Source organism: Lytechinus pictus, chromosome 8 (genome assembly GCF_037042905.1).
Source record: "Lytechinus pictus isolate F3 Inbred chromosome 8, Lp3.0, whole genome shotgun sequence".
NCBI classification, from domain to species: Eukaryota; Metazoa; Echinodermata; class Echinoidea; order Temnopleuroida; family Toxopneustidae; genus Lytechinus; species Lytechinus pictus.
The window spans coordinates 15196616-15340794 of record NC_087252.1 but is presented as its reverse complement, the minus strand read 5'-3'; the positions used below and the strand labels follow the sequence as shown (position 1 = coordinate 15340794).

Below are 144179 nucleotides of genomic sequence, written 5' to 3'. Positions count from 1 at the left end.
TTGATGCGCTGCCACTGCATATTGGCAAAAACACTGACTAAAAAAAATTGACTCTGATCAGAGTAGATCAGAGTCAATTTCCTGATCAGAGATTACCTGGTTATTTTCGAACATCTAGTCGGTCTGAATACTTCTATTATGCAGTGTTTTGTTGGTAGAAGTGAAGAACACATATAGAAGTGAGAAACGCAGTTTCCATTATGACGATGAGATCGATTTTTCTTAAAGAAGGGGGTCTGTTTCGAGCCCCAAGGGTATTGGTGCATAATCGGTCTGGACGACTGACCGCTGTGGTGGTCATCTTGAGGTTTCCTACAATTACAGGTTTCCATCAATTACAGATTTTACATCAACATACATATTCACTAGGTGAAGAAAGGATTCCACAATTTATGTCGTATATTAGGTTCTATTCATTCTACATTGGAATTTTAGTTTGCTTGTGTGAGCAACATTTTGGTTTGCCCGAAAAATGTGATTTCAAAAATATTCAAGAAAGCAATTGCAGTATATTGATGTATAAAAATAATTATTTTGTATTAAGATATAAGTTATAACACAAACTTTATCGTTTATAATAATAAAATTATGAATTATTGAATCTCTTAACATAAGGTCAAATTAATTACATGATTAATAATAAATAATAATATGCAATATTTATAAAATGCTTAATGCACATTGTTTCTAATTAAGTGCTGAAATTAGCATTATTTGTTACTTTCATCTAAAGAGAATTGAAATATCTTAAAGGAGAATGAAACCCTTGAAACCAGCTGAATCCATATAAAAGAGAAAATCAAAGAAACATATTGTTGAAAGTTTGAGGGAGATTGAATGAATAATAAGAAAGTTATGAGCATTTGAATATTGAGATCACTAGTGCCATGTAGATCCTCCCATCGGCAATGCGACCAAGATCTGTGATATCACACACGTACAACTCCCTCATTAATTTAGTACTTATTTCACTTATATTCTCACTTTTATAGAGTCTATCACAAGGTGAGGTGTTCTCTTTATGAGATGACAAGTACAGAGGTTTCACAACATTATATCATTGATGAATCGTTTGTCATATGATTAGAATGAGCAAAAAGAGATGTTTTGGGGTATATTTTCAGTGTCCAAAAGGGGAGAGTTGTTCATCTGTGACATCACAGATCTTGGTCGCATTGCCAATGGGAGGATCTCCATAGCATTAGTGATCTCGACATTCAAATGCTCATAACTCTTTTATTGCGAGTCCTATTTTACTCAAAGTTTTGTTGATCTTATTCTTTGATTTTTCTGCTTTCACAAAAGCTAACTTGCTCCAAGAGTTTCATTCTCCTTTAAGTTTTACATTTCACAAAATATTCATCGATTAAATATTGAAGCTATCAATATTGAACAAATACCATTTTATTTATATCATTTCCTGAAATTTCAGTGACAGAAATATGCATCACTGTTACCCAAGTTTTTCTTGGCAACTATCATGCCAATATCATGACTAGGTGAACTGTAAAACTACGGTGTTAAAACAGCTACCAGTTGGTGTCCCTAGGGGACTACACCTTAGGTGTTAAAATTACACCCTAGAAAATGAACGTAACACCAAATAGTACCAAAGGTACATGTATTGTAAGAACACCCATAGGTGTTGAACTAACACCAATAATTTTAACACCAGAGTAAAATGACTGGTGTGGTGCTATATGTATATACACCAATCAACACCATAGTTTTTTCTGTGTTAACAGTATACTTCATATACCCTGAAGCTTTTCTTTGGCAACTATAGTGTCAACATCCCTCAATAGGGGGGTATCATATTGTCTCCTGGTCAGTGACCGTGAAATTCGCTTCCCCAAAAAAAACATTGATCAATCACATTGTAACTGGAATCCCCGACGGCGTGCGCGCCCATTCCTGCCTGGAATTAATTACATACCAATGCATGCTACCGGCGGAACACTAATCTGCATACCTACCCATCACGTATGCAAATTAACATAACGCATCCTAACGACAAATACACAGTGAATATTTATGAAATGTTTTGTCGGTATAACCAGCTCATTGTGTAATTCAATTAGGTCCCGGCTATTCTCCCGCACGTTTTCGTCGCGTGCGCCTCCAATTATACCGTCATGAAGCGCATATTGGGTGACGGTCTGAACATGTTCCCCCTAGCCCGCTAAACGTTACTAGCCCGCCCCCAGGCCATGGTAGGGACCGGGGAGCACCGAGAGGAGGGATGGAGGGCGGGTGATGACTGCTTTACATTAGACCCTGATTTGAATTTCATGAATGTTGCGAGGTGAACAAACAGCCAAGCATGGGGGGATCAAGTTTGACGCTTCTCAAGTGAGCGAGGGTAAACGTTTTTCTTGGCCGTCGCTGCACAAACCAAACAAGGTCCTGTCTAAACATGACCGGTTCGCCCATCCTCCATGATGCATAAGGATTGGAATACTTTCAAATAAATGCACCCCCTTTTCCTGAAATGGTCCACTTAAAACTTACATCGTTCACCCCTTGAATAAAAATTAGCATACTACTCTCTTCTCTTCTTCCCAAAGCCTTCAAATTTTGGGCTGTTCAGGATTTACAAGAACTATATATATGTAAGCCATTTCGTGATTGTTTTTCTTAATATGCACTAGAATTGCTTGCCCATGTACATTTAGAGATAATAAGGTAGGAACTGACATAGCAACAACACAGACATTACTGCCTGACATAGCAGCATGTTACTACATTTTATCTTTTGTTAGTCTATCAGTGAACGATTTATCACTTAACTTTGCTGCTCCTTTAACAATATCAAAAACATTCAGCCAAGTCACTAAACTGTTCTCATCTTTACATAACATTTTAACAGGTAAAATGAAAAACTTTGTTTAAATGGGACAAGAACACACTGCACTTTTGTAATGAAGATATACTTCCTTTACATATCATTGTTTTATCAATTATCATCACAGTTAAATGTACTTAACACTTCCTTAGGATCTCATTGTCTTCTCTTTCACAACTGTAGTAAATTCAACTTAACCCTTCCTTAACATTTCACTGTTTTCTCTTTCAAAACTGTAGTAAAATGTACTTAAACCCTTCCTTAGCATCTATTTTTTTTTTGCTTTTCACTACTGTACTTAATACTTCCTTGGCATCTAATTGCTGTACCTTTCAATACTGTAGTAAAATGTACTTAACACCTCCTTAGCTTATGTTTTCCTTTTTTTACTTTTATCGTAAAATATATTTAACGCTTCCTTTGCATATAGTTGTTTTCCCTTTCTTTATTGCAGTAAAATATAATCAATCCTTCCTTAGCAGATCATTGTTTTCCCTTTCACTATTGTAGTAAAATGTAGTTCAACACTTCCTCAGCATATCATTGTTTTCCCTTTTGCAAGTAAAATGCAATTAACCCTTCATGAGCCAATAAAGGTTTAAGGGATCTCTCCCTCTCCCCCCTCTCTCCCTCTCTACATATCTGTCCATCCCTTTCTCTCTTTCTATGTCTATGTATGTCACTGTCTCTCTCTGTCTCTCCCTCTCTTTTTCTCTCTCTCCATATCTGTCTATCCCTCATTCCATGTATATGTATGTCACTGTCTCTCTCTCTCTCTCTCTCAACATCACTCCCTTCCTCACATACCGCCTGCATCCATATTCAACCACTTTAACCTGAACCCAAGCCCAAGAAGCCAAATAAATAACCATTTCTCTATTTGTGATGGAATCAGATACAATTCCCATAAATACCGCCTAAAATGATGGATGCCACAATGCACATGACTAATGCCCACCGACGACCTTGAGTTACCTTTACAAACCACGGTCTTCCAGAATGAGATTCTGTTTGTAGATCGAGCCACCCTCGTTTGCAGCAGGTGTTTTCACTAGCAGTCTACCAAACCAACAACATTGTATGACAATTAAGAGCCCATGTCATGAATGACACATCTTCTCCAGATCTTGCTAATTAAGTAAGGATTTTACCAATTCTAATTCCGAAATCCCCAAACGTGTGCTGGAAAGACTTGAAGATGGATGAAACGCAGTGTCTGCATAGTCATAGTCATCATGCATGCCAGCTGAGAAAATTGACTGGTTTGTGAAGGGGACTGCCACTCACGCAAGAAGGTGGCTTCAATTTCTAAGGTTGTTTCTGATGATGTTTGGAACTACGAGATGTGTTAGCCCAAATGAACGTGTCCATTTTTATAATCATGGCATGAACAACTGGGTTTAAAGGTTTACAGCATGAATTCATTATCAATAATGATAATAATAATAATTAATGATGATGATGATAGTAATAAAGATAACAATCATAGTAACATAAATAATAGTAATAATAATAATAATAGTTGGATTTATAAAGCGCTTTTTGCCAGAGGATACAAAGCGCTGCTATTATTACCCCGGCTTTAGCTCGAGCTACCATCAACGGCGCTCAGTGCATGCAAGAAATTACTCCTGCCGGGTACCCATTCACCTCACCTGGGTCGAGTGCAGCACATTGTGGATAAATTTCTTGCTGAAGGAAAATACGCCATGGCTACGATTCGAACACACGACCCTCTGTTTCAAAGGCGAGAGTCAGAACCACTAGACCATGACGCACCCACTAATAACAGTAATAATACTAGAAATGATGGTGATGATAATAATACACATTTGGAATTAAATAATAATACATATACATTCATTTAAAAAACAACAAAATAATTACAGCCAAAGAATAATAAAGTGTTCATAATCATAGGTATGAGTATGACAGTAGCTAAAATAATAGTTAATGGACTAAAAGTGGACAAAACAACAAACCATTTCAAAATTTGATCAATGACATATTCTAGTCACCTGGCCTATGCCATGTTTGGAAACCTTAAAACCTGTTTATTCAGTGGTAGTACTCACACTCTCGGAAATGTTTTAACCAACCTAGCTACCGGGTTGGTTGACAAAAACCTTCCAACTGTTGTTTAAGAAAAATCTCCAGTCAATTTACCATTTAACTAACAGTTGTTCATATGTCAACCAAGCTAATTCTTTTTATTTTTTGGGGGGAAGAGTGATTAAAAATTTGACAGGTCATTTGGAATAGTTCATCATGAGCTGGCTGCGAATTTGCTTATTTCAAAAGGATTTATCTCTATCAGATATGAAACTAGTCACTTAGAGCTTTTTTCTGGGGGGGGGGGGTGGGTGGGGAAGGGTGGATATTTTTAGGACGGGTTGTTTTGTCCTTTATCTAACTGTATATTTTTGATAACTTTGTATTTATTTTGTGAGTATTTCCCTCTCAGTTTTTTTTTTTTCTCATTTGATTATCTGTATGTATACTTTGCTATTTTGTTATTTGTTGTGTTATCTATTTTTTGAGGGGCCCACATTGTACAAGCATTGCTTTTTAGTGGGTCCCTCCATTTCCATCTTAATTTAATTTCTATTGAAAAATAGTATACTTATTTAAAACCTACAATGTGTTGCCCAAATTGTCTAAGTGTTTTTTTTTTTCACAACATATGTATCATTATTTTCTTTTTTTGCAACGTATACAAATATTTATGTTTATATATGGTATACAATTCATGTATGTACAATTGATGAAAGTGAAATAAATAAATTTGAATTTGAATTTGAATTTGAATTTGAGCTGATCATTCTCAGCATAAAGTCAACAATCTACACCATATACAATGTATTGTTTGGTGTAAATAGCACCACACCGGTCATTACACTCTGGTGTTAACTTTAGGCTAGTACACAGAATAAATGGAATTGATAGGTGTACATGTACACATAGTGGACACCAGTCAGTTTACTCTGGTGTTGAATTTTGGTGTTATTTGAACACCTATGTGTGTTATTACAACACCCTTGTTTGTAACTTTTCCACTCTTTGGTGTTATGTTCAATCTCTAGGGGCTAATTTTAACACCTCAGGGTTTGGTGCTCTAGGGATACCAAATAGTGTCAGTTTTAACACCCCAGTTTTACAGTGTATAAAATAATAAGATTTATCCATTTCATAATGACTCATTTCTATCAAATATGAAACTAGTCAGTTGTAGGATCTCATTAATTATTTTCATTTCTTTAGGTTTATTCCTTACAAACAGTTTCTGTCAATTGCTTGAATTCCATAATTACTGTTTCATGCAAACTGTGTCTACTATCATATTCATGAGCACAATTAACATCAATTCATATCCTTATCATCAATATTATCACAACTATAAACTATTATCCAAATATAACGAGCAATTCCATAAAATATGTACATCCGATTCCATGTATGTGAGACCTTCATGAAATTTTCTGTCTCTGACTTCTTGGTTTTTTTTGACAGTCTGTAATGCTCTCAAAGTGGATCATGACTTGGTGATTTTATGAAGTGAAATAGCCTTAGATTTGGAAAAAAATGGGGGTCGGATGTACAAAAAGGTTGATCATTTTATGGAATTGCCCCAAATATAATTTTTTAAATATCCCATTTTTTATGATGATTGTGATGAAGAACAGCATTTTGTGTACTTGCCATTTATCAGAAAACCATTCAAAGGCACAGACTCCTACATTATATCACACATTATTCACAAAGACGATGGATAAAGTAAGTTCTAGTTCAGATTTGAAGGTCACAATGTTACTACAAAAGAGTACCGAAGTGATGACATCACAAAAAACTTTTTTTTTTATTTCAGTGTTTTTTATACCACATTTTGTTAGAGCATGATGGAAAAACCCAACTACCAAAATTTGGTGAGAATCGGTCCTTGGCGGCCATAGTCTATGACCTCATGAATACATAATTAACCCCATTGAACATGTTGAAGTCAATGTATGATCAATTGGCCTGGTTCCTAACTTTTAGAACCAGGTTAATAATACACTGACTTCAGTGGGGCTAATTATATATTCATGATGTCATATCTTGGGGCCCCATGGACAGATTCTCACCAAATTTGAGTTGTGGGGTTTTGGTATAAAAATATGGTATAAAAAGCACTGAAAGGCAAAAAGTGAAAATTGATTACATCTCACTTCGGTACTCTATTAGAAAGTCGGATTGGTAGAGAATTCCACGGACATGGAGCAACGGACAAAATAAGCTCTTTCCCTGAATGTCTGTTGCTTTAAGAATCTTCCAAAATAATTCCTAAAGATCACTTAACTATTCAGCCCCTAAAGAGAAGTACAATTTGGAAGACATCTGATGTCTACACAACTCTTTTTATAAGTAAACTTTAGTAAAACACAGTCAATATTGAATTTCTTTGTGTTAACAAGTTCCCAGTCACATTGAAAGATTACACGAGAGGGCCGTCCATGCAAATGTACTTTTGTGTTTAAATCATGACAAATAACGTGACAAATATTGGAACTTGGTGATCTCATAAAATCATTCTGTTCTCTCGCTTTCATGTAACCCGATCCTCACCCTCAACAATGGAGGTTTCTAAATTAATAACCACTATAAGGTGTATCAAGAAAGTGAATAATCTGTGATCTACCAACGTCTCAACTGTTTTTCATTCATACAAGATGGTTAGTGATGGTCCCTTTGGCTGTCAGCTCAGAAAAGGGCAGTGACCAGAGGACCAAAGGCTCACGGTCCTCTCAGAGGGACCGGGTGATGAGGATGAATGACTTACCAAAGGAACTAGCCCAATGGCTAGGATCTGAACCCAGGTTCCAAGGATAACAAGACCACTACTCCAGCAACTGAGCTATCTGCCTCCTCTTTTCTTTCCCTATCCACTTTTCTTTTTGTTATTTTCCAATTTATTTTGTGCAATAAAGGATCAGTCTCTTTTTTTGCAATGTAGTCATGTCTACCGCATTTCTAGATACATTGTAAATTTTGGATCATATACATGTTTCAGTGATTACAAGAAAAAGAGAAAAGTCCCAGTATGACTTATATTTGAATTAGAATAATGCTGTATATTTTAAAAAAAAATTGGGGGGGGGGAATGTTTGCTTATTGTTATGTTAATATTGAAATATTATTATAATTGTCTACTTTTGTCTTTAAAAATAAATAAAATCATTACAAAATATATCAAATCAATGTATCATAATGGCCGTCTATACAAAGTTGAAATACACAAAGCTTGGAATAGTAAAGCACTGAAAATACACTCCCACAAAAAATACTTTGAAAGCAAAGGCCTATTTGCCTGTCACATGTCGTGTGCAAGTAATTTGAAGTCAAAGTGTGAAATATGATACACAATCAAACACTTTCCACCAAGTTATTTTTATGGCCCACCCTGTATCAACTTATCAGGCCAATAATAATTGCTTTTGACAATGACTATGGGGAAAGTTGTATGTCCCTAGCTGATTGTAACCAGACATGTATAAGCCGATTAACACTGTTGGCCGTGCTCCCTTGGACAATGTCCTCGTGACTTCCTGAATAAAGGTAGGGATTTACCCCTGCCTTGGAGGGCAAGGGGGGCGAGACCAGCGAGAGTGGTGGTAGGGATTTACCCCTGCCTGACGAGTGTGAGGGGGACTACAGAGAGCAAGAGGGGGGGACGAAGAGATGGTGGTGGTGGTTTGAATAAAAGCAGGGATTTGCCCCTGCCCTAGGAGAAGCAGGACCGGAGATAGAGAAGCCAGACAGGGAGAGAGGGGGTTGGTGGTTTGAATAAAGGAAGGGATTTACCTCTGCCTTGAGAGTGTGAGGGGGCAAGGCCAGAGAAAGAGAGGGAGAGAAGGATGGAGGGTGGTGGTTTGAATAAAGGTACAGATTTACCCCCAACGAGTGTGTGGGGGACCAGGGAGAGAGACAGCTAGTGAAGGGGTGGTGATTTGAATAAAGGTAGGATTTACACCTGCCCTGGGAATGTAAGGGTGCAAGACAGAAGAGAGTGGAGGTAGGGCTTTACCCCTCCCCAAGGAATGTAAGGAGGCAACACCATAGTGTTGGTAGGGTTTACCCCTCCCTGCAGTGTTAGGGGGTGACACTATAGAGAGTGGTGGTAGGGTGTACCCCTCCCTGAGGAGTGTTAAGGGGTGGCACCAGAGAGAGTGGTGGTAGGAGTTTACCCCTTCACGAGGGATGTAAGGGGGTGACACCAGAAAGTGGTGGTAGGGTTTACCCCTCCCTTAATTTTGGGGGAAATCAAGAGAGTGTAAGTAGGATTTACCCCTTCCTGAGGAATATGCTTTCTTAGCAGTCAGGTAAAACAACCTCGGTATAACATAACATAACATAATGGGACAACACCAGATAGAGCGTGATGGTAGGGCTTTACTGCTCCCTGGATATTAAGGGGGAGAAACAAGAGAGAGTGCTGGATGGGATTCCCCCCCCACTCCCCGCCTTGGAAAGGCGGCAGGGGGGCAGAGAGATAGAGAGGGGAGGGGGATGGTTGTTTGAAAAAGAGTAAGGATTTACCCTTACCTTAAGGTGAGAGGAGCAGGACGAGAGGGATCGAGATATAGGGGAAAAAGAAAGAGAGAAATAAAGAGAAAACAGACAGGAAGGGAGTGTGGAGGTTTGAATAGAGGCAGAGATTTACCCCTGCCTGAGGAATGTAAGGGGGGCAAGGTGAGAGGGGTTGGGATTTACCCCCTGCCGAAGGAGTGTCAAGGGGTGGAACAAGGTCGAGTGGTGTTAAAGGGTCTAACGTGAAGTGATCAAGTGTCAGTCCCATCTGCTCGATTTTCAGGTTTCAAGAATTTTAATTATTGATGAAAGACTATAGGAACTCAAATACAGCTTTTACAAATCATTGCCATTCTTAAAGTTGCTTATGCATAAAATCAAGAAATAATCACGATATTTGCATTTCTTGCATTAAGGAAAACCTTATTCATTATATGACACAAATTAACTGTAAATTATGCCTATGTATGCTTCCACAAAACTGTTGAGAAATGAAATATGAATTATTTTCTTATAATAGTTTTGATTTTGGTATACTGATAGGGGGTTGATTCGTAACAGAATTCTGGAATACAAAATATGTATTAAATAACATTCAAGTATTCAACATTCAATTAATTTCCCATAACAAACAATTCCGTAGGGTAATCCTTTAAATATTTTGATCACATTACTTTGTTCTTCTGTTGAAAATGAAAACAATAAATTGAATTGAATTGAATTGAATTGAAATAGAAGGGGGAAAAAACAGCCAATACTAGGAATTACCCATGTTCAAATAATGAGGCTCTCCCCATTTATTATGTACAGACAAAATAGTCTATATCGAGGACCTGGTCTCACAGAAATAACATGATAAAGCAACAGTTTTCCATTTCATCATAAATAATAGATCTACACTGCATGCAAACTATAAGAATACTGTTATGCAAAAAGATTTTTCTCTTATCTATCAGTGTATTTAGATAAAATGACAATTTGAAAAGTGCAGGTTTCGTATTATTTTTTTTTCCACTTTTTTTTTTTTCATTAAATACATTCGTTTGTGAAATACAAGCCCTCTCATTCGTTCACGTTCAAACAATACTGCCCCACCCCCATCCCCAGAATATAGGGATTTACTTTAATCACCTGCATTATTTATTTTTCATTTAATCTCCAAACAGAAATTATTGCAATCATATAGCCATGACTTCTAGAAACTTGTGAATTTTCAATAAAGACTCGTAAACCTCTTATTTGAAAATATTTGTTAATACGTTTAGTCCAATTAGGACAATGATACAATGTGTACCATAATACAGGAGCGGCGATGGCAAGGAAATGACATTTTCCACTTAATTCCTTGAATCTATCATATGGGTTATGCTAACACAGACTAATTGACCAATTTTCATCTATCATCATCAAACCAGCTCGACCAAGAACATACAACCGGTGTGTGTACAACACGCACCAATCCACAGCCCCAAAGTTAGTGGGTTAAAAGAAAGAATCTGCGACAAAATTTGCTATGAGCACACAGGAGCTGGCGCCGAGCCGTTGCCGTGGAGAAAAGGAACGTTGCCCAGCCGCGCAGGTGGTGTCTAAGGAAAGGAGAAAGTGCTCTCCTAAAATTCTCTTTTCTTCCACGGCGAGCCAGAAAATTGTGAACAAAAAACACAAGGGTCCACTTTCTATGGTGTACATAGGAATCTCCTTTTGGAACACTTATGTTGGTATTCCCCTGGGATGGGATGATAATTGACAGAGGAGGGGGGTAGACATTCACACCGGTGGGGTAGGGAGGGGCCTGGGGCAAGGCTGTTGTTACAAATGTATTGTATAGATATGAAAATAGTTGTTTAGATTGGTAGTTTGCTGAAATCACTTTCTCAGTGAAATATGAATTGATTTGTAATGACTATAGACCAACTGTCACAGGTGAAATGTAGGTCAGGAAGAGGGGGGGACAGAAACAGAGGTCATTTCTACAACAACAAAACATTAATGGGTGCATCTATTATTTTGTTAACGGGATAGAATAAAGGTTCCAAAACTGTTTCAGGGTATTTTACAGTAACAACAAAGGTGTTATAGGCTTTGAAACTCCATTTAAAAAATCACACAAATTATTGTGTTTAACATTCTTATTGGTCACTTACACCAACTGTTTCTCATATGCTCAAAATGCTTACAACTGATTTAATTAATTGCGTACGAGGCAGTAATTATCTAGTTGCCTGTTCTGAAATAAAGGTTCCTTTCTATTCCAGATAAAAGAAAGAAAACAATTATAAGCTAATTTATTCTCCGTATTATGAATAGTTGTTTCAAAGGGTATATTTCAAAACTAACCATTTATAACACACAGCGAATGAGAAACCACACAAAATCACCCCCCCCCCTCCCGTAACAAAGAGTGCAGTTGAAGTTTAATAGCAAAATGCCCAAGGCTCACCAATGATGGGGCTATAACAATTACGACAGTGTGTTGCCAATATCAACAACCTGCACTGCAAAGCATTGTATAAATATAAACCTACCAACGACTGGTTAAAAAAATGCATGAAAAATAAATTATTATTAATATTATTATTATTTATTTGGCCATAAAAAACATACAAAAATTATACAATGTAATTACAAAAATACAATTCGAAATTGGATAATTGAATATGGATAAAGTAGAAATGAAAGAAAAGAAGAAAAGAGTAAGAAAATGAAGATTTTTTTTTTAACCAACAGTTGGTCAATTCACATATTAATAACCAACTTTCTGGTAGGTTAAAACAATCTGAGAGTGTAGTGAGAAAAGATGCTGAGCTGCATTTCTACCGAAAGAAGCTGCTCTCGATTTTGTCAAGATTATATTTTCTTAAAGTCACTGATTTCAACAGGCTTAGTTTTAGATTTCAAATATCTTGTTTACATACATATATATCTATCATAATAAGCAAGGATTTTCAATGCAAAAAAATGATCAACGTCAGAGCCAGCCTTCATTACCTATTCAGCCAAACAAATGTATTTCCGTTACCATTCCATCATCAAACCAAATCATTTTAATTTAAGCATATCCATCAAGGTGGCTGCCGTGCCCTTGAAATGTCCATCGCAGACTATGAATCCTTCTTCATTCAATATCAATCCTTCTATCGAAAGAAAACAGGGCTTCAATACTTCAACCTTATTTCAATTTCTATAGAGACGAGTTAGAGAGGGGTTCTTAGTGATGTCTGTTAGGGTGCGTTAATGCTTACCATTTTCCAAAATCAGTTGTCGTTACGCAGTTTAAACACAGTCGAGTCTATTCTCATTACCAATCAAATAAATGCTGGTCATAAACTCAAAAAGAGATGCATTTACAATTGGCCTTTCTAAAAGAAAATGAAACATCAATTCTAAATGTGTTTATTGATGTCATTATAAACTTGTTTTCAACGTGAATATATAACAAAATGCTCTTTTAACCCGTTGCCAACTGTAACCAGGTGATACCTGTACAAAGTCTATGGGAATTACAGAATACAGTATTCAACAGGTTAAGAAAAAGTATGCACCCCAAATTTCCCCTCCTACCAGGTCGATGTGGTATGCAAGGAGTAGCTTTGCAAATCCAGCTACATAGCACAAATTCGCCTTTAATTTAATACTCTGAAAAGTGTGTTTTCAATGAACATTTACAAAAGGGAGTTTGTGCTCCACAACCTACAGTGAGTTCAAGAACATAGCAAATGTATTGTCAAATGCCCTTCATGACAAAGCACAGCCAAGAAGTCTTTGTCGCAAATTGGTGAATCAAACCAGCAGTTTCGTCCTTGACTCTGGACACACGACATGCAAGTATTTGCAATTTTTGTCTGCTCCGAAACTTGGGACGAAACTACTGTTCCCATTCACCACATTTCGACAAAGACCTCCCAGCTGTTCTTTGTCTTTTGATGGGCATTTTCAATACATTTGCTGTGTTCTTGGATCCTTCGTACATCGAGGAGTGAACACTCCCCGGTGAGCATTTCAAATCGTATATCCTGCCGTCGTACGGGTATCCTGAACACACCCTCACACGCATCCTGAAGCAGAGAATAGATCTCAACTTGATAGGAAATCCTTGCTTAGTCACTTCCCTTTATCACACCGAGAAACCACCTGTAACCCAAAGCTAGACAATTCAACAGTCGCCTTGCTAAGATTTGCCGTTCTTGTTTACTCCCATCATTCATATATACACTATTCCATATACCAATATCACCCAGCATATTAATATCATCCAATTTATTACCACTGTTGTTTTTGTTGTTGCTGTTGTTCTTATTATTATCATCATCATGATAATCATCATTATCAACATCATTGTTATCATTCCTGTTATAATTATAATTATTAGTATTATCATCAACAGCATCATTAGTATTATTATTAGTAGTAGTATTGTTATTATACTGTTACAATTATCACCAACGGTATCATTATGAGTATTATCAACAGTACCATTATCATTGATATTACATCATTATTAATAGTATAATTATTAGGAAAGTACTGTTTTTATGCAAAAGTAATAACAACATACAATTACAAATATAAATTATATTAATAATGTATTTTTCCCTTGGGACAGAAAAGGTGAACAAAATATCTTTAGAAATTGCCTACTGTCCCAGTTCCAAGGTAATGGAAACATAACATGTCAAAATAGTTGGATTTAGTATGACAGCACAAAAGTCTAGTTAAAGCACTTACTTCTCATGTGCGAGCTTCATCTTTAATCTGTCATTTATAACCAGCATGTTAGGTCATGTGGTTGAGCACCAGCATTTTAAATAGGAGGTCATAGGTTCAATCCCTGGCTGAATCAAAACAAAGGCTTTGCAATTCAGTGGATTCACAATACAGTGCGCCATCTATCGGTTGCAGCAGACAGGCTAATATCTAACTTCCGGGTTGACATCGCGCGCAGGCTCAGGCAGAGCACAGTACTAGTGCACTGTAATGTGACGGTGATGCTTAAAAAATGAGAACCATATGGCAAAACGGAGGAAGAATTCACCAAAAACGGTCTAAATTTCGCAAATAAATATGCAGCAAATTTATCAACCACCTCAAAATTTTATGCAAGCCGGTAAAACCACATCTACCGGTGTAGGATATTGCATGAATCGAGAACATGCAACGGATGCTTACTTTTTCCCAGAAGGCATTGCAAATTTTGGGCGTCCTCTGCAAACGATAGTTGGCGCACTGTATTGTGGATCCACCAAATTGGATCATCTGACTTTTAGCCTGGATTATATTTTAACAATTTGAATAAAATCATGACAAATGTGTGTTAATTCAACATATTTATATCTTTATGAGATATCATGTAAATAGCTTATTTATTTCAACAATTATTTTTAGACACTCTGTATTTCCTTTCTCTTTCTTTTTTTTCTCATACTTTTCCCTTATGTTCTTATTTTATGGAGGGGAAAATTTGATTTGGAATAGTTATAAACCAGCTGGGAGTTGACTCTCTTCTTGAGTAAGAGACTTGTTTTCAGAGTTACTGTGTTTTGGAATTGAGTGATTCTCAGCTGATACCACACTAGTAAGAGTTTAATTAAGTTTGAATCTGAATTAGTTTTACTCAGATTGGAGATGTAACTCGCAGCTGGTGACATCGTTAGTCAAATTAATTTTGAATCCGAGTCACTTTGACTGATGATAAAGATTTGAGTCCCAGGTGGTGTCATTATGAATCAAATCTGATGCCATGTGGAGAGCGTGGACAGAATGTGATGCGTCATTTCTTAAGTGTGGCATTTACTATCTAATACAGATATGAAGTTGTTGATATCCATATAATTATGCATTTATCATCAATGATATAAGATGATGATAAACTGCATTTGTATAGCACCATGTATAATTATGTGAAAAACATTCAAAGGCACAGGCAGAAGCTGCACCAAGGTGGGCGCATGTGAACATTGCCCCCCCCCCTCCCCCCTTTACCCCCTGAATTTTGAAAAGTGAAGAAAAATATTGTAGATAATCAGCCCTTGCCCCCCCAAAAAAAATAGAGAATGAAATCCCTCCACCTACCCCCCCCCCTGTATTTTAAAGTTCCAGTGGCCCCACTGGACGGCTCTCACAGTACATATGTTTGTCATACATAATTCGAACAGTTCCTGAAAAGGATACATCTCTATTTCAGATATCCACATGCAATGTTATACTTGGATTTTTTCTTACCCTATAGTTTCTACTTGAATTGAAAACATGGATATAAGACAACCAAAGTCCAAATTTAAGAAAATCAAGAAATATTGGGTGATTTCTGTGTATGTGCATGTCCAATGACGATATTAGTCAGTTTTTAATTGGCACTTTGGATAGAATTCCAGGATAAAAAATGAACACACGATGGGTTCATGTCTATTTAAGCAACAATATCCCATGCTAAATTCAATTTGGCCACGAGATGGTTTGGGGCTCTCCTTACTCATATCCTATGTAACATTTCATAGACCTGTCGACTACTGAATTCTGTGATTCTCATGTAAGCTTCACACAGACACATTTTGTTCCAATGTGCTATGGGTATTAACAACCGAATTCTGCAATTCCCATGAGCGTTAGACAAGAACCACCCGCTTCCAGAATCCAACACAGAAAACGTTACATATTTCACGGCCATAATCAAATCTTTAAAAAAAGGTATTTTCCCCCCTTGTTTCTTCCCATATTTTTGTTGGTCTACTGTTAACACTTTCACCTTATGGAACCGGGTCATCTCTGCAAAGTTTACAGGATTTGCAGAATTCAGTATTCAATGGGTTTATATTCCTGTTTCTGAATGCAATACCGTGCTCAAGCAGGCTTCGTTATTACTGACCACTCGCGTATCCATTACTACTCCTAACTTCCTAATCTTAATCTTCCTTTCACCAAGACTCAAGTAACCTGATCACGCGGTACTGGGGATGCGGTCGGCCAAACGCATCACTAAATTGGTGACTTTCTTTGGCAAGAATTGAGAGAAAAGACAAACAGTTTTTGCAAGTCCAATGACGAGACGGATAGGATTGTCGATGTGGAGGCACGATCGGTTTAATAAAGATGCGAGGGAGACAGCGGTTCGTCGTGAGTCAGGTGAGGGGAAAGGGAGATGAGAGCGGTTTGGGATGGAGATAAAGTTAACGGACGCTTGATTGAGGAGGATGGAACAAAACAAGGTGAAGAATGGAGGAGGAAAAACAGGTAAAGATAATCAGATGACAGAGAAAACTTGATTAAGGAGAATGAATAAAAATGGCGAAGAGAGAAAGAAAGAAAGAAAGAAAGAAAGAAGAAAAAGAAGGTGAAGAAAGGAAGAAGAAAGAGGTAACGATAACCAGATGACAAAGAAAGGAAGACAATATAACAGAAGAGAAAGGAATAAGAGGTAAATAGAATGGCATAATAAGAGAGAGAGAGTATTAGTATAAAAATATTGACTGCTCAAAAGGGTATAAGCAAACACTATTGCCTTGAAGTGATTATTAAGAGTGTTGATAGACAATAAGGAAGCAGGAAAATGTATATTTCTTTGGGGGATGTTTCAATGAAAATAAAGAAAAGCCAGAAAACAGGGCTCATGAGAAGAAATAATATAAAGAAAGAAATGGATAATAAACCAATCTGAAAAATATGGATATGTGATTAAGGAGACGAACTAGGATGAAAAAAATGATTGTAATTTGAGATGAAGAAACACAAAGGAAAACGATGTAAGAGAGAAAGCAACTCAATCCAAGTTTGAATTCCTAACCCTGTCCCATGCCAATCTAAATCAACAAGTTGTTCAGCGGTGTATGCTCTCGAAGAGGAATCAGCATAAACAAAAAAAATAAACAACAAATCTGACAAATGATTTGTGATTGAGCAGATATCAAGAAAGTACATTAAATTGTAATCTAAGAACAAGAATCGTTATGCATTTATCAAAGTGACCTGGCATATTGATGAAATAAAGACAAGAAAGAAAAACGATGTAAACGAGACAGCAACTAAATCCAAGCTTGAATTCCTTCCCCCGTCCTTCCCCAATCTAAATCAACAAGTTGTTTAGCGGTGTTGACTCTTGAACAGGAATCAGCATGCAGGATTCCTGAGCACGATCTTTCGCTGTGCCTGCGACGGCCTTGCCTGTCACTTCCCCACGCGCGCCATCCATGACCGATTACCGCTCAATCCTGATTTAATGTGATTATGAAAAGGTATTGATTTGCGCAACGAGTGTTTACTCACATTCTATTAGCAGGTAATTTAGGGAGGGATGGCGAGGGTGATTATACTTGGATGAGGGGTGCGTCGCAGGGGACAAACTATCATCTTACTTGAGCTCTAAAGTCACTTCTAATCCTAGTGACTTCACTAAGCATATTCAGGGCTGTGGGAAAAGCAAGATGGGTCATATCTTAATCACTGTGCCAATTAGAAAATGATTTAATTATGTGACTTTCAGTGTCATTGACCTCACCTCCTCCCCCCCCCCCCTTCACTCTCAGACCTGTCTTAACTGGTCCCATGACATTTGCTCTGGCGACAATAGCTCTGATGGAAAATCTGCATGTTAAGCCGGACATAAAACATAACCTCCAAAACTAAATAAACCAAAATACTCATTTTTACATTATTCTGAACAAAAAACTCTATTACAATCCCAACTCTATAACCCTCAGCATTCTGAGATACTAAGACCGGAGCAAATGTCGCAGGAGTAAATGTTGTGTCACCGTTTAAACTACCGGTAACCTAAAGTTGGTTCAAATATGAGCATACAAACTGTTGCTTTTGCCTGCAAAACGAATTTAGAATTTTTAACCAACAGACCGTCAGATTCTTGTTTTAACCAGCTTTGGGGTTGGTTAAAACAAAATTTTTAGAAAGGTGTTCATCATAAGGAAAGTCAACTTGGTTTGTCCTTGCAATTTTAAGTCATGGATCTGCGTATTTGTGAAAACAACTTCAATTCTGTTCATTTTATTCAGTATCATTATGTTCATTGTTAACGTCACCCTTCTACCAAAAACAAAATTACTAAAGTAATAATGAAGTAATTATAATAATGAAATAATAATATAGATAATATGCACCATATCCAACAATCATACACTGGCAAAGTACAACGAGGGCATTTCTATTGTGCTTTAAAAAGGGTTTAAAAAAAACTGGGATGTTAAACTAACACTGTCAATTTAACGCCAGAGTGGTGTGGTCATCTATGTACACTGGTTAACACCACAGCCTATGAATTAAACCAGAGTTCACAGTATGGGCCTATCATTTTATTTCTAAATATGTAAGAAACGGTTCTAGCGTCCTTCTGTCAATAAATCTGTTTTGGGTCACAGAAACCCATCAGCTTTCATCATGATATATTCTTCCTTTTTCCCCAATACCAATTTATCTCTATTAGTATAAACTGCTGTATTAATTTCCTCTTATGGAATAAGGAGGCCTCATACAAACATCTGCCTGCGATTAGAGATCATTACTCACTTTCTGATATATTTATCTTGTGAGATGATATGAATAATAAGACATATTGAATTGCTATGAGGGGCCAAAAAAATACAAGCCTTTGCTTTTCAGTGGGTCCCTCCATTTTCACAAAGTATAAAGCTATATTTCACTGTCATACTTGGCTTAATGATTGTAATTTAATACAATGCTATTTAGTTGTTTCATGTGTAATGATGATACATTTATGTTATTGAATTGACTTAATTCTTTTGATCAAACTGTATTTTTCTGATTTGTAATTTGTTGGAAATGAAATAAATGAAATGAAACAAGTGGAACGCCTCTGGCAGTCTCGCCTGCATTACGCAATTTAATATAACAGCAGTGCTAACTTTGAAAACGACTATAAAATAATCATTCACAAAAACACCATTCATATAATGACATAATACCACGTTCATTGACCATAAATGACATTTGAACGGTGACTTAAGACTTGTCAACTACACCCATGTCCACATTTCATTCACTCTATCCATAAACTTTCAAAGTTATGATGGCAATTCAACAATAACCCAACGTGGCCTAAGTTTATTGACCTTAACTGACCTTTGACCTTGGTTTTGTGACCTGAAACTCACAGGGGATGTTAAGTGATACTTGATTACTCTTATATCCCAAGTTTTATGAACTAGATCCATAAACTTTCAGAGTTAGGATGGTAATTTAACAAATACCCCCAACACGGCCAAAGTTCATTGACCTTAAATGACCATTGACCATGGTCGTGTGACCAGAAACTCGCACAGGATATTCAGTGGTACTTGATTAACCTAATGTTCAAGTTTCATGAACTAGATCCGTAAATTTTCAAAGTTATGATGGTAATTCAACAAATACCCCCAACTTGGCCAAAGTTCATTGACCCTAAATGACCTTTGACCTTGGTCATGTGACCTGAAACTCAGGCAGGATGTTCACCAATACTTGATTAACCTTATGCCCAAGTTTCATGAACTAGGTTCATATACTTTTCAAGTTATGATGTCATTTCAAAAACTTAACCTTAGGTTAAGATTTGATGTTGACGACGCCGCCGCTGTCGGAAAAGCGGCGCCTATAGTCTCGCTCTGCTATGCAGGCGAGACAAAAATGAAATGAAACAGTGAAAACTAATATCCAACTTTGTTATCTTTCTTTCTTTACCTTTGTATCACTTCCTTTCTCTCCCTGAGTTCTCTGTTCCTACATGTACTTTGTTCATTGACAATGTACAGGTATTATTTTCTATTCCCAGTGCTTACTTTCCTCCTCCCCATCACTGCACCTCCTCCTTGTTACCATCATTATCATCATCATGACCATCTTCAGCATCATCATCATCACCACTATCATCATCATCATCACTATCTTCATCATTATCATCATCACCATCCCCATCATCATTATCACCATCATCACCATCATCCCCATCATTATCACCATCATCACCATCATCATCATCATCACCATCATCATCATCACTATCCCCATCATTATGACCATCATCACCATCATCATCATCATCCCCATCATTATCACCATCATCACCATCATCAACATCATCATCATCCCCATCATCATTATCACCATCATCACCATCATCACCATCATCATCATCCCCATCATCATTATCACCATCATCACCATCATCATCATCATCCCCATCATCATTATCACCATCATCACCATCATCATCATCATCCCCATCATCATCATCATCATCATCCCCATCATTATCACCATCATCACCATCATCATCATCCCCATCATCATTATCACCATCACCACCACCATCACCATCATCACATTCTCTTCATCACTTTACAAGCATCCTAATATTCCTTTCAGTGAATATTCAAGATACATCCAATGCAAACTCAAGATTATGTTACCCACTCTAAGCAACAAATCCCCTTTTTGTACTGACCAGAAAGATATCTTCATAACACAACCCCCTGTAAATATTGTTTGTCCATTCAGTGTACTCATACACTAATTCTGTGATGAATAAAAAAAGTGTTTCCCGCTGGACTAATTTTCTCACAGTATAATGAAGTTACACTTTTCTCCCAGGTTGGTGTATAATTGAACGGTCCCTTAACCGCAAGGACTGTTTCACTACACAGGTGCGTATTTCGGTTGTCAAGAGAGGGGGCACTGACCTAAAGAAGCCCTAGTATTATTTCCCATTGAATTCAGAAGACTTTTCAAAAAAATTTCATAAAGGATTTGTCAGAGTTAGTGGTATATGTACTATCTTTTATATTATAGTCTTCATATCCATAAATGGTCTTTGTAAATTTAAATGTTATATTTTTTAAATGGTTGGTCATTGGACATGATTATCTTTATCATTTTCATTTTGTATTGATCCCTTTTGGTCCAAAAGCTATCAAATCAATTTATTTTCAAAATTAAAGGGTCTTATTACCTCACATTATTCCACACATTTATGATCATTTTGTCACCATAATTATACATATATATTATATACATTATATATATATATATATATATACATTATATATATATATATATATACATATACATATATATATATATATATATATATACATATACATATATATATATATATATACATATATATATATATACATATATATATATATATATATATATATATACATATATACATATATACATAACAATATTTACATAACAATATTTACATTGTATATTATATATATATATATACATATATATTATATACATTGTATACCATAATTATACATATATATTATATATATATATATATATATATACATATATATGACGATATTACATTTTGCATGTTGGACATAGATGAGATAAAAGAGGCAAAGAGGTAATGCATTATACTAGTTCCAACAGAGTTTATTTCTAAGTTCAAATTTTTGACGTAAATCCCACGTCTTCCTTTTGGATTCTTCAGGGCTGTGAGCTTTATTGTATCCCTGAAGAAGACGTGGGATTTACGTCGAAAATTTGGACTTAGAAATAAACTCTGTTGGAACTAGTATAATGCATTACCTCTTTGCCTCTTTTATATATATATATATATATATATATATATATATATATTTATTTATATATCCCACCTACACCCGACAAAGGAAATTATAATTGGTATAGTGTCGAAAATCTGCCTATCTGACGGTCAAATGAATCAGGGTTGCCCTAGCCACTAACCTGTCTCTGTGGTCTAGTGGTTAAGGCACCAGCGTTCAAAGCTGGGGGCCTGGGCTTGATTCCCGGCAGAGACATTTTTTCGGCATCACCAATTTTTCCAAAGGGCAGATAGCTCTGGGTAACCTTGATTTAAGCTACGCCTACCATTGTTCTCTTCATCCATTTCTTTCACAAAATATTTAAATATATGAGTTGCCAAAGCTGTTGTACATGTATAATTTCTCACATATATATATATATGTATATATCTTAAAGTTTCACGTATTGGCTTCAGTAAGGTAACAAAATAATGCTGATGATCATGCTTTGATTGCCAATAAAGTTTTTATTGTTCCCTTGAATTTTTTCCTTCTTTTTAATAATCACTTATTTGTGAAAATGAGAATGCATTTGAGGTCATTAAAAAAATTAAAGCATTTCAACAATATGCATACAGGCATTGGGATTATGGAACAAAAGCAGATCTGACACATATATTTCACTGATATACAAATGTATTTGCAATCTGAGGCAAATGAGACGTGACTTCAATAGTCTAAAGTAATGTCAGAGAGATTTGTCAATTCCAAAAGGACTTATCTTCATTAGATATGAAACAAGCGACATCTAGATTCAAACATTCTATGTACAATATCAACAAAAATTGTGCGTGTGTTTACAGTGCCATTGAGTTTATGAAGACCCAAGTCCAACTCTTTGCAAAATTGAGTTAAACAAGGTATGATGTTGCTTAAACATGTATACTTGACCCCATCTTGGGCCTGTTGCATAAAACTTTTTACCTGAGAAAACTCTGGTAAAAACTGAAAACTAAGGTTAGTCTGATTTCTGCCATTGACTTTAACACAGGGCAAAAACTCCGGTAAAAACAACCTGAGTTTTCTCAGGTAAAAAGTTTTATGCAACGGGCCCCTTGTGTGTAATGCTTATTAGCATTCATGCTTTATAGCAATAATCAGGTAAAGATCACCACCACTATTTCATTTTCCACATCAGGGCATGTTGTATAAAATGATCTCTGGTAAATACATAAAAAACTCTTGACTTGTGTAAATAAAATCATGTCATTGACATTTAACATATTAAAAACTCTGGTTAAAAAAATTAGTTTTTATTGTATGCATTGGGCCTCAGAACTAATAAAGCTTGTGATGATAAAAAAAAACAGATCTGATTCTGTTAAAGGAGAAAGCAAAGATGGATATTGAAATTTTATAAAAGAAATTCAACTTTAAGAGAACCTAAGCAAGTTACTTGACAAGTTAGAATGAACTGTCAAGCGTGAGCTCTGAATCTCGAAATATGTGACATGTTACCTTTTGCCTAGCAACTTATTACACACAAAAAAGTGTTCTCCTTCTTCAAATTTTCAGCCTGTTTTAATGAAACAAATCAAATCAGCATTTATGCACCGGCTCATACACATCTCTCTCGTCACACATAATAAATCACATCAGTGAGCGGAAAAAATTCCATATTAGCAAAATACCCCCCAAACAGGTGCGGAAGATTACCTTAATGTATTTCAAGCTATCTGATTTAGACACGGGCCACAAGATGAAATCAAATTAGTTATAATTAGTTTAGATGACGGTCATTGTCCCCTCGTAAATCTGATCAGGATTTAAGTAGTCAAATTGGAATCCTAAAAAATACTGCATTCACTATTAATGACAACGGTGCGCGAGGCAACATAGTAATTGTGTAATTTGCTATGAGCAAATTATGTGGATCCTTTGTTCGTATTTTGTTTGACATATTTCAATCTTCCTAGCACCCCCCCCCCCATCAATTCTGTCACATGCTTCACAGTCTATCATTTCCCTCATGTACTTTTGAGGTATTATCATCTTTTCTTCTATCCCCACAAGACCTGAGGCTATTTTTATTGCGTTCTAAATTGTCTGCTTGAGACCGCTGGGACACAATTAAAAGACAAATGAATGAATAAGGACATTTGTCTTTTTGTGATTAGATTAATCGTTCTATTTTTAATAATTACCTAGTTAAACGAATCGCCAATGATTCACCACAATTGAATTATGAATGTGATGAAGACAAACATTCATGTATGAAAGCCGGAGCACCTGCTGGCCAACTAAATGTACCTGTCCCGTCCGCTCATTTTTATCGGTTTCCTCTTTTTTATGTTAGTATAAAGAAATGATAGATTTTCTGGTGTTTGATTAGTACATTGAAGCAGAAACATTCAGATAGAGAATAAATTGTAAACATATAGCACTGTACCTTACAACAAATATGTTTTGGTAAAGTATCAAAATATATATTATCACAAAAATTACCAAGGCATTAAAGTAGATTTTTCAAAAATTATAAGTAGCGATCTTTATTAAAAATATATATCTTTCTTGGCATGGGTGGAGAAAGACAAGAGTATGATTTTTTTCATTTTTTATTCTCAATAGTGTGTGAAAAGAAAAGAAAAATATAGAAAGAAAATGACAAAAGCAAAGAAAAATTGTAAACAAAAAGCAGAAAGAAAAAATAAAAAGAGAAAATAACAAAAAACAAGGAAATAGAAATTAAAGGGTAAAAAACTGTGGTGAAATTTAAACCATTAAAACAAATAAAAGAATGGAAAATGTTAATATGTTGGGCATAATTGGACGATCAGCTTATATCATTAATATAATTATTATATTACTATCATTATTATCTTCATTGTAGACATCATCACTATAGAAAAATGGGCTAGACTATTGAGTAAAATGAGTCTAGAATTATAGCAGAAACAAATAAAATGCTGACATATACCAGTCAACTGAAGGTGTAGCTATCCTAGTTTGGGAGTAGTCTGCCAGCACAGACTCAAATTTGACACTAAAACAAATAATACCATGTCTCTCATAGAGAGACTAGACTAGACTCCAAACCCTATGCAAGTATCAATTAAGAGTCTGCTTACATATACTTGTGAAACAAGTTTCTCATGCTTGACATCTTTGATAGAAGCTTATTTGTAGCCACAGTACTTGGGGTGAATCTAGTCTCACTACCACAGACTCTAGCTGTATACACATACTATGCAAAAACCAAAGGTCTGTGAATGCAGACTAGTTTGGGAGAGGGGTAAATTAAGGGGGTTCTTAAGGGTGAGTCATCGTAGATGGATCAGTGAAGGGGAGGGTCTGAAGTACCCTATTGAAACCAGCCTTGTAATTAGGCAACTCAACACCACTCACACCCCCAGGCCTTACAACCCTACGCACTGGTAGAACATATGGGACTAACAGACCGGGGTCATACTACACCGGCAGGTAAGAAAACATGGACCTACCGCCATCTCCAAATGGGGACGTCCTCCTCGCCTGGTAATTGCTCAACGATGTTGGGAGCATTCGGGGCTTCCATCGTAACTTCCTTAAGCATGGTCTAGGTCGTTTATTTCAATGTCAAGAGCCGGACAACATTCAGAAATCATTACCGTGGCCTTTTGTCGGGAAGTGATTAGAGCGCCCTCGACTTCTAGTAACTAAACTCTCACTCCGATAGGGTTTTTTTGCTTTTATTTGTTCGTGTTTGGGGAGACTGCCGGCGAACAAACATTTTTAATTTAGCCCTGGAGGACTTTGATTCCTGCTGTCTGCTCTATCAAGTGTTTGAAGAATGAGATTATTTTTCATTTTCACATCAAATTACCTCGATGTTGAGGCTGAAATTCAAGGACAGGGTTTTATGTGCATTTTGTTCATGTTTAATTTGAAAAAGAACATGAAATGCAGAAGAGAATGAAGAAATGCCGAGTAAGTACTTTCAATGTTCACTTGGGTATAGTATAAGTGGGATGTCAGTTAACCTGACCCAATTTTCAGTATCCAGCTCATATTACACACATCTAATCACAAGCTTGAAAATAAAACAATTCATATTAAAAACTTTCTAAATTGTGTTAAAATATGCTTGTAATATTGTAAATGTTTTCCCCTATTTACTTAAAATCTCTTTTAAAGCTAATTTTTTTACCAAATATTTTTCTGATAAAAGGTACATGAATATGAGTGATTTCATGTAAAGATTTAACACAGGTATAAAATAAATAATTTGACTAGAATGAAATAGCAAAGCAATAAAGGTAATATTTAAAAAACTTGATTATATATCTTCAAATGATAATGATCATGATACCTATAGTTTTCTGTGGTCATCAAGAAGTTTTATTCATTCAATAGAGTCTAAAATGACATAACTTATACGATTTACAATTTATATCCAGCTCCCAGCCACAGAAACTACCCTTTGAGGATTAGGCAAGATTTCACTCACTGTAAAGCTGTGGTCTGCTGCCCTCTACAGGGCAATATTTGTTTAATCTCTACATATTACACCTGTAAATGTGGTCTTGATTGGTGTACACAGCAGACCACAACAGTCATTTTACACCAGTGTTAAATTTGTGGTGTTAGTTCAACACCTTTCAATGTTAATCTTAAACTCTTTGGTGTTGTGTTCAATCTCTATGGTGTAATTTTAACCTCAGAGTGTCCTCTAGTGACACCATGGTGTCAGTTTTAACACCTCTGTTTTTATCTGTTTAAATTGCCTGGATACTGGTAATTCACTGGTATAAACCTGAGCAGTAAACCTACTGGGTGATTTCAAGTTCAGTGTTAACCTTTTGGTGTTGGTGTTAGGTCAATTTTAACATGAGTATAACACCAAACATAAAATGAAGAAGGTCCTGAAAAGTCACTCACTAGTTGCTGAGATGACAATAGTGTGATCTGGATCAGTTTTACAAACTCAGAATAGGTTTTGAAGCTAAGGAAAGCATTCCAAATTCCAACACCAACGCCAACACCAGACTTGAAATCACCCATTGTTCAGGGGGGCGGATAATCTACTGTTTCATCCCCCCCCCCCACTTGAATAATATGACATCACAGATTTATGCCAATGGCTGTATCATAAACTGAATATACATGAAGGATACATGTTTTTCTAGGTACATTTTCTATGGCAAAATGGAATTTCCATTACAGATCAAGCTTGAAATGGAATTAGAACCAAATCCAGAAACAAAAAGGCAATTTTGTAATGGAAACCCATTGTTCCTAATAGTGGCATGAAAGTTAATACAAAGATTATAAGGAAATTATTCAACATTGCAGTGAGTATATGACTGCATATCCAAATACTGCCAAGGGAAGGTTCTCAATAAATAGCCAAAATAGTAAGTTGGTCTTCAAAAGGAAAATATAAAGAATTAGCTCATCTGAAAGAGTCATTTTTCTTCTTCATACTGTATAATAAAATCTAAGATACAAGACTTTCTCTGACACCATTTTCTGCGGACTGAGCACTTGGAAAGTTTCACGGAGATTGCACAGTGTGCGCATTTCATGCTTGAGCGAACCTCAAACATCAAACCATGTTTTTTCTGTATTCTTTGAAAGTCTCCATGATTTGTTTTACATTCAATAAAAAGCACTTGAACAGGTTATCATTGATCACTTTAACAAAAAGGGCTTATACAGGGGCCCCAGAACCAGGGGGAATGGCGAGGCTTCAGCGCCCTCAACTTTTTCCCAAACCGTGTACAAAAACATAAAAATGACCATCTGATTGTGATTTTTTGCATGGTCAGCCCCCCCCCCCACTTTCAAAACCGTTCCGCGGCCTCTGGTTATAGGATGTGCAATATCTTAACACCCCTTAAAATTCAACCTCAAAATTCACTTTAAGCAACTTATTGTTGGTTTTGGCCGGGGGTAGCAGGTCGCATGCATGGTCCATGTACATGTAGTTCAGGACTGGAGATGGTGCTATCCAAATTGGCTGTGGCATAGTGGCTTTAAGGGAATTTCAAGGCACAACCATTGGGTAAATTCTTGGATCTTTAGTTCCGAAGAAACCTGTCAATTACTGGCCATAATCAGAGCATGAGACTAATCAATAATAGCTGCAAACACTCCACAAAAGGCTGTGCAACACGCCTTCAGGAACAACCCCCTGACAAAGACCTGCCAATCCCACCTTCTAACAAACCTTTTTATCGCTCCCGTTATCGATCAACACAAATAAAAAAATGGGAGCGGGAGGGGGTAGGGTATGTAAGCTTGACAGACTTCCATGTCAGATTTCCACAGACACAATAGATGCTTCTTTTTTTACTAGCATTGTACAAGGAGGTTGGGCAGATACCGAGTGCAAGCAGAAGCTATTCGACAAAGGAGACACCACGAAAAGGGGCAACGAAAGGCATAGAATGGATGGAAACGGAGCCATTGAAGTTAAACATCCATCGCTGTCCATCGTCATGTAATTCCCCTACTCATATATGCTCAAAAAATTGCGGCATATCGAGATCTAGATCAATACCACGTTGGTGAGTCAGCGATTTCTCGCGGGGGATCGTCCCCGAGACGCTAATTTCGGTTTGATGACCGTGCGAACACTTCAGACGGGCTTGACAAGCATGAAGCGTTGATGGGGGGGAACTCGATGCTGAAATATAGAAGGTGAAATTTGATACGGCACAATGTCCTGGGAAGGAGGAAGGGGGAGAGGGATACGGGGGACAGACTAGGGCCTAACAGGAACAATCCCTGTATAACAAGACACAGTTTAGTAATTGAATTAAGATTGAATGCCTCGGGTAGCAGGTTCCCTCATCCCCTTGGGAACATGGTGAGAAATACTCACGAAAATGCATACTACGGTTCCCATTCTTTTTATCTCAGGAAGAGAAATGTGTAATGAGGTTGTAACCAAGTGTGAAACTATGGGTGTGTAACCTGTATGAGTGAAATTAGGTATAGCCAATGACATGGTGAAGGGGAGTTATATCTAAATATAAATGTGTATCATTGTTATCCTCTTCATCATATTTACCATCTTCATCATCTTCAACTTCATCATCATCATCTTTACCATCTTCATCCTCATCATTACCATCATCATCAACATCAATTTCATCATCTTCAACTTCATCATCATCATCATCTTTGCCATCTTCATAATCTTCATCATCTTTACCATCTTCATCATCTTCATCATTTTCATCTTCATCATCTTCAACTGCATCATCTTCATCATATTCATCATCATCATCTTCACCATCTTCATCATCATCTCCATCATCCTCATCCTCATCATCCTCATCATCTTAATCATCTTCATCATCATCATCCTCATCCTCATCATCATCATCATCTTTACCATCTTCATCATCTTCATCATCTTCAATTTCATCATCTTCATCATTTCATCATCTACATCATCTTCATTGTCATCATCATCATCACCATCATCCTCATCATCTTCACCATCATCTTCATCATCTTTAACATCTTCTTCATCCTCATAATCCTCATCCTCATCATCCTCATCATATTCATCATCTTCATCACCATCATCATCATCTTTACCATCTTCATCATCATCATCCTCCTCATCTTCATCATCATCATCATCCTCATCATCATCATCATCCTCATCTTATTCATCATCCTCCTCCTCATCATCATCATCCTCCTCATTATCATCATCACCATCTTCATCATCATCTTCATTATCTTCATCATCTTCATCATCCTCATCATCATCCTCATCACCATCATCATCTTCATCATAATCATCATCATATTCATCATCACCATCATCATCATCATCTTTATCATCTTCATCATCTTCAACTTCATCATCCTCATCATCATCATCATCATCCTCATCATCATCATCATCTTCATCATCATCATTATCATCATCACCATCATCATCATCATCATCATTATCACCATCATCACCATCATCATCTTGATCATCCTCATCATCTTGATCATCATCTTCATCATCATCATCATCATCATCACCATCATCACCATCTTTATCACCTTTATCATTTACAAAAAGTACAATGATCTTTATCGTCTTTTGGGGCATAATTAACAAAAAAACATACAAAATGTAATATATAGAGCAGTCAATTAAAAAGCTTTAACAAGGTGACATATGAAGTTTGAATCTTCTAGTGGGTGAAGTCAAAATCTCCTGAAAATCTAGGGAGACATATCAGATTAACTCACTGCAGACTTAATAGGAAAATACATGTATACATAAAAGAATAAACAGAATGTTTTTTTCTTTTAACTTGGAAAAATAATAAAACTAGTAACCATGCAACATTTTAAGATCAGCATTTGTATAATAATATACTAGTAATGATAAATCTAACAGCCTACATAAACACTTATTTTCTTTCACAAGACTTGCATTGCAGTTGGGGGTATCAATAACATTGAAATAACTTCCTTAGACCTCAATCAATAACAGGATTTAATTGGGGGTAAATGCAGCCCCCGCCAACCCCCCCTTCCCCGGTACCCCCATCAGAATTACATAGCAATCATCATAGCAATCTTAACTTTTTTCACTTAAATTTGAATGAATTTCTTTAAATTCAAATTGTCAATGCCACCCCCTCCCCCCCAAAAAACCCTCCTTTATAAGGATTATTGTGCTTATTATTACTATTGGTAAAATATTTACTAATTCACTGTACACACTTTTCTCAACTTTGACTTTATTTCCATCTCTCTCTCTCTCTCCTGAACCTTCCGCAACTCTCACGACATCCTTATGAATTGACCAATCAGGATTGCTGTTACATACACATTTTGTTCAAAACACTGATTGTGAACCAATCAGAATAGTTCTTTTACTTTGCAATCCATCACAAACCTCAGTTTGCTTCTTACACTCAACGGGATCCTTTCAATTCGTATCACAATGGTTCCATGACATTGGCCAATCAGACTGGTTGTAACATGCATGTTTTGTTCAAAACACAGGCCAGGAACCAATGAGAACAGTTCTTTCACGTTTGCAATCCACCACAAACCTTTGTTTGTTTCTTACTTCCTCTATTTGACGAGCGAAAACCAACTTGGAATGGTTGGTCAGCTGTATGAGCCAGTCTTCGACATAGCAAACATTGCACATTCACATTCCAAACGTCCTCATCCACATTCTATTTCTGTAATCTTCTGTTTGATTTTCCTACAAACATTGGGGAGGAAATTCAGAAAACTGGTGGCAATCCAGGAGGCGGGGGATGAGGGGGAATTGTGCCCCATGATTTTCAAGTTTCGCATAGCAGCCTAGTATGGGGGAGGGTAGTCTACCCCCCCCCCCAAATTTACCCCCTCCTCTCTTTCAAGTAACACCACAACTAATCTAAAAACTATCATTTTTTTTAATCTCTACACTTTCTCTATTACCTATGTCATCCTCCTTTCAACATGTGTAAATACATAAAACTCTATATAAAATTTTTAGCTCATTTGGCTCTCAAATTATTCATAATTGTCTAGGAAGTAAAAATAGATGATTGTCTTCACCATCAATGAATCAGGAAAGAGCACAGTAAACATAAGAAACGTACAACTTAATAAAAATGTTGACACTTTTGGCTTCCAATAATTTTAGCACAGAGTTAGACCATGGTCTAAGTTAAACCTGACTTCAGAATACGGGCCTATATCACTTCTCTTTATTCTCTCGACTTTCTCTTTCACACAATTTCCTCCTTTCAGCTGAATTCATTACCTCTCCATTGCTCCACCGTAACATCTTTTAATTTCTCTTTTCTTCCCATCACCCTCCCACTAGTGAAACCCAATGGAGAATGGGTCGTACCAAGGGAATTTTTGACCAATCAGAGGGGTTATTTGGTCAGGTGACAAGGCATCCCCACTCCACGACCATTTGACATACATTCTGAAACGGGGAGGGATTAACTCCAGCCTAATTGCACAGTGTCAATATGGCCCATTTCACATTGGAATACTGAGACTCCCGCTAAATTCACCTACATGTAAAGGTTTATTTCGAATAGAAGTCGCAGCCAAAGGGCTAAACTGGTTATATCGGTAATTAATAGACTCGTACTGATTTAGAACTATCAAAACAGCCACATCTGTACATATTGAAATAAGAAATATGCAGTTGATAAAGGCAAGATCACTTAAGCATAAACAATAAGAAATAAGAAAATAAAAAATCAAAATGAGGAAGGGGTTAAATATGAACAATAGAAACAAACTCAGCCCATAACCTGGTTTATTGCATGGTGTCAATATGGCCCATTTCACATTTATACTAAGGACTCCTAAAAATCAGCTACAATCCACACATGTTGTCAAAAATTAAAGCAGTGTTCTTACACTGCGAAAGTATATCTAAAAGAATAGAGTTTGCGCATTCTGTTTTAAGGCAACACTGCATGCAAATTTCAAAATAAACAGAAAGTTACTGTGAAAAATAATGTACATGTACCATAATACATTTGTTTTACATTGCACAGAATGTCAATAACCCCCCCCCCCACACACACACACACATTACTATATCTTCTCTATGAAATTGTATTTAGCCCAGCAAAGAAATGCAAGTAGTTTTCACTCACAAAGTGTAAATTAATTATATACTGTCTTGTTTTAAGAAGTTTATCCTGATATTCATGGAGCTATTGTTTTTTTTTTATATATAACATCAATTAATAACTGCATGGACTGGATTAAAATGTCTATCCAATAGTACCCCAACTCCCCCTCCCCCAAAGTGAACAGTAATAACAATGATAAAAGTAGTAGCAATGGTGGTGGCGGTAGTAGTAGTAATGAAAGCAACAAGAACAATAATAATGATAATACTAATACAAATAAGAATAATAATCATCATCATAATCATAATCATAAAAAAATAATAATAATGATGGTAGTAATAATGTTTACAAAATAAACAAATTCTCACTGAACACAATTATTGCATTTAAGGTTTAATGACTCTTTGTGATGGTCACTTCATCAATCTCTTTAGGTGAACTTCATGAACATACACAATGTGTTCACATCAGCAGTAGATTTCACACCAAAAAAAAAACAGTATAAAATGTAAGTGTCCAGCCAAGGTCACCAATAAAGGTTAAGAATGAGAACAAGTGTGTGGTATTTGCATTTGCAGCAGAAATCCGCTATGTTGTTCATTTTGGATCTTGGACAGAGTTATTTAAACTTCCTTTTTATGAGAAAAGGTTCTCTAAAATCATAATGAAATATAATATTTCTGACTGACTATCAGATTGAAAAGAGTATTAAGTCTGGTAAATTGGTATAAAACATTCTGGTTATTGACATGTATATGCAATCAACTGCAAATTTCTGTTACAATTTTGCAATCAATATTTTTACATTTAACTATAGCACATTGACTCATAAACCTTGTTGCAATGAGATTACAAATCAAGTGCAAATTTGTAAACGCAAGAATAATCGTTGACTTTGGGACTAAAAATATCAAGTTTTGTTCAATGTTCCAATAGTATGAATGACCCTATTGATTACCCACTCAAACAGTCTCATTTCACATTCCTCTCTCTCCCAATTTTTCTTTTTTTTTCATGCAGACTAGAAATGATAATTTACAAGTAGCCACAAATACCATCCACTTCAATTCAATAAATTAAGCGAAAAGGCAGCAATTATTTGCTAACTTCTCCAATCTTATTCAAGGTCACAAATAATCACCTTTCTCCTTCCTCTACCATTTCTTTATACTTCCTCATTTCAGATAAACCTTTGCTTTGGAAACAAAACTGATAGAGTTGAAAATCGCATCTAACTTCTTCTTACTCAATGTGATAATAATCATCTTACTTCCGTTCTCTTTCAACTTCCATGTCTTTATTTCCTTATATCAATATATGTCCCTTTGCTTTGAAATATAATTTGATAATGATAATAACAATAGCATCATATTTTACCCATCCAGGGTAGCCACTTCAGTTCTGAAAACTGTTCTACCATATAAGAACTACTAATGTAAATAAAATTCAGTTCTGAAAACTGTTATACCATATAAGAACTACGAATGTAAATAAAATTGTCACAAAATATGTTTCTCTCCCTTCACAATCAAATACCCTAAAATTGAATGATAATAACTGCTAATGTAAAATAAAATCATAAAAAATGCAAAATATAATATGTGAATAACAAAAATTGCCTACCTCTAAAAACTTGCTATAATGAACATTCTCAAGGTCACATATATATGTTTCTCCTCCACGGTCAAATATTCTCAAAACTGACTGGTTTTTTTTCAAATATCTGCCGGCTTTGTCCCCATACCAAGCCAACTCAGCACACAAAGAATCTGTGACTGGTATATAAAGAGCGTACTGATGATAGGCATGCACAGAGGAAGGGGGAGCGTCGGAACGGCTCCTCTTCAAAATATGACTTACATCCTGGGGGAAGTATCCTACCAATACTGAGCAAATGACCTTGATGTATGACTGATAAAGTTCACCTGCCCTTTGAAAGGACCATTCCGTTAAAATAGAAACAAGGTCTTCTAATCGAATAGAAGGCAGCGTGTACATTTCAGGCTCTGTTCAAACTTAAAACTTGAACCGAGAACTGATATTGTAGGTATGACATTATCAATTAATAAAGATAGTTATCATAGACAGGATGACATATTAGAAATATTCATTTTCTTCCTTGAAAATCGTAATTTGAAAGATTGGCTGGACTTCTCTATCATCCACCACCAAAAAATAATTAAAAAAAACCTTATTGGGGATACTTTTCGAGTTCATCATCTGAAATTTGCTACATTGTATTACAATCAAGGGCAAACAATGGGAATTTTAGGAATTTTTGTTTTTCAGTTTTCCAGAGCGGGGTATTTTTGGGGCAAAATTAGCCTAAGTCCAATGTATTTTTTTCCTGTTAACATCAGATGTATTTTTCAAAAGAAATTTTTTCAAATAATTCAAGGCGGCAGCAAGTGCTTCCAATTTTATGACAGTTAAAACCCATTTCAGTGACCCCTGTATAGAAGGTCCCTCTATCTCTAAAAACACAAGTTCAATTTTCCTTGAATAGTAGGCCTATGTTAGGGGAAACATGTTTTATTAAAAAAAAATTGCTGATAAAGACCGCTTTTTTATTTCCCTTGGGTGGTATTTTAATTACAGGAACTTGTTCAGAAAGGCAACTTCAAAGACCACTTTTGTCTCCCTCATGTGGTCTTTATATACAGGTTTCAATGTATTACAGGAACCTGCTCTTAAAGACCACATGTGTCACTGTGCATACCACTGGAACATGTTTAGAAAGACCACTTTTTCTCATCTCCCTTGTTTGGTTTCTTAATTAACACAAGTTTCACATAATTTTTATTATGAAAAATTGCAAACAGTAACAGTTAAAATGCACTCTTTTGAGTCAATTTAGCCAAGATGGCAACATACATGTACATGTACAAGAAATAAAACAAAGATTAAATTATGACTGTCAATCATGTGCCACTCTTTGGGGGTGTTTCATAAAGTGTGAGTTTCCCTGACAAGTTTACTTTCAGCCAATCAGATACAAGGATTCCAGTAGCTTATAACAGTTGTCTGTGATCAAGTCTCTCCATGAAACCAGCTCCCTGCTCCCTTGTCATTCATCATCATATCATATTACATATCTCACCTAATCAGTCAGCCCTAGCTCCAACCAGACAAATGTTAAGTCAGTCATACTGCTATCATTCTCCTAGCATTCATAGACATACATGTACTTCTTCCCCTCTCTATTCATCATTCAATAAGGGGAGGCAGTGTATAATGATCTGGGTTGTTAAAACTGACACCATTTGTGGGCTAGAGGACCACACCCAAAGGTGTTAAAATTACACCCTAGAGATTGAACAGAACACCAAAGAGTATTAAAGTAACAATCAAATGTGTTGCAATATCCTTAGGTGTTGAACTAGCACTGTAAATTGGATACCACAGTAAAATAAATGGTGGGGTCCTCTCTGTACAGGTTAACACCACAGGTTTTTCTGTGTTACCAAGCTAAATGAAGTCAGTGACTGTACTCGAATGTTCAAGTTTTTATTCTCCTTTTTAACCTCTTTTTATTGATGTTAATGCTAATAGATATTCAAAATACACCTACACATATATGCCAATGCTTAATATAGCTGTATGAAAATTGATATGAACTCGATCCTTTGCTAAAAAAATGATGAAAATAAAAATATAAATTTACCAAAATCAATCAATAACAAGATTTCATTATTAAAGGAATTACCTTAGGCCTGTAAAAAAATCTTATTATAAGTTGATTTGTTTGATGAATTTATTGCACATAATATTCAATGTATGCCCCTCCCCAAAAAACATAAAAAAGAAAAAAAAAATCTTGATTAAACATTATGCTGTATTTCAGGTCCTGGTCAGAAAATAAGTGTTGAATTTTATCTTAATTATTTATTTCCTGTGTGGTTAATAATAGGCTTGTTACGAAACACGTTGGTAAATTGCCCATTTTGGTACACCCCCCCCCCCCCACCACCACCACCAGTTCCCCTTACCTCAGAGAAATTACCTACTTAAAATGAGTTTAGTTTAAGGCATAAACATAATTCAAATTTCTGTTAATATGGGGTTTATTTCAGTGAATAAATTACATGAATTTCATGACTCCAGTCACTAACCTCACCGGCTGTCATCTACGTAGCGAGGTGCGGCAGGCTAACCTCGATGGCGCAGTGCTGGTATGTGGTCTCCAACAGAACACACGTGGGAATTAAGCGATCCTCCACCAAAAAACTTTGGAATTGGACCCGCGACCAGCTCGTTTGATGTCCTGGATCTACCGATTCAAATCTAATCAAGCTACAAACTTGTCTTTTATAGCCTAAATCTGCTACATGTATCTACTATTCCTAAATCGACCTGATGAATTAATGCAACGTAGAACATCTACGCTATTATTAAGACGCAAGTGCACAGAATCTAGTTTTGACGCATGCGTTATGCTAAACTGAAATAACTTTCTCGTGTAGCAAATTTTTACACGTACAAATGATATACTAGTAATCGAGATAACAGTCAAATTTAACCGAATTGGCAGGCATGGGAAATACATGACCCCACTTTCGGATACTGGATTCTTCGACATTCTTAAAGAAATTGTTTAGTGGAGGTAAAAAAAAGGAAAAAATAATAGACAGAGGCGAAACGGCCCTACACGGTTGCATCCCTTCCACATGACAAAAAAGGCCCAAAGGGGTGGGGATGTAGGCCAAGGCCTATATACAAGAAATTTCTTCTTCTTTTCTTCTTCTTAATTTATTAATTATTCTTCTCTTTTCTTTTCTCTCTCATCCTCATTCTCCTCCTCCTCCTTCTTCTCTTTCTCTTCTTCCTTTTCTCCTTCTAGTTCTTCCTCTTCTTCTTCTTCTTCACCTCCTTCTCTTATGACAATATAATGGTGGAGCAGAAAAGTTACAAATTCACATATCCCTTGGTTTTACTCCAATATTATCTCTCTCCAAAGTTCATCTCTCATTTTCTATTGTAAAAAGGACTTCAACGAAAGACAAGAAACTTCTCTTTTCTTTTCATGCTGATATTTGATTTTGTTTTTAATAATACAACAAATTACATCTTACTGAAACTTTTACAATTGCACATGCAAATGTTATTTCTTTTCATTGCAGAATATATTGAACTCTAATGTACCATGCATAATATACCACTAGTATAGCATGTGTAGTATACAGAAGCAAGAAGTAATATTACCAAGTTTACAATGTAGGAAGCTTCTCAAATGCATAAATTAATTCATTCAGTCTAAACTAATGCATAATGCTATGTTTCATCGAACATGCCCAACAAGATGGGTTAATATATAATGTGTATCAATAAAAAGTTAACACATTGAAAAGGTTCTAATAAATGAAAATTTAAAAGCTGGGGAAAATTGTATACATGTACATGTTTTCATTCACAAGAGGTATGTATACAGATGCAGAAAAAGTTCCATGCATATTACAAATATTTACTAGTACTAATTTTAGGATTTATTCAAAGTGTGAAACTTTTTTGAAATACACTATTGTGTAATAATTCAACATGTGGGATAATATCCAAAGACTGTTTCACCAGCATTTTCGTCTGACAAGTTGTCAGATCAGAGAACTTTTTGTCTGACAAGTTGTCAGATCAGAGAACTTTCCTTGATTTTGATTGGCTGAGAAGCACTGTTACCATGGTAACTGTCTGATAAAACATTCCAAAAGTCATTTTATGAAAAGCTCCCCTGATGACCCATGTGTTACAATAAATTCAATAAAATAAACAACAATCAATAGAAAATAAACAATAAAAGAAAATAATCATGTTTACAGTACTAAGTAAACAATAATAGAAGGTAGTAGTTCACAAATATTCCATAAAAATCACAAATCTTTGCTCCATTATCAAATTATACATGCATATTCTTGGACACATTTATAATATACAATCAATCATAGATTCCTGAAGACAGAATATACATGTACTTATCTTCATACTGTATTTTTCAAACAAATTAAAAGTTCTTTTAGATATATACTTGACTGTTTACTTGATGAATAAAAATATACAGAAACTGAACTACATGTATGCATTTAAGGAGATTACTACTAGAATAGCAATAATCCTTTTTAAGAAAGAAAAATCCATGTTAAAAAGTTTTTTTTCAAATATACAAAGAGCCACCATTTCTGGTATTACTGCTCATCTAATTTCATGGATGATAAAAAACAATTTATTTAAACAGATTAAATAGGTCTTTCCAGGGCCCCGTCTTACAAAGAGTTGTGAATGATTTGATCAATCTCAACTATGGAAAGCCAGCAACGTCAACAACTAAAATACATGATAGTTCAAAATGTTTCCTAGATATGATGTATATTCATAAATTCATTGTTTTCTTGATCATTTGGTGTGTTTGCCTTTGTTTACAAAGGACATTTTGCAGATTTCCTGTAGAAAAAATTATGACACTGATTGATTCCCATAGAGTTACGATTGATTGGATCAATCGTAACTCTTTGTAAGACGGGGCCTAGATGTGTCTTTATATAAAAAAAAACATCAAAGATACAATATATGTCATCACAGATTAAAACAAATTACAATGGCGGGAAATCAAAGAGAGCTGAATTATGTTGTTATATTTGATGAAATGGGGACAAATAATTATGATCAATCAGACACAAAGTTATCTATAACAAAAGCTGCAAGAGCCATTGCTAAAAACAAAACATGTTAGTATTTACTCAACGAGGCATGGAGTCTCCAAAGATACAGTATCTGACATGACATAATACATGTACATAATATGAATAGGACTTAAACTCCTCATAATGATCTATTAAAAACAATCCATGAACATAACTCCCTTTTCAATAACATCATCATAAAGATACTGCTTAAAACTTCATAAAAATAACTGTAATCTTTCATTTGCTTTTTAATGCTTTGATAAAACAGACCATAAAAAATAATTAAGCGCTGTTTACACCATTAAGATTGAATTTATATCTGACAGCCTGTATATGGATATAATAATGAGTCAAGTATATGAAAGTTCATTCAAAGTATACAAATCAAGGAAAAACTAAATGAGATTTGTGTATGCCTGGTAAAAATTTGGTCAGTTTTTTCATTCATTTCAGGGCTCTTTTTAGTGGAATTTCGTGATAAAATTTATTACACACAAGATGTTGCTTAACGATTTCCTATGTTTAGCAAAATTTGTCAAAAAAGGTGGATTTGGGTTCTTATATTCAATTTATTGAGCGGGTGTGGGCAGGTGTGGGGTACTCGATTGTATTGGCATTTGAGGAGGTGCATGGGTTTGAGCTGGATAAACCTGCAACATACACCCCCCCCCCCTCTCAATCTTGGGTGGTGGCCTTTTTGTGTGGGGGGGGGGGGTGGCTTGTCAAATGGGAGGTAATCCTTATACATGGGTCTCTTTCTTGGAGAAAATCCTGAATAATGGGTTCCATTTTGTTCTAAAATTACCCTTAAAATATAGGTACGAGTTTCAACTGCACGGTCTCGCCAACCCAAAAATTGTCAACCCCCCCTCCTCCCCTGCATGTACATACTCCATTTACATATTCTGAAAACATCCCATTGAACATACACATTAACATCAAGCTGAACCTAAGAAAATTGTCATCTATGCCCCCTTATCTATCAATATACATGATGGATATTTGCAGCGCCTCTATTTCAAAATACTTTAATTATCATGACTGGTACACAACCATAAGATTGGAAAGTATATCATCACCAAAAAAATCGCTATGGATATGGAGGAATCGATTTTCTATCAGAAGCTATATACACCACTCTAAAGTTAATAATGACAAACTTAGAAAAAGGGGGATATCTTAGAGAATGAAATAAAATGTCAAAAAGAACATGAATCGAACCTAAAGAGAGGCACATGGAATCTACTTTACCAACAGTTATGCTTCCTCATCATCATTAAACAACCAATTAATGATTTTTTTTTTCATTTCTTTACAAATAAAAAGCCTTTATATATAACAAAAGATGATAATTCTATTATGACTTTCTAAACATCAGGATACTCCTGAATAAGAAGAATAATGTTGACATAAATACCTTGCAGTGTATTTGTATTGACCTATATTGATGATTTCTTTTAATATATCTTTGATGCGTTTTACAAAAGAAATATGATTTCGGCAGAATACAATTGAAGAGTTTTAATAAACAACCCTCTGTTAATTTGTAGCAAATTCTGATAATATTGTACTGAAGCTTAATAATGAAACAATGATAAGCATAATTAACATGATGATAATAACAATTATAAACAAAATCGTAATACAAATAATGATATTAATAATAATAACAATAAATAAATTAATAGAAATAACAATGATAATAAAATTGATATTAATGATAATAATAATAAATTAATAATAAACAGAAGAACAAAAAGAATAGGAAATTGAAGAAGAAGAAGAAAGAAAGGGGAAGGAGAAGAAGAGGAGGAGGAAATAGAAGAAAAAGAAGAAGATATCAATACAATATTAACTACACAAACACTAATACACTGTTTATCATATAAAGAATAACATAAACTGTATTTACAATAAATTTATGACATCAGTCATATGCCTCCATTATACATATCATGTTCATTTCACTTTACAACTTGTTAAAAAATATATTTCAATAAATTATGATCGGATTTCAACATCACCTCATCTCACACATGACACAGATATATATTAACTTCTTGAATGATTTCACACTTATAACTGTACAGCATTTGATAAATCAATACAACACAATTTCAATCAAATATATAGATTAAGAACAAGTACCACAGTGCTCTTACATGTATTTCTGAACAAATCTTTTAAAATGGAAATGTAAAGCCGAATAAAGTTAGCAGTACTTTGCTATATCTATACTGATATATCCATGTAAAGCTATTTATTAATACCACGTACAATCTGATTTCAATAGCTCCTAAATAATCAATTTTGTTCATAAAATAAAGCAAAGACCAGAAGAGCAAGGCTGGGATCTGGACGATGTGATCACACAAACAAACATCTATCCATCTACATGTATCAACCAACTAGACTATATATTCAATGCTCGACCCGCAGTTCACAATTTTATTTACAGACGACATTACGTTACTACCACAGGAATCTCTAACATGTACAAATTTCTATCGCTAGTGGATGAAAAATACTACTTTGTATGGCACATAATCATTGCAAATATATCTATATAAATATTTTCTTTTTTAGACAAGGCACATGCTTTAGCTATCTAACTTTTAATAGCTTTGACCTTCTTTTACAGGCAAGGTCAATGCTTAGGTTGAAGGATAAGATCAATAGAGTAAATCTTAAATACCTATTTGCATGATTTGAGCAGAACAATAGTTTTTGCGAATGCCCTGCTAAAAAAAATTGATATATAAAACAAATATTGACTTCTCTTTTATTTGGGCAATAAGTAAAATCTGTTTCCTCTTAATGCTCTTGAGACTATAGACCTGATATATCTTTGTCTTGGGCCAAAATAGTTGGCATATAGTCTCAAATCAGTTTGGGGCAATAGTTTTTACTATTGACCTCTTTACCAGTCATTTTTGTGGATATTATTTCATTTTTTTTCTACTGAAGCTTGACTGCTGTCATGTATATCTAGGTTAATGAAATACAAAATAATCTACATGTATAATAAACTTCTTATTTAAGTAAGTTATCGAAAGTATAAAACAAGACAGAAAAAATGGGAAAACAGGGAAGTCTGCCTAATACAAGCACCATTATGTAATGATGGGATATCATAATAAGTTGGCAAAGCATTTCGAGTGGCCATAGAAAACCCTGCAATTTCTAAACAATTTTGTTTCTCATACATGTATATACAAATAACATGGAAACAATTCCACGCATATATACCTCTACGATAAAGCATAAACGTTAAAGAGCATTTAAGCTATAAATAGCACTAAAGATTTATTTCATGTTATTGTGAATCAAACTCTATGAAACTTGTCCAATGAAACAATGAATTCATAGCACCATCAAATCACTGCATTCTAAATTTTAATTTTCAGATAACTATAAACTCCTTTAACTTCAATTGACCTCTACAACAGGAAATGAGAAAAAGCTTTTATATTGTGATATTTGATTTTATTTCTGTTTGATCTACCCAACATACTGCCACAATAACGACTTCTGTGACACCCTTATTTGGTAAAAAGTGCACTTTGTGCGAGGCGTGTACTTTCTCGCGTGTCTCTGCTCGCACAGGAAATGAGGAAAAGCTTTAAAAGGTGATATTTTGTTTGATTTTCTTGATGTTTATCCTAACCAACATTTAATTGCCACAATAGGTAGCTTAGATTTTAATACTTCTCTGACACGCTTTAATATTTGGCAGAAATTGCACTATGCGCGGGATGTCTACTCCCGTTTGCAGCTTCATCATCACAATTTATCATCCTTGTTAAATCTACAATGCATTTCCATAAACTATACATGTTGGATGATTGGTATTATGTCATCAAAATACTTAATAGCATACTGTGCATCTTGACAAGTTGATATGTGCCTATAACACAGAATCTACAGCTGTGTACTCTGAAATTGAATCTTTCACAAAATAAAGGGCAAGTTTGCAAACACAACGAAGGATACCAGAACACATGGAGAGGAGAACTGAACGCCAGTCATTCTAGTGGACTATGTGTGACAAAATGTCCATCTTATAGTATTTATAATAGTTTGCTAGATGTAGGAGCAAGTTTGCACTATAAGGAGGAGAGGAGCATACTGGTCATTCTAGCGGATTACATGTGATACTAGAAGTTTTTTTTTTTTTTTAGTACTTTGTGATGGTGCGCTACAGTTCAATTTTAAAAGCACTTTTGCACTCATGAGGAGAATGCGAGTCATTCTAGCAGATAACGCATGAGAGACGTTTTGTGATGGTTTGGTATTAATGTATTTTATATAACCCTGCATTAGGAAACCTTCCTGAGACCTCTCAGAAACATGTACTTTGCTCGCGGTTCCGTGACATTTGCTCCGGCGACAATTGCTCCGCTGTAAATTCCACACACTAATGGAATGACCAACTTAAACTTGAATTAACCCTACACCCTATCCTAAACTTAACCCTAAATCTAACATAAATCCCTATTGCAACCCTAACCCCAACCCTTTATCTTAGATGAAATAAAGCCCGGAGCAATTGTCGCCGGACCAAATGACGTGTCACCTTGTTCGCAAGCACATAGCAGCCTATGAATAACGAAATGATGTTCAGTATTTGTGCTGACAAGGTTGAAACAATGATGCTGTGAAATAAACGAGATACAAACTAAAGAGTGGTTTCAACCATAGGAGCATAAAGAGGTAAATTAAAAGGCAGTGTAAAAGACATGTGTGGCCAAACGGACTCTATATGCTAAATATTTTTTGGTGGTTTCATTATTTATTGTAAATTTTGTGACTTACAGAACACAAAATTTTTATGATATTTATGTACAAAGAGAATGCAAATACAAGAAATTTGGGAAAAATATATACAGTTGCAAATTTGCCATCTTGTAGCAAAATCATGAAAATATGCGGACGTGAAATACACGGTGTATACAGTAATAGAATGTAATCACTAAAGTGCATATTTTTCAAAATGGAATGAAATAACTAAGTACATTAGTAAGTGCAACAATATTTGCAAATTTCAAATACATATTTCAAAATGTCACAAAAACATGACTTCAACAAAGTTTGATGTCAGATGCAAATAAGATGTCTACAGACCACATGCATTGACAACATCACGCCGCCATCTTAGAGCCTGAAACCGCTGCCGTGCATGCATTGGTGATCTGCAGCTGGCGCATCTCTGACAACATTGTTTACATGTATTCCTATATCCTCTGAGGGAGGGTGCTGTGAGATTATTACGTCATACATGTATGCATGATGTCCATTTAAACAGCCATTGTTGAAGAATTGAAAGGCTGTTACAATAGTCAGGAGACTAAGGAAACGTACTGTAGTAAGCTGGATAAAGATCATTGTCGCATGAACAATTTGTTCAAAACAAACTTTCATCTTAATACAATTTGTATATTTGCAAACCATTGCAAAACTCAGCAATCCAAGGCCATGGTCTTGTACAGCTCGATAACTCTCTGAACCGAAACTTCGAGAGAGATCCGACTCAACCCCCTTTTCACACTTAGAAAAGCTGCACAAAATGGACAAAATTCATAGTCCTGTTATGCACTTGACCCCATTGGCACATTTAGATGGACATAATTTGCGGTTTTCTGGCCGTTTTTCAAAAGGGCTACAAAACAGCATGCTACTCACTGCGATTACCTCTCCTTACCTTAAACTTCTTTGCGAGAGCCTATCCAGGCTTCTCTCGATGCCTGCAATATGAAACTGACTTGGAAGCGCCAATCCAACTCTATCAGCCTTCCTAATCTAAAGCTTTGGCAGAGCTGGCTCTCTCTATACCTAATACTTATTGTAAGAGCTAATCCAACCCTAGATCAGAGCTACTAATCAAAAGCAACTTGTCAAAAATCTGTGCAGCGTCTTCTAGGGGTAATCCTGCGATTTAGGATATAAGCTTTCCTGCATTACCCATAATGTTGTCTATGATGAAACGCGATGAGTGGTAATGAAGAGCAGCTTGCAGGATTGCCGCAGGAAAGACGTGGCTCTGACTTCTTGACAAGGTGCCCAACTCAGTGATCTTAATCTCAAACTTCTTTGAGAGAACCAACTCAACCCTCTCTTAGCTCTCTCGACATCAAACTTCTTTGCTGGAGCCAGTCCTAGCCTTTATCAGCACTCCTAATCTACAGTTTCTTTGGCAGCGGTGTCAGGTGTTCACTCTGATCCTGAGCTGCTCTGCAGATTGTCAAGAGCTCGCCGCAGAGCGTCTCGTGCCGGAACGCCACCCTGATGTCGGGGACGTTGGTACGGGTGATTTCATTACCGGCCGGTCCTTCCTTGCGGTGGTTTGGACCAAGCCAATGGTCCTTAGTCTAGAAGACAAAGTAGAGATATCGGAACAGATGAATCAATCCTTCCAATACCATGTTCATAGAAACATATTGACATGGTCATAATTCCATTAAGTGAACAAACTTGTACATCCCATCATTTCATTGACAGCCAGTACTTCCTTACAATGATCGTGGTCCTTAGCTTAAAAGACAGAGTTTAGAAAATAAAACGATCAATCAATACCATGTTTGTACAATATGACATTCCGTTAAATTAATTTCATTTAATGTGGCAGTACAAAATGTGCAAGGAATAACCAATGGGCAGCACCTCAAGAAGCGTACACTTGTTGAACACGGTGCTCCCTTATATATAAAACAACCCAAAAGTATAAACATAACATCATGATCATCGATCACTTAATTACATAGATCTTAAGACACATGAGATATTTACAATATTGACACTGACATAAATAATTGTGCAATTCCCCAATAATAATAAACATTTTTGTATGGCTTAGAATATAATTATTAGACCATATCGTACGGGAGCTTGATCTGAAAGTGGTCCAATTATTATTTCCCAAACTGTATGTCCCATCCCAATTTTCTACATTCTTACATAAATTTATTGCTAAAGCCTTGAAAATTCAAGAGCATTGATACCTTTCATAATGAGTAGAAAACAGACAGATCGTTCCAGGAAAGTCCCACAGATAAAATGCCAGTGGCCCGTTGCAGAAAGAGTTGCAATCAATCGCAACTCTAAAAATCATGCGCAACTTGATTTTCAACCAATCAACAGCGCGCATTTGGGACTTGCGATTGATTTTTTGGTTTCTGTTTAAACGCAACTCTTTCTGCAACGGGCCCCAAATGCGCATGCTCATGGGATTGCTGATTTGTATACATTGTATAATTGTCATATTGAATGATAACTGGGGCCCGTCTTACAAAGAGTTGCGATTGATCCGATCAATCGCAACTATGGATGGCCAGCAACGTCAACATACAAAATTCTAGATATGATGCATACTAATTTCTTGACAATTTGGTGTGTTCTCCTCTGTTTACAACGGACATTTTGCAAATTTCCTGTCGAAAGTTATGACACTGTTGGATTTCCATAGAGTTGCGATTGATTGGATCGATTGTAACTCTTTGTAAGACGGGGCCCTGATCACTGAATTCAAATTAAATCCAAATGGAGTATTGTGGCAAATTTGTTGTATTTCTATGCTTGAGAGAAAGTCACACATCATCATTTACATTTGAAACCAGGGTTTGAAAACAAAGTTCCACCTGAAACTCATGCATATTATTACATAATAACCCACCTCAGCATCGAATCCACTCATGACGACACTGTTACGGGCCAGTTCACACATGTCACAAGTAGTAAGCTTCCAGACCTGTACTGCAATACTGTACTCCTCCATCAAAGGTTCCTAGAAATATAGCAGAAGAAAATAAGCATGGATAAGCACTCAACCCAGGTGAGGTAAATAGGTACCAGCAGGAAGAAATTCCTCCAAAATGCAAATTTCAGTTACAATTTTCAAGTGATAAAATAATTTTAAACAAAGAAATCAATTTATTCTTTTTTGATGCAAAGCAGACCAGCGATCGACAGTAAATTTGCAATTAATCGTAAAATTTGTGATTGATATCAGGACCTAATATTGATATATTTATATTCGATTGCAAGTTTCTTGTATCACCCCATGAGCATCCCATTTAAATTTATCATTGCAGATCACTGCATTGGTCAGATCCCGAGCACGGAACATGCACTATCGGGTTTATTTTCAATTGGTCTAATGCCAATTTATTCAATTACCAACTCGTCTACTTTCACTTGGTCTACAATCAGTTTGTCCACTATCCACATGGTCTAATAGCCATTTCGTTTACAAACCAGTTGGTCCAATAGCCATTCAGTCCACATACCATTTGGTCTAATTGGACTAAGTGTTAATTGGGCAAAATGAATGATAATAAAATGGGTATGAGACCAACTGGTTATGAGACGAAATAGTCAAAGATGAACTGGTGATTAGATGAAGTGAAAATTGGACCAAATGGTTACTGGACTAAATGGTTGTTAGATGAAATAATAGTGGACGGAATGGCATCAGACTCAATGAAGGTAGAACATGTGATGAGTGGACGAGTTGGCAACAGACAAATTGGAAATTTACCCACTATTGAATATCCATCAATCAGATTGAATAACATGTGCTGTCCACACGAAGTATGACTATAAGTCACACTTTCATCCCGATCTGGGGCCTGTTCCATAAAGAACTTGCAACTGTTGTAACTTTGCCACAATGGCAACTACCATGGTAACAGGGCTCAGCAGCCAATCAGAATCAAGGTTTCCATGGTAGTTGCCATAACGGAAAAGTTACAACATTTGCAAGTCCTTTATGAAACAAGCCCCTGATGTTTGTTGATCATACCTTTGTGAAATGGAACTGAAGAGGGTCGTCGGTAGAGATGGAGACGCAGAGACCACGCGCATGGAACTCTGGGAGTGGGTTGCGATGGTAGTTGAGGAAGAGAGAATTGTTGCTCAGAGGCGACATAGCGATCCCAATCTGACTCAGGAAGTACAGGTACTGCAACACTGGAGACTGGATGATGAGAAAACAAAACAAAATAGTATTAATGATAATAGTGTTAGATTTATCAAGCTCCTAATAATACTTAATTCTTTATGCCCATTTATACGTTTTAAATAAAGTCCGACCTCTCTTATCCGGACACGGTGGGACCAGCACCAATCCGGATAAGGGATTTGTCCAGAACTGGGAGACCCTATATAAAATACATGCAGCTGCGCTTCCCTAGTGAATTTATTGTTGTGGGCGTACAGACAGTATTCACTGCAGTGTCAGTGCAAATTATAGGCCTTTTGTTTTACGGAAATGAAATCGATTGGTTGCCAAAACTCTTGGATAATTTACCAGCTGAAGTGATTGAGAAATACATAGAGCATACATGTACCTCAAAAGAAAAAAGAATGACTTGATAAAACTAAGTTCGTAAACTGGATCATCGCGCCAAGTAATGCAGCTTCGCAAAGTCAGCCATCGTTAGACTGTAGACTTAAACATGAAAGATGACGCTGTCCGTATCGAGGCCTAGCGCTAGCTAGCGAGACATTCGTTGTTGTTTTTTCGCCCGCAAAAATACAATAAATGAACGTGATGAAATGGTTGTGCTGTACCCTGATTTACTGGAAAATGATCCTGTGTAAGTTTGTTTGGTGATTTGGGTAAGATATTTTTATAAAAAATAATGTGGTTGTAAGTAGACTATATTGGGAATTTCGATTTTGGATTGAAAGCTCATTTCCCCACGTACATGTACCCATTTCGAAAAATTAAAAAAGAAAAAAAAATCGGCAAGTGTGCATCCAGATAATAGAGAGATCTTGATATTAAGGGAAGGCCAGATAAAAAAGTACGGACTGTAACACCATAATACACACATGTTAGGAATGAAAAAGGTGGGTCTTTAAAGTGCTCTCAAACTGAGAAAGGGAAGATATACTTCTTATTGCTACGGGCAGAGAATTCCAAAGTGCTGGTGCTAAAGATGCAAATGCTTGGATACCATATGTGTGTCAATTAACTGTAGGAAGATATTGTGAAGAGGATCTAAGAAACAAAATAACAACATAATGGTGCAGAAGGAAACAATATATTAAACATTATAATTTAAACAATTTAACCTGATGTCAAGCAATGGACGCTATAAAATGAACATATCTTTGCTTTAATACAGCTAGGTTGTTGGATAAAATATCTGGATAAAATATATAATTATACAAATATTGACTGTTCACGGTAAAACTACTGCACCAAAGTGATCTTTGAGACTCAAGACAGAAGGTCAGGGGAAAATACACGTAGTAGGTCCACAGTTTCAAGATAATTAAGGGGCACTGCCTGAATAAAAGTGTAGTCAATATTTGTTTTAGATACAGATTTTTTTAAACAGGGGAATAGCAAAAAATATTACCCCTGTTAAAATGCAAAATTGGTATATAAAAATGTGCAGAGCTGACAGGTGTGCTGTACTTCATAACTTCTTTTTACTGGTCATCTTTTTCATTTGAGGAGAAGCCATGTTTGCTAAAAGAAATAAGCTCTATTTGCATCGATGAAGCTAGATAATTGGATAAAATTTGGTATGAAAATATAGCTGATATATATGTCTACCTCAATATTTCTTATTCTGGGGGGGGGGGCGTTTCACAAAGATGGAAGTATGATTTTAAATAAAGAGTCGCACTTAAATTTCAGTTGTGTGCCGTATATAACGCATCACCGTTTTGGTCATATCATGCGCACTGGACGCACACTACTGCATATCCATACATGCAGTAGTGTTTATATATTATATACATACAGTATGTACATGTAGGCAAATAAGATTACGCGTTAAATATCATGTGCGCGTTGGTGTTTAAGCATTACGATAAGTCACATTTAACTGTTTGTAAAACATCCCCAGGCCTTGTTTTTATTATAATACTGTACCTTTCTGAGAAGTAAGCCATGTGAGATGTTCTGTGCCAGCATGAAGGATGTGACTAAATGATGGACCGGGCCGGCTTCACCGCAGTGAGGTCTCAACACAAACGTGTTCATGTTACGCTCTCTGAAACAGAGCAAGAAAATATGGAATATGTGAACAGGACAATCTCTATAAAGATAGAACAAGGCAATATTTTAGACAATACAAAGATATGAACATGGTAATCTCTAATAAAATGGAAAAATAAACAGGGCAATCTCAAACAAAACAGATAAATATGAACAGGGTAATCTCTAACACAAAATAAAGGAAGAGTACATGTAGTATATTGATAATATAACAGTGTAATCTAACAAAACAGAGATATAAAAAGGGTAATCTCTAAATATAATAGTCATAAATGAACAGGGTAATCTCTAACACAAACTGAATTTTATAACAAAGCTAATAATTCATCTGGATTATCAAAATATAAATATATACCACATAAAAATTGTATTTCAACTGTTAGGGACAAAATACTCTTTTCAGAGACACTTTACAAGTTTTCTATTTTTGAGGTGTAATATTTTTTCTGACTCAAATTGGTAAAATATATCGACAAAGTTGGTATCATTCTGCTCAGAGTAAATCAAACAGAATAAACTCAAAACGAAATACAAACTCTGTAATGAAAGAATATTCACCCATAGGGCTTTGTCAAGTGATTTATTAGATTTGAAAATATATCATGATTAAAAAAACACAAGTGGAACGCCTCTGGCAGTCTCGCCTGCACTACGCAATATGATATAGCAGCCGTACTTCCTTTGAAAACAGCTAATGAATAATTATTCACAGAAGAAAACACTTATAAGATATAAAATATTATGTCCATTGACCAAAAATTACCTTTGACTGTGATCATGTGATCTAAGACATGTGCAAAACAACCATTCATACTTGATTACCCTTATGTCGATGTTTCATGAGCTAGATCCATAAACTTCTTACGTTATGATGCCAATTCAACACATAATCCCAACATGGCCAGAGTTTATTGACCTTTAAATGACCTTTGATCTTGGCCATGTTCCTGAAACGCTTACAGGGTAATTCATGGATACATTGCTGTTCTTACATGCATGTCCAAGTTTGATGAACTAGATCCATAGAATTTAAAAGTTATGATGACAATTCCACAAATACATCCAACATTACCAAAGTTTGTTGACCCTAAATTACTTTTGACCTTGGTCATGTGACCTGAAACTAGCACAGGATGTTCAAGGATACTTGATTGCTCTTCCAAGTTTCGTGAACTAGATCCATAAAATATCAAAGTTATGATGACAATTCCTAAAAAAAAAACCAATATGGCCAAAGTTCATTGACCCTAAGTGACCTTTGACCTTGATTGTGTGACCTGAAACTCAGGCAGGATCTTCGGTGATACATTATTACCCTCATGTCTAAGTTTCATGAACTAGGTCCATACACTTTCGAAGTTATGATGACGTTTCAAAAACTTAACCTTGGTTAAGATTTCAATGTTGACACCGTCGTCGTCGTCGGGAAAGCAGCGCCTATAGTCTCACTCTGCTATGCAGGCGAGACAAAAATTACGCACACACTGTCTCAGGTAGCGCCCTTGATGTGAACATTACACACACACACATACATATACACCTTACATATGTTTATAAAGCTCTCTTTAAGAAAATTAAATTTGTTCCTCTGATTGGTCAAGAGTGGGATCATGTATCTGAGCATGACTGCAAAACAACAAATTACCGTGGTTACTAGGAGTTTCTGCCCATTGCCCCTGACCCATCCCTTAAAAACAGGCACAGTTAAATTTGGGTGATCATTAGGTGGTTTCAAACCGCCTCAATCATAAGAATCTCTGTTAAATTGCGAGAACATTTTTAGGCTAAAAAATACCCATTAATTATTCCTGCATTCACACCGCCCCGAAACATATCCTTCAGGATAAATTCCTGAAGTTAGGAGCATGCGCAGTATGGTCTGATAAGCAGGCAAGGCGAGAGATTCAAAACCACTAGCTCAGCAGCCACCCACGGCACCCGCGCCCAACTACACGCTGGGCTTAAAGTTCCCGTAAATTGCTTTCACATTGCCAAATACCTGCGACCTTGGAAAAATCCATGCGACAGTTCTCGTAATTTTGCCAAGTACCTGCTATTTAGTGGGTATTTTCTTTCAAGGATATTACACGTAATTTGCTTTCACATTGCCAATATTACCTGGTATTTTCTGATCGGGTAAATTTCCCGATCAGAAAATACCTGGAACTGACGAACTTCGAGGCGGTCTAAAACCACCTACTGAGAAGCAACAAAAATTTGAAATCACCATTTCAAATGACTGGAACAAGCACACAGCCACACACAGATACCAGGGGGATGTCCCGGTAAGTGGACGATAATCCGATTATGTTGTTTTCTGTGTGTGGCTGAGCGATGCACACAGACTCCTACTTAGTTCAGATTATCTCCCACATACCCGGATATCCCAGTGGGGTTGCGTGTGGATGTGTGATTGTTCCAGTAATTTGAAATTTTGATCTGAACTCCTGTAGTATCTATGTGATCGAACCAATCACTAAAACATGCCCGTGAAGGACATGTGTAGCAAACTTAAAAGTTTGTTTAATCTCATCTCATTTACATTGGTCCTTCTTTTGCCATTTTGTTATTTTTTTATTCTGAAATCAATTGATGTGTGGGGCTATAGCCTCTCTGTGATTTTATTGACAGGTGCTTTGTAAAGAGTGGAAATTGTGCAGTGCCCTTTTAAAGTTTGATCAGTTTGTTTGGAAGCTGGTTTATAGATATACATGTATATATATTGTAAAGAAATGGATGAAGAGAACAATGGTAGGCGTGGCTTAAATCAAGGTTCCCAAGAGCGATCTACCCTTTGGAAAAATTGGTGATGCCGAAAAATCATCTCTGCCGGGAATCGAACCCAGGCCCCCAGCTTTGAACGCAGGTGCCTTAACCACTAGGCCACAGAGACGGGTTAGTTGGCTAGGGCGACCCCGATCCGATTAACCGACAGATTTGCGACACTATACCAATTATAATTTCCTTTGTCGGGTGAATTCAAGCTACATGTATGCCTACCATTGTTCTCTTCATCCATATCTTTACAATATTTAAATAAAAGAGTTGCCAAAGCTGTTGTGCATGTATAACTTTACACACACACACATATATATACATGTACATACATTTACATAATCTGCATTATTTCCACTTTTACTCCCAGTGTTTTATTGCTATGATGACATAGCACATCACTTGATGTTATACTTTATGACGTCCTGTGCACATGTGACTTCACACACAAAACGCTCATAATGACCGCTTTATTCTTGTGTTGGATACGCTTTTCCTTTTCCACATGCATTGTGAAATCTATATAACATCTGATTATCATTAATTTGTGAGCCTTATGCATTTCCATGGCAATGTGCCTATTAACATAGGCAAGTTGTACATGGAATTGTTTTTGTCAGTCACTTGACTTTATGCAACAGGGCCCTAGAGTGCTACATGTACATCTCACTCATTATTCTTTCGTTCTAAGTATATGGGGTGATGCATGAATTATATGTGATATCTGTTTAATGACTTGAATCTTGATGATTTATTGTAATATTAAGCTCAAAGTATCACTATTGTTGAAAATGAAAATGGTCATTATCTGATATCTTGAAGAATACTTTATTATCAGATGTGCCATAAAATCACAATATATTTACATTGAACTTGAGGTTGATCAAATGATGTTTGTTTCCCCAGAGGTTTTATAATACCATATACAATTAGTATACTGTAAGCCAAATATATTTCTGGGTCTAGTGTAGTTATTTTTCTTAATGATTCCAATATATCATTTTCTTGATATATTGATGTACCCATTATTAACTTACTAGAAAGATTTCAAATGCAGAAGTAAAAAAGTGAGCAAACATTGGATGCTATAACTATGATATATCTCAAAGCAGTGTACATTATTGTTCATGGGATCTTTAATGCATTATGTGGGGTGTAGTATTTTTCAACCACGACTGAAAAGTTACATTGGACCGGGCTCCCATGAAAGATCAAAAGAAGAACAAAGAACGTAAGTGTATTTCATTTGTTTTTTAGTTTGATGTATTTAGATTTAAATGATTATAAACACAAATTTTCATACAATGTTGAATTTACAACAATGAAAACCCTGATAAACGATAATGGAATGTGGTCAATAAGCCCGGGGGGGGGGGGGGGGGCCAGTTCCATTCACGAGTGGATACCATGCGCGACCATGGGGTCTCGAAAAGCACCCGAAACACGTAATTTCCATATTCTGAAAATGCATCCCAAAACGATACTCTTGGCAAATATTCCCTGAAATGAACCCCTAAACAAGTACAGGAATGTTTTATTGTTACGGCCGGGTCCTTCGGTCGTCGGCTTTACCTAATTTGGTTTAGTACGACCCCATCTTCTACACCTCGCGCAAATTGGACTCTAAACACGAAGTGTTGGGGCAAAAAGGACATCCTTTATAAAACATTTTAATTTTAATTTATCATCCCCGCAAATTCGACCCTAAACATGTAATTGTCCTAGCGAAATAGATACCCTTTTTTCATTATACATGTATTTGTGTTTTTGACACCCTTATCACGTTACGTTCGTAACATGCCCTATCTTGAAAAAGACATCCTTTTTACGTGTTTTTTTGGTCGCGCATGGTATCCACTCGTCAATGTAAGTGCCCCCCCCCCCCGGTCAATAAGCCAGTTCACGGTTAGCTCATGATCAACTTTTCTCAAATGACCTTTGTGATTTTTTATTAGGATGAGCACTATCATTTTCAAATGTAGATGTTGCGTAAGCTTTACATGTACCTGTAGAGTATTCAAAGTCTAAGAACAAAATGCATTGTATAGACCAGGTGACTAGAAAAGTACATCGGGAATAAAGTTTGGAAATCTGTTTTATTGTCTCCCTTTGGCACATTTGACTATTGTTTAGGCTACTGTCAAATACCAGTGATTATGAAGGCTCTATTTATTACTCTTCAGCTTGGATGTGATAAAATGAATATTTTGAAAGGAATACATGAATAATCATCAAATCACAAATGCCTATGTCAGTGAATTTGAAAGCCACCTTCATGGTTTATCTCAAATGACCTTTTTCTGCTCGTGCGCAGTTTACAATCGTGAACAGGCTTATTTAGAGTAAATTGCTGTTTGCCACCACCTTCACTTGTTCATCTGTATTCTGTATTTCTTGCATCGTTTCAATGGGCATCTGCATATCTCTTTCAGGCTCATTTTCCACTTCCTGTCTGGAGTTAACCATCTTTGTACCATGGCATCAAAGTTTCCGCAAGACAACTTGGGTCAGCTACGACCTAGGAAAGGTCATGACATGATGTGGTCATGCGACAAGCACGGTGAGCCAATCAAATTCTACTGTAAGAAACACAAAATTCCCGTTTGCCATCCTTGCGCTACCAAAGATCACAGCCAGAAACCATGTGAGCTCGATGACATCGAGGATGTCATCTTCGAGAGCAGGGAAAAGCTGGATGATAAAAAGCCAAACATAGATGAAGCCAACAAAAAATTAGAAAATTTGCATTACAAACTGGCATATATTGAAACATCTTCAAACGACCATCTGAATGCTGTCAATGATGAAATTCAAGTTGTAATTCAAGGCTCGTTAAAAAGTGCAAGGGATAAAGAGATCCAAAAGATTAGGAGGATAAGTGAAGAAGCAGATGAGGAAATTAGACTGATAAAGGAAAGGAGAGATAAGCAGATTATGGCATGTACCACTGAAAGAGAGAACGAGCTACAAGGCATAAGAGATAAGGGAGCAAATCTCTTAGAAGACGTAAAGACAATCAGAGAAGTAGTTTCAAATAAGATTAGAGACCTCAGGAGTAAGAATCAAAATGAAATTGAAATTGTTAAGAATATTGAATCAACTATCACGCGCATAAAGCAGAATGATGAAACATTGGTGAATGAAGCTCCTGAAGTACTCGCATCTATCGATGAAAATTTAAGTTTGAACGTTCACCAAGACGTTAGCAATTGTCTTGACAGAATACAGAGAGAAGTTTGGAAAGTCAAGTTTACAGAAGGGGGAGATGATGAAGAATACAAAATCAGATTTAACTGGTGTAAATTAGTAAAATCAGTTCACATTCCCTCTGTTGTCAATCGGCCGGTAATGCGTGGTTTGATCAGTGATGACGAGATTTGTGTGTTTGACAGAGATACAAATAGCATGTACATTACAGACTTGAGCACTGGAAACACACACCAAGTTATTGAAGGAGATCAAAGTACATGCATGAGAATCACATCAATTGCTTCCATGGACAGTAACATAATTGCATGTTGTAGGGAGAATACATTTGGTTTGGCATTTGGCAGTTCTACATGTACAAGTACATGTATAACTCTTTATGTTAGGCATGATAGAGATTGGGAGGTTTTAAGAGAGATCAGCATACCGAACAATACTAATGCAGATATCTTTATGTATGATTGTGATGGTGTGTTTATCGATGTTGATAGGGATGGGATGATCCTCGCTGCTCAGTGTTATGAGTCTAATGCATGCATCTATGTCATCAACCCGGCTGATGGTAAGAAAACAAATACTATCGAGATGCCAGGCAAAACAGTGTGGGGTAGGATACAAGCCCTGTCATCAGGTGATATTGTTGTGAAGACAGGTAATAAAGAATTCACTGTCATCTCACGATCAGGAGAAGAGAAGGCTGTCATTCACTGTGATGAGTGGCACTGGGCACTATGTCAGGTTGACAAAAAGACAGACACTCTTTACATCACATACGAGGATAAAGCACCAAATACCTATGCAGTTGATCGGGTGTCGTGTGATGGTATCATCCAAACAAGGAGGATCATTCAGTACGTGAAATCAGATCGCAGTGACTACATCATGCCTTGTCTTGTTACTCCTTCTGGTAACCTTGTAGTTTGTGATGGGGACAAGCTCCATTTTTACGATACTAGTAAGAAATTTATCTTGTAAACCATCCAGACTATCAAAAGATGATGATCGGTAAATTGAACACCGATGGATTGTGTTCACTTTCATTTGAGTTTAATTTTCATTTGCACACCCCCCCCCCCCGCCCACTCACCTGGATACATCATGTCTAATATGTACATGTAATGGCAATTATTATATATTATAATAATATGCAACATTTTTATAGCACTTAATAGAAATGTTTCTAAGCGCTGCATGCTATTACCCGGCTTTAGCACTGCTATCCTGATAGGATGCTCGAGCATTCAAGGAATTCCTACCTACCAGGTACCCATTTACTACACCTGGGTGAAGAGGGGCAAATGCAGATAGATGCCTTGCCAAAGGATGTAAGTGCTGCAGTGGGATTTGAACCCCAGACCTTGTGGTTCAAAGTCCGGAGACTTCTCCACTGCGCCACAACACTTCTACTACATACATGTATAACTATACACTTTAGATTGTGTTTGCATTCATTTTATTGCTTTGTCAGTCTAAATAAAGGGAGGAGGACCCTTAAAAATTTGGAGGATAAAATCCTTTAGAATTGGTATTCACCACTCAAATTTGAGTCCTTCATTTTGTTCTTATTTTCATATACCAATACGTGGAACATTATGAATTTATTTATGGAAATGAATATATACACTTGTGCTTGAGAGTTAGTAAACTCCACTTCAAAATGCACTCCTATATGTCTTTTGTTGAATGGGGACAACATAACCACAATATTCAGCTAGCCCAGAGAAAACAAACTTTATTGAATGTAATATTTTATCACCTGACTTCACAATTAAAGAGAAATGCCAGTAGTTGCAATAAACACTGATTTCATGAGAAAGTCTGTAAAACCAGGCTTAATTGTCAGAATATCATTGAGGATCTAGATCTGGTACAGTTACATAAACTGAACTTTGTGAAATCTTGAAATCTACGCTGAAAAATGTTCACACTGAAGATTACCAACACAGATAGGCACACGTGGGACAGTGTATCAATATTGCTGGAATAAAGACCTGACGGAAGTGACCGAATCCGCGCTTAAATTGCTTATTTCTCAGCAATTACACAATTTCTTCCAGAATCCTTTGGCACATATTTTTTATTCATACAAACAGACACTTGGGTGGTCATTATATTAGATTCTGTCAAAAGTCATTTTGAGATCGTTACAAACTGGAATTTATCTTTAAATATTCTACAACATGGCAGAAGTTGAACACTATGAACAGAGCTGCCAAGTTGTATTTTGCATTTTCAGTATTCTTATCCCCAAAAATCAGTATTTTGACCAAAAAATCAGTATTTTTATAGTGTGAGATAAATATTTTGTATTTTTCCCAAAAAAAGTGTATTTCATAATAAAATGCTTGGCGCACTCACCCATCACGGTGCTCAAGCTGCATGCAAGCTAAAATGTGCACTGCTCTTGCAGATGAAAAAAAAACAACATTGAAACTTGTGTATATCTCACCCTGGTTTTTACAAAATAATTAAAAAAAAACAAGTTACTTGAAATTACATTGACCATATTTGTGTACGTTTTATGAAATAGAGACATATAGAGATGATTTTTTTTTTTTACAAAAAACATATTTTTTAAAGAAAAAACGTACTGCCATATTTTGGTTGCAAAAACGTACTAAATATGGAAACAAGATGAATGCCTCTGGCCGTCTCACCTGCATCACGCGATTCAATATAGCAGCATATAGCAGCACTATAACTAGCACAAGATGTTCAGTGATACTTGGTTACTCTTATTTCCACGTTTTATAAACTAGACCAATACACTTATAGAGATATGATGGTAATTCAACAAATACCCCCAACGTGGCCAAAGTTCATTGACCTTACATGACCTTTGACCTTGATCATGTGACCTGAAACTCGCACAGGATGTTCGGTGATACTTGATTACTCTTATGTCCAAGTTTCAAGAGTAAGATCCAACAACTTTCCAAGTTATAATGGTAATTGAACAGATACCCCAATTATGGCCAAAGTTCATTGACCTTTGACCTTGGTCATGTGACCTAAAATGTGCACAAAATGTTCAGTGATACTTGATTACTCTTATGTCCAAGTTTTATGAATTAGACCAACACACTTTCAAAGTTATGGCGGTAATTCAACAAATACCCCAATTCAGCCAAAGTTCATTGACCCTAAATGACCTTTGACCTTGGTCATGTGACGTGAAACTCATGCAGGATGTTCAGTAATACTTGATTACTATTATGTCCAAGTTTCATGAATCAGATCCATAAACTTTTATAAAGTTATGATGGTAAATCTACAGATACCCCCAATTCGGCCAAAGTTCATTGACCCTAAATGACCATTGACCTTGGTCATGTGACGTGAAACTCTTGCAGGATGTTCAGTGATACTTGATTAACCTTATGTATAAGTTTCATGAACTAGGTCCATAAACTTTTAAAGTTATGATGGTAAATCTACAGATACACCCAATTCGGCCAAAGTTCATTGACCATAAATGACCATTGACCATGGTCATGTGACATGAAACTCAAGCAGGATGTTCAGTAATACTTGATTGACCTTATGGCCAATTTTCATGAATCAGATCCATAAACTTTTAAAGTTATGATGGTAAATCTACAGATACACCCAATTCGGCCAAAGTTCATTGACCCTAAATGACCATTGACCATGGTCATGTGACATGAAACTCAAGCAGGATATTCAGTAATACTTGATTGACCTTATGGCCAAGTTTCATGAATCAGATCCATAAACTTTTAAAGTTGTGATGGTAATTCAACAGATACACCCAATTCGGCCAAAGTTCATTGACCATAAATGACCATTGACCATGGTCATGTGACATGAAACTCAAGCAGGATGTTCAGTAATACTTGATTGACCTTATGGCCAATTTTCATGAATCAGATCCATAAACTTTTAAAGTTATGATGGTAAATCTACAGATACCCCCATTCGGCCAAAGTTCATTGACCCTAAATGACCATTGGCCTTGGTCATGTGACGTGAAACTCATGCAGGATGTTCAGTGATACTTGATTAACCTTATGTATAAGTTTTATGAACTAGGTCCATATATTTTCTAAGTTATGATGACATTTCAAAAACTTAACCTTAGGTTAAGATTTTGATGTTGATTTCCCCAACATGGTCTAAGTTCATTGACCATAAATGACCATTGACCATGGTCATGTGACATGAAACTCAGGCAGGATGTTCAGTAATACTTGATTGACCTTATGGCCAAGTTTCATGAACTAGGACCATATACTTTCTAAGTTATGCTGTCATTTCAAAAACTTAACCTCAGGTTAAGATTTGGTGTTGACGCCGCCGCCGCCGTCGCCGCCGCCGCCGTCGGAAAAGCGGCGCCTATAGTCTCACTCTGCTATGCAGGTGAGACAAAAATCATACTACTTGGCAGCTCTGTATGAATGTGTTCATATTCTGGTGGGGTTCACGATGGCACCGACTTCCCAGTGTGATCAAACAATCTTCATTCTTATCAACATTTAAAAGGAAATTAAAAAATCAGATTCTAGCTAAATATTAGTCGGAAGAAATGCAACTTTTGGTTATGTAAGGGGGGGGGTAGTTAAGGATTTCTCTTGGGCAAGTTACATTATAATTGTGCTTTCTTTGTAAATTATGTTATGTATATGTATTTCGCAATTGTATTCTGGAACTGAGATAACCCCTTTCAAGCTCCTTGTAGCTTTTGGGGTTTTTCCCATATTTCTCTTACATCAAAAGTTTCATGATTTCAAATTCATATACATATGTACTATATTATTGATTCAATTATTATGTTTTTATTGTTTGAATGTATATATTCTGTATTGTTTCTATCATGAGAAATAAAATCTATCAATCTATCTAACTTCTGAGCACAGCTTTCCAAAGCTGTCATCATTTCTGCACATGGGAGATGTGTTATTCTGTTGACACCCAGAATTAAGGGGGCCGTTGCAAGAAAATATTTGCAATCAATAGCAAATATTTGTTGCAATTTTACCATTGATTGATCACTTTTAAATACAGCAAATCAGATTACACTCCTTGTTTTATGGAGCAATCAATCGCAAATTTGCAAACAATCGCGCAGCATATGCTTGATTTCGGGAACGGAAATAGACTTGCAATTGCTCGCAAGTTTCGTGCAACGCTCCATTACTCTGAAAGTAATCAGAAGACAGCCATTAAAGTTAATAACTACTTGAAAGACAGTGTCATGGGCTTTTATACATTAACAAGTTCAAGTTGCAGGTAGATGCTGATAAAGCTGAGGTCGTTAGCATTCATAAACAAGATGCACCATTTATCTGATATATTGAGTTATATTATGTTATATTTAAGATTTCCATGAATACTTTCTGTTACTTTCTGTTGTTATAAGTTTATAAGTGATTTTGATTTATGTTTACTTTTATGTACATGTATTACATTCTTCTTTCTCATTGTTCGTTTCGTTGACAATTTTTATGTGATATTATTTTGTTATGTTGTTAATCTCTATTGATAGAGGGCCCCTTGGTCGAGCAGTTCTTGTAACTGAAAGGGCTACCCTGTTAAAATAAAACGACAAATAAATGAAATATATTTGGCTTATATAAATGTTATGTTACTAATAAATTTTTGCACAATTCTGTTTATTCAGAATTGCACATAGAAAGCTAGTCGGTGTAAATCATAGTGTTTAGATTTACAGTAGTATATGTTCTTATTTATCAGGATTATTTTAATTCAGTCACGTACCGACCCGTTGTATATAATTTACAGATGATCTCTGTATTTGTATGCCTAATCAAATGTAATGATGCTTTCACTTTTGAATTGTTTGTTGTTATATATATCTTATGCATGTAATATATATTATTTCTATCATTTTTAATTCTTTTGTATAAAGCACTTTATAAATTTTGTATAACATTATCATTACTAGCTATTATGCACGTTATAAATACCCTATATTATTACATGTATTATTGTTAACATATACGTGTATGTACATACATGTACATGTATATAACACAAATCAAAGATGGTCTGGAAGTTTAGGGTGGCATACACAAAACAACCCTGAACTCTACATTCTTACGTCAACAGAGAAAGCAAGAGTAATGACATTTAACTAATGATCTCAAAATACTGGATATTTCAAACAACACCAATATTTGCTAGGAGTATACATGCAATTAGTAACTGGTTGCTGCATAGATTTATTGATATTTTCATTCATCGACCGTCCCAACACAACAAGAAACAGAGAAAGGCAAAATGTGTACCTTGACAAAATAACAGCAATTTGGGGAAACTACTTCATGGGATAATCTGCAAAGCGATATCAAAAACATCCCCAGTCGCAATATAATGCTGCTGGCAAAATATAATTAATATGATGTTTGTATATACTGCCCAAAACAAATATATATTCTCTAAAGATTTTGTGAACAATGAAGATATATTTTCTGTAAAAAGTGTACATACAATCATTCAAGATGACTGCAATTATCCAAATCAATATGTAGAGTTAGTATCATACCTTGTTGTGGGAGTAAAGTGTTTACCTAAACAACTTGTTTAGTACTGAACTCAATGTACAAATATTGTGATTTAGTTTAAATTGTTTAAAATACTAAATGACATTAATTTGGGCATGACCTCAATCAGCATGTTAAGCTCCAACTACCAAATGCCTTTTCCTTTTACTATTTTTTCATGTAAATGTACTTGACAGTGAGAATCGGTAATAAATTCAGTTCAATTAAATTTAATTGTGTTATAATGGTTCATGATTTCAATGTAATGCTGTCATTCAAAACATAATAGTAAATGAAAGATGTAATGCCTCTTAGTCCCCACAGTAAAAACAAAGTTAAAGACTTAGAAAGGTACATGACAACAATTATGTAGGGGAAGGCGGGGTAAGTTGTGACACTTTTTGCATTTTGCATGTTAGAATTGATTTGACCAATAATATTGTAGAACTAAGTACCTTGCCTTTAAATTTGATTCTTGGGAAATATTTTTCACCTATATATATAACTTTCTACCCCCACACTTAAAGTCAATGTGACCTTGGAAAAAATGATGTCAAATGGCTCAACTTGCCCCATATATGGGGTAAGTTGTGCCCTTCTTATGGGTAAGTTGAGCCACAAAAACTATGTACAAAATCTATGCGGAAAGAACCAGCATGTCATTTTTTTTATTTAAAGTCTTTTCACTTACATGTACTAATTCGCTGTAAATACTAACATCCTCTATAAGTAAAAGAACTGTCATGTGAATTTGCTCCTTTCTGCCTGCACATCAATGGCTTTTAAGGTTTGCTTGTTTTTCTTATTACACATTACCATAAGAATTACCATGGCTCAACTTGCCCCATGTTGGTTGGCTCAACTTACCCCATTCTGAACTTCATGCAATAATTTCACATCGACACATTTTTTATGCATCCATCTTGTAAAAGACCATTACACGAATGAGAATCTATACCTGGACAAACATTATTGTTTTAATTTCTTTATTATATTTAAAGACGTGTGTGTGTAAAAAGCAATGACCGATTTCACACCCTTTTTACTTTTTTGGCTGAAATTTGTATTTTTCCCTCTAAAAAAGTACTTTTTGTTTCAAAGTTGAAAACAATGTGGTGGGGTTAAGGGTTATGTAATGGGTCATCAATACATGACACCACCATAATGTCTGACTCATTCATTATTTGCCTGGGGGTGGTGGCTCAACTTGCCCCTATATGCTCAACTTACCCCGCCTTCCCCTATATATAAACCTGTATACATTCATAATTCTGAAGGTTCGTTATTCCGAAAGTGAAATAAGGTTCGTTGTTCCGAAAGTTCGGCAATCCGAAAACGAAATGAGGTTCGTTGTTGCGAAGGTGCGATAATCCGAAAACGAAATAAGGTACGTTGTTCTGAAGTTTCGTTTATCCGATAACAAAATGAGGTTTGTTGTTCATTTCATTTTCAGACTAACGAACCTTCAGAATTACGGACCTCATTTCGTTTTCGGATTAACGAACCTTCGGAATTAGGCCACAAATATTCAGATTAACGAACCCTTTTTCGTTTTCAGATTAACGAACATCAAGGTATAGGCAATTTACATGTTTCGGAATTACGAACCTTCGGAATAAAGAATCTTCGGAATTACGAAGTGTAACCATATAAACTAGGTGATGAACTAACTTAATCCAGATTTTTAAAAAAATATAAAAATTGCATATTTGAGTTATTTGGTTATTTGTGGCTGTTGGAGTAGAGCAACCATACTGAAAGCGTCATGAGAGAGGAAATAATATAGATAAGGGTGGCAGAAATAGGAAGAAAGAGAGAGAAAGAAACAGAGGAAAGATAAGACAAACAGAAAGGGAATAAAAGAGGGAGAAGTTAAAAAGAAATAAGGAAAGGAGACAGAAGGAAGAGATAAAGAGAAAACAGAGATAAGGGACTACACTACCAGTCATGCCCCCTGACCCACCTGTAACTGTCAAACTCAAAACCAAAGAACAATAGATTCGGTCCACTTAATCCATTGTTCTCTGGGTCCAATAGGCAAGAATGAGCCTAAGAATCGTGACTGGTCGGACATTAAAGGAGAATGAAACTCTTGGAGCAAGTTAGCTTTTGTGAAAGCAGAAAAATCAAAGAATAAGATCAACAAAAGTTTGAGTAAAATAGGACTAGCAATAAAAGAGTTATGAGCATTTGAATGTCGAGATCACTAATGCTATGGAGATCCTCCCATTGGCAATGCGACCAAGATCTGTGATGTCACACACGTACAACTCTCCCATTTGGATACTGAAAATATACCCCAAAACATCTCTTTTTGCTCATTCTAATCATATGACAAACGATTCATCAATGATATAATGTTGTGAAACCTCTGTACTTATCATCTCATAAAGAGAACACCTCACCTTGTGATAGACTCTATAAAAGTGAGAATATAAGTGAAATAAGTACTAAAGTAATGAGGGAGTTGTACGTGTGTGATATCACAGATCTTGGTCGCATTGCCGATGGGAGGATCTACATGGCACTAGTGATCTCAATATTCAAATGCTCATAACTTTCTTATTATTCATTCAATCTTCCTCAAACTTTCAACAATATGTTTCTTTGATTTTTCTCTTTGATATGGATTCAGCTGGTTTCAAGGGTTTCCTTCTCCTTTAAGCGCGAAAAAGGGAAAACTAGAAATTTGACACAAACACCCCTGCTTAACACGATCAGAAATTCATTCAATATGATTGAACTTAATATTGTGCAGAAACCTACATACACCAATAATTTTCTTAATCGGTTGATTATTTCCTTTAGTTACCATTAAGAAACCAACTTGCATACATAATGAGCTTTGACCTGTGGGCTCTGATTTCAAACTTAACCTGTAGTTTGGTGTCTGGGTAGAACACACCAAAATTTTGGTGTCATCTACCCAGACACCAAACATTTTTAATATCTGGTTAATATTTCCAGATATCAAGTGGAAACCAACTCACATATAATGATATAAATATATGAACAGGGCAATCTCTATAAAAATATGAACGGGGCAATCCCTAACACAATATAAAGATATGAACAGGGCAATCTCTAACACAATATAAAAATATGAACGGTGCAATCCCTAACACAATATCAAAATATGAACAGGGCAATCTCTAACACAATATAAAGATATGAACGGGGAAATCTCTAACACAATATAAAAATATGAACGGTGCAATCCCTAACACAATATCAAAATATGAACAGGGCAATCTCTAACACAATATAAAGATATGAACAGGGCAATCTCTAACACGATATAAAGATATGAACAGGGCATTCTCTAACACAATATAAAGATATGAACAGGGAAATCTCTAACACAATATAAAGATATGAAAAGGGCAATCTCTAGCACAATATAAAGATATGAACAGGGCATTCTCTAGCACAATATAAATATATGAACAGGGCATTCTCTAACACAATAGAAATATATGAACAGGGTTATCTCTAGCACAAATATATTTTGCAATGAAGTTGTATGATCATGACTTCAATGGCTGAATTCATTTATTGCAGTTGTGCCTTCTTTCGTGAAGAAACAAATTGAAACTTATGTCAAGGCATATACATGTAATCCCTCTAGATTATCGAAGTGAAAACAACTGTGTAATTAAAAAAAAATTATTAAAAAGGAAAAAATATGTAATCAACACATAATTATTGTATATCACCTGAACGAGTATGTTCTCCCAAATAATTTGAGACCATATTTCTGCCGTATGTGTTAATGCTTCGGTGATCAGGAGGTATTCTTTTCATTGACGTAAATTTTGATTTGCGCCAAAGTAAGGCATCACTGCAATGAATGAATCCAGATGTCAATGATGTCATAATCCTACAGTGTTGCATTAAAATAAATTTCAACAAACTTTTTCAGTAATTCACATTATAAGTGTTTAATAAACACTTCTAGTTCTTAGTATCAATTCTCAAGTTAATTTCATTGAAAAGGGAGTTGCAAATAGGTTTATTAACTCATGTAGGATTATGACATCATTAGCATCTGGGGTTCATTCAATGTAGTCATGCCTGACTTTGGTGCAAATCAAAATTTACATCACTGAAAAGAATACCTACTGATCATCCAAGCACGAAGACATACTGCATATAGCATCAAATTATTTGGGAGAAGTTACTAATTCCGGCCATATATAATGACCATGCATTTATGAATTATATATTTCTTAATTTTGGGTTATGTAAGGTGTCAAGGATTATTTTTACTAACATGGTATAATACCCTAGACCCGGAAATACATTTGGCTTATTACAGTGTACTAATGATGTATTCTAAAAAACCCTGAGAGACGAACAGCATTTGATCATCCCCAAGTTCAATGTAAACTGACAAAAGAAACTGATCAAAGTTTAAAAGGGCACTGCAATAATTCCTCTCAGTCAAAAGCAAAAGTAAAAAAAGTGAGCAGACATTGGTGGTGGCACAATTCTTTGACTCAATATTACCTGTTAAAATGAGGGATACAGTCCACTGAATCAAATGTTCTCTGGTTTTAACATGTTTAGTGAGTCAAAGAATTATGACTGGTACATGTAGTGTATCTCACAGACTTGTACATTATCATACATGGGATCTCTGATGCATTATGTAGTGTGGAGTATTTTTCAAGCAAGACTGCGAAAGGCTAAATTGGACCGGGTGCCCTTGACAGATCAAATAAAGAACTAAGAAAGTAAGTGGTTTCCCCCTTTATTTAAAGCTTGATGTATTCAGGAACAGACATTTTTACACAATGTTGCATTTACAACAATAAAAACCCTGATAAATCGTAGTGAAATAAGGTCATTTTAGTTGAGAGTATATTGCTAATTGCTACCTCCTTCATTTGTTCATCTATATTGTTTGAGAGTTTTTGCATTGATTCAAGAAGCACAAGGTTGGCATTTTTTGTTTAAAGAATAAGATTTATTTGGTTTAAATAATTTTTTTTATCTGATTCTTGTTTACATTTCTTATTTTTTAAACAACAGTTTTTAAAACAAAGTGGAAACACCAAAAATATTACCCTTACACTGACATCATTTTCAAAAATTTTTCATAATTAAATCCAGTCAAAATAGAATTCATATAGAATATCTAAGTCATGATGAAAATGCTGTTTTCTGCATCCTCTCGTGTAGGGTATTTAGCTCCTACTGATTGGTTTGGTCTAAGTTGAGGAATCACCTTGGTACAGCTAATACTGCAAAGTTAGTGTTCCTATTGAAAACTCTTAACATGAAATGAGGATCAGTTTCTTTGGATCAATTCCATGACTCAGAGACTCACATTCTCCAAAGAGAAACATTCTTGATTTTCAAGCCAAGGACTGGAAATCATGTGTTAAAGAAAACTACATTTCTTTTGTTTGTATAAACCTCCTATGTTATTTGAGCCATGGAAGGAGCTTTTTGACTGTTTAAAGCATTGATTTGCAAAGCTGTGACTTATTGGGAAAAAAGTTGCAAGTTTATTTGAATTATTTATTTTAGTACAATAAACCTGAAGTTAGTATTTGGCAGTTCTTAGCAGTTTTTTTACAAAGAATAAGAACACTAAAGCTTTAAATTCATGTAAAAGAATAAAATGTTAAACTGTAGGATAAAACATGGGACAATGCAGATTTTGTGTATTATGGCACTCAATTCAACATATTTGTTGATTTAAATTGAAATTTAAATCATGATTTAAATCAACATGATTAAAATCGGCAAACCCTGAATGAGAATCTGCATTTCTCTTTCAGGCTCATTTTCCATTTTATGTCTGGAGTTAACCATCTCTGTACCATGGCATCAAAGTTTCCACAAGACAACTTGAGTCAGCTACGACAGAGGAAAGGTCATGACATGACGTGGTCATGTGACAAGCACGGTGAGCCAATCAAATTCTACTGTAAGAAACATAAAATTCCCGTTTGCCATCCTTGCGCTACCAAAGATCACAGTCAGAAACCATGTGAGCTCGATGACATCGAGGATGTCATCCTCGAGAGCAGGAAAAAGCTGGATGAGAAAAAGCCAAACATAGATGAAGCCAACAAAAAATTAGCTAATTTGCATTCCAAACTAGCATGCATTGAAACATCTTCAAACGACCACCTGAATGCTGTCAATGATGAAATTCAAGTTGTAATTCAAGGCTCGTTAAAAAGTACAAAGGATAAGGAGATCCAAAAGATTAGGAGGATAAATCTGGAAGCAGATGAGGAAATTAGACTAATAAATGAAAGGAGAGAAAAGCAGATCACGGCATGTAACACTGAAATAGAGAAAGAGCTACAGCACAAAAGAGATAAAGAAGCAAGCCTCTTAGCAGATGTAAAGACTATCAGAGAATTAGTTTCAAATAAGATTAGAGAACTCACAAGTAAGAATCAACATGAAATTGAAATTGTTAAGAATATTGAATCAACCATCACACGCATAAAGCAGAATGATGAAACATTGGTGAATGAAGCTCCTCAAGTACTCACATCTATCGATGAAAATTTAAGTTTGAACGTTCACCAAGACGTTAGCGATTGTCTTGACAGAATACAGAGAGAAGTTTGGAAAGTCGAATTTACCGACGATGGAGATGATGAAGAATACAAAATCAGATTTACATGTAACTGGTGTAAGTTAGTAAAATCAATTCACATTCCATTTGTTGTTAATCAACCGGTAATGCATGGTTTGATCAGTGATGACGAGATTTGTGTGTTTGACAGAGATACAAATAACATGTACATTACAGACTTGAGCACTGGAAACACACACCAAGTCACTGATGGAGATCAGATAACACGTATGAGTATCACATCAATTGCTCCCATTGACAGCAACATAATTGTATGTGGTAAGGAGGAATTGAATGGCGAAAGTGGCAGCTTGTATGAATGTTTAACTCTTTATGATAGACATGACGGAGAATGGAAGGTTATAAGTGAGATCAGCATCCCGAACAATGGTGATAATTACATAATCAATACCGATGTGTATGTTGATGTTGATAGAGATGGGATGATCCTCGCTGCTCAGTGCGAACAGTCTAGTCTCTATGTCATCAACCCCGCTGATGGTAAGATCGTAAACACTATTACGATGCCACTCATCGTGTTGGGCAGGATGCAAGCCTTGTCATCAGGCGATATTGTTGTAAAGACTTGTTATGATGAATTTACTATCATCTCACGATCAGGAGAAAAGAAGGCTGTCATTCGCTGTGATGAGTGGCACTGGGCGCAGTGTCAGGTTGACAAAATGACGGACACTCTTTACATCACATACCAAGATAAAACTCCCAAAACCGTTGCAGTTGATACGGTGTCGTGTGATGGTATCATCCAGGCAAGGAGGATCATTCAATACGTGAAATCAGATCGCAGTGACTACATCATGCCTTGTCTTGTTACTCCTTCTGGTAACCTTGTAGTTTGTGATGGGGACAAGGTCCATACTTACAATAAAGAATTTATCTCGTAAACCATCCAGACTATCAAGAGATGAAGATCAGTTCGTAATGAAAATTAAACACCGATGGTTTGTCTTCAATTTCATTTGAGTTTAATTTTCATTAGCACCCCCCACCCTCACCTGGATTCATTTATGTCTAATATAAGGTAAAATGTAATGGTGATTATTATGTATAATAATAATATGCAACATTTTTTATAGTACTTAATAGAAATGTTTATAAGCGCTGCATGCTATTACCCGGCTTTAGCACTGCTATCCTGATAGGATGCTCAAGCATTCAAGGAATTCCTCCTACCAGGTACCCATTTACTACACCTGGGTGAAGAGTGGCAAATGTAGACAGATGCCATGCCAAAGGACGTGAGTGCTGCGGTGGGATTTGAACTCCGGACCTTGTGGTTCAAATTCCGGAGACTAATCCACTGAACCACAACACTTCTACTACATGCATGTATAACTATACACTTTAGATTGTGTTTGCATTCATTTTATTGCTTTGTCAGTCTAAATAAAGGGAGGAGGACCCTTAAAAATTTGGAGGATAAAATCCTTTAGAATTGGCATTCACCACTCAAATTTGAGTCCTTCTTCATTTTGTTCTTATTTTCATATACCAATATGTGGAACATTATGAATTTATTTATGGAAATGAATATATACACTTGTGCTTGAGAGTTAGTGAACCCCACTTCAAAATGCACTTCCATATGTCTTTTGTTCAATGGGGACAACATAACCACAATATTCAGCTACATGTACATGTAGCCCAGAGAAAACAAACTTTATTGAATGTGATATTTTATCACCTGACTTCACAATTAAATATTCAAAACATGGCAGAACTTGAATACTTTAAATGTGTTCATATTCTGGTGGGGTTCACTAACTTCCGAGCACAGCTGTACATAGACTCTATAGTATTTCCATAGCTGTCATCATTTCTGCACATGGCAATGTGTTATTCTGATGACACCAAGATTTAAGGGGGCGTTGCAAGAAAACATTTGCAATCAATCGCATATATATTCTGTTGCAATTTTACAAACGATTGATCACTTTTAAATACAGCAAATCATATTACACTCCTTGTTTCATGGAAGAGATTAGCAATCAATTGCAAATTTGCAAACAATTGCATGGCATATGCTTGATTTCGGGAACGGAAATAGACTTGCAATTGCTCGCAAGTTTCTTGCAATGCTCCAATACTCTGAAAGAGATCAGAAGACAGCCAATAAAGTTAATACCTATTTGAAAGTGTCATGGCCTTTTATACATTACCAAGTTCAAGTTGCAGGTTAATGCTGATAAGGCTGAGGTCGTTAACATTCATACACAAGTTGCACCTTTTATCTGTTATATTATGATATATTTGGTTTATATTCATGTTATATAACTGATAAATTATTGTACTATTTTGTTTATTCAGAGTTGTTAAGCACATAGAAAACTACAGTAGTTGTAAATCATAGTGTTTAGTTTAATACATGTAGGAGTATGTTCTTTTAATTATCAGGATTATTTGAATTTAGTAACATATCACCCCCTTGTATTTAAGTTGTACATTTACCAATAATCTCTGTACTTATATGCCTCATTATAATGTACCGGTAATGATGCTTTCATGTTCGTCTTCTTTCTTGTTCTTGTTCTAGATATCTTGTATATATTTTTTTTTTCTTTTGTCAACACTTTTGTATAAAGCGCTTTATAAATTTTGTATATCATTATCATTACTATCTATTATGCACGTAGTTTAATACCCTCTATTATTATTATAACATATACATGTACATATATAACACAAATAAAAGATGGTCCGGAAGTTTAGAGTGGAATATACTAAACAATCCTGAACTCTATACTATTAAATTTATAAAAAAAACAATGAGAGTAATGACATTCAACTGTCATAATTATCACTCTGGACTGGATATTTTCAAGCTTATATACAAGCGTTAATTAGTACTTGGTCGCTGAATAGATTTATTGATATTTTCATTCATCGACTGTCCCAACACGACAAGAAACAGAGAAAGGCAAAATGTGTATCTTGACAAAAATTGAAGCAATTTGGGGAAACTACTTCATGGGATAATCTGCAAAGCGATATAAAAAACATTCCAGTCGCAAAATAATATTGCTGGCAAAATATAATTAATATGATGTTTGTATATACTGCCCATAACAACTATATATTCTCTAAAGATTTTGTGAACAATGAAGATATATTTTCTGTAAAAAGTGTAAATACAATCATTCGAGATGACTGCTATTATCCGAGATATGTAGAGTTAGTAATAAACCTTGTTGCGGTCGTAAAGTTTTTACCTACAAAACCTGTTTAGTACTGAACTCAATGTACAAATATAGTGATTTAGTTTAAATTGTTTAAAATATTAAATGACATTTATTTGGGCATGACCTCAATCAGCATTTTAAGCTCCAATTACCAAATGCTTTGTACTATCTTTTAAATATATTTTTTCATGTAAATGTACTTGACAGTGAGAATTGGTAATAAATTCAGTTCAATTAAATTTGATTGTATTATAATGGTTCATGATTTCAATGTAATGCTGTCATTCAAAACATACATGTAATAGTAAATGAACAATGCAATGTCTCTTGGCCCCCACAGTAAAATCCACTAGTAAAAACTAACTTAAAGACTTAGTACATGACAACAATTACAATGTATGTATATATAAACCAGGTGATTAAATGAATTAATCCAATTTTTTTTTAAATCTAAAAATTGCATATTTGAGTTATTTGGTTAGTTGTGAATGTTGTTGGAGTAGAGCAACCATACTGAAAACGTCATGAGAGAGGAAAGAGCATAGAAAAAGGTGGCAGAAATAGGAAGAAAGAGAAAGACAGAAACAGAGGAAAGACGAGACAAACAGAAAGGGAATAAAAGAGGGAGAAGTTAAAAAGAAATAAGGAAAGGAGACAGAAGGAAGATAAGGAAGAGATAAAGAGAAAACAGAGAAAAGGGACTACCCTACCAGTCACGCCCCCTGACCCACCTGTGCCTGTCAAACTCAAAACCACAGAACAATAGATTCGGTCCACTGAATCCATTGTTCTCTGGGTCCAAAAGGCAACAGTGAGCCAAAGAATCGTGACTGGTAGCGCATTAAGAGCGAAAAAGGGGAAAAAAAGGGGAGAAGTATGTCTAAGAAAGATAAACATGACATTTCAATGGAATGATATTTCAATACATGAGTCTCTTATACATTGTACATTTTAGTTATTTCCTTGTTATTGCACATACCGTATATTTAGAATTTTTCATCACTATCGTGTTTGCATGCATAAGTTAAACTTCACGAGTGGAGAAAGAGGAATAGAAAGAGAGAGTGAAGGAGTATATAGGGGGAGAGAGAGAGACATACAGCAAATAGGAGTAAAAAAAACCATCAGGAACAATTATCTACAAATTTGTGGGTTACACTGTAGCTATGCTTTCATTGCACTTAGAAGACTTTCTACACCTATCCATTCTTATCCTAGGTAGCCTAATCCTGATCTATTAAAAACCACTTCCTGAAGGGGTGATAAGTATCTTTTCTGACATTTTTTTTTTCCTTTCTGACAATAATTCATTCTTCTTTGATGTATGTCAAATTAAAATATGTCATTAAAGGAGAATGAAACCCTTGAAACCAGCTGAATCCATATCAAAGAGAAAAATCCAAGAAACATATTGTTGAAAGTTTGAGGAAGATTGAATGAATAATAAGAAAGTTATGAGCATTTGAATATTGAGATCACTAATGCCATGTAGATCCTCTAATTGGCAATGCGACCAAGATCTGTGATGTCACACACGTACAGCTCCCTCATTACTTTAGTACTTATTTCACTTATATTCTCACTTTTATAGAGTCTATCACAAGGTGATGTGTTCTCTTTATAAGAGGACAAGTACAGAGGTTTCACAACATTATATCATTGATGAATCGTTTGTCATATGATTAGAATGAGCAAAAAGAGATGTTTTGGGGTATATTTTCAGTGTCCAAAAGGGGAGAGTTGTTCATCTGTGACATCACAGATCTTGGTCGCATTGCCAATGGGAGGATCTCCATAGCATTAGTGATCTTGACATTCAAATGCTCATAACTCTTCTATTGCTAGTCCTATTTTACTCAAACTTTTGTTGATCTTATTCGTTGATTTTTCTGCTTTCACAAAAGCTAACTTGCTTTAAGAGTTTCATTCTCCTTTAAGCATAAAAAGAAAACTGAATTTCAATTTGAAAGGAATTTAACTGATATCATTAGGTTGAATGTTTACTTAACACATTTCCTTTTCGACTATAATTCATTGTTGTCTCATTTCATTCGTCAACTATCAAATACTTGTTTCATGTTCTTTCCTCTTTCCTCTACATGAATTTCTTTTTTATCTTTATTTGTTATTATTCTCCTGTTATTTCCCTGTTCTTCACTCTTTCTATATTTTGTCTCTTCTTTTTTCCCTCTTGTTTTGTATCTGTTTCTTACTTTTTTCTATTATTCCTTTCTGCTTTATTAATTTCTTCTTCCTCTCTTCTTTCTTTCTATCTGCCTTTATTTCATTCTATTTACTTTTATCTTTCTTTTTCCCTTCTTTTCTTTTTTCATCTTTTCTTCTCTTTTTATCTCATTATTCTTTCTTAGTTTTATTTTATTACTTTATTCTTTCTCCCTTCCTTTCTTCTTTCTATCCAATTTTTCCTGCTCTTTTTTTTTTCTTTCTTGCTTTTTCTTTTTCTTACTTTCCAGCTATCTGTCCCTTTTTATTTCCTCTGATGTGGTATTAGTCACATCAGAAGCATAATTTTACATTCTGTTGCTACACAACCATTCTGGTACGTTAATTTGTTTTGAAATTTCATAGACGCTTTTTTAACAAAGGGCTATGCCTGTAATATCAGAAAAAAAATCAAAAGTGATCAAAACACATCTGTTTTACCATGATCGATGCAGAAAACTATGTTTATACACATATACATCATCATATTTCAATTTGTGTGAAGAGAGCAAAGTGGCCTTACCTTCGGAAGTTATTGAGCACTACAATGTTAGAGTACATGTAGTACAGGTAGTAGCTGTATGGTGGATTGTCGTTACCGCTCCAGTTCTCAGGTTCCGGGCTATCCGCTGAGAAGACCAGGTCTTCCGGCTTGGATTCATCGTCTACGCTGTCAAATCCTGAAACCTTGAGAGTTGAAAAGTAAAATAAGTTTACTTAGAAATTACCATGGTAACTACCAAGAAAAACATTGACTGTGATTGGCTACTGAGCCTGGATAGCTGTATTATGGCAAAGTTTTGTGAAACAGGTTCCAGTTCTCAGGTTCCAGGCTATCCGCTGAGACCAGGTCTTTCGGCATGGATTCATCGTCTACACTGTCAAATCCTGAAACCTTGAGAGTTAAAAAAGTCAAATAAGTTTAGTTAGAAATTACCATGGAAACTACCAAGAAAAACATTGACTGTGATTGGCTACTGAGCTGTTTTACGATAGTTCCATTATGGCAAAGTTTTGTGAAACAGGTTCCAGTTCTCAGGTTCTGTGCTATCTGCTGAGAAGACCAGGGGCCCGTAACACAAAGGTTAGCGATTGATCATACAACATTTTTCTACGATTGATTGCATTGACTACAATGTACAATCAATCATGAAAATCAAGCATACGATTGATCGCTAACCTTTGTGTTACGGGACCCAGGTCTTCCGGCTTGGATTCAGCGACTACGCTGTCAAATCCAGACACCTTAATAATGAAGAAATAAATATAACTTTAGTGAGACAAGAGCATGGGCATTGGCACATGAGGATTATCCTTTGATCATGGGGGGTGGGGGGGGGAGACATCTTTTGCAGGGTTCTCAGCTTTTCAAGAAAAAAAAAATCACTGATTTTTCCCTGATGAAGTTTATCATATTGAAGTTAAAAGTTGATAATTATTTAAACCCATTCCCAGTTTCGCATGTTTTCTATAAAGTTGTTGCAGTGAACAACATTTATTTTCAGTATAAAAACGATAATGTACAACTAATTAGTACCCCATAACCAGTCATTCAATGGATGTTGTCTTGATAATGATATGCAACAAAATATAACAGAGTCTGACTGACTACCGTGCTTTTGACTTTTGGGCTGATCAAAATTCCCTGATTTTTCCCTCATTTGAGGCATTTTTTCCTGATTTGAGTTTTTTTTAATCAAATCCCTGATTTTTCCCAGACTGGAAAAAGTAAAATAATTTTCCCCAATTTTCCTGATGGGCTGGGAACCCTGTACTGTTGCGTCCCCCCCCCAAAAAAAAAAAAAATAAATAAATAAATGAGAGTACCAACATTCCATTGCTCGCTCTCCTTCATACAGAATTATAACCATGGTAGCTTTGCCATTAATGTAGCTACATGTACCATGGAAATCTTAATTGTGATCAGATATTTGAGCCCTTCTACCATAGTAGTATCATGGCAAAGTTACAATAGTTGTAACGCTTTATGAAAGAGATTTGAGTTCTCAGTTTCCGGCCTTTCTGCAGAGAAGAAGAAGTCTTCTGGCTTGGAGTAATTGTCTTCGCCGTCAAGCCCAGAACCTTGATAGTCAAATCATTAAGATAATTTTAGTAAGACATTATGGTATCACCATACCAGTGCTAGATTTCTGGGATATCTGCAGAGCAGATGAGGTCTCCGGGCTTGGATTCATCATCTACACCTTGAGAGTTAAACATTAAAATCAGTTTATGGTCAAATAATCTTACATTAATTTCCAAATCGGGAGAGCATCTATCACATTGTCTGCTTTAAACTAAATTGGCTATCATTTGACCCATTGTCAAATACCAAACATGAATGAATATTTTTTTTTATTATTCTTTAAATGCGATAACAAGCATATCTTAAAATAACATGGAAATCGCCATACTCATCTCAGTTCAATAAGCACTATTCCAATTTATGACCAATGACCTTCGTCTCCTCATATGTAAATTGTAATCATAAAATGGCTCATTGAGAATCGGGGGGGGGGGGGTTCAGAATTTTCCAAAGGGGTGGGAGGGGCTCTTCTGTAAAAAAAAAAGTTGATCAAGCAAAAAAAAAAAGGTCTTCACTCCCAGGGGCGGATCCAGGATTTTCCAAAAGGGGGGGCAAATTTTCGGAGGAAAATTTTGACGAGCCCAAAAAAAGGTTTCAACCACAAATTAAGGACATTTCGTACCCGAAAAAATTTGACAAGCCCAAAGAAAAAAAAAGGTTTTCAACCACAAATTAAAATTTGACAAGCGAAAAGAAAAAACTGTCTTCACTTGCGTATGCACGACATTTTCCACTAATAAATATTATTTATGCCTCTCAACAGTGGAGCAGGGGTCGGATGTGCCTTTAGCTGGATCCTCCACCGCTGGGAACGGTGCACTGATTGGAGATACTTACATATTTAAGGAACTTATAAAGGTCTGGATGAGAGCTTGGATCCCGGGTCACTTCAAAGAGAGGTCCGAACAGGTTGGACAGCAGATCACCAAAGTTAGACACCAACTTATTAGACTTGTACACGTCACTGAAAATGATAAAAGAAAATGGAAATATTAAAGGTAGCTTGTCAAAAGTAAGAGCAGCATAGAAGCGCCGTGGTGTATCGGTTCTGACTCTCGCCTTGCAATCAGAGGGTTGTGTGTTGGAATCCCACCATGGCCTAACGTCCTTTGGCAAGGTGTCAATTCACAATTTGCCACTCTCCACCTTCATGTAGGTGTTAAATGGGTACCCAGTAGGATGCGAAAGCAAATGAAGTATGTCTAGCAATGAAGTCTTGGAACTCTTGTTTTGGAATGCTCCCCAGGGAGTGGGGAAAGAGCATAAATTGCATGCCAGGTTCAGATAATGATAATATATTTCTTGTATTTCAAAAGCCATCCAATATAATTTTCTATCCCACCCCCCCCCCCCCCCTCAAAAAAAAAGAGGGAGAAATTTGATTGAACTAGTCATATCAATTGTCACATTATGGTATCACCACTTTAGGATAAATTTTGGTCATTGACATGCGACTCACATGTACGTGTATTTCATTATGACATCATTGAGCATGTGCTCTATGCTGCACATCGCATTGCTTTCATTGTCGTATGCGTTGTATATTTCACGCATTCGCGCTTGCGCACTAGACTTTTGAATATGGTCTCATATTCAACTGCAAATTTTGTACAGGAGCCTATGGAATATTCGTGTGATTTTGGTCTTTTTTAGGGATACCCTCTGATACTGCACGGGCAATTGATGCAGACCAAAATACACATTTTTACTGCATCGCTAGCACACTCTACATACATGTACATGATATTACTTACTATAGTCTAGGAACCTGTATGAGCCATCGGATATTGTCTGAGTAGACGTGGTGCTTGACAGCCCACTTGGCTAGGTTGTCCCATTCATTGCGGTTGCGACCATAGATAGAGAGTCTGTACTCGGCATTCTGGTACTTAGATTCCTCCAAATCTGCTGCAACCTCCTGAAGAGTGGTAAAAGATAAGTACTGGTTATTGTGAGGATATCAAAATGAGTTCAAACAGAATCCAATAAATTGACCACCCAAGTGTATGTACGTATAAATAAAAATGTGTAACAAATGGCTCTGGAAAAAAATGTGTAATTGCTTACAAATGAGCAAAATAAGCACAGAATTCCATGGCGGGTGATTTCCCAAAAATATTAATACGCTATCCCACATATGCCTTTTCGTGTTAGTGATTATCGGTTTTCAGGTAAGATTTCATGATTTCACAAAGATAAGTTGATTTTAATGCACCAGAGCTAGGTCTATGATGATATGGTAGCATTTAACCTTAATTTTAAAACTTTCTCAATAAGTAATTGTTTGCTGCAACTACTTTCTTTTTACATGTATCTTTAAAAGAAAAGCACTCATTTAATAATTGCGTCACCAATACCATGAGGCACATTTGACTTTTGGTTAATCTGTTACAATTCTTCTGTGGAGTAACTAAGGCCCGAATTCACAAAGGTGGTTTTATGCAGATTTTTTTATTTCATGAGTCCACTGTTTGAAGAGTGGACTCATGAATAAAATAGCGTGGATAACAACGGCAACAGGCATCAATTTGGCGCACTGTGACAAAAGCGCGCATCAGCATTGGACATTTTTAATATACGCGGTAAAATAGGCGTAATTTATACAGGAAATCTGCATAAACCATGGAGTCAACTGGGTTTTCAAAACCACCTTTGTGAATTCGGGCCCAAGAGTCACAAGCACTCAAAACAAAAAGGTCACGCCCACGCAACAGGACGATGAATTCACACAAGAAAATTGAGATATCCTGCTTGTTAAAGAAAATTTACATGGCTATACTTGTCTGATTACATATTTCAAATATAGTACGATGTGAATGGTTTCATATACAGTCCGACCTCTCTTAACCGGCCTCCCCTTATCCGGATCTCTCTATTATCCGGACGCACACTTGCCGATATTTTTTTTCTTCAATTCAATGTAGTACATGTACGTGAGGAAATGAGATATCAATTTAAACTCAATCCTATACGAAAACTCACTTTGATTACATATATTTTCCAATATAGTCTACCTACAACAACATGATTTTTCATGAAAATATCTCATCGAAATTCACCAAAAGAACTTAGGCAGGATAATTTTCCAGTAAATTAGGGCGCAGCGCAAACATTTCATCACGTTCCCTTTTTTGTTTCCCAGGAAAAACGCTAACGCTTGGCCTCAATATGGACAGCGCCATCTATCATTTTTGAGCCTACAGTCAGTATAACAATGGCTGACATTGCGAAGCTACGAAACCCGCCGCGATGATCTGATTGTAAAACTTAGTTTCATCGAGTCATTCTCTTTCTTTTGAGGTATGCTCGATGTATACCTCAATCATTTTAGCAGGTAAATTATCCAACAGTTTTGGCCATCGATCGACTTCATTTCCGTAAAAATACCGCCTATAATTTGCACTGACACTGCAGTGAATACTATCTGTGTACGCCCACTGCAGTAGATTACGTGTAGCTACCATAAGGGAGGCAGCTGTGTGTATTTAATATTGGGTCTCCCAGATCCGGATAAATCCCTTATCCGGATTGGTGCTGGTCCCAACGTGTCCGGATAAGAGAGGTCGGACTGTATATATATATATAGATAGATCTAAATAAGGAAATGAAAGGTCTAAGTGATTGATATTCATAGTCTTCAGCAACACTGTCTTTTTTATGTATTTCTTATTTCAGTGGTCCAGTGGTTTCCACCAAAAAATCACCAGCAGTCATCGGTCAAAATAATAACATACAGTAATGACTCTGTTGTGCTCAAAAGTTAGTCAACCCCACCACAAAATGTACTCCTTATTGCTGAGTGTCGAATGTATATGTAGACAGCAGCACTACAATGTTCAGCAAGCCCAGGGACAAACAAACATGATTTAATGTAATATTTTATCACCTGACTTCACAATTAAATATCTAAATTATGGCAGAACTCAACCACTTTAAGTATGTTAATTTTCTGGTGGAGTTCACTAACTTTTGAGCACCACTGTATATACAATCAAAGACAAAATCAGATGTTATTAGAGTAGGTATAAATATGCATTTACCACTTAAATAAACATACATTGAAATTTATTCGATTGAATATACTGAAGTGCTAACCTTGATAAGCTGAGCGAAGTATTCTCCTTCGATGAAGTTATCTGTCTTGATGAAGATCTCTCTCAGCTTGCTCTCTCCGATCGGGTTGTACTTGGAATTGAACTTGTCAAATCGATGGAACGTATTGCGGTCCTGACACCAAAACAAAGTGCATTGGGTGATTTCAAGTCCAGTGTTGGCCTTGGTGTTGGTGTTGAAATTTTGATTGCTTCCCCTTGCTCCAAAACTTATTCAGTGTTTGTAAAACTGATCCACATCACATTACTGACATCTCAACAACTAGTGAGTGACTTTTCAGGACCATCTTCATTTTATGTTTGTTGTTATAATCGTAAAAATTGACCTAACACTAACACAAAAAGGTCAACACTGAACTTGAAATCACCCATTGTGCAAAAATAAAATCTATGTAAGAGTAATACTTTAAACATCACAAAATTATTCCCAATTCTCTCTCATAAGTACTAGTACATCGTGTACCTGCCAACATTACAAGTGAATAAATAGGGCAAAGGATCAACAAAAGAAAAAGGAAAATAAGGTAATTGCTGATTTTTTTTAACACAATCCAATGGACAAGGTTTTTTTTTAATAGGGACACAGGCTCATTTGATTGTTTTTTCCAAAAAAAAGGGACTGTCACTTTAAATAGGGATAGTTGGCAAGAATGTTAATAGGAGTTTTCACTCTGTGACTTACAGAGAGTTCAAAAACAGAGATGTTATTTGGAAATAATGTATTGTCAAATGCCCCTGATGACGAAGAACAACCAAAAGTCTTTGTCGAAAATTGGCGAATCAAAATGGCAGTTTTGTCCCTGACTTTGGATAAACGACATATTCGCATTTTTTTTGTCAGCTCCGAAACTTCCGACGATACTGCCGTTCCAGTTCATCAATTTTCGACAAAGACCTCCCAGCTTTTCTTTGTCATTTGACGGGCATTTTTAATACATTTACTATGCTCTTGAACCCTCCATATATCACAGGGCCCGTAACACAAAGCTTAGCAATGATCGTAGAACATTTTTCTAAGATTGATTGCATTGACTACAATGTACAATCAATCGTGAAAATCAAGCGTACGATCAATCGCTAATCTTTGTGTTATGAGACCATGGAGCAAAAACTCCTTCACAGTGCATGATAGAACTCTAAAAGGCCTTAGATAAATATTGAGTATATACTCACAGCATGGACATCCAGCATGTCTACATTCATATCATATGCATTGAGGTTCATACTGTCAAACACCTGTAATAAAAATAATAATTACGTATATAAGTTTACACTGATTTGACTTTTAGGGCATTTGGATAGCTTTGTGAACAGCCGATTTAAAAACTTCTAAAAACCAAGATGAAATGTGTGTATGAGTACATGTATCAGAATTAAAAAATCCTGAAAACGACCATTATTGAGATTGAAAAGATATAAGTACAACTCAACCACGATTTCATAATTATGCCTCTTCGAGTCAGTAACAAAACATTTCGTGTATGTAATTCAATTACATGTAAGATGGTGTTTCTGATCACTTAATATTTCATATTTTTCAAGCACAAAATGATGGCTTTTGGACATGATTTTTTTCTCTGCCCTTCATTTTTGGTACATATCAAAGACACGTGTGAAAAGTGGGACCTTACAGCTCGGATTTTGTAAAGTCAAAGCAATGTTAAATGTAGAATATGCCTTTTAAAATCTGAGCTGCAATGTCCGGTTGGTTTCCTGTGCCTGTGAGATCTCATGAAAATGAAGCCCTGAAAAATTGCACCTGAAAATCATTAAGTGCTTCAGAAAAGTGAATATTAATTGACCTGAAACACCATCCTAATTTGAAAACTGGAAATAACAATTCAATGTTGTGACGTTTACCAATTGGCATTTTTGTGTGAATGACGATACCGCAAAAGTGAGTTATTTCCAGTTATAGATTTACTTACTTCATACTGAACACAAAAAATACTTTATTAAAAACTCCTAACGCAACGAAGATAAATGAATCAAATGAAGAAAAATAAACACATCATATAGAGATTTACATGATGGTCATTCATGAAAAGCATTTACCTGCATACGATTGTAAAATAAACTTTTTTGGTCTACGTTTAAAAGAATAAAATGAGGCCGATTGACTTACATGTATATCGTCTAAAATATGAACTGACCTCTTTAAGAGTCAAAACCCTTCCAAGTTTCTTGTCAAAGTAGACTTCTCTTGATGCCTCCGTCTTCATCTTCTTCTTGATGAATCGAAGGAGATGTTTCTGATTCATACACGACGCTGCGTGGACGTGAGTATCAACCTGAAATATAAGTAACATGATAATAATAATAGTTACATTTTACATAGCGCTTAATATATTGTGTTTCATAGTGTTTTACATTGTCATTTTTATTACCCCTGGGGCCTGTTGCAGAAAGAGTTGCGTTTAAATGCAAGTCAAAATATCAAACGCATTTCCAGAATACGTTTGCTTCATTGGCTGAAAATCAAGTTGCGCAAGATTTTTTTAGTTGCGTTTGATCGCAACTCTTTCTGCAACAGGCCCCAGTACGCCTTTCTCCACTCCCTTGGCAAACATTCTAACAAGATTTCTAAGACTCGATCAATTGTTAGGCATACTAAATAGGCTTTCGCATCGGGTACCCATTGAACACCTGGATGGAGAGTGGCAAGGTGTGGATTGACACTAGATTCGAACACACGACCCTCTGAGTCCAAGGCAAGAGTCAGAACCAATACACAATGCCGCTTAAACATGCCAACATGGCTTTATATTGTGGTGTGTATAATAAACAGTTTCCCTTGGCCAGGATTCTGATTTACACATGACGCTGCATATTTGTGAAGTATTAATTGCATTGACATGTAAATCAAAGAGAATTTTCACTAATGGGACAATAAATAAAATCTTAGTCAACTGAATCAAACTGAAATATAATAATAATAACAATAATAACGGTATATTTACCCAGGGTAGCCACTTCAGTTCCGAAAACTGTTCTCCAAGCGGGCCCTGCTATTATCATCGCCCGGCTAAGCTAGGCTACCTATTCGGTGCACACAGCTTTTTGAGGAATTATACTTCCTGCCGATACCCATTTACCTCACTTGGGTCGAGTGCAGCACACTGTGGATGAATTCCTTGCTGAAGGAAATTACGCCATGGCTGGGATTTGAACCCATGACCCTCTGTTTCAAAGTCCGGAGACTAATCCACTGGGCCACGACGCTCCACATTTTACATAAGATATCAACACAAGGCCTCACATTCCTGCATGTATCAGCTATAGGAAAATCCTATCTGTTTTCATCTTACTATTGTTGTTAGCCAATTTCATGAATAAATGCACCCCACATATATACACATAAACTATCTGAAATTCCTTACTCCATTAACTTTTTATCCCTAAACAACTCAGAGTAGTTTACTAGATAGATGGCGCATAATAAATGCTTTTGTTACTATAATTATTATTATCATCATTACTATTATTATCATCATTATTATTATTATTATTATCATTACAATTATTGGAGCGTCGTGGCCCAGTGGATTGGTCTCCGGACTTTGAAACAGAGGGTCGTGGGTTCAAATCCCAGCCATGGCGTAATTTCATTCGGCAAGAAATTTATCCACATTGCGCTGCACTCGACCCAGGTGAGGTGAATGGGTACCCGGTAGGATTATTCCTTGAATACTTGAGCGCCCAGGCAGCCCAGCTAAAGCCGGAGTAACAATAATAGCAGGGCCTGCTGGTAGAACAGTTTTCGAAACTGAAGTGGCTACCCTAGGTAAATATACCTATATTATTATTATTATCATCTTTAGCGCCTACTAATATGGCGGCTCAGCTACAGCCAGGGTAATAATATGATACCAAGCATCAAAGCGCAGTTGAGTATATGCACGTAGTAACTGCGCTATATAAATGGACATATTATTATTATAATAATTATTATTTTTACCTTTCTGAGATTATAGAAGTCCCTGTGGGGCACACTCTTCTGTGCAGCTAGTTCTTTCATCTCATTCAGAAGATTGTGAAGGTGGAACTTGGACGATAGGTAGGACAGCCGGCGATAGGAGAAGGATTTACTACGGAAGAATTAAAAAAAGAGTCACTATCATTGATAGGGTACAATGCTGTATTTTTAGTTTAAGGCCACCGCACACCTTATGACCCGATTGGTCTACGTCTGGCTTGCGACTGAGTGAGTAGAGATGAATTGCAAGGTAGTCACAAGCCTCAACACCGCACACCTGTCTGCTGTATACGACTCACCCATACTTTTTGCCATAGCAACTGAGAAAATGGCGCTTGCTACTGCGTATGCGCTTTGTATACCATATACGCGTCATGCAACTCTGGTGTCTGATTGGCTAGAAGTTGGATTGAGCTTGCGATCCAGTCATAAGGATTCCACATGTCAAATCCTTACGATTTCCATTGTGACTTGTCTCTGACCGGTCTGCGACTCTCAAGCTGACAAGAGCTGTGACGTCACATCTCCCTTCACTCAGTCGCAAGCCAGTCGTAGACTTGTCGGGTCGAAAGGTGTGCGGTGGCCTTTAGTGATACCCTGAGTGTAGAACAACCCTCATAATGATTTACTCAGATTCAAATCTGAGACAGCATGGAGTTCTGGATATCGGTCTATAGATGTTGCAAGAAAACACTTGTGATCGATTAAAAATTTCCGATGAAAATCTTATACAATTCATGTATCAATTGTGACTATCCCTTTCAGGACAATCACATGAAGATACCGGTGTGTTGGCTCGGTTGGTCGAGCGTCCGTCTCACAATCAGGAGGTCGGGAGTTCAAACCCCGGCCGCGTCAGACAAAAGGCGTTACTGCCACGCAGTCTGGCGCTGCACACTGGCTGCCGGGCCCACAATCAATTGGGCAAAATGGATTTTCGGAGTGTTACTATTTCAAATGCCTATTTTGAACAAGAAAATATGGATTTTCATGGATTCTTTTTTCATGATGCTGAAGTAGTCAACGGTAAACTCACATGGGGCCGTTAGCAATGAGGGCCAGCATTTTGTAACTATCAACGAGGAACGTGGACCTGTCCGGGTAGGCTAACTCAATCGGTTCATTCTTATCCAGTTTCTCCTGATTCTCAAAGACTCTCATCACACCTTCTATCTGCTTCAACTCACAGCTGATCGCATCAGGTAGCTCCATCTCAAAGGGATCCGACTTTGAAGGAGCGTTGATTGGGTGATCTGATCGGGAAGACAAAACATAGGGTATACATACACTCATTATCCCAAGGATTTATTATTCTGAAGGTTGGTTATTCCAAAGTCACACAAATTTCCTATGCAAAGAAGCTTGTTTGCCTGAAAACGAAATAAAGGTTAATTGATTAGCAACATTTGTGGCCTTACTCCAAAGTTTTTGTTATTCGTTATTTTATTCATACATGTACATGTACTTGCCTATATGGCGCCTAATACCTCTTTCTTGGAAGTCTCTTAATAGTGCTCTAAATAAATGCAGCATAATAACATGTACCTAGCTTCAGCTCAGCTACATGTACTGTTACACGCTTATTGTATTTTTATTTTCTAAATGGTTAAATTAACTTTATCATTTTTCATTCAAATAAACATTTATTTTCTTCAATTTTCATAAAATATCACTTTTTCAATATCAATACAAAATCATTTGTCATATTATAAGTGCATTCATATGTAACAGATCTGTTACAGAAGAAGGCATAGTTCCCTCAAAGCTAAATCTTGTGGCAGGGAACGCCTGTAACACAAATACAATACAAACTTCATAATAAGCTAAATGTACATGTACTGCAAAATACAACACTGACAAATCCAGTTGTTATCAATAGAAGTCATTCCTCCTTCGTTTGAGCTTGTCTCCAAATTAATGTACATATCAAGGTATATTAGTATTATTTAAATTTCTTTTTAAAAATAAAATTTCAGGAATTTGTGATATGCTTATTGGTACACAAGTACTTCATGTAGCTTCAAGTCGCATTATAAAGGTCAAATCATCTAGTAAATATGTAACACTCATGGGAGAGGGGGTGATAAAAATGACTAATTATATATGTAATTTACCTAAATTACAAACGATCTTTTGCATCAGACATTCTACATGTAAATATCAATCAAAACTACTATTCATGACGACGTATCTTTTCAAAAGGTTGTGATGGTGGTGATTTTTATTACCTGAGTGATCTGAAAGCATGAATGCTTGAAAGCAACCACTGAACCAGAGGTTTAAGTTTCTCACTAAGGGACATGTGGAGTCCCACAGGGTAATTTATCAGGTACTTTATTATTCATTTTTTTTGTAATGATTTTTGTAAATTGTGCAGCCTCATTAAACACAGTACATGTGTGTTTCCCTTATTATTAATCAAGACCAGTAGACTGCAGACACACTCATGTTAACAATAAATAGACAGCACTGAAGTGAGAGGGAATTTACTAGGGCTGTGTCAAAGCATTTTAAGACCTTTCAAATAAAAAAAGCAAAAAATATTTTCCTATTTCGATATTTGGTTGAACATATGAAGAAAAAAAATCATAAAATGTTGCTGAAATTTCAATTTTCAACATTTTAACACCTTTCAAATAAAAAAGCAAACATTTTCCTATTTCGATATTTGGTTGAACATATGAAGAAAAAAAAATCATAAAATGTTGCTGAAATTTCAACTTTCAAAATTGCACATCCTTGAAATGACCATCTATTTTCCATACAGTATTTCCAAGAACTTTTTAGTTGTAAACTATCAAGAAAATGGAGAATATTCCCCTCTTTTTTTTTTTACTCTGAAAAAGTCTGAAAGATCGTTTCCAGTTCACGTCACACTCAATCTACCTATATGTATATGAAAATCCACTCATCATTTTTCATTTTAAAGATGTGAAATATGAAATTTGCAGCAACGTTTTCTATTTATTTCATACAATCAGACGGTTGTCAAAATATGAAAATGTTTATGCTCTTAACAGCCGTTTGAACAGCGTTCAAACATTTTGACTCAGCCCTAACAAAGACTGCAATGAAGTAAAAGGGAATTTACACATATTTGCACAGAAAAAAACTAATAAGTTTATATAAAGATGAGAGACACGGTCTTGATGATGAAATTGTCACACTGATGATAATAGTTGATGCTATATGGATATCAACTCATTATGTTGTATGGATGAAGGCAGCCTATAAATACATATGTACATGTATACAGGATTATGAAGATGTTGTTATTGAAATCTCAATACATGAAATGTATTTTATGGAATTCATGCATCTACATCATTATTCTATCATTTAAAACTATGGGTTTCCCTTAACTTTGTTACTTTAAACCTATCAAGATTTAAAAAAATAATATTTTTCCCAAGTTTAATTTACCCTTTTCTACACTATTTCCTTCTTTTTTCTTATATTCCAGGTTTTTATTGTAAGTTTTCCATTTTTTTTTGGGGGGGTGGGGTAGGGGTGGGGTATTATGATTACATTGCACTTAAGAGCAAAGGTATGACATCATCCTAGTCATCTTTTCTTTCAATATTAATTTTCCTTTTTCCTATCATAATCTTCTTTCATTTTTTTAAGGTTGAACAAAATTATTTTCTTTGCTTGATTCTAATACTATCCTACTCAAAAAATGCTCCTTCCTTTTTATTCACAAGCCCATTCTTTAATTACATCAAGTACTCCATGTTGATGGTTTGGATGTATTATGAAAATTACATACATATATGCCAGTCACAAAAACTGAACTCCTGAACACACATGCATACATGTACATCATTAATCAAACAATTAATACACCTTTAAAATCCAAGTTAGGTTATTACATGTATATATGGAATAGACCAGTTCGTAGTTACTTCATGGACAATTTTGGTCAAATTACCTTTCATTTCTTTCATTATGATAAGCAGATTTCAAAGCAAGATATTACGTAAGCTTGCCTTACATAGCAGGATGAAGAAATTGAATAGACCAGGTGACTAGGAAAGCACACCAATGAACACTTTATGAAGGTATTTGTTTCATTTCTACTTTGAATGCATATTATAGCATGATGCACAATGTACTTGGCAAACTGTGAAATACCAGTTGGTCGTGGACGCATTGTTGTTTTTTGTGGATGTAAATGAAAAACACAATTTAAAAGAATATATGAATAATCAAGACATCAAAGTTGGTGCTTATCTCATTAAATTTCAAACCACCATGTCACTTTATTACCAATGACCTTCCTCTGATCATGCGCAGAATCTTTTGATCATGTGCAGAAAGGAACTACGAACTGGCTTTAACATGGGATGGATGACAAAGTCACATCCAAACTAGTTTTAATAGTTGATGTTGCATGTCTTTGTGCTTTATATTTCACAAATATTTAGTCATTTGCTGTTTAAAATAATACCCTGCTACACGAGACTATTTCAAATGCATGAAATATAATTGAAAAAAAATATTTAAACCAATCTATTTACTTCAATACACATGTATTTAATATGAAATATACAAGATGACAACAATATTACCATTTAAAACAAAGGTCCTTATTTTGTTCTAAATAAATAAATTAACTAACAACTTTCTTTGTATTTGATAACTGAAAAGGAAGTATATTCATTTGCTTGTGTACAGGAATGGACGTTTCACTACAGCCAGAATTACAATGTATACAATGCCCTAAAGCAAGATACGACAAGATACATGTATGAGCGCTTTACAAGTTGCATTATTACTTTAACTTTAATATTATTTGCAACCAGAACATCTATTATAGTAATACACATACAATCACTATTCTTTTCACTCTTAAGTCTAAGTCTGGGAACGCTACATGATCCGGTGCAATCCAATTTTCAAAGAAAGTGAAACGAACATTCCGATCTATAAAATCGTAACCATCAAAGTTCTGAATAGTGGTATGAATACTAAAAATAATTTCCAGTCTATTTCAATCGTCCTCGTACTTTGTAGGAAAAAAAACAAAATTCAATGCTAAATCATAAGACTTCTTCATTAGCTGTGACTTGAATCCGGTTATGAAGCCCATAGCAAAGCAGAATTCTGATCTTAGTATTCAGCATTATTCCGAACTGCAAATTAAATCATTTTACTTCATGGATATTTCATATCTAATGGAAGAAACTATTTGTTCGATATTGTGATGAAGTCAGAGAGTGTAGCATGTGGCGGGCTTAAGAGTAGAGAAAATGTAAAGTACAGAAAACCTGGTAATAATAATAAGAAGCCTATAAATGTTGCTTTATCAGAGCTTGAAAAGATTGATAATAATTACATTTATAGTGAATCTTCCTGTTACTAACCAACTTCAATCAATTTTTGTTCAGGGGAAAGATTTTATGTAATCTTTGGGGGAAAAAATGCCATAGAGCACAACACTTACAAACACACCAAAAAAAACCCACTCAATTCAAATTTACCCTAAAGTTTTGTATTTAAGAATAGAAGAAGCATAAATGGATAGTTTTAAAGTAGCCAATTTGTTTGTTTTTTCTGTAGAGATTAATACTAGAGTGCGATAACTCACATCAAGATGAAGCAATTCACAGAAAATGAGAAGAAACAAATCCATGTGCAAGGGGGAGTATTTCACGAAGCATCTAGTCCAAGAAGATCACTGGCAAATCTTGCTCTCAGCCAATCAGACGCAAGGATTTCAGTGGCTTATAACAGACTTGCTGCCTCGTGAAACATGCCCCTTTTCTAGTTCACATCAGATTGTTGAGGTTAGGTTCCAAATCAGCAGTTCAGAGAGGGGGAGGGTTTCACACACAAACTTACATTCGATTTCTTTGTTGGGGCTTTTAGCGGACTCCCGGCTCTTCTTGCTACTTACTATCAATAATGCACAAACATAACAATTCAAAATTGTGTATCTTTGCCCAGTATTCTGATTTATTTCTTGAATAAATGATTACAATTTTCTATTCAATTTTCAGATATAAAGATATAGAGGCCTGTATTCTCAAGTCGGGTTTAGCTTAAACTCAGGTTTAAAGTTGTGGTTTAAGTATGGATAGCCAATTGTTACATAAATCACTAACAGTAGAGACATCATATTTCAGCTCATTTTGCTCTCAAATCATTCATAATTGTTAAGGAAGTATAACTAGATGATTGTCTTCACCTCACCATGGATGAATCAGGAAAGAGCACAGTAAACATAAGAAAACTTAATAAAAATTTTGACACTTTTGGCTTCCCATAATTTTAGCACAGAGGTAGACCATGGACCTATTACGAATGGACATTCAACGAATCCCCTCCTTTGACACAGAGACCGTCGCCGCTAATCCTTTTATAAACAGAGCGCTGGCAGCTGACACCCATCAAGCCGGTCGTAAAACACGCTCTCACTGATTGACAGCGGAAATCAATTGTACGCTGCTCCTACCCATTGCGATGTTGTTCGTTCACTTTATCAAAAGCAACGCACAGCAGCGAACGTTAGCGCTATGAAAATGATAGCAGAAACAAGAAAACAGGCGTGCATAAACGTATTTTTTACGTACATCGCTAACAACCGGAAATGAAATGCATTGACATCACCTTGCAGATCCGTATATCTACGGCAAAAAAGCAGTTGAAATTCGACGAAAAAATCTGCGGAAAAACGTTAAAATCTCAGCTTTTTCGGACAGTATCGATGTCGATAGTAGCGCTTACCTTCGGTCAGAAGTTGATTTTCATTTGGGCATAAAATTCCACAGGATTGATGAAATTTAACAGGATTTTTTTGATGGACAGACGACAATCGCACATTATAGAGAGCCTAAAATAATGTACTGAAAAACCGGATATGAATTGCGCATTGCATTCTAGGTAATGTAAGGACTTTCCCTATTGGCAATCGGGGCTACAACATGACCGTCTTTGGTCGAAAGAGGGCCAGTGATCGATCGGTGACGATCATCGGGCGAAAGGAGCTTGTGTAAACAATCACCCCGGGCGGTCGTTGTAAAAACCGCGTAAAGAGAAAGTTAAGGGTTAGACAGCAATTTTGACAGCTGGAAACAGGTGGTGGTCATAAAATGCTCTCGTTGAATGTCCATTCGTAATAGGTCCATGGGTAGACCATGGTCTAACTTGAAACTGACTTCAGGATACGGGCCAATGAGTCCAAAGAAAATGTTCACTAAAAGCATTAGTAACACTGTAGTGCTATGATAGCCAAGTATTTTGTTTCTTTTCTGAGATTTTCTGTCTGTCTTCAAAGAGCTCATAGGGACGCATTTGGCAATGATATGGGCTATATAAGCATGTTGGTATTTTAATTATTAAAATTTAGTATTTTGGTTTAGTCCAAACACACATTTACATGTACTTGCAAAGTGACTCTGATGTAGATATTTGTATGTCCTTTTCTGTCTTGTTCGAGAAGTTTGTCAGTTGTTCACATACTGTGAACATGTCCCCTGCTATTTGCAGCCATTTTGAAAGAACAACAGGACTCAAAGAAGTAAAATATGTCACTGCCATTTGAAATCTAATTGCGGATAAGAAAATTCTGATCAACTAAGACTACACTTTTGTAAAAAAAAAACTGCATGTTTCATCAGAGTTGAAGTGTACAGCTTTAATTTTATGTTTTATAGAATGTGAATTTTTTCATGATACTAAAAATGGTTTTGCTACTTTATTTCATCGGTTAAATACTGAATACTCACTATGTACATCTTCAATAGAGCTTGATTCATCGAGATTCAATGGCTTGCGGTCTACTTGTCTCAAGAAGTATGTCGTAGTCCTCGGGAACGACTGCGAGGCAAGATCCATGTACTTCTCACGGATCAACAACGCTTCAACCAACGACAGAGAGGCGTGGTGGAGATCTTCCGGGGGAACCTTAATTTTTCAGAAAACATATATGGATCAGTTAATATGGCCTCACTTTGGAAAATCAATTTGATCATAGAAATGATCATTATAACCCTTGACATTGATAGAAACTAAGAAAATGAAATAGTGTAGGCCTACACCTTTTTTCATGTTGAATTGAGGCTTGATTTTGTACATTATGCTCCATGTTAAAGGGGAATGAAACCCTTGGAACAAGTGGGCTTGTGTGGAAAGAGAAAAATCAAAGAATATGATCAAAGAAAGTTTGATAAAGATTGGACAAATAATGAGAAAGTTATGAGCATTTGAATATTGCAATCACTAATGCTATGTAGATCCTCCTATTGGCAATGCGACAAGGATGTGTGATGTCACATGTGAACAACTTTCCCTTTGATGGACTATAAAATACCCCTAAAATGTCTCTTTTTGCTTTTTCTTATGGTGATACAAACTCTTTATCCATGATGTATTCTTTAGAAATCTGTATTACATGCCCTCCTATAGAAAGAACACATGATCTACTGATAGATGTGATAAAAGAGGCAGTTTAAGTGAAATATATATTAAAGTATTGGGGAGAGTTGTTCACAAGTGACTTCACACATCTTTGTCGCATTACCAATGTGAAGATCTCCATAGTATTAGTGATCGCAATATTGAAATGCTCATAACTTTCTCATTATTTGTCCGATTTTTCTCAAACTTTTGTTGATCTGTTTCTTTGATTTTTCTGTTTTCACACAAGCTATCTTGTTCCAAAGGTTTCATTCTCCTTTAAACTGTTATTAAGTATTAAAAGGATACTGTACATACATGTACATGTACATATACATTTAATGTATTTATGTACAGTTTGAAAAATATTTTATAACCTGAGCAATTCAAAGAATGAAGAATTATACAATTTTGTTTTTAAAAACACAATTGATCAGAATTGTGAGAAAAAAAAGAAAATTCAAAAATTCCTTAAACTTTCCATGGAAATTTTCCCAAATTTCCAGCCCTTTGCGACCCTATAAAAATTAATAGAATAAAGGCACCCCTTACCTGTAATTCTTGGAAATACCCTCTATGATACCTACATGTATGACTTGTATGAATGACTATAATTGTTGTACAGTATAAAAATGAAAGTTTTGACTGAGACTATAGTTACATTGAAATCACCTACAAACTTCAACGTTCTCATCAGGGACACCATGCTCCTCAGTCACCCACCTTTTAAAACAAAGATTACACGTGGCGACCATGCCTTTGTTAGTGCTACACCCAAACTCTGGAGTAGTCTCCCTTCCTCTATAAGAAACACATTATCTGTTACCTTGTTCAAAACTAAACTAACAACCTACCTTTTTTCAAGAGAGTGTCAATAAATAAGTCACTTTCTGTTATAATGTAATTTGTAGAGACAGAAGCTGCTTCCCTTTTCCTGTAATTATAACTTGAACATACTTTTGTTTATTTATCTTAACTATTTCACCAAGTATTGTAATACGAAGTTGAGTATACACATATAGAAAATGCGCAGCATAAATGTACAATTATTATTATGACTTACCCCACTCATGTCCTCCCCACTGATCGATACACGTTGATACTCCAGACTGAGCTGCGATGTCATGTGACTGAACGAGTCCTGTAGTTCATCGGTGCTGATGGTGTCTTTGAGCTGGGAGATATCATCCTCGGCATCATCATCCATCTCAAAGTTCTTAGAATGAGACCTAAAGGCAAACATCCACAGAGAGAATAGAAGTCATACAAACATAAGCTGCTTCCCGTTCCAGCCCAATCTAATCTCTCATCCAAGTCCGAAGCTGTTTTGTATGTTATTATGGATCCGAAAGGATGCATTGTATGTCTTTGAGAGCGTTATTAGTTCATTACGAAGAGAGTTTATTTTAGCTCTTTTGATATTAATCCCGATATGTATTCCCTATAACCATTATGTAGGTGAATTGATGACGCATGTAACATGAGGTGCATGAAAAGGATTTTTCTCCGGGGGGGGGGGGGAGATGGATTGGAGATGCCCCTCCCTCAATTTTCAAATCTTATAGAGGAGCCTATATGAGAGGGTTGTCATTGTCTCATCCCCCCCCCCCCGGAGAAAAATCTTATTTATGCACTTCATGATACACGCATAATTAATGTGCATCTATCATGAGAGGATTAAATGGGTTGACCAAGTTTAACGTACTTTTCCCTATGGGTCTGTAGCACAAACATACAAAAATAATTCTTTAAAAATCGTTCTAAAAATATCAGATGTACATGTAACAATGAATCAGACGCAAAGGACCAAATTTGAATCAATCAGCAGACCTACATTAAAAGTGTGATGATCCGAGGAAAAATGATTAAGTGTTTAATTGAATTTGGAATCCCTACGAAGTAGAAGCACGTTGACCAATGCACGGTGTCGGTCGGCCAATTTCTTCAGATTACCACGGAAGAGGTGAGTTCGCGATAAGGGCTTGATTTGCACGCATGTATTACGATGAAACGCACAAGCTGTGTCCAAATGAGCACCGGCTTTCAAACTAAAATCGCTTATATACTTTTTTTCGTTATCCGGTTAAAAATACTCTACTCCTCGTGATCAACCGACTCTATTTGGAACAGAAGTCAAATTGGCAAGCGACGAACTATTCATGTTTCATCCTATGGGGAAGGTATATATATTTCAAGCTAAAATGAAAAAAAAAAATCCCACTGTTAATTGCTCTTTGTTCTATAATAGTCACATTCATCCCATTGCTGATTACTGTCTTCAAACAAAGAGGGAAAAAAGATCTGAACGCTGGAAGGTCACGTATGTAAGGCATTTATGTAACCACAGTTATGCAAAGGTTCGTCCGCCAACGCAATGAGGAGGAGAAAGTATTTATAGATGTATAATCCAGGAACTAAGCCATTTTAATTATCGTCGGCTAATAATAGCTGAGAATAAAGATGAAAATAGCCTCCACCTACATGTAGGCAATTTAACAATGTTTATCACGTGAACATCCACCTGTTTATACGTACTTGTTTATGATATAAGAAGTACAGTTCCAAGATCCAAGTTTGATGAATTTTTCAAATAAATAACAGAAAAAACTATGGTGTTATCATAGCGTATAAAATATCATAGAAGTAATCAACATTAAACATGATTCATAAACTGTACTTCTTCTTTTTTTTTGTAAATTATGTAGCATTTGGAATATATAGTAACATTAGGGGCCAGTTTCATAAAGGACTTGCAACTGTTGTAACTTTGCCATTATGGCAACTACATGTACCATGGTAACCTTGATTGTGATTGGCTGCTGAGCCCTGTTACTGTACCACGGTAGTTGCCATTATGGCAAAGTTACAACAGTTGCAAATCCTATATGAAACGGGCCCCAGATCTCTGTTGACTTTGTTTACATTTATATTTGTAGTTTTATTTATCCAAAGGTTCTGTTCCTTGGCTAGCATATTAGTCTTTGGACGGTGTGTGCACTCAAGACGAAATCACCATCATTATTATTATTATTATCATTATTACAAAAATAAATCCAAACTGATTCAATGCAACAAGTCATTGTAAGGTCGGTGGTAATAAAACTGTTTTCATGTTCAACTGATGATTAGATGAGGAAATGTGAATGTGCCCAGTCTTCATAGGGTATAAAACATCGTTATAATTCTAAACAAATCATCCATTTCAGATACAAATAATTCAATGGTAGTCAGTGGTGGGATATGAATTACTAGTATTCCCCCATTCACAGTTTTTTTAGACCCCTTCACCATATTGTTTATGATGTAAAAGTATAATGAATTATTAACACCATGCAAAACTGAATGTTTAACTTCTCATAACTCGAATTTAATCTCAACACATGCATGTTGCAAGATAAAATCCAACCCAAAATATGAAATATGAATTTAGCCCCGTGCATAAAACTTTCCATTAATGGTAGCTTTTCCACCAATTATACATCAATGGAATCCTTGATTTTGATTGGCTGTTGAGCAAGGTTACCAAGGTAGTTACAATTGATGGTGGAGTTACCATTAAGGATGTGCAAAATGCCCCTGACACATAGCAAACACACTCCATTAATATTATATAACATTACAGTGGAACAATTTGTTTTCTTTAGTACATTAAGTTAATTGCAATTCACCTCCATGTATCTTTTATTTTTCTTATATTCACAAGTTCAAGCACAAATCCAAAATGATAGTTATAGATATATTCAACAAAAAAATCAAACAAATACAGCTTTGGGTGATAAAGTGTGAGATATCAAAATGATCTTGAAACTTTATAGTCGTACTGCTCTTTGCTATGGTATACGATATTGGAGTGTATTTGCTGTGCTTTGAAAAACTATGAATTAGTAAAAAAAGAAAAACATGGGCATAAATACTTCCAAGAAACCGGCAAACTGTCAGCTCATAAACCCATATTTAAGAAAACCATTCTTATTTTGATATTTTTAATTTTCATAGTGGTACGATGATCATATGAAAAAAAATCTTGGGGGGAGGCTAGACACATAATTCTTTTTTAATAAACTCAAGCAGATGCTTTCGTATTTTCTAGAGTTAATTTAAAGATTTCTCTGCACTTCTTTATGGTAAAATTGTTAGTTTTCAACATTTCTGGAGGGGGCTATTGCCCCCCCCCCCCCCAGTTGCGTAAGGCTATGAGGAGAATAGAAGGTTTTTGAGATAACCAGCTGATGATTTCTTGCAAGTATTGTACGCCCATGTTTAAAGGCAACTCACGGCAAGGCGGTTTTGGAAGGGGTGCCGGCACCGGAAGCCCTCTCTGGGCTTGTGTGCGCCGACCGCAGCTTAAGGGCGCTGCGGTGTCAACGGTGCCCGAAGTTAGGACGATCCAGGGTGTTTCCACGTAAGTAACACGGCAAACCAAGTTAAGATTGGTGTGATGAGAGGTAGAAGATTGGGAATGAGACCATGGGGGTATGAGGGAGGGGTGTGGTAGGTCATGGGGGTATGATGAAGAAAACATAGGGTGTGTGTGTTAGACAGCAAACCAATTATTGTGATGAAGGAAAGATTGGGAATGAGGGAGGGGTGTGAAAGAGATCATCAGGGTATTAGGGAGGGGTGTGGTACATGTAAGTCATGGGGGGTATGATGAAAGGATGGGGTGTGTGTGTTTTAGACAGTGAACCAATTATTGTGATGAAAGAAAGAAGACTGGGAATGAGGGAGGGGTGTGAAAGAGATCGTGGGGGTATCAGGGAGGGGTGTGGTAGGTCATGGGGGTATGATCAATGAAAATTGAGTGGGGTGTGTGTTAGACAGCAAACCAGTTAGGATAGGTATGATAAGAGGAAGACGTTTGGGAATGATGGGAGGGGGTATGGTGGACCGTAGGGGGGGGGGGAGAGGGAGGGGTGTGGTAGGTCATTGGGAGTACGATGAAGGTAGCGTGGACGCATGTGCATGTGGGTGTGAATACAACGTAGAAAAAAATAGAAAGCAATAAAGCAATGAATGAATTCAGAGAACATTCTAAATCATATTTGGGGTAAAGGTGACAATAACGAAGCCAAGAACAATAATAACAAAGAATTGATGATGATGATGATGATGATGATAATGATGATGTTGATGATGATGTTGACATTGATGATGATGTTGGTGATAATGATGATGATAATGATGGTAATCATGACGATGATGATGGTGTTGATGTGGATGATGATGACGGTAATGATGATGATGATAATGTGAATAATGACAATGGTGATTATGATGATGATGATGATGATGAGAGTGGGGACAGATATGTTATCGGGTCAATAATGCATTAGATATGTTCATAATTTTTTTGAATAATTTTTTAAATACAAAAAAAGAACAGAATAGAAAGTAAAGAAAATAATATACATAAAATGGATTAGTATACATGAATCATACAGGAAATGCATGAGATATATAAAAGTGAAAGCAAGAATATGAACCATGCCAATTTTAAAAATAAAACAAATGATGTACAGTACATGATGTGCAGTACATGCCAAAGGTTGATGATGAAATTACCCCCAGATAGATGGTCACCGATGATTGAACACACAGACAGACAGACAGACAAACAATGATGGCAGGTAAAACAGGGGATTGGCAGACACACAATGGGAAAGCGTCAAAAGATGTAAATTAATAAACAATTTCAAGCAATTTATAGTAAAAACCAAAAAGAAAGTTATCAAACCTCAACAAAATATCAATGTTTTTATTCAGATACATGTTCAAAATCGGACATCAATAAAAATTCATTATGATGATAGATTCATGATTGAAATGTTTGATTAATGAGAGGAATAATTGCAAAGAAATTGAATGATACTTGTAGTTAGGGATGTGAACAGTTTGAAATATTTAAAAAAAATAGCAAAATAGGAAAAATTACATTTTTTCAGAGAAACAAATTGTGTCATCAATTGGCATAAACATCATTGAATAAATTTAGAGACGAGATATGACAAGGCATGCAGGAAAATATAATAAAATCACATGAGAATATATATGATCAGATTTTTTTTCAGTTATAAGAAATACCAGGTCATGTGTATGATATGCACATCAATTAGAGAATGATAAGGTTTTATGTCCATTGGTTATTTATTGTTTTAAAGAATATTAAAATCAAATCCCCAAAATATGATTATCCGATGGCAAATTAATAAGCATGAAAGTTATTTATATTTTTTTGATACGTTATTAAGCAAAAGCAGAAGGACATGGAATACAAAGGTAGTAATAGAGATGGTTTGGGAAGGAGGGGGGAGGCCATGAAGGGATGAAAAGAGAAAATGAAAAACACTCATTAGTCATATTATTCAAAACAACACTTTAAAAAAAGTAATTATTAGAAATCCAAACAGCAATAAAACACACAATTGAGTGAGTATATGAATAGGAAAATCACTCAAGCCCATGATACTAGTGTAGTTCAGTTTGAGTAAATGAAGAAAAATTGAATGATTTTTGTGTATGTCCAATGAGGGCTTTTGCTCATTTCGTTTCATTTTGGACCATTTTAGGATGAAATTCCAGGATATACATTACACACAAGTTTAGTTCATGTACATGTATATGCAACAAATCCAATTTTCATAATAATAACAATTATATTCGAAGATTTATTAAAAAGTGCATAATAATTAATAATTATTCAACTCAATTTAGATAAGAGATGGGCTTGGGTCATTGTTATATTCACAGAAAAATACTCAATTTTAATGTGAGTAAATGATAAAATTAAATAGATGGATTCTCGATTGCAAACAGTTAATATGTACCCTCATCATGATTGATTTTTTTTCCTGAATACAATTAAATTAGTATTTACTTTTAAAATACATAAATGATCCCCGTACATATTCACAATGTTTTATTCACAAGCAGTGATTCCACAACAGCAAACAGTCAAAAAAATCAAACTTGTAATAAAACAAAGTTACCCTCCCTTACACTTCTAAAAGACATTGATGAAGGTAAAGTTTGATATACAAGTAGATTCAGTCTGAAAATCGGCATCCATGAAATCATAAGATCCTTTTGCTATTGTAATTTGAGATAAGTTTTGCTAGTAATATCAAATTCTATAAGGCTGAAGAGTTTGACTTGAAATATAGTGTGTACGCCCCCTGAATCCCAAAGTGTGGCAATTGACTGAATGCAGAATGATCAATTCAATCGTTCCTAAAAAAAAATAAACCCTTCGATCAATAGCTAAGGTCTACGTATGCTTTGCATTTTGGAGCTCTGGAGATTGTTATAGAAAGAGTCAAGTTTAAATGCAAGTAAGCAAAATCCCACACAATCCAAATGCACGCTTTTGCTTGGCTGAAAATCAAGTTGTGAATGATTTTTTTTAGAGTTGCGTTTGATTGCAACTCGTAGTTCAACATGTCCCCGTTCTGCAAAGTGTCATTAAACTCACCTTAATATGGAGTGTTGCAAAAACACTTGCAATTGATTGCAAGTCGATTTCAGGTCCCCAAATCAATCATAAACCTTTCAATTAATTGCAAATACGCATTTGATTGCTGGGCCCCATCTTACTGAGAGTTATGATTGAACCAGTCAACCTTAATTCCATGGAAATCCATCAGTGTCATAATATCTTCTACAAAAAATTTGAACAATGTCCTTTGTATTATAAAACAAAGAGAAGCACACTGACTTTTCAAGATAACAATGAATGTATGAATATATACATCATATTTTGAACAAACACGCATGAATGATGTTGATGTAGCTGGCTTTCCATGATAGTTGTGGTTGATTGGATCAATCTCAAATCTTTGTAAGACTGGGCCCTTTTCTGCTTCTTGCAACAAGGAGTGAAAGTCACATTGCTATACATATACATGTAGTTGCAATTGATATATCAATAGCAACCAAGCAACATCAATTTTGCAATTGACTGCAAATATTTTCTCGCAACACCCCCTTGATAGTCACATCTATACTCAATTTATAAATACATACAGGAACAAAGACATGAACATAGAGATAAAAATATATGTATACATGTATTTCTTTTGAATATTACCCAAAAATTCAATCTACCAGTACATTACAAAAAGCAGCTTCCAGTGGAATAAAAGGCTGTACCAGTTCAGATTAGCAGCATTTCACAAAAGCGTCAGTGTATCAGAAATTGAAACATTCTAGCCGTCAGCTACGTAGGTGTAGTATGAGTTGTTATGAGATCGTAAAACTCAGTGATTTCAATCCAATATAAAATCAGATTCCAGTCCACTAACAAAGATGAGGAAATTGGCCAGTATTTCAATAATATATGCAAGGTTTAAAAGAAAACACAGCATATTACTACCTGCTTTATTCTAAGATTTCAATATATATACGACTGCAATGTACTTGAAGAAGAGACAGTGTCAGGACTATTTATGAATCACTTTTGGAGATTCTTTGATGTGTCATTGGTATACTGTACAAATGAGGGACTGTATCTCTAGCAGGAAATAAAATAGAATTAGCATTACGGATTAAGAGTAAAGGGAAAATGGGTGGGTGGGTGTGTGTGTGTGAGAGGGAGAGAGAGATTCCGAGATTCAAAGCTAGCATAAATTGACAACCTTCCAAATGCCATTTTTGATTGCATACAAACATTAAACTGACAACGCTGTGTTTTGATAGCACACAAACCTAGAGTAACTGACGACCTACTAAATGCTGTGTTTTGATTGCACACTAACCTAGAGTAACTGACAACCTTCTAAACACTGTGTTTTGATTGCACACAAACCTAAAGTAACTGACAACCCTCTAAACGCTGTGTTTTGATTGCACGCAAACCTAGGGTAACTGACGATCTACTACATGCTGTGTTCTGATTGCACACAAACCTAGAGTAACTGATGACCTTCTAAACGATGTGTTTCGATCGCACACAAACCTAGAGTAACTGATGACCTTCTAAACGATGTGTTTCGATCGCACACAAACCTAGAGTAACTGATGACCTTCTAAACGATGTGTTTCGATCGCACACAAACCTAGAGTAACTGACGATCTATATTAAATGCTGTGTTTTGATTGCATACAAACCTAGAATGACTTATGACCTAAACACTGTGTTTTGATCGCATATGAACCTAGCATACTTGATGACCTTCTAGACATTGTTTTGAGTGCATACAAACCCATTATAACTGACAACATTCTAAACACTGTGTTTTTATTGCATAAAGACCCGGTACAACTGACGACCTTCTAAATGCTGTGTTTTTCACTGTATACAAACCAAGAATAGCTGACGACCTAAACAATGTTTTGATTGCATACAAACCTAGCATAACTGACGACTTTCTGAACCCTCGTGTTCTTCTCCTCAATGTTCTCAATTGGGATCTCCTCAGGAAACTCATAGTTTGCGCTACGGGATTCGTCTGTGCGCGATTCCTTGAGCACCTGTATAAATCAATAAACAAAGCAAATCAAGACACTTCAATCTTTACATATCCCAAGAGTTATTCAAAAAGGGGGTTGTCAAGCTAGGCGTCACAGTCACCATTTCCCGGACTGGTTTCCAGAACCACTTCACGTGAAGCGGTCTTGTTGCCACAGGAATGCTCTCAGTGCGGTTACATGTTTCATGCAAAATTCCAAACCGTATCATCTTAAGAATTCTACACACAATAGCGTGCCAAAATACACTCTCATACTTCCGTGCGAAGATGTCTTTCGAAGCACGGTTGTGTCCTCACCTATGCTTGAACCAGTTGAACAGGTCAAAACGGTCTTGAAAACCACATCGCAAGGTGGTTTTCCCACTTACATGTAAGATCGCTTCCAAGACCGCTTCAATCGTCCCTATTACACATTAAACTGATTTCCACTTAACTAGTTAATAAGGAAGTACAAGTAGATGGGAACAAGGTCTTACTGTAGAAACTGTCCAAAAGTGATTGCGAATATTGATCTACTATAAATACATGTAATATACTTTTGGTTTTACCCCAAAATCAGGAAATAACTTTATTATACTGTGAGTCACATAAACTACACACATAAAAGCATATATGGGACTACACGACCCTGACATAGCACCATTCTCTTCTTTCTGTATGTAGGTGAGGTGACATGTCCCCCTGACTTACCTGCTAAGCCAGATCCGCATAGGTGCTGTCCATCAGAGATGGCTTGTGTTTAGGGAATCGAGGGGTGCGGGAAGGTGAGAACGGGGTAACATGAAAGGGTGAACTGACCCCCCCCCCCATACTGACTTACCTGTTGAGCCAGATCCGCATAGGTGCTGTCCATCGGAGATGGCTTGTCTTTAGGGAATTGAGGGGTGTGGAAAGGTGAGAACGGGGTATTGAAGGGGTAAACTGCCCCCCCCTCCCATACTAACTTACCTGTTGAGCCAGATCTGCATAGGTGCTGTCCATTGGAGATGGCTTGTGTTTGGGGAACCGCGGGGTGCGGGAAGGTGAGAACGGGGTAACATGGTGGGGTGAACTGCTCCCAGACACTGCATAACGAAAGACAAACATGGAGAAAAAATGATATTGAAATGTGTTCATACCAAGAATAAAAAAATTATAAAACTGGTGGGTCCGCCAAAGTTAATTCCCTTTGGATTGAGACCACGGAAATCTGTTAAACTTTAATTGCCAGAATTTGACTTACAAGAGGAAAGTTTGTTTTACAGTAGGCCTACAACCTGATTTGAAAAATTGCATTCACTTTACAGGCAATAAATTAAATTTACTTTAGAGAGGGTGAACTTACATGTAGACTTACAATACACCTTACAAGTTTCTAGAAAAAGGCATGTTTATATTAGACAGTTTAACAATTCAAAACCACTACAAGATACATGTATCATTACAATTTCCTCTCCCAATAAACACCAACAAAAAATTGTGATTTTGTTTTAAAAAATTGATAAACAGGCCTCACTATTGGATAGATGATCAACATCACTGTATTGTAACATTAAAATCCATCTCATAATTCATTTTCAAGTCAATCTATGGCATACTAAATAATCTTTTGTTGTTGTTTTTAGGGTTTATGGCGCTCTCCTGGCACTGTCTCTGATGATTTGCTCCCTAAATTGGTTGTATCATAAATACTGAAAATAAATGAATGAATTGCTTGAAGTATTATAGTGTGGTAATCCCAATCAATGCACACACAATATTCTTGAATTTAACAAGAAATACCGGTACAAGCAGAAAATTGGAAAGTAAGCATGACCAACACGTCGTTAGGTGGATCAAGATTAGATGAGAGAGGGCGTCCTTGCCTTCTACTCCCCAGTGTACATTGATGGGTAGAGCATGATGAAATGTGAATTAATCTGATTGGTATTAATACAATGGACCTGTAGTTAGGTCCCTGGTACATTTAGTACCCAACATGCTTCTTTGGATACAATGGGTGATTTCAAGTTCAGTGTTGACCTTTTGGTGTTGGTGTTAGGTCAATTTTTACAAGATTATAACACCAAACATAAAATGAAGATGGTCCCGAAAGTCACTCACTTGTTGTTGAGATGTTTAATAATGTGATCTGGATCAGTTTGACAAACTCTGGATAAGTTTTGGAGCTAGGGGAAGAAGTCCAAATTTCAACACCAATACCAACGCCAAGGCCAACACCGGACTTGAAATCACCCAATATGTAGTTCAACCCCGGGGGGGGGGGGGGGGGGGGGGGGCACTCAAGTTATATTTTGATGGGGGTGTGCCTCACGAAACCCTGAAATGGGGGTCTACGGAACTGACTACAAGGTAAATACGGGGCCTTGGGAACTAAAACATACCGGGCAGTGTAAAAAACAGGGTCTATAGAGCGGGATCTCGGAACTGTACTACTATAGGTATACGGTGGTGCGCGCTAGCGTTAGCACCATGCATGTGGGCGCTAGCATGCATGGTCCTGTGGTACAGAGGAAATATGAAGCGGTGCGTCTGCTGCAAGCTTTGCGATGCTTGCGCCGGCCAATTTAGACAAGGCTTGGGAACTGAGATGTTTCGTAACACGGGTCTTGAGAGCGGGGCGCGCGGCTTCTGAACGGAACTTTTGTCATTCGGAGTATCTAGGGAACTGAAAATTAGGTCTGAAGAAGGGGGTCATCATCAAAGGGGCACGTCCCTGTACTACCAATATATTTTAGTCCCCCCCCCCCCCCCCCCCCGGAGTTCAACGATAGTTGTTTGATCTCTATGGGTGGTGATACATCAAAAGTTCACTTTCTTTTATATAGATTTCCTTATTTTACAAAGTTCACTTTACTGTCAGTTTACTGTAGATCAAGATCTAGGATGGTATCAATTCACCTTGGTTTTGGTTTTTCAGACTTTCTCATGTAATCAGTGTTTTCTGCAAGTACACTGTATACACACAACATGAAACAGTATATCAAGAAAAAAATCACCCCTTCTTGCCATGTATTTCACCGTGAACATGTACTCACTCAACCATGATATTTATTCCTTCTTCGTTACAATTGTTTAATACGAAAATAAACAGTCTTTGCTTTTTCTTTTGATTATAAATCTGAATGGATTTAAAATTCCAAATCCTAATTAAAAGGGCTGAACATTCAGCCTATGTGTTCATAACCTCCAGATGCAAATAAAGCTAATGTACATGTATATCTATCTTAGTATCTACATGTAGTATCAATCTAAAACTTATCAAAAAGCTTAATCGAGAATTGGGGGCTGTAATTTGTCGGCTGTGCAAACCCGTCACAAGAGATAAGGGCTCTGAATGCGAAGCCTACAATGACTTGAGTACAGAAGACCCTCTTGCTGAAATTGAAACAGCAAGTTTTATATGTGTTAGTCTTGTGTGAAGACTGAAGACCCACTTCATCGCCTTCCCGCACAAAGGTTGTTAGTTAGCGTCACCTTCCCGCACAAAGGCCGTTAGCACGTAGTGTTCACTGCACGGTAACGGCCTTTTCGCGGGAAGGCAACGCGCTAACAGCATTTGTGCGGGAAGGCGACAACCTGTTGATTAAAGTTTTAATTGAGGTCTGTGCTTGCAGACTAGGCTATGATTGCACAATCACAGAAGAATACTACTACCGTAGTACTACACACATAGAATAATGACAGAGAAAAACAAATAGGACACATTGAGAAGAATGGTGTTTTGATAAAACCAATTGAATCAACACCTCTATTGAGTACCATAGGAGATTAACTATACACTTTGGACTTGGAGATCCATTGTTTGAAATACTTCGACAATTGTATTACTTCCATTCCTACTGTATGTAAACTGCTTTTATCAAGAGGTTACTGTAGGACTTTAATACATTTTGAATAACCTGTGTTGAGTGATCTTACAATAAAAGCAAACACTTGCCTTTAGTGACCACTATGACACCATTCTCACTACCTTCCTAAAACTAGTTTACTGGAAACTAGTTTGGTGGTGGTGATTTTTTTACCTGATTGCTAAGAAAGCATGAATGCTTGTAAGCAAGCAACCAGAGGACCGACGGCTTAAGGTCCCCTCCGAAGGACCTGGTACTGAGGATTAATGCCTTACCAAAGGGCACTAGCGCACCAAGTGGGAATCGAACCCGGGTCACCGGAATACGAGTCCCCCGCTCTACCGACTGAGCTATCGCGCCTCCTCTAGTATAGTGGAAAGTAGTTTAAGGTGTAATGAGAATGGTCAAAGCAATCTTTCAAACCAGTTCATAAAACCACCTCGCGATGCCTCGCTACACTGGTTATAGCGTAATTAGAGAGGACACAACCATTCTTCGGGAAGCGATCTTCACACATTTTGAGCGCGTTACTCCACACACTGTGTGTAGAATACCTACGCTGCGGTTTCGAATTTCCCGTGAAACGTTTCACCCCACTCAGAGCGTTCCCATAGCAACAGGATCGCTTTACGTGAAGTGATTTTGAAAACCACTTTCGTGTGATCAAATGGGAACGCTAGCAAAGCGATCTTCCAAACTGGTTTCCTTAACCGGTTTCCAGTAAACTAGTTTTAGTAAGCTTGAATGAGAATGGGGTCTTAAACTGCTTCCCATGAAGGCAGATTGTGTGTATAAGAACCTGTCTATAGTGACCACTAAAACGGCTTCCCATGAAGGCAGATTGTGTGTATAAGAACCTGTCTATAGCAGCCACCTGCCTAAAGTGACCCATAAAACTACATGTATATTAAAGAAATACTGCTTCCCATAGAGGCAGATTGTGTGTATAAGAACCTGTCTATAGTGACCAATAAAACTGATTCTCATGGAGGCAGATTGTGTGTATAAGAACCTGTCTATGGCAGCCACCTGCCTATAGTGACCAATAAAACTATATAAAGAAAAATGCTTCCCATAGAGGCAGATTGTGTGTACATAATGAAAGAACCTGTCTATAGCAGCCACCTGCCTATAGTGACCAATAAAACTATATTATTAAAGAAAAAATGCTTCCCATAGAGGCAGATTGTGTGTATAAGAACCTGTCTATAGTGACCAATAAAACTGATTCCCATGGAGGCAGATTGTGTGTATAAGAACATGTCTATAGCAGCCACCTGCCTAAAGTGACCAATAAAACTACATGTACCGGTATAAGAAAGACTGCTTCCCATTGAGGCAGATTGTGTGTACATAAGAACCTGTCTATAGTGACCAATAAAACTTATTCCCATGGAGGGAGATTGTGTGTATAAGAACCTGTCTATAGCAGCCACCTGCCTAAAGTGACCGATAAAACTATAAGAAAAATGCTTCCCATAGAGGCAGATTGTGTGTACATAATGAAAGAACCTGTCTATAGCAGCCACCTGCCTATAGTGACCAATAAAACTATATTATTAAAGAAAAAATGCTTCCCATAGAGGCAGATTGTGTGTATTAAGAACCTGTCTATAGTGACCAATAAAACTGATTCCCATGGAGGCAGATTGTGTGTATAAGAACCTGTCTATAGCAGCCACCTGCCTAAAATGACTGATAAAACTATAAGAAAAATGCTTCCCATAGAGGCAGATTGTGTGTATAGGAACCTGTCTATAGCAGTCACTTGCCTATGATAATGACCATTACATGTATTCATTCCCTTTGGAGGTACATTTAATTGTGTGTATATAACCTGTCTAGAGCAGCCACCTGCCTATAGTGACCAATAAAACTATATAAAGAAAAATGCTTCCCATAGAGGCAGATTGTGTGTACAAGAGCCTGTCTAGATAGCAGCCACTTACATACCAAGAGTGACCACTATTCCCTTTAGAGGGTGTACATTTAATTGTGTGTAGATGTATATAACCTGTCTAGAGCAGCCACCTGTCTTTAAAGGCCACATTTTTGTGTTTCCCTTTGGTGATCATCACCACAGACAGGTTTCACTGTATAAAGACTGCACATGTATACTTGTCTGATTATTTCATAAAGCAAGCCTGATTGTTTGGAAGAAAGCAAGTAAAATGTTTCTAGACTAAAGACAATAGATATAATTGTAATACAGTACCATCCGCTTCTGATAAACATGAAAATTGAATGAATACAGTATTTGGTTTTAGCTGGAAGTGGTAGAAGCATTTTCATGAAGAAAAAAATGTGACATTGTAAAGAATGATAAATCAAGATAAATTATTACCAAATAAGAGGCAAAAAACAGGTTAAAATTTTGATTACCACTAAAGTTGTGCAATTCATGTACCCTTTTAATCTATAAACTCCTCCACATATAAAATCATCATAATTTCACAGGGAAGCTGCATTGTATACATGTATCACCATCCCTTGAAGATGAAGTTTTGTTTTAAAATGTGTGACTGATCTATAAAGAGCCATCACATGTGTGGTCTAGCCAATGTGTCAAATGAGAGTCTGGAAAAGCAGACTAAGCAATACCTATCTTGTGAAACATCAAGTCGATGACCTACTTCTCAAAACACGCAGACTATGCAAGCCATTGCAACACTATCTTATAGCCATTGTGTAAGATGGGAATGCAATCTTAGTCAACGATTGTGCAATGTTGTCATGAGAAGGTGTTCTTTCACAATCCAAAATAATACCTGCTCAATTATCTGTGATTGTGATTTATATTGGTTTTTTTTACTTTTTTGTCATAAAAGCACCCACAGCACTTTACCTGGGGGTGTAGGCACATCATGTACAGTTATAATTGTCTAGTGCATAAAGTTGTGAGCATATCTCTTTCATATTCTAGACTATATAGACTAGTATAGTCATGGAAAAAAAAGCAATGAATAAAATGCATTCATGATTTGAAAGCATTAATCCATGTAAAATGAAATAAACATTTGTTTTAAAATATTAGAACTATTAAAATCTGTAGAGATGCAGATCCTAAAATGTGCATCAATAACAATGATTATGAATATTCTAAACAAAAACAAATTCAGAACAAAAAAGAATAATGAGTATATTAAGGAGGAATAGAAATTTGCCCAACTTTTTGGACGGACTCTCATATGAAGAAAGAAATGTTTTGGCCTATCCATACCTGATGGCCTAATGAGGTGTGATCCCCCTTTTCCTTTTTTCTCAATGATAGACGGCAGTGACGTAGATTTCTCTGCACTTTTCGAAAAATCAGTATCCAAGATGGCTATATCGCACCAATTCTTTATCACAACGTCGTCCAGGACAATGCGAGGGAGAGTTTCACCATGGCCTGCTGCACTTGCATCATCAGCAGGTGCCTTTGAAACTGTTTCTTTAACAAGACTCTGAGCTCTTCTACGCTTGAAAGGAGAGAACTTGGAGATGGTTTTACGTAGTTTCATTAAGGTAGTGTCCCCTGCCGGTCTGTCCGTCTTCTTTGCGTCATTCATCGTTGATTTTGTGAGATTGAAGGTATTGTGAAATATTGCAGTACCTACATGTAGTGGTGGTCTGGTCTAGTCTCTAGAGCTCAGTCTCTCGACAGTACCACAAAACGTAATCCTCGCACAAAAATAGCAACGATCTTGTCAACCTCTCAAAGTAAAAGTTGTCTACTATAACTTAAAGTTTCATGACGACGGACACTTTTAAAAGACGAAATCATCACACAAAATGGCTTCGTTAAAAAAACACACAAAACAGTAGTACAGTTAAGTAATAGAAGATACATTAAAATTTAAACATTCAAAAGATGTCTTCAAAAAAGCCAGAATTCAAGAACTTGTACAATACATTCCTTCCTCTGAGAAAGAACTTTGGAAAGACAGATCCTTGTGATTATTGTCAACTTCCAAAATATCAGCAACAAGCAGTGATTTTCAGCTCCTTTTATAGTGACAAATTTGGATTCATGAGCACTTTGCAGTGAAATATCATCAAACAATGTGTGTTTGAGTACAATAGCAGGAAGTTTTCAGGGTTAATGTAATATTATCAATTGAAGATAAACAAAGCCATCCTTTTTAATTCTCATCTTTTCTTTGGTGATTGGGGCAGTTCATTCTCATTTCCATGTAGACTACAAAGAATTGGTTACAGAATCCAGTTGCAAACAAAGAAAAGTCTACAAATTTATTTTAAGCCTTAATGGATGAATAGAAGATGCTTCAATAATTTTATTCTTTCTTCTGCTCGTTCTTTGTTCCAAAAGATGGAATCACAAACTAGATTCACGGATCACAGGGAAGTAAAAATAAAATGGGACATGACTGTACCTCCACCCACCCCCCCCCCCCTCTAGAAGTGTAAAATGAAAAAGTCAATATACCATTTTTGGGAGTAAACAACTCTTTTTTTTAAATCAATTTCAGATTTTACATTTCAAAGGCAACTACCAAACTAATTTTTTCCTCCATCTTAAACTATTTTCCCCCAACAAGAACCAACTTTTTTTACAAAATAAAAATTTGCCTAATAAAAACCTTGTAAAGGCTTGGATCGTAAAACATCATACATGCACATGGGACTTTGAACCTTTTACCCTCAAAGTATGTTTTCAATCATTTTGTTCTCTACAGCATGCATGCAATTAATTAATTTCATTTTAATGAGTTACGTGAAAGTTAAAGGTCAAGTCCACCCCAGCAAAATGTGATTTGAATAAATAGAGATAAATAAAATACAAAAGAAATAGTGAGTGGATGACTTCATCAATCTCCTCATTTGCATACCGACCAGGATGTGCACATACATGTATAACTGTTTTGTGAAATTAAGCGAAACTTTAAAATGTCATAACTTTCTTATTTAACATCCGATTTTCAGTGTTATGCTTGTTGGATTTTCCTCTTTTTATTCAAATATTTTTTTTTGTTGGGGTGGACTTGTCTCTTAACAAGTGGAAGCCATATATCCAATAACTTCCTGGCACCAGAGTAATCTGGGTTGATTGCACATTTCTGATGGCTTTCAGAGTTCATCAATGGGTTACATGTAGAATAGGCGGAAGTATTTCATGTACATGTAGGGTCATCTTATGGACAGTTCATGGTCAAGATTTTCATGAATGAAGTTGCTGTCAGTGCCATGACATTTATAGGGAGTCTTCGCTTCAACAGCACATGACAGATTCATGTACGGTACCCTTCATGACAATGAACAATTGTCTTTGTTGAAATTGGTGAATCAAAACAACAGTTTTGTCCTGGACTCTGGACAAATGACATATTTCCAATTTTTCATCAGCTTTGAAATTCACATACTGTACATAACCATAGGATAAAACTTAACTGTTGTCTCAGTTCACCATTTTTCGACAAAGACCTCTCCTCTCATACCCCTTCCATATTGCGCTTTTCACAGGCGAACTTCACCGGCGAAGTTCGCCAGCGAAGGGGAAAGTGTCCAGTAATTATGAAAGGTACACAGGAGAACTTCTCCACTTCTAGAGGTGGAGAACTTCGCCGGCGAAACTGTTTCACCGGCGAAGTTCGCCGGTGAAAAGGCCAGTATGAAAGCAAACCGGAGAACTTCTCCTCCTTAATGACGTCAGAGGTCATTTTTTTTCTCTCCCGAAGTCCCCTGTACCGAGATTCCGCGATAGTTGCAAGCTCAGCTGAATGCTATGGCCAAGTAGATACCCTCAAAGATAATTTTTTATTTTACTAACAATATTTATTAAAAAGCACTTTTTACATGTATAAAATGCGCTAAAATATAAAAACAAGGTGATATTGTTTGTTTTTATCGTAATACTTCCAAAATATGTTGTAAATAAGTTTTTTTTTATACCTCTTTGTAATAGGTAAGAAGTAATGTTTACAATTTTTTTTCGTTTGTTCTGCAATCGCCCGTTGACTTTCGCCAGGGAAGAAATGTCAGTGCGAAAGGGTATTTTTTTTCTTCGCCGGCGAAGTGAGGAATGCGAGGTGGAGAAGTTCGTCGGCGAAGTTTGCCGGTGAAAAACGAAGAGGGCAGTATCAGCTGTCTTTGTCATTTGATGGGCATTTTCAATACAGTTTAGTTACTGTGTTCTTGCATCCTCTGAACTTTGCGGAGCGAGAATTCTCTTTTGTGCACCTGTCACAACCAAAGCAAAATGGCTGATTCCAATTGACCAATGGTTCATTGGTGCCTATCCTGCAACCTGGTGGACTGATTAAATTATGGAGCTATAAAAGTATGCATTTAATTCACAGAGTAAAAAACTTTGATATTAAAATTAACCATTTAAAGAATTAAGTTCATCGTTCATTTTATTTGATAAGATTACATGTTACATGCAGGCATTCTCAATTGAATCTCTTGGCCTGGAATGTTAAAATACCATTGCATTCATGTTTGAATTGATGTTTACAAATTAAAACTACATGTATATGTACTATTCTTCCTTCTTGCCCAGAGATTGCTCTTTTATTCCAGCGGTCCAGCAAAGGGGAAGTCCCTTTAATCAAAGAGTTGATTTGAATAAAGAACAAAAAAATCATTTATAAATTACTGTCCATTTTGACAGAAGCAGTTTTATTAAGAATTGCATACCATTTACCAATGTTCAGGAAAATGTGACTGAGCCCATTAAATGTTCTGGGTCAACTTTAAAATTGGGAAATCCTGCTTGGTTTCCATACTTACATGTATGTTTGGTTGATTTAAGGTTTGAAATCAATATCGTGTGAAAGATAATGTTTAGGAAAAAATATAAGACCACTTTCCTACTACATGTAAACTCAAAATGGTCTTTAACAATTATTTCCCAAGCTGGAGATAAGAAAATTTGGTTCAAGTATCATTTTGCAGTCTTTGGTGAGACTAAAATTATGCATTTCTTAAAGTCAACTGACCAATGTTCTGGGCATAAAAAGCTGCATTTGATATAGCAGTACCAAATATTTGGGAGTCATTTTTAAAGGGGGAGGCTAACAAAGAGTTGATTTGAACAAAGAACAACAAAAAATCATTTGTAAATTGCTGTCCATTTAGACAGGAGATGAGTCTAAAACCTGAACAGCTGTTTGAAATGAAGGAAATGATGTGTGAATGGAGATTACTAATCTCTTAACAATGGGTAATGGTACAGCTGATAATCTCCTGATTGCATAAGAGGACTTTTATAAAGAGATGTGGTAGTCTGGGGCACAGACCCTGATTGGCATTCAAAATCAACAAGTGGATTGTGAGAATAGAATAGTACATATATATATATATATCTTTTTGTTTTCAGAGCAAGTGAAGTGTTCAATACACAAGTCCAATTCAGAGTCTTTAACTCTTTAACCTACATGTACACATTAAGACCACCTTCATCAATCAACCATGCTTGGACATCAAAATTTAATATAGTATTCTGCAGGCTGCCAAGGACGGACCCAATTGGCACAATCCCGGGGGGGGGGGGGGGGGGGGGCACTCGACCAAAAAAGTAGTGGGTATGTGCCGCGGGCGAGACAAAAACGGGGGCCTTGGAGCGGGCTTATTGTAAAAAGGAGGGTCCTCGGAACGGGCTTCGGAACAACAAATGTTTGTGAAAACGGGGGTCCTTGGAACGGGTCGCTTGCGTGTACGTGTATGCAGCTAGCCCAGCGGCACGGGCGCCGGGTGCGCTCGCACAGAGGCGATGGTCGGACAGCGCTCAGCGGCCGCTTTTCACCAAAATTGCAGCTCATTGTGGCGGATCAATGCGACCGGAACGGCGTAACGAAAAATATGCGAAGCTTTGGAGCGGATTTCTTTCTTCTTTTCTCTCGATAAGAAGAAAATGCTATGCTTCGGAGCGGCTTTCTTAGTTCTTTTTCTTAATAAGATGAAAATGCTATGCCCTGGAACGGAAATTTGAGTGTAAAAATGGGGGTCCCCTCCGCGGCACATACCCACTATGCATTATATACTGAGTGCCCCCCCCCCCAACACAGGGCACAATTTACATGTAGATCTACATATATATACAGTGGGTCTTGAATTTAGCAAATTTCTAAACTGCTATGGGGCCCATGTAACAATGATCATAGAACTTTTTCTATGATTGATTGCATTGACTACAATGTACAATCAATTATGAAAATCAAGCGTACAACTATTTGCTAACGTTTGAGTTATGGGACCCTGGTGTTGTGGAAGTGCTATGCACCTGTAATCCAAGCTACAGTGTACATGTACTATCATGTACATGTATGAGGGAAGAAACGGATTCATGTAGATGCGTTTGGTATTAAAACCCTGGTCACGTCTTTCAGTTGGTGACGTCAAACAATACCAGACTTTAAACTTTAGAGTGAAAATTAGGTGACAGAGTAGAATCTGACAAACAAAACATTGAAATTTAAAAATATTAGCCTCCAAGAATATAACAGATTATATCCCTTACTTAAGATTGTTGTATTGAGAGTGTACACAAGGAGAAAAAGAATAGTTTTACTACGAAAAACGTTTGCCATGAAATATTTCATTTTCCTTGCTGACGTCACGCATAGTCCATTTTTTCCCTAGGGAAAAAGTGAACTATACGTTTTTTGACCCGCCCCCTACTCGATTCGCGAGCTGTGCAGCGCGATGCGAGCAGAGCGCTGCTCAGCCCAACGGTACTCTCTACTGCATGCCACGGGAAACTTTCGGCGAGCTGCACTAACCAGGTGCGCTTGCTGAACAGACGATCAATACGGCACGGCTTATTGTTTTCTCAACTTCTAAACGATTGTTCCATCATCGACAAGTTTTATTAAAATCGTTTTGCTGTAAAAGTCGGGTATCAACGAAGAATATCGTATGAAGAATACATATGAGTGGAAGGGATATAAAACAAATATACAATGACCCATTCTCTGAACTGGCTAAAACTATTTGCACTCAGGAACATCACATAGTACTATTCTCCCTCGGGCCGATGGCCCTCGGGAGAATAGTACTATATGATGTTCCTTCGATGCAAATAGTTTTAGCCAGATCCTCGAGTGTCATTGTATATTTGTATACTATTGCTGAAACTAATTATTACAGTACAAAGGAAACATGTTTTTAATTAACACATATATATACACGTAACATTTACATGTATGTATTTAATTTTTATTTCAAGTTATGAATTAAGAAAAGGAAAGTGGGATGTGATATCGTCAGATGCTAAACACCTATTGCATACACGTACATGTAGATGTAGATATGGCATGCACATTGTTAACAAAATAGTATTGCAAAATTGCTTAAAGTTCATTATTTCTTATCACATTATGAAGAAATTTCAAGTGTTTTGCTCACTGAGCACCCTTTAAATATCTGTCAAAATTCAATCGAGAGAGATGAACACACCATCCCAAATCATACTTGTAATGCACTATAGGCTGAAAATTCAAACCATTATTATAGTCCCTACATGTAGTTTCCTGTCATACGGAAAACAGAAAAAGAAATCATGGAATTCAGGAAGAACATAAGATTTGCAGTATTTCATAGAAAACGCAACTTCAAAGTTCATTTACCCTAAGTGACCTTTGATATTGACCTGACTCATGTCCATGTCCATGTACAAGAATCTTGGCTGCCATATCAATGGCCGGTATGCCGGAGTCCTTGTTCTTGCCGATGATGTGGCACTTCTGAGTAACTCTGCAACAGAGCTTCAGGTGATGCTAGACACCACATTAGCCTATTCACAGTGCTGGAGGTACAAGATCAACCCAACTAAAAGCGCTGTGGTGGTCATGCACCCGAAGAAGAATGACACACAGACTGTCTGGAAGATGGGCGACTCCCCAATTTCCCGTAAGGATTGCCACGACCATCTGGGCATCCCCAAGTCTGGTTTTCGCCTAGACCCCACCGACCAGATCATCTCGAGAGGTCTTAAGACATTTTATGCCCTCCATGGCACGGGTGCTCATACTCTGGGATTGGTTCCAACACTGTCTTCTCACCTTTGGAACGTGTACTGCATCCCAAGAATGATGTACGGTACAGCAATTCTTCACTTCACCAAAGCTATGGAGTATAAGCTGGACAAGGCTCAGAACCATCTTTTCAAGAGAGTCCTTGGGATTCCCAATACTGCGGCTAACGAATGTGTCTTCTTGTTAACTGGTCTTCTTCCCATCAGTGCTAGAATAGATTATGAAAAGCTTCTGCTCTTAGGACAACTTCTTAACCTAGATCAGACCAGGTTTGAGTATGGAACCTTCCTTCTAGCACTGCATGCCAACACCCAAACAATCAAGACCCTCAGGTGTATTCTACAGAAATATGGGATACCACCACTTGAAGACCTGCTTGTCAACCCCATCCCATATCGAGCTTGGAAGCCCACCATCAATAAGGCCATCAACGATCATGTCCAAACTCAGATGTTACAGGGAGCCGCTTCCAAGCCTTCTCTTGTCTGCTGGACACTGAGGCCCTTCACTGATCCTTTGGAGCTTTACCCCAAGGACCCTCCCTCTTCCATTATCAGACAAGCCTTGACTGTGAGAGCACAACTCCTTACATCAACATACCTTACCCAGTCCAGGCTCTGCAAAATTGGGAAGAAAACAGACCCAACTTGTGCCCTGTGTAAACTTGAAGAGGACACTACAGAGCATATCCTTGCCAAATGCCCACGTACCCTCCACCTACGCAACACTCTCTTGGACAATATAAGGAATCTCCTAAAGGATTTCCCTTCCTCAACAACCTCCTTCAATACCAGCAATCCCTGCCAACTCACAGTAGCCATCCTACTACCCTATGATGCTTCCCTCCCTCACCCGCTAAATTCCTTGATCCTAAAAGCTACACTGCACTTCATCTTTAAGCTGCATGTCCTTTTCTTGTCCCTTAAACCTGTCAACTCTCAGTAACCTGCCTGTCTTTCAATCCCCCTGGACTTGACATTTACCAGACTCATTAACTCAACTTTTGCAGTGATACCTGCCAATCTCCGAACAGCGGAGGAACTGAAACAAGAGAGAGAGTAAGATGATCAGTGATACTTGATCACTCCATTATTGATTACTCCTTTATCTCCAAGTTTCATAAAATAGGTCCTTGTAAAAAGTAACGAAGATGTTCAAAAATTCAACATTCTTTTTTTAATAAGAAACATGATCAAAGTTATTGACGCTAATTGACCTTAACCTTGATCATGTAACCTGAAACTCATGGAAGATGATCAGTTATAGTTGACATGTACAAGGTCTACATGTATATAATTCTTTAATATAAAGTTATGATCACATTTCAAAAATTTTACCTTGGTTATAAGATTTCAATCTTGACACGGAAACATGGGCAAAGTTCATTGACCTGAAGCTCATGCTTGATGATCAGTAATACTTCATTACCTTAAATGTGATGTCCAAGTTTCATGAACTGGGTCTATACAATAACTTGCAATTTATTACATATGATATTTCAAAAACTCAACCTCAGTTAAGATTTCAATGTCGGCAACACGCCACTGCCGTCGGAAAGCAGCGCCTATACTTTCACTCTGCTATCCCTATGCAGGCAAGAAAAATGCCCTAGCCGAAATGGGGGTAAATTTTTTACAATTTGACAAGATTTAGTTTGATGGAAAATGTCACAAATTTGATGAAAGTTAACTTCTAGTTATCATTCAATCCATGACTGAAAACCAAAAATAAATTGAAATGCTTTAATAAAATGAAACAGTTTGAGGTCTCCCAAATTTTAAAGAGATCTAGCACATTTAATGTTGGAGCTATTCTTCACAATAGAGGAACAATATGAACTGGAAGTTAGGCCTGGCTATGACTATGTGGAACTTTTTTTTTTAATTCACAATTATCAGGTTCAATTTCAGGTGTGCTGGAAGTTCAGTCTCACTTCTTCTTCTGCTGATTTTCTCTAGTCCTGGAGAACGGCGGGATCCAGTGGATACCCGGAAAAAAGTGGTTTGATATGATAGGAATCACTCTTGATCTCACTCTCTTTTGTACTCTTGACTCAGTCAACAACTTCACTCAGTCAAACTCAAACTCAAGTCAAGTCAAACTGTCTTAAAGTGGAAGTTCACCCTGAAGAAAATTTTATTGTAAAAATAGGAGGAAAAAAATATTGACACAGGTATGAGGAAAATCTGTTTAAGATTAAGAAAGTTATCAGAATTTTGAGTTTTGGATTTGTGACATCAAATACAATTACAAGCTGCTGCCCCATGTTGTAATATAAAATGCATGAATTTCAATTTTAATGGTTACAGATGACTCATTTTTGTTTTCTTTTCATGATCAGGTGTGAAATGATTTGTGTATAGTCAAAACTAAAAGGTTCACCAAAAAAAAAACATTTTCTATTTTCTGAGAAATTGAAATTTCCTTGATTTTTTACCGTTCGCTACCGGTATGTAGGAATGCTGCTCGCAGTCGCATATCACGTCACAAATCAAATAATTAAAATTTTAATAACTTTCTTATTCTTTGATGAATTTTTCTCAAACCTTCAGCTATATTTTTTACTATTTTTCTGCTATTTTAACAATAAACTTTCTCTTTTGTCAGGGTAAACTTCGGAGTACCTTTAGAATCCAATGTCATGAATCGATTACAAAAGAGCAATTACAGTACCTACTAATTGCTGCTGCCGGTGTGGTGCGATATCAGTTTTGTCGCCCTCTACGTTCGTGAGTGAATTAAGAGTCCCCGGCGACAAGCAGGAATCGGATCGGGAGATGGATAAAGGATGGGGGGAGGGGGAGATGGGGGAGGGGGGATGGCCCCGTAGAGGGAGTACACGACTTGTCCAATGTGGTGGATGTAGTAGGAGAGAGTGAAGTAATGGCAGGTGATATAATAATCAGAGGACTTAAAAAGGGATGATATATATGAAGGGATCAAAGAGGGGGCGCGTGATCGAGGACACGTGCAATGGTATATAATTATGTTGATGATGTTGTTTAAGGAATGATATACGTTGATATCTATATATGGATACAGAATACTTGGATACTATTATATTAAAACATGTATGGATATGAATACATGGATACGTGGATACTTGGATACTATTGGATACTTGGATACTTGGATACGTGGATACGCGGATACGTGGATACTTGGATACTATTGGATACTTGGATACGTGGATACGTGGATACTTGGATACTGTTGGATACTTGGATACTTGGATACGTGGATACGTGGATACGCGGATACGTGGATACGTGGATACGCGGATACTATTGGATACTTGGATACTTGGATACGTGGATACGTGGATACGCGGATACGCGGATACGTGGATACTTGGATACTATTGGAGACTTGGATACTTGGATACTTGGATACGTGGATACGTGGATACGTGGATACGCGGATACGTGGATACGTGGATACTTGGATACTGTTGGATACGCGGATACTTGGATACGTGGATACGCGGATACGTGGATACGTGGATACTTGGATACTATTGGATACTTGGATACTTGGATACGTGGATACGTGGATACGCGGATACGTGGATACGTGGATACTTTGATACTATTGGATACTAGCTTGGATACTTGGATACGTGGATACGTGGATACGCGGATACGTGGATACGTGGATACTTGGATACTATTGGAGACTTGGATACTTGGATACGTGGATACGCGGATACGCGGATACGTGGATACGGGGATCTTAGATACCTTTGGTTACATGGATACTTGGATACGCGGCTACGGGCACATGCCTACATGAAAACTTAGATACATAGATACTTGGATAAGAACATCAAGGAGTTTTTGATACTCTGGAACATGGAAAACACATGAAGAAGTACATGATACTAAGTGTACTTTTAGAACGAAGCATCACAGACCCTAATTACCTTTTTTTCAGATAATTGACATCGTCACTTTTAATCTGTATTTTTCTTGAGAGAAAAGATAGAAAAGGCTACTTTCATCAGTGAATCGTTAAAAATTGGCTGCTCTCTTTATAATTATAACGAGACATATATCAATTCCCTAAGCCCATATGATTACAATTTGACCAATTAATCTTAATCCTTTTTAGGATTGATTTTATTTAATTAAGTTGATTTCAGTAAACAAAATATAAATAAACTATTTGGATTATTATAGATTTTTCAGTCAACATAAAAGAAGGCTAATATAATAATATGTACGAATATGCAGCTTAAAGGTCAAGTCTACCCAAAAAGTTATTGATTTAAATCATCAGAGAAATAAGAAACAAGCCAATTTCATCAAAAAACGTATGTAAAATAAGAAAGTTATGACATTTGGAAGTTTTTCGCTTATATTTCGCAAAACAATTACAATCATGTACAACTCAGTGATAAGTAATACACGAGCAACAGAGAACAACAAAATAGTTAAGTAAGGGGATAATAAGAACGATATACGTTTTGGTTATATTAAAATGACCAATCAATTTCAAAACATTGGTTACAATTCGACAATTAATTTCACTCACTCCTGTTGGTAATTGCAACGAGACACATCATAGGGCCAATATCACAATCCTTGTTTAAACAAATTAATTTCATTCCTATGTCTTGTTATGTGAATGTCTCGTTCTGATTATAAATTATCTCATATATGACTTGTTCTATTTATAATTATTGGCATATAATTTACTTCTTTTCAAAAATTATAGAAAGAGTGAACTTGATGAAGAGAAATAGAAGAGGAATTACAGAAGGGGGAAAATAGGATAAAAGGAGAAGACGGAGGAGGAGAATGAAGAAAAATAGGAATATGAAGTAAGGGAGTGCAATACAAAGTTTTGTGAATGATATATTGCATTATTGGCATATAATTTACTTCTTTTCAAAAATTATCTTCCTACTTATACATCCAGAAGACTATCAAGAGAGCATGGAGAACTGCAATTGTAACAGAACATCGGCATGCAATGACGCCTATGATATAATATCTCGTTTTAAGCATAAATTGGATTAAACTTTAATTGGTGGGTTGTAATGTGGATGTCTCGTTCTGATTATAAATACGGATAAGTATTAGTCCTATATGATTCGTTCTATATCTTAATTTTTATCAAAAATGATTTTTTTTTTAAATAAATGTTTTATGAATTTAGACCTAGTTAAAAATTGAATAAGTTGACCGGTTTATGAAAAGACATGACTTTCTTAGCGTTTTTTGAAATGGTGAACAGGAATGTTATATCTGACTAAACAATATTACTGATTCGAGTGCGAAGCGCGATTTAAAATATGTTATAGGGCCTATTGCGATCGGAAACTTCATATTTTAAGTACGTTTTGTACATAAATTTAGACCTATAAACGGACATTCCTTGCTTCTTTTTTTTTTTGGGGGGGGGGGGTCTTGTTGTATGCATTAAAAATTCTTTAGTAATTTACGTTAAATAATGTGTTTAATTGCCAATATTTATTATCATCTACGATTATGCTGTAACGAAAAATGCATACACGACATACCTACAGTTACAACATCACCTTATTAATAAACTGGTAATTAGATACTGTCTTGCTCGAATGCAGTATACTGAAAATTTATCAAAATCGAATATAAAATAAGAAAGTTATGACATTTAAAGATACGCTTATTTTCAACAATTGGAAATTTTGAAATATGACGTGCTTGCACAACACATGTAATTCGATTTAATTATGTTTAAAAATGTCACTTCAGAATTCCTTCAGTTCATTGATAAAGAACCACCTGTGAATGCCTTTGAGACTATAGGGATACCGTGTAAGATTAATACCCCAAATTCTTGAAAGGAGGGATTAAGATTTAATAGTGATTACGTAATCTATTGAAGTTAATGACCGGCATGAACGTGAGACCGGCATGAGACGAGGAAAGAAAGATGAAATAAAAAAAGAGAAAAAAATGTGAAAAAGGAATATAAGAAAAAACAGAAATTCAAGTTTATATTCCTAATGCATTTTAAGCACTTTGTTTGATCTTGAATGATATTTTATTAATAAGAAATAATAATAAATGATAGCATGTTTATAAATATCGCTTTTCTCAGAACGGCTCAAAACGATTTACAGCATATTATTGTCCCATGATTCATTTCAATCCCGCATGAAAAGTGCACAATTTCCACATCTTGGGAAGCATTCCTTGCATTCATCGCAGCCTCGAAATGGCGCTTGCAAATTCAAGCATACAATAACCTTCGCATCCAACCGGGTACCCATTTGGCACCTGGGTCGAGAGTGGCAAGGTGTGCCGGCAATACGTCTTACCAAAGGACGGTATATAGACCGCGATGAGAATCGAACACACGACTCTCCGTTTACAAGGCGGGAGTCAGAACCACTATACGCCACGACTCTTAAAAAAAAGGCCTTCCTGAAAAAGTCGTGCACAGAACATGTTTCTCATAAACTTAAAATATGAGCGCGAACTTCTTTCAAACATCAAGGACGAAAAGACCTAAGTATTTTTCGTAAAAATGAATAGCGTGCACAATCTTCTTAATTAAAGTATTAAAAGCATGAAGAGCGAAATGAACCAATAATTTTAACAAATTGACCTAGCTGAAACACTGATATCTTCCCGTCTGTAAATTTATTCACTCTTTTTCTTCTTTTCCACTCTTCTTTGCATTTATTCCATTTTTCCTTTTTACGCAGCCAATAGGGCGTAGAGATCGCATTCGGCCTCCTGGAATTGCCCATTTACATTTTCTTTTTTAGTCTATATTTTAATTGGTACAAGAGGAGGCAAAGGCGATTAGACACTGGATTCACAAGTTCGTCCAAAAATTAAAACTGATATTTCTAATCTTACACATTCACAATCTTGGCCAATTATTTTCTGTTCATTATCGCGATTTTTTTTCCTACTTGATTCTATTTCACCTCATTTCATTCATCTCCTTTGTTTATCCAGGGGCCGCGGAACGGTTTTCAAAGTGGGGGGGGGGGGGCTGAGCCAAAAGTGGGGGGCTGGGGGGCTGAAGCCCCCAGCCCCCCCCCCCGGTTCCGCGGCCCCTGTAATTCCTATTTCTTTTGTGCTGTTTGTATATCTCTTTAATACTGGGAGGGATAAGCCAGCAGCAGGGAGAGGAGGGCCGTATTAGCACGACATTCCCCCTTTGTTTTTCTTTTCCACCATATCATTTTTTAAGTTTCCCTTTCCATTTTACATATATTTCTTCTGTTTGTACTTTTTTTAAAGGGGTAAGCAAGACCACCTCGCCCCTTGGTCTGCATGTGCCTGTCGAATGCAATTTGCATCCTAACTTCCTGTTTTCTTCCTCTTCTGTAATATATGTATTAATTTGTGGAAAAAACTATTAGAAAGTAATGTTATAAAGGGAGCCTCGACTTTGCTATTAACATATGCAGTCTTTTTAAAGTTACCTTAGATCCGAGATAATTTATTGTCATGTATAAAATGCACAAAATCTGCTTTCAAAAAGTGAATACTATTACACCGACAAACACAATTGTTTTTAGCCTACATATATTTCAACAATCAAATAAACATGCGCAAAGCGCGAGCTGAATATTTCTTACATTCCCAGCTATATACAGGGCATTCTAAGCACCTTTTAAAATCACGAACAGGATAGGGGTATGACTATACACTTGATGTGATCGCGAAGCGTGAGCCGAAACGAAATTCGACATCTCACGTTTTGTAAATCATGAAAAGGATGGATAAGTGGATAAATTGATAACATTCCTACATTAATAATTTGATAATCTGATCTGAAACTGGAACAAGATTCGTATCTAAATAAATATGCGTGCGTGTGTTTAGATTCAAACCTAGAATCTGGACATTCTAATTACATTCTTTATCATAATATCAATAATAAGAGCGCGATCCGCGAGCTAAAGATATTTGATTTTCCGATCCCAAAAAAAAAAGTTAATTTAAGCGCAATTACGAATTGGATATGGATCCTGCTTATAATAAATGATGCGAGTCAAAGCGCAAGTTGATATTTTTATCAATACATATATTTCCAGTTGCGACCGGGAAATTTTAAGGACATTTTTGTTTTTGTCGAGAGATGAAACTTGTCGATATTCCGTTCTGAAAAAAAAACCGGACAATGATTATTAGGAAATAATGAAAATATTATTATCTTACTTATTAATCTAATAAGCCCAATGAGGTCGCGAAATTAATATCAAGGTAAAAAAACTGGATATTTTGTAATCATGAAAAGGATGCATGGGTTGATATACTTTAAAGAATACTTTAAAAATAATGCGAGCGCAAATTGCAAGCCGAAAATTTTGATAAACTGTCAAGAAAGAGGAATTTAAAATAATTTGTTACAATTGATATAGGTATACATTACTCCCCAATGAAAATGCAAGTGCGCAGCTTTAGCTGATACTATTCAGAATCAGATAAGCCTAAAAAGGGATATTTTTCAAAAAAATATGGAATACACGAAGAGAATAGTTGCTTGACGAATTAAATAATGCTAGTGCGCAGCGCGAGCGGAAAATGTCGATAATTAGACCCAAAAATATAGTCATTTTACAGAAAACTATAAAATATATTTGTAAATCAAACAAATTGAAAACTCAGTGTCCGAGAAATATTTCATATATTTACTTCAAAACTTGATATTTTAAGCTCAATATAAGCCTATTGAGCAAGTTATGTATATCATAGATTAGGCAATGTGAGCACAAAGCGAGCGAAAATTTAAAATAGTGACATGAAATCCCCCCCCCCTCATCTTATTTTATTCACTCGTCTTACTCCTCTTATTTTCCCTCTTCATTTTCTATTCTCTTTTCTCTTCTTTTTCCTCTCTTTCCATTTTTTCTTGTTTGCTCGTTCCAAAAAGTGGGGGGGGGGGGCATTTGATATCAAATTCCAAAAAGTGAGGGGAAGCGTCTCCCTGTCCCCCAGGGATTTCCACCAATGTATGCAATTTGATTTGAAATAAAAGAAAACCCTACATCGTCTTTGTAGTCGATTTTTTTTTTTAATAGCGTACTTTCATGACGAATTACTTCATTCTCGCCTGCTCCTAAATCGGATTTAATAAGAAAATCAATGTTTCTTTAAAAAAAACCGCACCCCAAACCCCAAATAACACCTCTAAATTCATTTAAAAAAAATATATGAACGATAATTTTCTTGGAGTATTCGCAATTTGTCCGAAAATTATTCTTATTGTCCTCGTCCTTAAATTTACCACTCGTGACGTTGTCCTAAATGTCTCCGGTTCTGTCCTAATACGATCTGCATGCTGTCCGCGCCGAACGCCGACAAATTGATTTAGATAATCTTGTCCCAGGACAGTTCCAGGAATGTCCTACGACAATACGCAGACAGTCCTGGTCGTGTCCTAGGACAAGATCATTTGCATAATCTTTTACGGAATTTGGTTGCGGACAGCATGCCGAAATGACAAAAGTAGCTTCCGCAACCCTTCCTGGTCTTGTCCGCGCCCTAGTGGAAAACCGCCTTAAAAAAACAAGCTGTGTGTCTCGAACAATTAAATGTGAGCGCGAAGCACGAGCTTAATTTTTTGTATATTGACATGATAAAGGAGCATTTTGACAAATTTTGGAAAGAATTTCCAAAGAGGATAGGTATCTCACAAATCAAACAATGCGAGTGCGCAGCGCGAGCTGGAAACTTTTATATAACAATTTGTGTAAATCAAACAAAATAATGAAAGCTTGAGGTGCGAGCTAAAACATGGTGTGCAAATTGATTTCAGAACTGCATGGATATATGAAATGTCATTTAATTCTCTTGAATGGGAATCATTACAAAGGCAATGCGAGCGCGAAGCGCGAGCCACTTCCATTCACGAGTGGATACCATGCGCGACCATGGGGTCTCGAAAAGCACCCTAAACACGTAATTTCCATATTCTGAAAATGCGCCCCTTAACAAGTATTGGCGCGTGAAACCCTACCCTTAACAAGAATTGGTAACAAAACGATACTCTTGGCAAATGTTCCCTGAAATGAACCCCTAAACAAGTACAGGAATGTTTTATTGTTACGGGTCCTTCGGTCGTCGGCTTTACCTTATTTGGTTTAGTACGACCCCACCTTCTACACCTCGCGCAAATCGTGACTCTAAATACGAAGTGTTGGGGCAAAAAGGACATCCTTTATAAAACATTTTTATTTTGTTTTATCATCCCCGCGAATTCGACCCTAAACACGTAATTTTCCTAGCGAAATAGATACCCTTTTTTCATTATATTTGTGTTTTTGACACCCTTATCACGTTACGTACATAACGTGCCCTATCGTGAAAAAGACATCCTTTTTACGTGTTTTTTTTTGTCGCGCATGGTATCCACTCGTCAATGTAAGTGCCCCCCCCCCCGCGGGGTTCAAACAAGGACAGAAAATGAGCTATGCCTATATTATACGAATCGCTTCATATTTATCCTCCTAAACATTCAGAATCCATGTCATATTCATCATAATCTCTAGATTTATAGAGAAAAAACAGCAAAAATATTGCTCTACAGTTCTAAAAAGAAGGGTATATACATGTATATATTAAGGACAGAAAATGAGCTATGCCTATATTATACGAATCGCTTCATATTTATCCTCCTAAACATTCAGAATCCATGTCATATTCATCATAATCTCTAGATTTATAGAGAAAAAACAGCAAAAATATTGCTCTACAATTCTAAAAAGAAGGGTATATACATGTATATATTATTTTAATTATACGAACCAAAAGTCCAGTTTTCTGTCTTATAATTTACTGTGAAAATCACAAGAATTTGATTTAAAAAAAATAGGTAGGCCTGTACAATTTTATTTTTAATTAAAAAAGAAACAAAAATAGAATGGACAAGAGAGGAAGAATATAAAAGAGAAAAGAAAAATATATTTAAAAAAAAAAGAAGAAAAGAAAGGAGAAAAACAACGTAAAGGAAAACAAGTACAGGAATGTTTTATTGTTACGGGTCCTTCGGTCGTCGGCTTTACCTTATTTGGTTTAGTACGACCCCACCTTCTACACCTCGCGCAAATCGTGACTCTAAATACGAAGTGTTGGGGCAAAAAGGACATCCTTTATAAAACATTTTAATTTTGTTTTATCATCCCCGCGAATTCGACCCTAAACACGTAATTTTCCTAGCGAAATAGATACCCTTTTTTCATTATTTTTGTGTTTTTGACACCCTTATCACGTTACGTACATAACGTGCCCTATCGTGAAAAAGACATCCTTTTTACGTGTTTTTTTTTTGGTCGCGCATGGTATCCACTCGTCAATGTAAGTGCCCCCCCCCCCCGCGGGGTTCAAACAAGGACAGAAAATGAGCTATGCCTATATTATACGAATCGCTTCATATTTATCCTCCTAAACATTCAGAATCCATGTCATATTCATCATAATCTCTAGATTTATAGAGAAAAAAAACAGCAAAAATATTGCTCTACAATTCTAAAAAGAAGGGTATATACATGTATATATTATTTTAATTATACGAACCAAAAGTCCAGTTTTCTGTCTTATAATTTACTGTGAAAATCACAAGAATTTGATTTAAAAAAAATAGGTAGGCCTGTACAATTTTTCTTTTAATTAAAAAAGAAACAAAAATAGAATGGACAAGAAAGGAAGAATATAAAAGAGAAAAGAAAAATATATTTAAAAAAAAAGAAGAAAAGAAAGGAGAAAAACAACGTAAAGGAAAAGGAAAAGTGTTTAAACAAGGACAAAAAAATGAGCTATATGCCTGTATTGTCTTGAAAATGATTTTTTTTTAAATAAGATGACTGAGACACGTACTGCACTGGGCCATGTTAAACCAAGAAAATAATATAAACCAACAAAATTCTACTTTTAGTTAACGACAGATCGACCGACTGAAATGTGGATGAAAATATTTTCTGATTCTCCCTTCTTTTCCCCCTTTTCGCGAAAGGTGCATGGATCCTCCCCTGTATAACATACCCCCACGACTCTCCCTCCTTCCACCCCCCCCCCCCCCCTTTGGCGAAAGCTGGATACTCCCCTGTACCCCCTCCCCCGTATCCACAAACATTATCCCAGCTGCCCGTATCCTCGTATCCACGTATCCGCGTATCTTCGTATCCATGTATCCAGTTATCAGTACGGGAGTAGTATCCACGTATCCGCGTATCCACGTATCTTCGTATCCATGTATCCATTTATCAGTACGGTAGTAGTATCCACGTATCCCAGTATCCACGTATCCTCGTATCCATGTGTATCCACGTATCTTAGTATCCATGGATCCGCTTTTATCTCAAAAACGTAATTTCTAGAAAAGTTAGCCTAACAAGTACCGGTACGTCGTATCCGTTGTTTTCTCGTTTTAAAATCTAGAGATTTTTGTAATCGATTCATGACATTGGATTCTAAAGGTAAGCCTAAACTTCCCATTTAAAATTTAAAGGATTTGTAATTTTGGTCCACCAGCGATTGCCCGCGCCGCGGCCGGCTAGACAACACCCTTCAGTTTAGCGTGATTAGACTTCCACAGCTCTTCCATTTCAAACTTACATGAAACATGGTGATCCGATTCATCAAGGCTACCATTCATGTGGATCGTCTTCGGACTGCTGCTTTCACAGAGCGATAGACGGAGAGAGTCCCGGTCCAGCGCTGCCCCGTCTAGGTTCGATGCGTGACCGTTGCCATTTGCCAATTTTTTTCCTTCTTGCGGACTGGCATTGTTTGTTGCCATACTTTGTCCAACGTTAAGTTAGATCTTCCACCTATTCTTTTCGAAATATTTTCCGATCAACAGTTTCTCCGAGTACTAAGTATCGGTATCTACACACAGCCAAGCAAAGAAATAGGAAAACGTCAACTATATTCTGTAATTTTATGCGATGCCAAATCAGCTGACAAAACAACAATGACGACAACAGCTGGCGACCATAATAATGATAAAGTTAGCAGACCAAAATTAAACGTACGGTACCGTATGGTAGCTGAAAAGATAAAATACAATACCAAATACAGAACGCAAAATATGACATAATAATACAGCTTGTGGTATGATAAAGCTTTTATAGTTTAAAGCTGGGTCTTATAAACTAAAATTTAGTGATTTGCAAAGGTCACGTAGCCAGAGAAAAAGGGAAAATTTGAGAAAGTCAGGAATAAGAAGTGAAATCAGCTTTGTTATTTTTCTCTTTTTGTCAGAACAATGCGATCGATTTTGTAATTGTAATTCTGGTTGGACCACGCTTTGCGTTGGAAGATCATCATAGTGAAAAAGTTGGGCCTCCGTTAGACCTCAAGTACGGAGCCCCTAAGGTGACATTAATTTTTTTCCTAAGTCGTTTCGATGAATTACTTACTATTAGTGATGATCATCCAATGTATATGCGATCAATATTTGTCTTTGTCATTTTCTTATGCTTGTTGTTACTGGATGAAACCATTCTTTTCATAAAATGTTAGAAACGGTTGGATGCAGAGCCTAATTTCAGGATGAAATAAAATAAAATTTTGATGTTAATGATTTTATAGATGATAGAAATTTACCTTTCCCCTCAACCAAGTGCATGGTGTGTGCCCCGCTTATTTTATCATCCTTTTGAATATCACTTCATTTTCGTTGATTACAAATACATGCAAGTGGAGAAGATTGAAAATAAATGAAAATGTAAATTATCAAAATCAAAAGAGCGCGTAAATTTAAAAGGAAAATATCTGACAAGATTCTGGTCATATAGAGCAAGTCCTTCCGAATTGCCTGTAATGCTAAGGTTTACTGAAAACTGCCTGAATACCCTATCCCGAGTGTAAAGGAGGGTGGGGTTAGGGGGTCATGGATCACAAAAATTCACTAGCAATGAAAAAATGGAGAAAATATAAAAAAGGCGAAAAAGGTAAAAGATGACATATCCTTTTGTCAAAATCTATAAAAAACAGATTTTTATCATAAAATGGTAAAACTAAATTTGCTTGCTCGCAAGATTCGCTCCATGCGCCATATATGCCCCTGATAATTATGCCATTGCCCCCCCCCCCCCCCTTCTCCCTTCTTAAATAATAGTAACGGAAACTCTCTCATATAGAGAAAAATTTGTGTCATTCATCTATGAATACTGATCGACATCCTTGTTTGAGACACAATTTCATAGGAACATGGACCCCATGGAATTAAGACCTGTGGTATTTTGTGAATACCGCTGAAATGGGCCATCCTCCATATTTTGGATGATTTATACGATTTGGTAAATAGTTTGAACATTGATATATTTTATTCTTTTTATATGGAAATTAATACAAACAGACAAACAAACAAAGGAACGTTGCCTATAATAATAATCCATACTAAGTGGTAGCGTAGCACTATAATAGTGCCTGTGTTGCATACATGGATATTCAATAATGCACATTTTTATTTTATCAGGATATTTAACAGCTCTCAATGATAAAACTTTTTAAATCAAGATTTTCGGCAGATTTAGGCCTATATACACCTCATAAATAGGGGCCGGGTGATTTATGGACATTATTCCAAATCATTTGCCCCTTTCCTTCCTGTTGTATTTATTCATTTTCATATCATTAGGTATGTAAGCCAAAGCAGGATAATATTATTAACATTTTTACAACTCTAGTTTCCCTGTTATTGGGACATATCCTACAAAGTTCAAGTGATCACAGTCCAGTTGCATTTCTTCTTCAGGGAAAAATATAAGACACTAAAGGACACAATCTTTCTATTTTAAAATTTGTTTCACGACTTTAGTCAGCCCGTTTGTATTCCCCATTAAAAAAGATTACCACTTCTCAAATCATCTTGCTTAATTGCAAAGCTTGAATTTATGCAATCAAGATAGGAGCATGCTTATAATATGCAAGGGATCACCCCGCCCTGTCCTTGAACCCGATTTCCTATTTGAGTGGTAATTATTATGAGATGAATATTTATACCATAAATAAGCTTAATTTATGTGCGACTAATTGGGTTTAATCTCGGCGTTTAGTAATCTTTTTCTAAGATCACGCCTCGAAAACTGAAAAAAAAACGTGGCATCAGTTTGGTCCGTTTTGCCGGAAGGTCGCCAAATCACATCCCCACATCATTTGAATGAAGTACGCCATCTAGTGTCAATAAACATTTACCTTCAAAAGTTTTGGAACAGCTGTAATTGATACAAATTGGTAGATTTTAGTACATTTAAAATCTCCATCCAAACTTTGAAAATTATAAAGAATGTGGAAGTTTATTCATAAGCCATGTCATTTATTAAATCTGGCGTGGATATATAGAGGAAGGTATACTTGAAGGACAAGTCCACCCCAACAAAAAATTGATAGGAATAAAAAGAGAAAAATCTAACAAGCAAAACACTGAATTTGAATTTGACCAAAATCGGATGTAAAATAAGAAAGTTATGGCAATTTAAAGTTTCGCTTAATTTTTCAAAACAGTTGTACGCACATCCTGGTTGGCATGCAAATGAGGGGACCGATGACATCATCCACTTACTATTTCTTTTGTATTTTATTATATGAAATATTTTGATTTTTTCGTCATTGTCATGTGAAACAAAGTTTCATTCCTTCCAGAACACATGTCATTCCATTATTTCAACATTTTGTGGTTCAAGCAAGGGGTCCTAATTGTCGAATTTGTAAAAATTGAAATATTGTATTAATTCAAACAATAAAAAACAAAATAAATAGTGAGTGACATCATCGACTCTCTCATTTGAATAGCACTGAGTTGAGCATAGAACTGTTTTGTGAAAAATAAGCGAAACTTAAAAATGTCATAACTTTCTTATTTTACATCCGATTTTGATGAAGTTTTCAGCGTTGTTCGTGTTTGATTTTTCTTTATTAATTCCAATCAACTTTTGTTGGGGTGGACTTGTCCTTTAACCTTCAAAAGTTTTTGAACAGCTGTAATATTGATACAAATTGGTAGATTTTAGTACATTTAAAATCTCCATCCAAACTTTGAAAATTACAAAGAATGCGGAACTTTATTCCTAACCCATGTCATTTACTAAATCTGGCGTGGTTATACAGAGGAAGGTATACTTAAAGGTCAAGTCCACCCCAGGAAAATACTGACTTGAATAAATAGATAAAAATCAAACTAGCATAGTGCTGAAAATTTCATCAAAATCGGATGTAAAATAAGAAAGTTATGACATTTAAAAGTTTCGCTTATTTTTCACAAAACAGTGATATTCACAATTAGTGAGTCAGTCAATGATGTCCATCACTCACTATTTCTTTTGTTTTTAATTTTTTGGATTATACAATATTTCATTTTTTATAGATTTGACAATAAGGACCAACTTGACTGAATCATATAGTATTAAACAATGCTAATTCGACATGTTCAGGGAGGAGTTAATAGTTGTATCACTTGACAATGAGGAGAAAATTATAATATTTCATATAATAAAATACATAAGAAATAGTGAGTGAAAGATAGTATCTTTATTTGCATACCAGCCAGGATGTGCAAATAACTCACTGTTTTGTAAAATTAAGCGAAACTTTAAAATGTCATAACTTTCTTATTTTACATACGATTTTGATGAAATTTTCAGTGTTATGCTTGTTTGATTTTTCTCTTTTTATTCAAATCAACTTTTTTTGGGGGGTGGACTTGTCCTTTAAAAGGCAGAAACATTCAAAAAATATAATAATAATACACAGTTCTTGTATAGCGCATATCACAATCATGAATGATAATTATGCTCTTCCAAAGGACTTGGATATTATTACCTATTTTAGCTGTAGCTTAATTGGCAGCCGTAATTACTAAGATTACAGCGCACACGCATTTCAAGGAATAAATTCCTGCCAGGTACCCATTCACCTCACCTGGGTTGAGTGCAGCACAATGTGGATTCTTGCCGAAGGAAATTACGCCATGGCTGGGATTCGAACCCACGACCCTCTGTTTCAAAGTCCGGAGACTAATCCACTGGGCCACAACGCTCCACAGGAAATAAACTTTCTTGTATTCGTCTTTCAATCTCATCAGCCACAGCGCCGCCGCCACAGCGTTTTGAAGAAAAGGGAGAGAACAAAAATGTAACAATAATGCAAAAAGAGCACGATGCAGCACATTTGTAAAAGTAGCAAAAAGTGTTCATAAATCCACACACAAAAAAAAATCCAAAACGTGTAAAATCTAAAAAGGAATGATCGAATGCGTACAATCACTCTCCCATGTATATTCAAAATCCATGGCATATCTTTAGTTTCTAGAATAACAAAGAGGAGTATACAAAAATGATGTAGAAACATTATAAAAAGTATATATCAATAAACCCTCGTTTCTTCTGATCAGCTTTGCATTCTTGAAAGTTTGAATACAGACCACACATTTCAGCTGGTCTGAGAATGCGACACATTTTCTTATTCCTTCTCATAAATGTTTATAAAACGTCTTCTAGCTTCAGCTGGAATTGATTTCTCCTTTTACCATCACACATACTATCTGTGATCATGGAAGTATAAAGGATGGAGTCGGGGGCGGATCCAGGGTTTCCAGGGGGGGGGGGCACATTTTTCGGAGGAAAAATTTGACAAGCAAAAAAATTAACAAAAAATTAAGGATATTTCGTACCCGAAAAAATTGACAAGCAAAAAAAAAAAAAGGTATTCAATTTCAAAAGAGGGGGCACACCTCTGTTGAATGGCATTTCACATTATAAATTTTAATTTTGCTTCCTCAAAAAGGGGGGCACGGACAGGCTGTGACCCCCCGGATCCGCCAGTGGATGGAGTAACAATGAAATGCAAATCAATTCTAGCTTCCACTTTCTAAAGAAGTATACAAAAGAATATACACAGGTGCACTGTAGCCTTTGGTGGTGACCTGTTATGCCGCCAGTTTTATTGGAGAACTGAAAAGTGAATTTTGTTGAAAATAGATAATTTGGAACATTTCCAATTTATATGATCACAAAAAACGTGGATATTAAACACGTGACATATACCCCAAAGTCTTGTTGTGTCCTTATTGGCCAAAATATTGTAGGCCTATTATACAGTTTCAAATGTGATAAACCCACAGAATTTAACAATTTTTCAGTCAATGATATCATAAATTTCCACACACTTCGACATTACAAAAAAAATGAAGATTAGTTTGTGGTAATATATCCATTTGTGATTTATGTGTCACAGTTGCGGCCATGCAGTCCAGTAAATTCAAATTCTATTTTGAAAAAAATATATTGCCGCACTTATCTTTGCTTCCCCAGTAAAAGTTAGCAATGTTTCTGCTCATATCATTCGACAAGGCATGCCAGAGGCAGCGAAAAGTAATCATCATTACAATAGCATATTCTGGCCCTTTTGCACCTGGTTTAGTAAATCTGTACTTTGTCTAATATCAGCAAGAAAAAAATCAAATGAAACTGCCTGACATGAAGGCCTAAATTGTATCATTGCGGCGTCAAACTTGGCTTTAAAATATATATGAATTCGATTAATATACTCCATTCCTTTTTACCTCCATGCTGTAATCAAGTTTCATTATCAAAACAAATCATTTGAATTGCCAAACTGTTAAAGGCAAGGCGCGGATTCACGCCGTGGCCGAAGGGGTTTGCCTCCCCCCCCCCCCCCCCCCGCCAAAAAGAGAAGGGAACGGAAGGGGGAAAGAGAGAGAAGAGAAGCGAAAGGAAGGAAAGCGGAGGAGAGAGAAAAGAAAGGGGGTGAGAAAGAAGCAGGAAAAGAAGGGAAGGTTAGAGGGGAAGAGAAGGAAGGGAGAAAGGAGTAGAGGTGAAACTATAGAGGGGAAAGTACAGAGAAAAAAGTATATAGATATTGAAAAAAAAGGAAGGAAAGAGAGAGAGAGAGAGGAACAAAGGAAAGAAAAAAGAAAAAGAAGGAAAAAGATAGAGAAAGAGAAACAAAAGAATTGAAAGGAGAGACGAAATGAAGGGAGAGCGAGAGGGGGAGAGAGAAGTAAAAAAGGGAAACAGATGGTAAAAAAAAGGAAAATGGAGGGAGGAAAGTTTTGAAAAGTGCATTATAATCATTTGCAAAAACATAACATAAATTACTAGAAGAATTTCAAATGTCATTTGTAGATTGTGAATAAAAGAGGGCATAGTAGACTAACTTGTGAGACACCCTAATCCACGTTTTACAAAGAAGAATTTTGTTCATTTATGCTTAGTGGATATCGGGTATAAGACGCACCACCCACTCTGAAGAAAAAGTTTGTTGTAAGAATGCTTGTGAAAAATCTATCAAAAATTAAGAAAGTTATTAGAATTTGAGTATTTGATTTATTAAATACGAGCAGTTGTCCCATAAGCTATATTAGTGCATATATTTCCTTTTTTTAATGGTTGATGGTGATTTTTTTCTTTCAGGAGCTGGTGTAACTAAAGGAACAACTTAACCATTTTCATTTTTTGTAAAGAAATTATATTTTAGTGATTTGTAATACACGACTGAAGGGGAAGCTGCTCGCAGATGACGTCACGAAAAAATAAAATTCAAATAATTTTTTAATGTTTGATGGATTTTCTTCAAACCTCCACCAATATTAATGTTCTTTATCATTTTTCTCTTCAATTTTTACAATAAACTTTCCCCTTTAATCACATACGGCTGTATAGGCGGCTGATAAACGCTATAAACTAAACTCTAGTTATTATACTTGTGTGGCGGCCCTCCTTCTTGGAACGGGTCCTGGATGCTGGGGGGCCGGCCTGTCCCTTGCCTCTTTCACCTTCATCCGTTGATGAATTGCTAGCCATCTTTGATGCGAGCGGCTTCCTTATAATCTGTATAATATGGCTTTATGTAGAGACCTGGGCGTGTTCCGTTTTCCCAAAATATATGGGGGTGGAGTGTTGAGGGGTAGTCTGAACAGAGATTTCTATTGGGGCTGTATAATCTCTATGGGTAGGCTTATACTGCAGTAGTCAATTGGATTCCATAGATCACACAGGTTGGAGACGATGATTACATTTGGTGTATGACAACGGTCATATTTTAATTATACATCATTGTTCAGCAATTGTACAGGTTATCAACATTAACACCGTCACCAATTATCCAGAATTGTATTTGCAGTAGTAGAAATTAAGCGAGCAATGTTCATTTCCAAACCTTTTCTTGATTCAGCCCAGTTGGAGAGGAGCGCAGGGAGTTCTTCGTCCGACTCCGACCTCCGCCAGCGTCGATGTGACGAGATCACTGCGAAACTCCGCTATTTATAGTCTCCGAGAGCTGCCTTACGCAGTGCGTTGCGTAAGTCGATCATTGAGTTCTAACGCACCAAAAGCTATAGCGCCATCTACGTTTACTGCATTATAACCAAAACCTGGAGCGGACTGGTTCGCTACACAGCCCCCCTCTTCAAGGAATGTGTCCTCACATTTGTTTTACCCTCACATTTGCAGAGGGATTCCAAACAATTTGACAAAGCAACCAAAATGTATTGAATTATATGCATCGCTGTATTAATCATACTTAGAGTTATGTCCTCTTTATATACACTCCTTATATGGATACTATGTACAATCAATCTCTCTACATCTTCCATAACTTATTTCTGTGAGCTCTCATTGATAGCAACATTATCATCATTCTCATTAGCTGTATGAAACATGTTCATTCTGTGGACATTAACTCTGAATATAAACATTACAGCGAGTGCTTCTATGCAAAATTAGTTTCATAAGTATCTGTGAGTCGAGGACACCTCCTTGAACAATATTATCCGAAAAGATAATGGTGTGGTGTTTCACAAAACAAATAAATGACTTACACTACGACATAAATATGGCGAAACATATATATACAAGTCCAGTATAGATTGGGTTGTTTTCCACATTGGTTCAACAGTTCGTGTGGATTAGTGCTTCTATCTCATTATTTCATTCTTCAACCGTCAGAATCCTTGCGTCTTCTTTTTAGGCCACGCAGTAGATCCATAGATCGACATATATTAACAGTTTGTCAGTTTTAGAAACAGCTAGAATACAGTTCCACATCTATCTGCAAATGGAAAGTTATGAGTGTTCAATAGAAATAGTCTGGAGGTCTTCTCCGCCTTCTTGGATAGCGTGAAGGGTTGACGTCTGAGTCACTAGAATCATCAGGTAATGGAATTCCTGGTTCCACTGGAGTCTCAGTAGAAGCCTGAGTAGGTTGTCCATCATCCACAACATCTGGTTCACGATTGGTAGTCACCTCGTCTGTTAGGTCGGCTGGCTGAGTCCTCCAGGCCTCCGGTACATCAGATCCGTTGTAGAGCTTCAGTCGGTCAAAGTGGACCACTCTCAGTTTGCTCCTGGGGGATCTCTGGATACGATAGGTCACGTCGGAAAGTCTAGACACCACTTGGTAGGGACCTTCCCATTTAGGTGCTAATTTAGGGCTGACTCCCTTTTTCCTGGCATTGTTGCGGAGCCATACGAACTGTCCAGCTTCATAGAGTTTCCCATCTGATTTCCGATCATAGTTCCTCTTCTGGCGTCGCAGTTCAACACCCTTACGTTGCTGGGCCCTCTGGTATGTCTCTTCCATTCTTTCCCTCAGCTGCTGAGCATAGTCAGTCCACTCACTTCCATCCTGTTTGGAGAACTGCAAATCGATAGGCAGTGAAATCTCTCGGCCAAACATCATCATGTTTGGAGTCTCCTTGATTGTGTCGTGCGTGGAGCTTCTGTATGCAGCCGTGGCGTAGGGTATATACCTGTCCCAGTCCCGCTGGTGCTTCTCTGGATCCAGTAGGGTAGCAAGAATGTTGATCAGTGTCCGGTTGAACCTTTCAACCATCCCATCACTCTTTGGGTTGTACGGTGTCGTCCTTGTCTTTCTGACACCCAGTAATTGACAAACTTCTTGGAAGATGTTGGACTCGAAGTTCCTGCCCTGGTCACTATGTATCTCATTAGGAACTCCATAGCGGCAGATGAATTCGTCCACTAGCTTCCGTGTCACTGTTTCAGCTCTTTCATCTGGTATTGCATATGCCTCGACATACTTGGTATAATAGTCAGCTACCACAAGAATGTACTTGTTCCCGTCATCAGTAACTGGCAATGGTCCCATAATGTCCAGGGCGATCCTCTCCATTGGATACCCACTCTGCCTCTGCTGTAGCGGAGCTCTTTTCCCTGGTCCTGCCTTCTGTCGGCGAGCGCAGTCTCGACATTGCCTAATGAAGGATCTGACATCTTCCTTCATTCCTACCCAGTAGAAGCGTTCCTGTACCTTGTGAAGAGTCTTTGTCATACCAAGATGTCCTGCCATGGGAGAAGAGTGTAGGTCCTGTAGCACCTCCGGTATCAGAGCTTTAAGTAGTACATACCGCCACCTGACATCACGTCCATCTCCTGATTCCCACCTCCTGTAGAGAACACCATCTTTGACCTCTAGCTGGTCCCAGTGATCCAGAAGAACCTTGACCTTAAAAGGATATACTGTCGCCTCTTCCCGGGATGGCTTCCTTCCTTCCATCAGTGCATTCCTGACTGGATTTATGTTAGGATCTTCCTGCTGGGCCTCTTGGATGTCAGCTAGGTTGTCATTCCTCAACGTGATGACGTTGATATTCCTAGTGTCTCCTCCGTAGATGCAGCCTCCTTCTCGCTTACACTGCCTGCATGGTCTTCGTGATAGAGCGTCAGCGTTGCTGTGAATCCTTCCAGCTCTATGTATAATCTCAATGTCGTAGCTTGATATGACTTCCAGCCATCTTGCCAGCTGACCTTCAGGTTGCCGGAAATTCATCAGCCATCTCAGAGCTCCGTGATCAGTCCTCACCTGGACGTGGCGACCATACAGATACTGCTTGTAGTGTTTGAGATACACTACTACAGCAAGTAGTTCCTTACGGGTTACACAGTAGTTCCTTTCCGGTTTGCTTAGGACTCGGCTTCCATAGGCAATGACCAGTTCCTGGCCATTCTGCATCTGGGAGAGTACACCACCGATACCATCATTGCTGGCGTCTGTGTCCAGAATGAACCTTCCCTCCTCGGTAGGGTATACCAGTATTGGAGCCGTGACTAGTCTATGCTTCAGTTTCTCGAAGGCTTCTTGGCAGTCCTGGTTCCACTCAAACTTCCGTCCTTTTTCTGTCAGTTGGTGCAGAGGTCTAGCAATTCTGACAAAGCCTTCAACGAAGCGACGGTAATAAGATGCAAGGCCTAAGAATCCACGGACCTCCCTCACTGACTCGGGTCTGGGCCATGTCCTGATTGTTTCTGTTTTGTCCTTCTCAGTCGAAATGCCTTCTGCAGAGACGACGTGCCCAAGGTATGAAACAGAAGTCTTGAACAAGTTGCACTTCTTTGGCTTCAGCTTCAGCCCTGTCTGTCTTAGACGTTCAAACACCTGCTGCAGCCTCGCCATCTCCTCATCAATGGATTTCCCGAACACGATCACGTCATCCAAGTAGACCAATAGCGTCTCCCAGTGCAGTCCTCTCAATACCTGGTCCATGAGTCTTTCAAACGTTGCTGGGGCGTTGCACATGCCAAAAGGCATGACCTTCCAGGCATACAGTCCCCCACCTGCTAGGAAAGCTGACTTCTTCTTAGCATCCGTGTCAAGCTCTACCTGCCAGTACCCACTAGCAAGGTCCAACGTTGAAAACCATTTGGCTCCAGAGAGTGCGTCAAGGGTCTCGTCGATCCGAGGAAGAGGATATGCATCCTTGATGGTAACACTATTCAGTTGCCTGTAATCAACACAGAAGCGTTGGGAGCCATCTTTCTTCCTGACTAAGACGATGTTGGCTGCCCATGGACTGTCTGAAGGCTCGATGAGTTCCCTGTCCAGAAGATCGTTGACCTGCTTCCTGATTTCATCTCGCTGTCCAAATGGATGTTTCCGTGGCCTCTGTTTGATTGGTCTGGTCTGCCCGGTGTCAACTGTATGCTTCACCAGGTTGGTTTTCCCCAGATCATAGTCTCCCTTAGAAAAGACATCCTGGTATGTAGTCAGTAGCTTAGCAATAGGTGCATGGTACTGCTCTGGCACCTCTTGTATACTCCGCTCGTACAAATCAGTCAGGTACTCTGGTAGATCAATCTCCTCACTGGAAAGATGAGATGCTCGGATATCTAGTTCTGATACTGCCGACAAATATCCTAGCTCTGTCCCCTTCTTTATCACACGTTGTGATCCTGTAGGGTTGTATACTCTAACTGGGACTGCTCCATTACTAGTTCTGACGAGGGTCCTGGCCAAGATGATGCCTTTCTGTGTAAGTTGACGTCTATCATTTGATGCTTCGACCATGCCTGTAACGTCATCTGAAACCCCATCCAGTACTTTTCCTGTAATGATGCCTTCTCGGCCTGCCGGTATGGTGTACATCTCAGTAGCTATGATGCGGAAGCAAGTTCTAGTGTTGTCTTCATGGCGACACTGAACTGAACCCCACTTGGTTTCCATTGTAGCAGTCTCCAAGTTAAGCCTTGCTCCTAACTGTAGAAGATTATCCATGCCCAAGACTCCATCGCTACAGATATCAGCGACAATTAGGGTGATCCTTGCCTTCCCCTGGCCTATTATCACTTCTGTGTGGATCTTTCCATCCACCTCTAGTTGTGAGCCATCTGCAAGCATAACCTTCTCTGTAGTAGTTTGAATTGTAGGCTTCTCTTGTAGTTTCCTATAGCCTGACTTGGAGATGTATGTATCTGTTGCTCCTGTGTCTACCAGAAAACTCAGCTGTGTCCCACCGATAGTGACTGGCACATACATGCCCTTCAGAATTCCTTTGTTGATTTCTCCATTGTACCTGGTTGTAACTATTGGCTGTGTGGCATTTGGTATTGAGGGGCTGGTGCTTCCAGGTTCCACGGCCGCGCCATGCCCCCCTGGGGCGACCTTACTTCGTTTGTTGAGCTCTGATATTGTTGCTCGGCTTGATGAATCTGAGCCTCGTCTCTCATCCTCTTTTTGCACTTCCTCTTCATGTGGCCTTTCTTTCCACAATAGTAGCAGCTACCATCAAACTTGTCTGAATTTCCCTGCTTCTGCTGTTGCTTGTCACTAGGATCATTAGTCTGAGGTTGTTGCCGTAATGCGGTCCTGATGGCCTCCAATTCTTCCTTCAGTGTGGTCATCTCAGCATTACGCTTGGAGAGTTCTTCGTTCAAGGTAGCTACCATAGCTTTCATTTCTGAGATTGGTTCGGAAGTTGGTTTATCTTCCTCATTCTCCTTTGTCATTGCCCTGCTGTACTTAGGTTTCCTGCTGCTCCGCTGGTCTTCAGAATGATGGAAGGCCTCAGCTACCACTGCTGCATGTACCATCTCGTCCAATGTCTTACATTGGTTGTTGAACACTGCCTCTCTAAGCTTGGGTTTCACAAGGGCGTCCATAAAGTGTCCCTTCGCCAATCTGTCCCGAACATCAAAATCCAGCTCTGGATAGGCCGATGCTGTGAGCTCCCTGATGCTTTGTGCAAGCTCCTTTAGTGTCTCGCCCTCCTGTCTCTGTCTTTGCTTTAGCTCTAGTAGATGATTCTCAGCCTGTTTATTATCTGAGAACCGGTTGGCCAGCATTCTCTTGAGATCACTGAAGCCTACTGTCTGCCTTTGTTCACGTAGCAGCCTTAGTGCCTGACCTCGTAAGCATGATGCTAGGATCCTCCCCGCTTCTTCATCATCCCAGCCATTTACTGCTCGGCATGAGTCGAAATGTTGGCTGTAATCAATCCATGATGAACATCCATCATATTTGTCTGGCTTGATAAAGTGGGTACCCCTAGGCTTCTGTTGGGCATCCTGTGATGACCTTGGTTTTGACGTATGCCCATGTTGGAGTGTATCTTCCAATGCTTGCTGGATTATGGCCTGGAGCCTACTGTCATCAATTGGAGGGTCTCGCACAGCAGTTGGTTGCACCGCTGGCGATGTCGTCTTCCTGGCAGCATTTTGTACTGGCGAATTAATAGGATTGCCTCTGCTATTCCGCCACGTAGTATTGGATGGAACTTCCTCCTCCTCAGTTGATGATGCTGTTTGTGTAGACCTATCTGTGCTCCCCCGAGTGCTCAGTTTTCTTCGTCTTCGCCTTGTAGGTTTACTCTGCTCATTAGAGGATGATAAAAGCAGCTTCTCCATCTGTGCTTGCATAGATTTAGCCTGTTGCATCATCATAACCTGGGCATTGGCTTGCTGTTTCATTATTTCGTCCTGAGCTAGCTTGGCTTGATTTTTCATCATCTCTTCCTGAGCCTTCGATTGGTATTTCATCATTTCCTCCTGGGCTTTGGCTTGATGTTTCATCATCTCGACGATCTCCATTAGAGCCTCGGTCTTCTGCTTCCTCCTCCTACTGGTAGATAACTTGATTCCAGAATGTGTAGAAACTGATTCATCCCCTGAAGAATTGCTGCCATTTGTTCCAGATGTCCTCACGTTCTCCATCCCACTTCTGACACCATTTGTGTGGCGGCCCTCCTTCTTGGAACGGGTCCTGGATGCTGGGGGGCCGGCCTGTCCCTTGCCTCTTTCACCTTCATCCGTTGATGAATTGCTAGCCATCTTTGATGCGAGCGGCTTCCTTATAATCTGTATAATATGGCTTTATGTAGAGACCTGGGCGTGTTCCGTTTTCCCAAAATATATGGGGGTGGAGTGTTGAGGGGTAGTCTGAACAGAGATTTCTATTGGGGCTGTATAATCTCTATGGGTAGGCTTATACTGCAGTAGTCAATTGGATTCCATAGATCACACAGGTTGGAGACGATGATTACATTTGGTGTATGACAACGGTCATATTTTAATTATACATCATTGTTCAGCAATTGTACAGGTTATCAACATTAACACCGTCACCAATTATCCAGAATTGTATTTGCAGTAGTAGAAATTAAGCGAGCAATGTTCATTTCCAAACCTTTTCTTGATTCAGCCCAGTTGGAGAGGAGCGCAGGGAGTTCTTCGTCCGACTCCGACCTCCGCCAGCGTCGATGTGACGAGATCACTGCGAAACTCCGCTATTTATAGTCTCCGAGAGCTGCCTTACGCAGTGCGTTGCGTAAGTCGATCATTGAGTTCTAACGCACCAAAAGCTATAGCGCCATCTACGTTTACTGCATTATAACCAAAACCTGGAGCGGACTGGTTCGCTACACTATCAACTTAACATCCGACGTAACTACCTTAAATAACTGAACTACCAACTTAACTACGGATATAATATTATTAACTGTTGAAAGCATACTATTTACGGAAGAGATATGTCTTAAGTGCTACTTTAAAGGAACTGAGAGAAGAATGGTGAATTCCAGAGTGCAGGAGCCACAACTGAAAAGGCTCTGTCGCCATGGGTATGGAAGGTTGCGTGGAGAACAACCAAAAGGTTCTTTAAAGTTTTATATTAAAAACATTGAAATCCAAGAAAAATACCAGACATAATATAACAATGAAATAAGTATGATTATGAACAGTGGCGTACCATGGGTCACGGCATTGGGGGGGGGGGACCAGCAAAAAAATTGAGTTACTCGATGAGCGCACAAAGCGCGCTCAATTGCCAGGTGTAGGCCTATTGACCTTATAAAGACATTTTAAGGACTGTGCCATTAAACGGATATGTAATGTATCTC

At 36.8% G+C, this 144179-nt stretch overlaps 3 protein-coding genes across 7 annotated transcripts; 1 reads left to right on the top strand and 2 right to left on the bottom strand.

Moving 5' to 3' along the window:
- Positions 1 to 41774: 41774 nt before the first annotated feature.
- LOC129266290 (AMP deaminase 2-like) lies at positions 41775 to 50419 on the bottom strand. The gene is made up of 4 exons (XM_064103648.1): positions 50076 to 50419; positions 47988 to 48161; positions 46860 to 46970; positions 41775 to 45558 (listed from the first exon to the last, which is right to left on the bottom strand). The coding sequence occupies exons 1-4, from the start codon at positions 50184 to 50186 to the stop codon at positions 45370 to 45372; spliced, it is 585 nt and encodes a 194-aa protein (XP_063959718.1). The 5' UTR covers positions 50187 to 50419; the 3' UTR covers positions 41775 to 45369.
- Positions 50420 to 67274: 16855 nt separating this feature from the next.
- On the top strand, positions 67275 to 72752 carry LOC135155071 (uncharacterized). Its single transcript, XM_064103647.1, has 2 exons — positions 67275 to 67443; positions 68497 to 72752. The coding sequence occupies exon 2, from the start codon at positions 68513 to 68515 to the stop codon at positions 70214 to 70216; it is 1704 nt and encodes a 567-aa protein (XP_063959717.1). The 5' UTR covers positions 67275 to 67443; positions 68497 to 68512; the 3' UTR covers positions 70217 to 72752.
- Positions 72753 to 74644: 1892 nt separating this feature from the next.
- LOC129267134 (AMP deaminase 2-like) lies at positions 74645 to 129547 on the bottom strand. 5 transcript variants are annotated; one of them, XM_064103641.1, is made up of 15 exons: positions 109823 to 110233; positions 103721 to 103836; positions 102652 to 102773; positions 97584 to 97661; positions 94372 to 94537; positions 92639 to 92816; positions 90753 to 90806; positions 85945 to 86161; positions 84891 to 85020; positions 83086 to 83223; positions 82106 to 82168; positions 80916 to 81047; positions 78575 to 78738; positions 77658 to 77784; positions 74905 to 75421 (listed from the first exon to the last, which is right to left on the bottom strand). In XM_064103641.1, the coding sequence occupies exons 1-15, from the start codon at positions 110151 to 110153 to the stop codon at positions 75254 to 75256; spliced, it is 2184 nt and encodes a 727-aa protein (XP_063959711.1). In that variant the 5' UTR covers positions 110154 to 110233; the 3' UTR covers positions 74905 to 75253. The 5 variants fall into 5 exon arrangements, with proteins under 5 accessions (XP_063959714.1, XP_063959711.1, XP_063959715.1 ...); XM_064103644.1 differs by lacking the exons at positions 90753 to 90806; positions 109823 to 110233 and adding an exon at positions 129143 to 129547 and having other exon boundaries at positions 74645 to 75421; XM_064103645.1 differs by lacking the exons at positions 97584 to 97661; positions 109823 to 110233 and adding an exon at positions 129143 to 129533.
- Positions 129548 to 144179: the final 14632 nt, after the last annotated feature.

What these genes read in the sequence shown, in the direction of transcription:
- LOC129266290 (XM_064103648.1), bottom strand. Translation starts at nt 50,186, where the DNA reads ATGAACACGTTTGTGTTGAGACCTCACTGCGGTGAAGCCGGCCCGGTC. An exon ending in TTCAGTTCCATTTCACAAAG is followed by an intron (nt 46,971 to 47,987) that starts GTATGATCAACA and finishes CTATATTTCTAG; the next exon opens with GAACCTTTGATGGAGGAGTA. An exon ending in TGAGTGGATTCGATGCTGAG is followed by an intron (nt 45,559 to 46,859) that starts GTGGGTTATTAT and finishes TTTGTCTTCTAG; the next exon opens with ACTAAGGACCATTGGCTTGG.
- LOC135155071 (XM_064103647.1), top strand. Translation starts at nt 68,513, where the DNA reads ATGTCTGGAGTTAACCATCTCTGTACCATGGCATCAAAGTTTCCACAA.
- LOC129267134 (XM_064103641.1), bottom strand. Translation starts at nt 110,153, where the DNA reads ATGAATGACGCAAAGAAGACGGACAGACCGGCAGGGGACACTACCTTA. An exon ending in ACACCTCATTAGGCCATCAG is followed by an intron (nt 103,837 to 109,822) that starts GTATGGATAGGC and finishes TTCGTTATGCAG; the next exon opens with TGTCTGGGAGCAGTTCACCC. An exon ending in CCTTCCAAAACCGCCTTGCC is followed by an intron (nt 94,538 to 97,583) that starts GTGAGTTGCCTT and finishes GTTTGCCTTTAG; the next exon opens with GTCTCATTCTAAGAACTTTG.